The sequence below is a fragment of the Osmerus eperlanus genome, chromosome 1, assembly GCF_963692335.1.
Source record: "Osmerus eperlanus chromosome 1, fOsmEpe2.1, whole genome shotgun sequence".
Lineage (NCBI taxonomy): Eukaryota > Metazoa > Chordata > Actinopteri > Osmeriformes > Osmeridae > Osmerus > Osmerus eperlanus.
Genome location: NC_085018.1, coordinates 18,452,355 through 18,574,774, shown reverse-complemented (window position 1 = coordinate 18,574,774; position 122,420 = coordinate 18,452,355). Strand labels below are relative to the sequence as shown.

Below are 122,420 nucleotides of genomic sequence, written 5' to 3'. Positions count from 1 at the left end.
CCGTGGGCCAGGATTAAAGCACATCGAGTGGTATGCTAGGTTAGTGATGTTTGTAAGCTTGAAGCAGTGGGCAACATACCAAAAAGTGTGGAGCAGCTCTACAATCACCATCCTAGTATCCCCGATGCACCCTTTTGTCTGTCCCTCTGTCTGCACCATCTGCAACCCTGACATTTATTGTACTTGAGAATTCAGTAAGTCACTTTCAGACAGCAGCTGCACCTAAATTGGATGCCATAGAGACACTGCAGACAGTTTATGTGTGAATCTCTGTCTTGGATTTGCTGTAGGATATGGTATACACAATGCCTCAAGAGTCAGTTGAAATGAACTTTGAGTCACATTTTACTGTCTACAATCATTTGAGACAGTAACATGCAATACCTTTACATTTAATTAATCTGGGTATAGGCTTTGTAGAACTGAGAACAAATCAATTCATATTGAATGGGATCTTATAGCACGTAGATACACCATTAGTAGAGGACTAGTTAAAATCAGTGTCATCTTTCTTCTATCATCAATATTTAGGACATGGGTATCTACTGATTGTAGAGTAATTAGATTAAAAAAAAAACATGAATTCTTTTTGTTGTGTGACAAGGAAGTGTTCACTCAATCTGAGTTCAAAACTCAACCTGTTTCCAATGATCTGAAATGTAGAAATGTAAAAGTGACACAGTCAGAGAATTAGATGAAATGGAAAAGGGGGGAGGGTAGGGCGAAAAACAGTCACCTGCGTGCAGGTGGATATCTCTTATGTTATCAGTATACCATTTATCAAGGCTAAATAAACAAATATACAAACTAACAAACAAAATACAAAAAAGGACACAACTCTACAAAGCTGGCTGACACATCCAGCTTTTAGTCATTTGGAATGTTTAGTGGAATGGTGCTTGAAATAAAAAATGCTGTTTCAATTTTGTCCACCAGATGTCAGCTAAAGTGCTCTATGAAAATTGAATCTGTTTTTCTGGGTATTTGTGGCAGTTGTTATTTTGATCTTGAGGGGGTCAAACAGAGGCGAAAATAGAATAAAAGAATGATAAGAATGAAAATGGCTTTGCCCCACTGAGAGCTAAACGAGGCCCTGCATAGAGATCCATGAAGGACAGAACACAGCGGGCAGCAAGTAGGCATGATCAGAAGATCCTCCGGATGAACAACTCGTTCATTATCTGCAATAATAATGCACTGAAATAAAGAGTCTAAGTATATAATGCATTGTTACAGTTAACAGACTCTCAAGCTTCTTGTTCCATCAGAAAGACATTCTTTGGTCACAGATGCTGGTTGCCATTTTTGTGCCAGATTGCTGCCCACCTAGCCTGCCACAGAGGTGGAAGTCAAGATGAGATGTTGCACTATCAGACAGTGAGAAGCAGGAGCTGATCACTTGGTTATGACAGGCAGGGCGAGGCAATTGAACAGCAATTGTCATCAGCTAGGAAGGAGCTGCAGGGTGGTAGCTGCAAACATTTACATTTACATTTAATCATTTAGCAGACGCTCTTATCCAGAGCGACTTACAGTAAGTACAGGGACATTCCCCCCGAAGCAAGTAGGGTGACGTGCCTTGCCCAAGGACACAACGTCATTTTGCACGGCTGGGAATCGAACTGGCGACCTTCAGATTAGGGGGTGCAAACACATCTGTTTTGCACCCCTTCCTGCTGTAGTTGTCCGTCTGCACTCCACTACTGAGTCTCCTTCCGCTTTGTACTGATGATACACACAGTGTCTTCACCGTCTTGTTCTTGCATAGGGCAACATGACCTCCCAGCTGTGCACAAGGATGACGTCACGCTCCCAATTAAATCCAACCAACAACAATAATATGTAAAATAAAAGAAATGTGCTGCATTCCATGGTAACATACATGTCCAGAAACACAAACAAGCACACACACACACGTGCACACTGTACACGCTGAGTGGTGGTATGTCAGACTGCAGTGGCTTGCGGCTCTGTCAGCTTTGCTGATGGATGCTCTCTTACTGCTTCCCCTGGATTATCGGAGGAGTTCACCAGGAGGGGAAGGTAATATATCAGAGGAAAAGAAGAGAGGGAGGGAAAGACTGGGAGGGAGGGAGGAAGGGAGAGAGAGGGGGCGAAAGGAGGAGAGGCAGGCTGTGAGAGATGAATAGGTAAGAGGCAAAGAACAGAGAGAGTTAGCGAATAAGGAGGGGGTAAACGCAAAGAGAAAAAAAGACCGGGATGGGGTGAAAGTAAGGAAAGCGATAGGAGGAGATATTGAAAAAAGATGACAAAAGCATAAGAGTGAGGTAGAGGGATTCGGAAGGAAGTTAGTAGTGAACAAGACAGATAAAGAGCGAACAGAGATATGGAAGGCTAAATAAAGATGGATAACAAAAAAAAAATCTTTCAGCTTTGCACTCCAACCCTCCAGATGAAATAAAGAGTTTGTGGTGTAGGAGCCTAGCCGAGTGACAGTGTAATCCCAGAACAGAGCAGAATCTTCATCAGATATAACATGGCCCACATCCGGTACTCACTGTACCAGGCACCCAGGGGTCTGCCTTCATTTGGCCTGTTCTGGCATTATCCCATTAGTCCACACAGATGCTCTTACGCACATTTCTGCATTAAAATACTCTTATCTATAAAGACTTTGTACAGGATATGATAACGTAGCAGCAGGAAGAAGTTCTGCTAATCCATATCTTGACTTCAGGAGAAATAAACAGTGAGACCATCATCCCATTACTTTGATAAAACACAGTTCATATAAGTTTTTGCATGTTGAGTAGACAGTTGTGCTCAGACAATTAGACATTCATCTAATAAAATACTCAAACATATTCAATTCATTGATGTCATTGTGCTGTTGGTACAAACGTTTTTTTTGGCACAAAAGTGGATAGTAAAACGATTCTGATTCAAGCAAGAACTAAGTAGTCTCTCATAGCTCATCTCATTAGACTCATCAGGTAGCATTAAGTGGGACATTTGAAAAAGGTAAGAGTATTGATTCTGTATTTTTATGGATTATTTGTTTGTACATGTCTGAGGTTAGGGATCAGTGCATATTTAGGAGGAGGAAGTTAGATGATGATGACCCTCCATCTAGCATGCAGCCTCAAACCATCCAAAGTTCAAAGTCTGTGTCTCTAAGTAGGGGTTAACACTGCAGGGCTTTACAGTTACATACTTGCATATATAGAATATAAAGAGGAGCAGAATAAAGATGAAATGTAAGTATATCTATTAAACGAAACACTTGACATGGTTCTAATACATGTAGACATCCATTTTCTATCTATATCAGAATCAAAATCAGAATCAGAATTTGGTTTATTCGCCATGTAGGTTTACACAAACACAGAATTTACTGTGGCAGGAAGGTGCAAACAATAAACATATACACATCTTAAATTAAAAGTAAAAAGAACAATAGTCTAACTAATTCTAAGAACTAAACAATCTAAAAAGTATATTTATGCCTGTGGTTGTTGTGGTGTACAATGCATCTGTTCAATGATTTTGATTGCAGAGCATCATGCAGTCATGGTTGGACTACTTTGGTGACTGCAACAGACAGCCTCATAGTGAATCATTCGACATAGCCATTACATTCTAGAACTATAAAGTGTCTTGTGATGGGTGGATTCTGAATTTCTATAAAAAAATATTCTGCTTGTTCTCAATGTGTCTTGACCCAGAATTTCATGTATGTTTCCATAGGTGAGTTGATTTGTGTCAAAGAGATGGTCGGATTAACCTTCTGGACATTACAGGGCTCGGTTACATTCACATCCTAACCGTTCATTTTGTGCCTCTTCAGTTAAACTGGAAATGGCTATTTTTCTTGGGGCAGAGAGCTGGTCTGAATACACAGTAGTGTAATTTGTGTAGGCACTGCAAAGACTTTCACACTTAATTAATCTAGTTATGTCAGTTAATAATTTATGAATGCCTTTTGATTTTGTCATCCAATCTAAAACATCCCTCTTTATAAAACAAGACAGCTGATACAGGGCCATGGCTGTTTAGGATTTGGAAATACAAATAAAAAGTGCTGCTTTACATGCATTAGTGCATGGTCATTAGCACAACCCTCCTTCATCCCTAAATGTCTGCAAGGAGAAGACTGTGAACTAGTACGTAGACCTCAGTAGAGTGTCGACTTTGTTTGCTTGACCACTAGAGGGTACTCCAGTAATTTACTGCCATTTCTCCGCCATGTCTTATTAAATAGACACCCCTAGCATATTTATCGGTGCATTTTTTGATTTTTGCAAATATACATGCACACACACACTTTCACACTTGTGAAATACATAGGCTACTCTCTCTCTGTCTCTCTCTCTCAATCTCTCTCTAGAATTACAGTTTTGAATAGCACAATTATTAAAATGAATGAAGTGTCTGTTTACAATCGTATTTTTCTTTGTTTATTCTACAACAACAATTTGATTGATAGATGAAAGAAAATAGCAGATACAGAACTTCATTCTTAGTCTCAATCCCAATTTTTTTTTTCTGGATGATAATTGGATTCTGTTCAGTCCCCATTTCCATCTATGTGGGCACACCCTCCTATTCCTCTCTTTCCCTCTCCCTCCCCTGTTTCCTGTGCGGACTACTCATCACTCTCTGTCATCCATACGCTCCCAGACGTCAACCTTCGACCCAAGACAGGTTCAGCGGCAGGTCAAGCTTCAGGGGAAGCATGTTTGTGTGAATATGTGTTAGAGGATTGTAGGCACTCTCCCTTTTGCGGACACAACTGCTTCTCCCATAGCAACCACACCACACTGACTAAATGGGAAGCTGGAGCCCCGGTCTCAAATGTAACACTCATACTCTCTGCAAATCACTCCTTTAACGCATTCTCTTCTGAAGTTGAGGTTTGAGGGATATATGTAGCCCTGTACTGAATCAAACAAACATACACACATTGGGACACTCAATAGCATATTAGAAAAAATCTATTGTAAAACATAAACAGAACATTTATATACACTACTAGGTCAATTACATCCGTAGATTATTTAGATACAATTATTTATGATAATAACATTTATGAGAAGTTTCCACAGATATTTTCTTAATTTGTCTATTACGGACAAATTATTCTTTCCATGCAAAAATGTATGCTCAAAGTAGGAAAGCTGTTTTAAAACAAAGAAAATCTTTAAAAATGGCACAAATCACATACATATTGCTTATCAAACGACAATGGAGTAAATATATTTAACCTTTGACTTGCTCAACAACTCAAAGGACAGGAGACAACTCTGATTTATGATAACCAATTACCCATTAAGCACATCAAAGGTTAGTGATGGTGTTAGTCTGTCATTATGAACAGGCTAAAAGCTTCGCTACTGCTAGTTCTGTAGCTTCGAGGTCATACAAAGGACAAGAAGAGTGAAACAGAGACTGAGAAAGGTTGAATGCGGTTCTGCTACAAAACAGGTCACCAAGATGCTTTTGTGTCTCCTGAGCTTCGTGCCGACTTCAGAGATAGATGGCGCTCTCTACATAAAACAGCCAATGCAGATGTAGACGTCTACAATTCCTACTCCCAGAATGCCTTTCGCTGGCGTATTTGTTGCCGGAAGACGCCCACAAGAATGAACAAGAATGAAATCTCAAGGTAAGTGATTAAACATTAGCTTTTTGTTGAATACACTTGACGAGCTTTGAAATCTGACACGTATTTATCAGTACTATGGTGGAATATAGCTCGGATAAATAACGCTAGTTGGATATGTCACCCAGCACACAATTTGAAAAGCTACAGTAGGTTGCTTTTGGAATACTCGGTAAAGAAAATTTGTTTGCACAACTAGTTAGCCAGCGTTTGTCCAAACCCACCACCGAATAAATCGCTTTGTTATTCTCTTAAGGGTTGGTGAGATGGATGCAGAGGGACAGGGCGTGCATAAAGAGGAAGGCGATGTTCGCTTGCTGTTGCCTCCCACTGTGTCGGACAGTAACATTGCAATAGCCGCATCACGGTTTCTGCAAGTGGAGTTGGAACTAAACGCCCACCTTCGACGGTTGTCATTCAGTGATCCAGTGCGCTACATCTACAACCCGCTAGAGTATGCCTGGGACACGCATCGCTGTTACGTGGAAAAGTACTGTGGTGGGGGGCAGAGCGTTCTTTTTTTGGGGATGAACCCCGGACCTTTCGGAATGGCTCAAACAGGGGTGAGAATTTGGTTATTGGCCCTCCTTAAAATATAATTTACTTGTGCATTCCAATATGAATGTAAATAATCAGCTATACAGCTAGATGAGCAAAAGCTACACATACATTACTGTCCTCTACTTCGTTTCTGTTCTCAGGTCCCTTTTGGAGAGGTGAACTCTGTGCGTGATTGGCTGAAGATCACAGGAAAGGTGGGGCATCCCCCCGATGAGCATCCAAAGCGACAAATCACAGGCCTGTCCTGTACTCAGAGAGAAGTAAGCGGTGCCCGTTTCTGGGGCTTCTTCAGAAAACTGTGCGGGGAGCCAGCGGTGTTCTTCCGCCACTGCTTTGTACATAACTTGTGCCCTCTGATCTTCATGAGTGCCTCTGGCAAGAACCTGACTCCTCCTGAGCTGTCTGCTGGAGAACGTGACACTCTGCTGGCACTGTGTGACACTGCCCTGTCCCAAGCAGTGGAGGTGCTAGGCATCTCCATGGTGATTGGGGTAGGCCGAGTAGCAGAGCAGAGGGCCCGCAGAGCCCTCGCTGCAGCAGGCATGCAGGTGCGCGTGGAGGGTGTCATGCACCCTTCCCCCAGGAACCCGCTGGCCAATAAAGGCTGGGAGGCAGTAGCCCAGGCTAAGCTGGCTGAACTAGGTGTCCTATCACTGCTGAGTAACACATAACCTCTGGTCAATCAGCCTCCTTGAGAAATGACCCATGTCATTTATCTGCAATGGATGGTGTACTCATCTTACAGCTTGAGACTTGGATGTACTCTATTTGTCTTTTATCTTCAATGACTTTCAATTCTGTTACCATTGCTGGTCAGACAATATGACACCATCACTTCTAAATGGACAGTATTGTTGGCAGACAATGCCAAGCCATTTACTACATCATAATTGAAAGGCTCTTGGGAAATGAAAGCATACTTTACACCACTTTGTTGTGTGTATCCCATTAGGAACTGTAATGTGTAGAGATACTGTATACATTCTTTACACTGGGCAAGCAAATTTAAATTAATTTAACTGTGCTGCTGTGTATGATACCTGAGATTACACTTATCTTGTTGGCATTATTGCAACAGCCCGTTTGTTTACCAGGCCTCTACCTACTTAATGTATTAATGAGAGAACCTGAAATCATATGGTATAGCTCCAATGTAGTAGTGGATAGTACCTGACCTTGGCAACTAAGTATTTCATGCTTAAGGATGTGTTGTCCCTGACCCATCTGCTGAGGTGTCTTTGTTTCCTCTTTGCAAGACCCACAAATTCTGCTTGGCACCCAACCACTACCACTCAGCAGATTATTTTTGTTACCATAGCACCCTCTTTTAAGCAAGGATACCCGCTGACCACGTCCCCTATGCTTTTCTGTCATTAACCTGAATCCATCTTGCATCTCCGTTTGTGTTTCACTAAGTGGGAAGTATTAACAATATATTTGTTTTTTGTTTATTTAATTTTCCAGTATCATATCACTAATTTTATTGATTGTATTATACAGTACATGTTGTTTCTTTCCGATCAGTACTGAATAAATGTGCATTGGTCTCATTCTAACATTCATAATTATACTGTATGTGTGTCCAAAGTGCACTGAGGTAACAACAGAACAAGGAAACAGATAGTAGTTGTATTTTATTTAGTCACTTTCTAATGACGAACATTGAGTGTTTTTATTGAGATTTGAACATCTATGCACCCATTCTATGGAAGCAGATCCAGGCATTGAGCAGCGCAGCACTGGCTGTTTGTCTTGTTCCTGGATAGTGAATAAATCCTATACCCGTCTCCCATGGTAGGGTGCAGGTGTGAGAGGAGGCAGAAGATCTTACCTGTGTTTTTTGTTGGAGGAAGACTTGATTGGCAAGGTGCAGAATGACCTTTATTACAAAAACACACATGCACATCAAAAACTGTGACACTTTGCTTCTGTGTGTATACCCTCCCTACTCGCTCTCTTCCTCACACACATACACATGCACACTCTAATATGCACCACTACAGAGCTGAGAGAACAGCTGAAGCTCCCTAATGATTCCCATCCCTCTCTGTTCGTTGTCGCATTATTAATTAGCACAATAAGCCTTGCCACTAAGACACTGTGGATTAGAGTCCTGCAGTATAATGCATACACACAAACACAAGTCCAAACACAGCAGTCCCTAGTGTGCTGTAGTATCAGCCCTGACAGACGGCCTGGGTGAAGTTTAGCTGCTGGCCTGTCTCTGCCACAAAGCCAAGCTATGCTGCTAAACAATAAGATAAAAACTTGAGGGTTTTGTTCTAGAGATGCAGTGGCACATTATTTCCTGTAGATGTTTTGAATGAGAATATACATTATTTCCTGTAGATGTTTTGAATGAGAATATACATAGTATGCATAATCATATGATATTATCTATTCCCTTAAAATGCATAATTTTAAGCTGATATTTATTTATGGCTTAGGTAATCAGCTTCTGCTCTCAATGTCAGACCTGTCTTTTTTCAACATTCTATTTGTGGCTTGCTTGTTGTTTATCAAATAGGAGGAATTGATTCATTCTGTGAGCATGCCTATATATCCTTCTTTGTGTAAATAATATTCTTAGCTAAAGACAATGGTCTAGGGTCGCTCTTACTTGACAGTGTGACCTCCTGGTGACCCCACAGCCATGTGCAAAAGGACCGAGAGGGAGCTGCCGCGCCACAGCTAGCCTGTCAGAGCCATCGATACTGTGATGAATGGAGGTAGTGGTTATTAAACCAGAATTAGAGCAAGAGAGGGAAGAAGGGGGTGATAAATGAAGGGGTGAGGGGCTCTGTAAGAGAGTATGATAGGGGGTTGCGGTGGTAGAGATGGGAGAGCGTTTCTATGGGTGTATGTTGGGGTGGGGGGGGGGGGGGGGTATGGCTCAACATCAGCATCATCAGTCTTTCTTATTCTCCAGAGCTGCCCATCATACAAGGAGAGCGAGGGCACGAGAGGGCACACCTAACTGATAACCTCTACACAGTCCTCTCAACATGAGAAGGGGTTGCAGAGGGGGAGAAAGGGAGAGGCTGTGAGAGGGCTGAAACCAGATATATGAAAAGCTAATGCCCCTAGTAAAGCTCAAGTTCTGAATCTGTCTAATGGGTCAATATCTACCCAATTTCCTTATACCTGTAATGTAATGGTATTTCCACCATGTTGTGAAGACTGGATTAATTTCTTTTTTTCATGCTTTAATCTTTGTGTACATGAAATCATATACCAAATATTATGCGCAAAACTGAATTGGATACTTTCTTGTCAGATTAATGTTCTCATTAGCAATTAATTTAATTAACATTTTATAAATGTATAAATGTAATTCTCTGAAGTGTTTTGCTTATCATAAAACATTTTATAAGTCTAGTGTGACTTCTATTTTTCTTCAGTAGTTCTTTTTTCATCGTGGCCACAAAGCTCTATCAATCTTGAAGAGCTCTTCAACCGCAGGACGGTGCACACGCCATCCACAGATCATTCATAGAGACCAAGGATATTAGGTGCATCAGCAGAGGAAAGGAACAGAGAAGGTTCACTGTGTGGTTACCACACATGTTCATGCACACAGTTGTATAAGATTTATTTATTATGCCATTGCTGTTTGTAGTGTGTATCAAATAAATACAAAGCGAGACAGATGAATTGTCACTTCTCTCCACTGCACCGTCCTAATCACTACCCATATCTGCTACCCTCTTCGTGACACTCACTTTTATTAGTGGTTTATTTATTGGTGTTGTAGTTAATGTCTTTGCTAATTTATTCCAGAGTTTGTCTTAATTATGCCTCTGTGGTCATTAGATGCAGTGAAAGAGCACTGTGCTGTTTCAAACAGAGACCTCATTCTGCTTCTCACTCACTATCTATGGCCATTTTAGGACTATCAACCCAAACACAAACAATACAGCTTTAGTGAGTGTGGATGTTGTACTTAATGTCACATTGTGAATGTTTGTTCGTGTTCGTACAAGTCTCTGTGTATATATGTGTGTTCAGCCTGTAAAGGTGTAAAAATTCCTTTCAGATAAGTATTTATTTACTCAACTTTAAGCATCATCAGAAAGGAAAGAGACTTGTTTATGGTAACGGATATACTGGAGGCAGCATTGCTGTCTTGACTTCAGACACAATGGTTTCAGTTTTTCATTGGTGTGTACTGCTCTTTGTACCTCAGAGACTGAGTGAAGCCACACTAACAAATGATCTCTCGGAGTTTACTGATGGTATTTCTGAAGTAGTGTTTTCTTTTATTCATTTGCTCTGAGTGATGAGCTGTCTCCCTGATAGAACCCCTATAAATGGCTGCCCTACTATGTTATACTTTTGATTAGATTGACAGATGAGAAATGGTTGAGGTAAGGAGGAGACAGTGAACCAATTTCTTAAATGGCTATTGTTAAATTGTGTTTTATTATAGAACACAGGCAAAAGGTCTGTGGCAATCAGATGTATTTTTTGGCTTTTTCAAATATGTCCATTAAAAATAAATGTATGGTGATAAGAAGGGGGAGGATATGGCATTTAAATTGGGTGGATGAATGACAAGATACTTATCCTGATTCTTAAGCAAAAATTCTATAACATGTGCACTACGTTATATCTTATCGTTTGTTCTGCTTGCTGAAGTTGTGCCTATTGCCTGCGTCAAGTGAAGGATGAATTGCCGCAATCAGTTGCGTGGAAAATAGGCTGAAACAAAACAAGAAGCTTTGTTTCGGCAAAATAAATATTGCAATATTGTGAGACAAAAGGCCCAAATTAAGGCCAAGAAAAATCCGCCAGTCATACTCTTTCATTAGTTCATATGAAGACAATATAGCATATGTTGTGATACGCAGAAAAATCCACAGTCCATAAGCCTCTGTGCAAACACAGGTTAGGTCTACTAGACCTATAAATCATAGGCTTTTAAATGAGGGAAAGTATAGGCTTAAATGTGAAATACTGTTGCTTCGGGGCACATAAGTCTTAGAAAAAATATAGGGGCTATACAAATTTAGAATTTTGAATGTCAAAGAATGTCAAAATATCACAAAAATACTATGGCTTTAGAAGTGCCCTCCTTATTTTTGAACGATAGGCATACTTTGCAGGAAAAATAGGGTTAGGTTTGCGAAAAAGGGACCCTTATATCATCTGACATCAACAACCGAGCCTTTTGGTCCGTTATTCACGTTTCTGAATTTACCACAATTTCTTCGACGAGAAAAAACAACAGGCAATTTTGGGGGCTATGACATGAGGCTTAATATTTTCATAAGCTCACAATATAAACAAATGACCATGCATGCACGCATACACACATGCACAATGACTTTAACGAAATAGCGGACCAACAGAGGAGATTCAAAGTCTCTTCTCGCAGTTCCGATGCACGGCTTCATTCATTTTCATTTGGCCTGAAAATGAAATATCAAGTCAGTCAACATTGAGGATAAACTGCGCCGGAGCTCTGTTACTGTGGCTTTATTTCAGCAGCCTTATGAAGGTCATAATATTAAAATGACTGATGTAGTTCCATAAGTTGATGTTATAAAGTGCTCCCCTTAAACTATTAATAAAAGGTTTATATTTTGGATCAATGAACTAATGTAACAAGACGGTCATTACTCCTCTACCTCGGCAACATTGATTAGTCTGAACCAAAGCCAGTGTCTCAAATCGTAGGCCTATACTACCTGTTACTAGCCGTTATAGCCTATAAAGCCTATACTAAACACCCAAATTCAAGTCAATCCATAAACTCTGATGTGCCTGCTTTACCTTGAGAATAACCTCGAACAATTTGAGAGACTAGGGATGTAAGCAATATTGTTGCTAAAAGTAGGATATCAAAAACAATAATCATAACATTGTCATTATGATAACCGCAGGAACAATAGGTAGGCTATTGTGATTAGGCTACTGTTAGGCACTATTAGTCTTTTTCTTACACTTTTGTGTTGTGCATGTGTGCATGGGCTTTGTGTGCATGTGTAGGCTAGCTGTTCACACATTTAAGTTCATTTCAGAGTTCAAATGAAGGGCAGGCTGCAATTCACATGTCATGGGATGGCATCCTCATAAGTCATTTAATTTACCGCATTACATAGGTAGGCCTAGACACCAATTAAAGAGAGTTAACAAGTGAATTTGGATAATTTTTATAATTAGTGTTAGCCTACATCTTGATGACCAGGTCAACATTGTCCCATGGGAAGCTGAGGTCAAGAGGTCGAAGTTGAACCAGGGAGCAAGTATGCCTACCATCAGGCTCTTAGGACACACTTAGCCCAGAAGCTGGACGAAAAATGAAACTAAACAATATTTCTGTGGTTGCTATAGGTTCCAAAGACAAATATTTTGAGATGTCAAGACATTCGAAACTTATATGTTTTTTGTAACGTAATTAATTCAACTATGATTTCTGTAAGTCCATCTCTTTTGTGAATCAATGTCTGTTTAGCGAACTAAATGTCCGGTAAAACAAGGGTTTTGTCAGGAAAGACTTCTTTCAAAACAACATGCATCTCTCTCTCATCATCATGAGCCCTATGGCCCATGTCACACCACTTGAAGGTGCAATAACCTAGCCCTAACCCTATCCTTTAACTAATCCGTACAATTAGGCATTTTTGTTTGTTGGAAAGGTCTATAAAAGTAGGTCTATAGACCTACTTTTACAAACATTTTTAGAACACGGTCATTCAAAGCTGAGTAGATTCTCTACACACACAATTAACGTTTAGTAAAATTCTACCATGCTATGGATTTCAAAGTTTTTAAAACGAGCGATATCCTACCTATAAATCAACTGTAAATTGTTGCTTCCAATGATGCTCCCAACGTCTTTGTAGGCCTACCTGAATAATGCCGCTCTGTTTCCTTAGTCCGTCATCCGTGTGTTACAATATTAAGCCGTCTGTAATTTGATCCTTAGTCTTGCACTGACGTCGCTCTTGGAATGGCATTGCAATGGAAAACACTCACCGCAGTTTTAGAGGATAGACGAAGTCAAACGTGTCGTAGAAGTGCATCAGTATCAGCAAGGGAGTCAGGCTATTCTAGTCTTTATTCTTGCAACACCTATTGTCTTAATTTAGTTTAATGTGATGTGTGGAGCACTGATCCAAATTGGACGTTAAGCGAGTGTTGCATGATACCAAAACATTTCGAACGGTAAGAAAAAACCTTGTTAACTTGTTGCACAATGACAATTATTGATCCATATGTCCTAATAACAGTATTTCCGAGTTTTCAGGGTCATTTTCATTAAAACATGGTTTTATCTTAAAATCGAACCAATCAGGCTAATTCCTTTTTGGTGGCGTAGGCCCATTCTAAGACATGGTCCTCTTCAAATTGGTTTAGTCTAGTTACTATAGCCTGGAAAAAGAAATAACACATTTGATAAAAGTTATAAATGCTACATTTAGTATAGTTCTCAAACAAATTAGAGAAACAGCAATTATAACTCATACAGTTAGTTGCTTGCATTTCATATGGAAATCACACATTTAGGTTTTTGGCTGATTCAAATGTTTCTTTTTCAGTAATGATTGACCGCTACCTCTGTTATGGGGAACATCTAAGCATAGAGGAGTTGATGAGGCAGTATTTGAAAATAATTCCTATAAAAGTTTTTAATTCAGTACATCTATGGAAATCCGTGTATACAGTTAGAATGACACGCTTTGAATGTTCCCTTGGTTGGATATTTGCCTGCAACAGAATATGTCATTTAGATAATTTCATACTTCAGTAATTCATACCACTGGCTAACACTTGGCATTTTGCCATTTACTATAGTGTTAATGCAGATACCATGCATCTTTCCCAGCTCAGGGATGGCATGTGTTAGCTATATACACATAGTATCAGGCCGTAAACAGAGGTGGCATTCTAGTGGCACCTGAGTGTATAGCTCTTTTGTCCTCCCTCTACCCCTTTGTGGATACTGATAGGCTATGCAACACTACAAGTGTTAAAAGATCACAAAAAATATATATATTATCACATATTCGTATTCACTTTCAATTCGCTCACATTTCATGTTGTAATAAACCAATCAGCAATGTGACAGTTGTTCATACAGTGAAATACATGTATTTGTCTTTGTGTGGGATTATCCTCTTCATGTCTTGAGCAAACAATTCAGAGCCCTCACAAATTGTACATTGTGTACTTGGCTTCAGATTTGTAGGACATTTTTGGACATTGTGAAGTTTCAAAAATGTGTAAGTAATGGATCTATTCAACAGAAATATTTAAATGTGGTTGTGTTTATTTTCTGTATACTTGGTTTCAAACAGCTCATTTGCCTCTTTGTATTGCCAATATGAAAACTGATAATCAATAAATAAGATAAAAATTGACTAATGTGTTTGGATTATTATTGTAGAATATAATTTACCATTACCATTAGTTTCACCATGATCATCCTTATCATGAGACCCATTCCTCTCAATTTTGCCATCATCTGATAAGGTCTGTTTGCATTGCGTTTCAGGAGGCCATTTCAGGGAGATTTGATATACATTTGCAAATGATCAGCAATATGCACTGCATGGGTACAACACTGAGGCACATCTTTGGTCCCAGCTGGGCGGGCTAATGGAATCCTAGAGGCTGCGATCAATAGCTCACTCCTTACATTTGCATGATAAGCAGATCTGTCTCAGTGACAGCTCTTGGGTTCGTTCAGGGTTCACCTGCCTCCCTGCTCCTTTTTCTCCCGCCTGGAGCTCAATAAATAAATCTCGGTAGCTTTTTCAGTTTACCATCTGAATTTTAATTCACTCACAGTCGATCGCGGCACTGCCTCACAGAGGAAATAGTGTTTGTTTGTAATCGTCTGCATCTGGAGCAGCAGGGGGAAAATGTGTCCTTCCTTCCTTGTCCTTTCCATTTGTGTTTAATTAACTGAGCACTGCATCACTTGAAAGCAGAATGGTATCTCACAAAGCCGCACATACGCACACATGACTGCATGCACACACACATACCCATATACAGCTACACCTTCTAAGGTTAGATACATTATATTCTTCAAATATTAGTCAAACCCATTCAGTTCATTTAAATTAATGATACAATGGATTACTATTCAATATGAAATGGGATCATAAATCATTCCAACTGACTGTACAATTGAAAATCGACTGGTGTGTATGCCTGTGTGTATGTGTATTTCCATCTTGTCCCTCAAATGCTGTCTGTAAAAGATGTTCTAAAATCGAATCAGTTTAGAGGTTATCCTTGCCAATGTGGAGTGACATCAGGACAAGCAAGTATTCGACATGCTGAAAAACCTTCAAACTGACCACAAACTAGCAGATCCAGTCCTCTGTAAGTTCTTTCAGAGGTTTGAGTTACCATTTGTTTACATAACATTTAAACCTCCAAGAAGTCCTATGTTCTGACAAACCTTGACGCATATAGCATTGCAGATCAAATGTTTTCCCTCAGAAACCTACAACCTTCATTTGTAGCGTAACTGCTGAGTTAATGACAAACTAAATAACAATCACCTTGGTGTTTCAAAATGGGATAAGATCATACAAGGAGGTCATGGTCATCATGTCATGAGCATCTCTTGAGGATGCTTCTCTGTGTAGTCCGTTAGCTCCTTATCACCCTGACAAGGCCCCTTGAAGATTATGCAGGACCTCACAATCTCCTGTTTGACCCCAGAGCAGCACCAGGCGTCATTATTTGTCCATCTCTCTGCCCTGGGAACTCTAGGGAGGACGAACAGATGACAGATGACTATTACCACTGGTAGAACGTACACCACTAAAGTTGAGCAAGTGCTTGTTCCGCTTGTGAAGATGATGATTGGTTTAAATCTGAGCCTTCATTACACCGATACATACCCCTTAGTATTCCTGTCAATATGTGCAAGTTTGAGGAGTGGTGTCTTATTTGATTGCCAAGAAGTAGGGAGGTCAAGAGGAAAAAGAGTGGCATTATAATGCCAGTGTTTTAACATGGTGCCAAGCCAAATACCAATAATCATGGAGACATCTGTATAAGTCGTAACTTTGGAAAGACATTCCGCGGCATTATAAATTATTAATTCCAGAATTAAACAGAAAAGCAAAAGCCAAATTTGATTCCTCCCTAAATACAGAACAACTGACCACTTGTACACCCTTGACACTTTGTGAAAACAAAACTTTGAGAAAAAAGCTGGTACATCAAAAAATGTGTACGAGTGAACTGGACCTGCCCAGAAACGGCCCGAATTTTGCAAGTAGAAAAGAAATCAGAAGAGTCTCTCTTTCACTCTCCGTAGTAAAAAGGGACATAAAAGTTAGGATTCACTTGACACAAAGTGACCCTGAATGCCTCCATCACAAAGGATTTGTAAACAAACTGAGGAACACAGAGGTTGACCTCTTAGAACAATTAGCAATATAACATCAAATGAATACAGGTGATAAAGATATTATTCGTTTTTATACTGTATATGCACATATTTGACTTTGAATGTCATCATCATGTTTGTTTTCTAAAATTAATTGTTTTTTAAATGTTATTATTCCAATTATGTTTACTATTGCAGTTATTATTATTCTCTTTATTTTTACAAATGTAAACGTATCATTATTTATATATGTTCAATATCATATGGCTTTGACAACAACGCTCACTCATTCATGATAATAACGCATCATTAAATTGAATTGAATTGAGAAACAGAGAAATATCTTTCAAAGCTAATAGGTTGTTGTGATCCCACATTGGAAAATGAGTACAGAAGTGATCTATCCTTATACCTCCACTACTTTAGTTACTGATATTATAATAATACTTGTTTAGATAACTGTCCCTTCAGTGACATCTAGATGTCCCTTTAGACATGATGTGGCCCATATTTGACGGTTCCTATGCCTGGGGTGCTATTACCTCAACAGTAATTGGCAGAAATCCCCTGCCTAACAGGAGTGCTATTAAATCATTGATTGTGATAACGTGCTCCTTTGATATGACAGTAACAGTTGTAAGCAATACAGGAAGTCTATTTTCCTGGATTTATGGGCCCTATGAGCTGAGTTATTATGACCCATCTACCCCACTAAATCCTCAGTTCACACACCATTGTTATGAAGCAGACAAATAAATAGATGTCATAAAAGTGACAAAGAGACAAAGATATTCAACATTCCCCAGTGAACAGGTATACACTTATGGAGACGGATCAGGGCTACTTAGGGTAAACAGAAAAAAAGTTTGTTTCTGCATGGATAACAGTGAGAGTCAGTTGGGATCCTGGGGCTTGTTGATGAGGACAGCTGCCTGCGCGAAGAAACTATTCTTGTGCCTTGAGGTTTTGGTCCTGATGGACTACAGCCTGCTGCCGGAGGGGAGGGACCAGAGAGGTTATGTCCAGGGAGGGATGGGTTGACCACAATCTTTCCTGCCCGCCTCAGGGCCCTGGAAGGGATAGCAGGTTGCAGCCGATCACCCTCTCCACAGAGCAAATTATATGCTGCAGTTTGCACTTGTCCTTGGCAGTGGCAGCAAAGTCGACTGGGGAGTCACATACGGTGATTGAGGTGGGTGGGGCTGGATAAAAGTCCATCAACTCTACTGTCTTGACAGCATTGAGCTCCAAGTTAATTTGAATGCAACAGGACTCCAGATGGTCAATCTCCCACCTGTAGGCAAACTCATCCACACCAGAGATGATCCCAATGGATGGTGGAGGATGGTGTTGTCTACAAACTTCACTGAGCTTGACTGACTGACTGGAAGTGCAGCTGTTTGTACACAGGGAGAAGAGTACGGGGGTGAGGACATTCCTGAGGGGAACCGGTGCAGAGAGATGATTCACCAGCTTCATGTTCTGCTTCCTGTCAAACAGGAAATTGGGTTTCCACCTGCAGGTGGAGTCAGATATGTGCAGGAAGGAGAGCTTGTCCTGCTGCAGAGCTGAGATGATTGTGTTGAAGGCAAAGCTGAAATCCACAAACAGTATCCTGGTGTAGGTTCTTGCAGTCCAGGTGCTAGAGGACACCAGAACACCCATGGATTTCAAATGTAAATATATATATACAGAAATCTGCTTGTGGTTGAATAGCATTCAAAACAAACAGCTCTTGCTTGAAAACAGTATTCATGTAATATTCGCAATCCTCTTTAAGGGCTTGATTCATATGTGAGTTTGGGTACTGTAGCAAATAATGATAGCTCTTACTCAAAGAATCATGCTGTTACCTAACCACACATATCATAATTCCTATAGTGATGTAGAATGATATTGTGTTTCTGAAATTACTGAACTGTTAATACAGACATTGTTGTTAATGTAAATTAAGTCCCTTGCGCAATACAATGAAGCTCGACCTGCGATTCGAGTGGAAGCTTTGTCAGACTAACAAGAACAAACAGTCATAAATCAACAAATAGAGGAAACACTTGTTTGTCAAGTGTCATTGGGAGTTTCCTGTAGCATTCCCCTATACATTTTACACTGATTAATAGTATTGGGGGTAAGAACCTTGTGTTACAGAAATGTTCTCCCACTTGTTCCCGCTCCCACATTTACATAACTACAATCTGAATTGGATTAGATTAAATGATAGTTATTTATCTAGGACTTTGTTTGATATTTTGACCTGGCTAAATAATACAGAGCATTAAACAATTAATTTGTGTCTCCCTGGTTTAACCTTTTAAACATTTAAAAGGTAATATGTTTGATCTCTAATAATATTCATCATCATTTCATTTGAGGTTGTGTAGAGTTTCAAAGCTGTAAATGGCATTCTTACAAAGGCAATACCAGCAACATCAATGTATTGCTACATTCTACTCAGAGTTGAAGATTTTTCTTTATCAACAAAGTATATTCTGAAACAATTATAGGTTTCTTTATTTGCAATTCTAAGTCATTAAATGTGTGGAAAGGGTTTTTCCTTGTATTTTGTTGTACTTTGTAGATTGAGCATCATTAATTGTCTTTATGTATTTCTTCCTCCACATCGTACTCTCCCATGACTAAGATTAATAGTTAAATGACAGTAATAACAGAATTAGAATGGTAGAGCGTTATGTGCAGAGTGCACAGTTGGCATTTGCTACTGTCACAAACAGGGGCCATCGGCAGGCCAACTCCACCATTAAGCCTGAAGCTCTGACTGTTTAGGTGATGGATGATAATGCAGTGGGGTATGTACAATAACAGCATCCGCATAGAGCCTACCAAGAGAGAGAGAAACCGTGAGAGACAGAGAGAGAGAGACACTGAGAGAGAGAGAGAGAGAGAGAGAGAGAGGAGAGAGAGAGAGAGAGAGAGAGAGAGAGATGAGAGAGAGAAGAGAGAGAGAGAGAGAGAGAGAGAGAGAGAGAGGGGAGGGAGGGAGGGAGGGAGGGAGGGAGGGAGGGAGGGAGGGAGGGAGGGAGGGAGAGAGAGAGAGAGAGAGAGAGAGAGAGAGAGGAGAGAGAGAGAGAGAGAGAGAGAGAGAGAGAGAGAGAGAGAGAGAGAGAGAGAGAGAGAGAGAGAGAGAGAGAGAGAGAGAAAGAAATAATGTGTGCAATTAGTTTAAAGAGCACAGTAAAAATACATAATTTGAGAATTACAATATGTACATAATTGAGGACTGATCATAGATACACATGTAAACATCCATTTCTGATATCTTCTTTTGCATTCAAATGCCACATTACATGGTTATAATAAAGTAACAAAGTGAATGTGTTTGTTGGTTGGAGTTGGGTTTGATTTGAGTGTTTTGGTCGATGTCAACAATATTAACAATTAATCAAACTGGACAATTTAAAGATTTTTACCTCTGTAATTCTATGAATTATGTTTTAAACATATGCATAGTGATTACACATGAAATAGCTATGAAATCTGAATGATGTGTTTGTGAATACACTAATTGTAGCCAATCATCTGTAATTTAAAATGTGATTCCCAAAGCCCAAATTGTCAAGAGACAACATGACAATTATGGCTGCATGGCCAGCCTCTAAATTGAGTTTCTTATCAGGTCTGACTGGTTCTCTGCCAAATTTCTCAAGAAGGTCTGGTCAAGAGGAGCCCTCAAGTAAAATTCCTCATACGTTCCCAGTGCACAAGTGATATGGTGGCCGTTCAAAGGGGATGGGAATGGCTTGATCATAGAGGTGCCTCTCAGATAAGCTTTTCTTCACTGATCATTGCAGAGTGTGTGCCTGGAAAAAGAGAAGGAGAAAAAAACAAAGAGAACGGACATTACTTTTCATTAATCTGGAAACAGAAATTTGATGTAGAACGGACGAAGAACCCTGCGTTTCAGTGCTCTCACTCTTTCCATATTGCTTACTTCCCACGAGGAATCGGATCAAACCATTTGAAAGCTTAAATGCCCAAATATTTGATACATAGGCTACAGTGATGAGCAATGTTTTGACTGAAACAGACAACATTTTAGTAGTAATGAAACTAAATGTCAAAAGCCTAGGGCTTAGTATTAGATATGTCACAGGTAGGCCTATATTATTTTCTATATTTGCTGAAGCCCTGTTACGGTTAGCCATATCTGGACCACTTTGTATGGATTTATGGTAGGTTGGGACTACTTAACTAATTTGCCATTTAGCCTACTTGGAAATTGAACCACAAATGAAGTCACTGTTCTAATAATCATGCTTATTTCTGCACAAAACAAACGTATTTATTGCATCGATCTTGCATATTATTTTTGCCTTAAAGAGCCAGCAAGCTCTAGTTCTACTTTCCTTCCCTCCCCGTGCACAAGCATACTTTCCTGGTGAACTTTGTGTGAACCACGATGGCGACAATCAATCATCTTTACTGCAGTCTCCCAGCGCCTCGAGTTCCCTCAGCCTGTACCATGTCTCCATACCGTTTCGCGAATATTGTCTTTAAACATAACTAGGCTCTATATGTAGGCTATACTATTTATTTTAGGCTATTTATATAGACCTCAAGTCACATGATCACATTGCCCATTGGAATCAGGCACTCTAGGTAGTGGAGAGGATTTTAAGACGAACAAATGGACAAGTAAGACTGTGGATATAACCATGCATACAAATGGTGCTGTTTCGGAGCAGACGGACTAAGATTAATGAGTCCATCGCGGTCTATTGCAGTAAACAATGCAGCACAGAAGGAGGAAAAAAGCGTGGAAACAGTCGATTAACAAGCAACAGAAAATACTATCAGATTTTTATAATAGAATCTTTAATCATAAAATAAGTTCAAATAGGCTGTAGAAGGTCAAATACAATAAGTATGTTTCCTTTAAGTGAAATATAGGCACATTCAGGCATGCTATGCTATTAGGCTACCTGATTGACAATTAGGCCTATGATAATGCCCCATATTAAATCCTTTTAATGTAGGCACCACTCCAGGTGATTGTTGAGATATGAACAATTGATGCAGTTACAAACAAACAATAGGCCTATAGGCTAAGTCTGTCGCCTATCGTCTATGTTATTAGAAATAACATATGATGAGAAGGTAGCTTGTGTGTTGCTACCAACTTGTCTCAATTGGTACATGTTGGTAACAAGAAAAGTCCATAACAAGCCTATATGGAGAATTCCCAATCAAAATGTCAATTTCCATGCAATGTTGAGTTATCGGAATTTTACTGAATTGCTTGATTGCTTCAATTAAATTGGTGTGTCTGTGTCATTTATAGGTCTAAACAATCCTACAATTAAGGTAAACAATTCCTAATCCCAATTTCTTTTTCCATGTGTAGGCTAAGCAGCGTCTAGTTTAAAGCAGTTACTGTTACAGCATCTTAGGCCTATTTCATCAACCTGTTCCCATAGACTAAACGTAACAAATGGCAGGCTACGGTATATTGTGGATCATAAGGCCTACTCTTTTATGCCCCAATAAATTGGCTAAGCCTGAAATGACAGATTTCTACGCCCTTTCATAGGCTTAAGCCATCTCATTAACCTATAGGCCCACCCTTTTATTAGCATAATTAGGTTATATCTATCTTAAATCTAGTCTACTAGTTGCATTGAATCAGCACCGGGCCTGCTTCCATAGGCATTGAGTGCCATTTGATTTTTAAATTACACTCAAAGTTACAATCATGGCTTTTTATTTTATTTTATGCTATATCCTTTACAATATAGATTTTGTCAGTCCTTCGCATTTAAATAGCCTAGAGTATATTAAAGGTATTTACCACAAAACAGTGCTGTTCATGTAGGCTAGTATAATTATTGACATATTAGTCTAAATTGCAAAAACTTCATGAGTGAATTTAGCCTACACAATATTAATTTAGACTATAAATCAAGTTTTCTATAAATTAAACTAAAATGCATTAATCAAATGAATGGTTAAGCCTTCTTGATGCCATTCAATATTTTTTCTTAACTTCCTAAAATGGTGCATTAGGACACCGGGCCCAGATCATTTGATTGAGGCGTGCGCTTTCATCTTGCCAAAGGTGGCATTTGGTACATGATAAGATTTTCTATTTTATCGTCCTACATTTTGAAATGACCACACACAGGCTACTCAGACATCCGGGTGAACGACCTTTTATTGGAAAAGGAAACTGTTGCATTCTGGAGTTTGAATAATAACAAGAGATAAGTCAGATTTATAACATCAGAATTGAGAGTCGCTTTTATGACCTCTATTTCAACTCTGTATGCTGTCGTCATAATGCAGACGCAGTAGCTAGGGTTAGTCTTCACATTGCAAATGTGGGCAGTTAAAAAAAGTAGTTTAAAAAAATCTTCCCATTTGCAAAAGAAATAGCCCAACATCAGACAGCACAATAAACGAGACTCAACAAATCAAGAGGAATATGAGAAGTCTGTACAGTTCCAAAACATTCAATTGTTTTGAAACACTTGTGATAGGCCTATGAGATTCTCTGAATGATAAAACCATTAACAAGTTTCTGAAAAACAAATTTTAGACCACTAGTTTAAAAAAATCCTGTAACCTAGCCTACTTTCTTCTCTTCACTGTCCTGTTAAGTGTAATTGAGTTTCGTAAGTAGGGTCATGACCCCTTTGGTTGCCAGGCACAAATTTACAAGTAAACATGTCATTGGGTCTTTAAATATTTATCCTTACTCGTACACCAAGGCAATTCCAAAACGTCTCCTCATATAGTACCATCCTAGGTTATTTTGCCGGTGTTACACATACGCCATCAAACTAAGGCGAAAACAAACAAAAATAAAGAGGCTGAATGACTCCAGTTTACAGATTTGACCAAACTAAAGAAGATACGCACTGAAAAAGTGACTGATAAAATATTAGGACATGTTTAACTGACAGTAGTGTGGTCCAATATGGCAAAATCCGAAATAATTTAAAGCAAATATCTGAAAAGTATAAGCTACAGTAACCTTAACCTTAAAGCATCAAGTTGTGAACGCCTGTGCCCCCTTATAGAGGGAATTAATGACATCTATTGAGTCACCCCCCCCCCCCCGAATCCCTCCTCCACACACACAAGCACACACACACACACGTTCCTAGGATACAAAAGTCACTGTCAGACGTCCCGGTCTGAAACGAAGGTCTTGGCAAACAAACGTGACCCCTTCCTGAACCCGTGCCTTTTAATAACCGCTCTGCAGAATATATCCTACCCTTTTAGTCGCAAGGGAGACTTGGCTTTGTGGAAAGGAGATCCTTGCGAGACTGCGTTTATGCACAAAAGACGCCATACGCATTCATTTCTCAACAGATCGTGGATGACAGTTGTGCATAGCGGTGGACATCTGGAGAGTTCCCTACATACAAAAGTAATGACCACTCCGGCTTTCACTTAATTTCTCACGTGTACATTGGGATTAACATAAAATGTTTGACATGAGTTTTCTTGGTAATCAGATCCTGTTTGGGTTCAAATTCACAATTGTAATCAATCGTTTTGTTTTAGGTCTATACAGTATTGTGCTACACCATTCTTGATAATGTCAGAAAAACTGTCTCACCCGAAATAGTGAGAAATACCAGACCTATCTCACAGTCTCCTCTGAAAAATCTCTGCCCTCTTAAAGCAGGCTGAATTGTGCTATAAGGGAAGTTTTCCATTAATATTTCTGGTGACATTGGCAAAGGTGCTGCTCGACCACTTATCGTTTGTAAAGGGCATATTCATGAATTACTTTTTTTAAACTGTGTACCATAAATACTACTAATATAGAAAAATTGCGACTCGAAAGTTTTCTACTATTTTGACACTCACTTTGTATTGAACACTAAAATGATCACAAACACACTTTTGCTGCATTTTACAATGGATACTTTAATAAATAGTCCATAAACCACAAATCAGAAGTCACGAAACACTAACAAGATTGGCCTTGGTTTTGGGATGAAAATTACAACTATTTTCATTGAATAAATAAAATGATTGTGCACGGAAGAACATTACATCAACGTATTCTGCCACAGGCGAATACTTTGATTTAGCCTATAAGTAATCATAGCCTAGTCAAACCACTAAACCAAAAAAATCAACACCACAATAAATTAAAACCCTGATAACCGTATAAATATATTTCACAGTAGCCTACCATAGGATATTCCATGCTCACATGCATGTGTAGCCTAACCGTGGACTTAGAACAATAGTTTAGCTTAATGACAGCACGAGGAACAATAAAGAAAAGAATGATATACTCTTTAAATAATTAATTGTGTTCCCTCATTTATAGGCTATTATTTTGTGTCTATAACGGTGTAATATCCTGCTCTCGTTCGACAACAGGCACTCGAGTGAGTTCCTCGGAGGATGGCATGGTATTACCAACACCACGCGGGAGAGTGCTGGCTGATGAAGCTGTGTTGGTACCAGAGGTTGCGCTTGTGTTCGAAGAGGATCTCACTTTAGTGTTGGGAAGCCTATGATCTTTTTTCCACTTCATCCTGCGGTTCTGAAACCAAATTTTTATCTGTCGCTCCGAAAGAACCAGAGTGTGAGCAATCTCAATTCGTCTTCGCCGAGTTAGGTAGCGGTTATAGTGGAACTCCTTCTCCAATTCTAAGACTTGCTGGCGTGTATATGCGGTCCTGGACCGCTTGGCATCAGATCCATTGTAATTGGGATTCGCTGAGAGATTAAAAAAAATCAAAGGAAAAAGAGAAAAACGAAAGGGAAATTACAGAATAAAAGGTGTGAACACGCGTGAATTCTTCAAGAAACTGCAAGAAAGATGTGTGGAGCATTTAATAGTGTACCTGACCTTCTCGGACTCTGTTGCAGGTGCAGGTTAACAGCAGACACCAATGTTGTAATTAATTCGAACATTAGCCTACTAACATACTAAAATTCCTTAACCCTCCTTCTGTTCTCTGCTTCTTGTTTCACTCTGACACATGCATAACAGAAAAAACCACATGGCAAAACGACTGTCCAGACAGTGCCTCCGCTGTAAAATTTATGGCGGGTGTAATAGCCAATGCTGACTCGTAAATCCGCCTCATATGTGCCGTTTCAAAGTGGCCCCTCTCATAACGTACGAAGCAGGAGTCGACTATGGGCTGACGTTCTAAAATAAGAGTAGGGGTACAAGTGAAATAGAGAGAGGGTAGATCCAGAGAAGAAAATAATAACACAGCTTGCCTACCGGTATTGACGTGGATTTTCTTCATCCATGGGTAAACTACGGGCTGTTTAGTAGAAGCTGTGCTGGTGGGATGCTCCGGGGTATCTTGAATACATGTAGGCGGCGCAGTCGGTGGGGTTGTAGGGGATGTGGGTATCGGTGGCGGGGGTTCGTGGGGAGCTGCTTGCCCTTTCCCTGCAAGTAGATTCCTTGTATGTGTGAGGCCATGCCCGGTCTGGGGCTCAGGCTCGGGTATGCTTACACAGTTATACGGGCGCTCCTGGTAGGTCACTCGCGAAGGGTACAACTCTTGGTGGTGATGCTGGTAGCCAGTACCTCTTGTGCGGCTGTAGTATTCAGGGCTGTTTTCAGGAATGTAGCTATTTTGAGAATATTCCTCACAAGGAGGAAATTTCGGATCGATGTAGTTAGAGTCCATCAAATACGAGCTCATGATCATTAATTTCTGGAGTGGAAAATAAATTTTCTACCTTTGTCGTTTTTCTGATACATAAAGCCCTCCTACTACAACGCGACCCTGTAAAGTTAGTTCAACCACGTGACACTGAAACCCAATGGCAGCCTGTGATGTAGTTCCCGGATAAGGAACCACATATTTATACCAATCTTTTTGTATCCTTTGTGTGAGAGATGGTGCACACTTTTAAGATCATATTGAAGGGACTAAATAAAGTAGGAGTGTGGTGTTAGGGATTATTGTCGAAATCAGGCAGGCGAAAATCTACTACAAGGCTAACCATAACGCCTATTATATACCTGACTCGAAAAATATCCTACCAAAGAAGGCTATCAGCCTAATAATATAACCTAAGCATCAATTGAATGATGTGACCGAACAGCTACCAAGATAGGCTATTATCACAAATGGGAAAATAAAGACACAAACGTAGGCTAATTGTTTTGGTAATGTGCAGGACAATTCCACAATGTTAGCCAAAAAAGTATTACAAATTCAATTTAAATGCAATAGGCCTATATATGTTTTTTTTAGGGATTGGCACATATCATTACGCTGTCATCCACACTTGTGCGGATTAAACCCTGGCAAAACCTGGTCAATTCATCATGCACATCACAGGCTAGGCCTTCTGCTTAGATCAGACAAAAAACCTTTACACCAGCAGTTTAGGCTACCTGATACTAATCAGTGGTTAAAACGTTATTGACAGGCTAGGCTATTTAATGTAAATATGTAGCCTAATGATTATCCATACACGCACGCTATCTTAGCCTATGTCATGGCCTGTTAATGGTCTGTAGCCTAATCGTGACATTGTGTTATTTCTTCAAAGTGCCACTTCTGAATCCAAAGGTTGTGGTTATAGACTAAATGTAAATGACATGGGGCCTGGCTTGTTACACTGTCCAGTCAGATCAGAAAGACTGATCGCGTGCATGAGCTGCACCATAGGTTAACTGTAATAGGCGTCATTGCTGTCTCGATTCTTATCCGTTGAAAATAAAAACGACACATAAAAGTTAGATTTTCCAAGCATCCGCGTGACCGCCTATAGGGTTTTGAGGGACTCTGGTTGAACATTAAGTTTTATTACGCCGTTACAACCAGCAAATCATTCGCCCACATGATCACTAGGTCTCTAACTTACGATGGACATAATGTTTTGGCCTGTAGTTTCCCTCTTTATCTTGTTCATGCAGTCCTAACTCAGTTTATCATGCAACATCTTAACTTTTAATGGTTCTGGAAGAGTTTTAGAGAAGCCAAGTTGGAATGGAATTGCCTATATGTAGGTATTCCAATCGAAGCTAATTTGGGTTTGCCAAACACAAAGGTGGTTTTCCAGGGTGCATATAGACGACTACATTCAACAATAACCAGCTGTAAGAAATATAAGAGATTGTGCACGTTGACACCTCATTGCGTTTTTTTTACGTTAGTTGGCTTGGTCTGCAAACACATGGATCTGGATCGAGATCGCAGAGTCCACTCCCACTAGGCCTATAACATCCATAAACTACAGCTTTTAAAAATAGGCCAACTTAATAGTACAACAAATGTCACATGTTGGCCAGAATTAATTAATTGTACACGTTGTCTGGAACTTACGCATCTTTATTTTTTCTTGATTCTTTCGAATATATTTGAATTTAGAAGTCCCATTCGAGCCCTATTAATATACGTTATATACTTATGCATAAATCATGATGAGGGCCAGAAGTGTATACTATCTGATCATTGCCCTGAATTGAACCTTGCGGGTACCCCCCCCCCCCCACACACACACACACCCACACACTAAATATTCCGTCTCGAGAAACAAGAAACAAAGCAGCCACGTGACAGTGCAGATGAAAAATAACGTTCTATTATATCCGAGGGTTTATTGTGTTCGTTATTACCATACTGACCGCAGATTAACCCACAAAAGGTATGTGCTACACTGAACACACTAGCCTCTGTAAGGCATCAAGAAACAACATGTCTACAAATAGCTTCTTCCTTTTATCTCAATTTACGATGCTTAACTAATTGCATCCCTTCTCAGAATATGCATTCTTATGAATCATCAGTGCCATGTGGTTGTCAACTGAGTGATAATACATCTTAAAACAGTCCTTAAACTAGAAAATGTGTATTAGGGTACTGTGAGAAATGTATAGTTTGGCTGGCATGCTGTTCTGACTGTTCAGAGAAAACAGTGGTTACTGCGAATGGCGTACTCCACTCAGGGAAATGACAATTAGAAATGGACTTTGGCAGCTTCTAAGAGGTTTTCACACAGCATATCATATGAGATGAAAATGTTGAGCAACACTTTACGTTGGAGGCTTAGAAAGAGTCAAAACCCCTTACATTTTATCATAGCTCATTCTCTGTCTGCTGCCCTCCTTGTTGACCCTGAGGTCATTCGTTGTACCATACCAAGGACTGGTCATACAAACCTCAAATCAAAAATGTTTGTGAAAGTAGATTCAGGAATATCATATAATTATCATTCATCTCCATGATTGTTGGACACAATCTAGTGTAACAGAACTGGAACTTGATTCAAATAGTCAATTTCAACATGAAAACTGATTCTAACTTTCTCATGCTCATACTGTAAATGAACAACGATAATGAAATTCCAACACAAAATGAATCATTTTTCTTGTTTCTCTGGTGGCCATCAAAGGTACATAATTATTATTTTACAGTGCATGTGCTTTTATTTAGCTCTTGCTTAATAGAGGAAGGCAGTCATACCAATCGGTACGAAGCATGTGTGTTAAAACTGGAAATGCCCGACACCAGATAGCCTAGGTGTAGGCTACAGACAATGTACACGAAATATCTGCATGTGACGGAAGATTTCATACATTTTCTGCATAACTAAATTAAGATAAGCATGTCATTAGACATTTTGAAGAAACATTATCTTCTGCGGAAGTTGCTAAGTACCCCCCGCCCCCCACCACAAAGCCCACACCGGAATAACCTCTCCAACTGTTCCCTTCCTAACCCTACATCACGCTATACAGGCCATATTTAAGTGTAGCCTAATCTGAGATGACGAGAAAAACTGCCACGTTAAGAGTCTAATAGAAAGCATTAGCGCCAGTTCACCAAGGCATTTCTCAGGCTAATATTGCATTACAATATTAATTAAGCCCCCCTGGGTGCAACAAGGGGCAGGTGTCTATTTCATTACATGCAAAGGAAACAAGATTATTAACTTACTGTACCGTCTGGGAACCATTTGCTTGAGTCAAAGAAGAGTGCTGATCGTTGGGGGCAAGATAATCCCCACTAAACGCCTCATACGCCTCCATCCACTTAGATAACGGTTCCCAACAGCTGGGATTCACGACAGTTAAGATTATATATGATGTAAATACATTGAGAGGCAGGTTTGTCAGCTCTCCCAAACCATAAAACTTAGTTTAATGGCATCACGTGTTTCCCGCGAGCCACTCAGGGTCAGAGCTGTAGGCCCTTTTGCAAACACAACCTCGTAAAGTTTTAACCACGAAAAAAGACAGACGGAAACAAAAAGTATATGCAACTCAAAAGCATTATGCTAACCCTAAAACTCCAGACATTCAAGAGCGATGTCAGTCAGACAGACAAGGAACTAATACCACGATAACAAGAGGGTGAGTAGGCTATTGATAAAATATTCTTGTGTTTGGGGTGAAAAGAAAGTTTCAGAAACTGAAGGTAGAGATACAGGTAATCGCATAGCCTACTGTGTAGTGTATAACACATACAGGATTGGATGATAGGATGTTATTGCAGCACTGTGTCCTACATGCCGATATATGTTATATATATCAAGGGAACATATATATATATAAATCAGGGTCAGTAACATTCCGGGTTTATCGAAGGGTCCTCTACTTTTTAAGAACATCACCATCTATTTTGTCAAGTAATTTGTAGACCATGAACACAAAAGCAATATCACCAGGCCTGCAGAGCACAAACGGTGAAGCGGGTGCGGTGACGTGCATGAGTAAGACCAAACAGTAAACGAGTTTAATTAAGGTATTTTTAAAACTAATTTGTTACGGTATACATACTTCCAACAAGATTCAATTAAAAGTGTGTGAATGTGTGAATGTTTACTGAAAGCTGTCAGTAAACCTTAATTGTAGCCTAACATACGCACTTATGTGAACCGTCTGCACACCGGTAGATTTGATTGATGAGGATGTTTTGGTTTTTGGTGTTTCCAGTAGAATGAATTCATATTTTCAATCGATGTTCCCCAATCGATCAATGAGTTGTGACGAGTATGACGAATTAATAGGCCAGCAAAGCTTCTTTTGTTAAGCATTGTCTTTCTTGTTACAAGACATGCCTTTTATTTAGCCTCTCCAGTACAGTATTGCATAGGTAATCCTATCCTCTCATTCAAATTCGACTTCGGAAGATCTTAACCAAACTTTTTCATTAGCTTCATCATTGATACTTTTGGACCTTAGAAGGGATTGGATATTCAAACAGATATTCTCTGGTCCAACATCTGAACAGTGGCTTGGTGTACCGTATCTGTTTCCTTACACACACAGCGATTGTTTGGGAGGTTTGGGAGGTGTTAAGGAAAGCTTTAAAGTTTTATGATGCGTCAGGGCCATTACGTTTTACAGGCCGTCATCTGTATTGTAAATAACTGCGGAGGTTGGTATTAAGAATCAAGCCCCCCCCCCCCCCCCCCCCTCACACACACACACATACACAAACTAGGTCGTTTATTTTGTTTGCCGTTTAGATGGTGGACCAATCACACACACAGTAACATCTTTTCTAATCCATTTTTTGGATTCTATTATGAAACACATTAAAGTTGCCTATTATTCTCCAGGTAAGCCTATTTCCGTTTTTAATTCTAAAACATTAAATTAAGAACACAGTGAATCCAACTTTGAGATGTGAAATGGCTTCACATGTCTAACCATTTTATTTTTGATCAAGGACATCTGGCAACATAGTAATGTGCTTAAGACTAGCAACCAGAAAAGAAGTAAAATGAAAGAATGTATTTGTTAATACTGGTTTTGTGCAAATAACTGTTGAGAACCTATAGTGTTCCCCTACCTCAGAAATAAGGCACACAGGTAGGATTATTTGAAATTAACATGTTGTTTTATATGTGGTCTTTTATTTGCCAAATCTAGGCCTATAGCCTACATTATCAAGAAGCATTTGAACATGAAACTGACTGTTCAATGTTAAACAAAAGATTGGCCCATCAAAACTACGGATGCAACTTAATTATCCACAAACTTCCCCCTTTCATGCTTTTTAATATACTTATTCTTTCATCTTATTTCAAGTTGCTCATAATCATTTTACACAATCAATCACTTGTTGATGACAACTCCCGAGACAGTATGAGATGTCACATGCACGCAATTTAGAATATCTAAATGCTAAAGTAAATAGATCAATGTTTTATCATTATGATAACAATCGCACTATAAATCCACTGATCAAATTGGCGCAGTGATTTGCACGTGCACTATTTACTTAGGCTACACGAAGGCTTAAAAAGCCCATTTGAAATAAGAAAGCATTGTTTCAGAAACAATATATTATTTATGAGGAATAGTACAACAACAACAAAAAACAATTATATTCTTAGATAGGTAATCTAAAATGGAAAATAAAGACATCCAACTCTCAGAAAGACATACGTTTAAATTAATTACGCAAAATGTCTTTAATTGTCAGAATGAATGGGCTTACACACTGAATGGCATCACAGAAAGTTGAAGAAGTGTATACTGCTACAAGTTACTGAAAGTCATCTTGAAACGTAGTCTAACGATTGAAGAAGGTTTGCTGTTTCACATTGACTCCTTTGTTTTTAGCTTTGAATCTTTCTTCCACTTCATTCGTCGGTTCTGGAACCAAATTTTGATTTGCCTCTCGTTCAAGCATAGTGTGTGGGCGATCTCGATGCGCCTGCGACGCGTCAGATAGCGGTTGAAGTGGAACTCTTTCTCCAACTCTAGAGTCTGATAGCGTGTATAACTCGTCCTTGATCGTTTTCCATCAGCTTCTGGGATATAATTGAGAGAAAGATATTTTACGACCCTCAGAGTCACTGTTACCTCTGAAATAGATAACACGGAAAACTTGCATACACCAAAAAACAACATGATAAGTCATGCCATCAAATTTTTCTAGTTTAGATGTCTTATCGGTGTTTGAGAACATGTAGCCAAAAAAAGAAATCTACATCTGTCACCCTTTTAGTCCACTCGTCAGCAAGGAGGTTTGTGCTAATATTGCATAGTCAACTATTCAAATAGCTTGTTGCGGTTTTGCAAGAAGTGTCTTCCTTATCCAATTACCCCCTCATAAATTTGGCCGCAGATCGGCTATTCGCTGTAGCAGACAGTTTTACGAGCAATTGATGCCTTTGTCATAAAATTTACGACTGCCAGTTTTAGTATTTCCGAATACGGTATTTATACAGATATGCAGAAAGGGTGAGAGAGGGAAGCTTTACCTTACACAAGTAGCCTAACAGCCTACACAAAAACCTTACCGTGGCCCATGTGTAGTTTAGTCATCCAGGGATAAATGTGTGGTTGCTGTTCACAAGTCTGTGGCCGAGAAGAAGTGTTCGCTTGTCTCGGTGGTTGTACAGATTGCAAAGTTCCCACTTTTATCTCGTCTGTATGAGTCTTGGCGATGACCATTTGACCAAAATCCGAGTCCATCTCCGATTTGCGACGATAAAGTCCTAAATTTAGAGAGTCTCGACCACTCGAGTGCTCGTTCTGTCGTCTCTGTGAACACTCTAATGCGGAGGACTCTGGCCCTGAAGTCGGGTCACCCGGATTGCCATGAAGCCCTCTGTTAATCTCACCCATGCCCAAACTTGAGGACGATTGTGACGCGAATGACCCACGGTGATCGTGCCCTCCATAACAGTAGTCGGATGTATTGAGTTCAGGGTTAGTTCCGTAGCCATTGTTGTGCAGAGCGAAAGCTGCAGTCTGGTGAGTTTGCTTGAACAACGAGTTGGCTACGTAAGAACTCATTTCAAGACAAAACGCAAAGGATATGAAATGGAAGCATTCATAGGCTACGGTCTGAATAATTAGGCTACCTCACATAGGCTACGTTTGTGATGTATGACGATTAGCTTATAGTCTATGTGTAGGTCGGTTAGACTTGTAACTTTTAAAATGTTATTATTATTGCGTTTGATTTGTGTCTCTTTTGAAGTTCATGAGAGGGTTATCCTAAAATGACCACGATTTATAGGTGCGGGAATTTTTTATTTTTTCTCCATTGCCCAAATATGGGAAGGCTAAAAAGAATCACGTGTTCGGATCGGCCAGTCATACATTTGGCTATATCACACTTGGAGGTTATTGATGGAAAGAGGAAAAACGCCTGATGTCTGGGCTGAGGGGACTTTGTGCAGCGCTGCCAGTGCTGTACTGGATAGAAGGCCTAGAGCGTCACCTGGTGCCAGCGATGGATAAGAACACAAACCTTATTCAAACAGATATTGCAAGTAAACAACAAGTAAAAAAGATTTCGCTAAAAGATGTCCGCCCAAACCGATTCACTTTTATGCTTGCTTGCAGACGTGTCAACGACAATTGCAGGGAGGCCCGCGTGAGTTTTTCTATACACGCTAAATAAACTAGGCTAACTCTTTCACATGAAGAAGATCTCGGCACATTTTGGCTAAAGCGGTTGTTGTAAATTTGCAATGACTTGGCCTACACATTACCAAATGAAAAAACAAAACACATGAAACAAATCAAATTCAAATCAAATTCAACAAATAGCAGAATAATAGGCTATTAATAGTTAGACTATTAGGTGGCTTTGCATATCAGACCACCTACTAGAGCTTTCTGTCATACTACTTTGTTTCCCATTGGGTCCTGTCGGTATGATAACCATAAACCTTCCACTTTCAGAATAGATTTAGCTGAAATAGTCGTTGGCAGTGGCATCAAATTAATTTCGTCGAATTGTAGGCTATAAAAGCCTACCTTTAGAAAAACTCAGAAATTAACACATAAAACATGTTTTTTAGCTTACTTTTTAGGCTAAAAGTTGTAGGCCTATGAGTCTACTTAAGGATTTCTTTATGACAATTGTGTGTAACAACATTTTTTACAATAATCCCGGTCCACATATAGCCTATATTTAAACTTTTTTGTTGTTGTAAATTTGTATCTAATACGCATAGTTTTGGAACATGAAATAACCCAGTAACGAAAGGCCTACAGACCCATCTTGAGTGATGTAAGAACTTAAAGTATACTTTTTTGATCCTATAGTTTTTTTTCATATAGCCTACGTTTACAAATTTGCCAAATGCAATTTAATTACTATTTAAGCGTTATTATTGACGAGTTAACCTATTTCTCTGACGTTCAAGATTTCTAATGCAAAAGTTTGGGTAACTTGGGTTATAGGCTAGACATGTTACTGAAGCGTGAGACTCAATGCGGAAATATAGTGAAAGACATGGATGCAAAGGCACAACATTATTAATCATTTTATTAAATATGACAGGACGTGAACGTTATAGTCTACATCGAGTTTGATCTCTACACTAAACGTTATTATATAATCACGTAGCTACTCAATCTGTCTATTAGAGGTACATGGGTACTCATGGCATGGATAGGCTATAGTTCTAGCAACAGTTTATTGTGGAACGTCAGTCAGCACAGTTTTCTTACCCGTGTGGTATGAACTCAGCATAATCATCATGGTGTATTTTGATGTAGGCTAATACAAAAAGTTAACGTGCTGCTAAACAATTATGGTGAACGTCAGAGCGATCGGCTACACACATTTCGTATATACAACAGGGAATGTCAAGTGATTGCAATGCATTATAGGCTATAGACTTCATGAAAAGTTAATTCATAGCAAAGCCTGTATTTCGTATGTTTGAAAACACAGACGAGAGTCCATACAATTCATAGGTAGGCCTATCCTAATAGGTAGTTAAGTTATCCTCACATTAGGTCGGAATCATTCTTATTGTAAGACATCAAGTAGGCGAAATCACTTTCTTTTCTTATCTTCCTCTGTGTCCTCCTTCACCGCCTCTTCATTCCCCCCTGCCGAACTAATATCAGTGACGGAGGAGGTAAGATTGCTTTCCTTTTTCCATTTCATCCGGCGGTTCTGAAACCAGATTTTTATCTGGCGTTCAGTGAGGCAGAGAGCATTGGCAATTTCAATACGCCTGCGTCTTGTCAAGTAGCGGTTGAAATGGAATTCTTTCTCGAGTTCAAGAGTTTGATACCTGGAGTATATTTGACGACCTCTCCGTCTGTCTGAACCGTATCCAACTCCTGAATAAAAAAAAGACCAATTAATATCGGAAATGAACATAATTGGTAATAATATATAGCCTGACAGTCTACACGTGCACGGACGCACGCACACACACTTATTAATTAAAGAGGGTAAGCAGATAATATTTGACATTAATCCATGTCTTTGTGCTATAGATCTAGGCTACATAAATGCATTTGTCAGATCTCATCATCCAAATTATCCGTTGTCTATAGCGTATTTGTTGCCTCCTGGCTTATACGCACACTAGAAGAACGGGTCGATCTTACAAAAGACGAACTCTGATATGGGTATAGCCTATTCGACAACATGGGATTGGCATAGAAAAATACACAGTATTTTCTCCTGGCTAAATACCAGTGGGTGTGAGAAGGAGGCATAGTAGCCAAAAGGGATTTCCCTGGAAGATAAAAGGCCTTTATTGCCTGCGACAGGACGCTGCTGTAGTAATAGTTTATGGGGTGATAAAAAGTAGCTTCCCTGGTCGTAAATGGGCCAGCTCGTTTAATTTATCTCATCGAGTTTGTAATACTCACCGCTGTGAGAGTTCATCCGCTGCATCCACGGGTAGATCTGAACGCTCTCCTTCTGCTCTTGCGATCCGTTCCTACCCTGTTCTGACGGATAATCCTGTGCGAGAGAGCTTTGTGCACCTAGTCCCAAACTGGTCTGCCTGCAGTTTGGCAGGACGTCCTTGTCCTGGTAAAACACGTTGGATCCATACTCGTACGGTCTACTGGAGCCGAAAACGACGTTGTCTTGGGGTGAATAGAAAGGCGATGAATATATCCGGTTTTGGGCTACGGCAGCTCCGTAAGAGGAGAAGTGTCGAACGGGGTCATAGGTGTTTGAGTTCAGGGCTACATTGGGTAAAACCTCTTGACCACCAGCTATATGGCATGAGAGCGACGGGTTAGCGAAATACGAATTCATACTCTCTTTGTATTGCTTCCTGTCTTTCTCTATCCCACCCCTCCTTTCAATCAGATCTCTCTCTCCCCTCTCTCTCTCAATTCTCTCTCCGTCACTTACTCTTTTTTCCTTGTCAGTCTATCTTTAATACAGGCACGCTGTATGATTTAGATATAATTTATTTCTGGGCGCCAATAAAGACACGGGGCACACAGCGAATGTTGTTGCTAAAGCTCCAGTCCAGGATGGACAAGATGACATTGTCAGCTGACCACATTTCCTCCAATAAAAAGCAGGGAAAAGAGGGGCAGAAGACAGGAAAAAAACTTTTTTTAATCCTCTGAACCACTCTCTCTTACGCACGCGTGCGCACACACGCTCGTGATAAATTCATAGGCGCACATGTATGTGCGCATTCATACAATCCAGATTGGACGCATGCAGGCACGCACGTACCCAGATAAATACAGTCAGAAAACTACACACGCCTACACACAGTCCTACACAAAACGCACCCGCACACACGCCATCTCTTTCACTCACTCACTCTTACACCCTCTATCTCACTCTCTCTTTCTATCTACTTTTTATGTTTGTTGACATCCTGGATGACATGACTGCCGGTAGCCTATTTACAAATTAAAATGCATTGTGAGGAAGCTCAAACTCTTAAATGGGTTTATATTAATAAATGAATTGTGTTTATACTTGAATTCGTACAGAGAGATTACGTCCATTCGGTATTTCAATATTTTGATTAGAAGTCAATGCGGTTTTTAAAGAATGCTCCTAATGCAAGTGACGTGTATTTTCATTCTATTAGCGGTGCAGATTACAACATTAAGCCCCCATAACTGCAATACAGTGATCTCATTATTTACTATACAGTATAATTAGTCACTTGAATCGATTATTTAATTTTTCTTTGGACATTTTAGATCCGATTTAAGTGATTTTTCAGGCTAGAAATATTTTGTTTTTAAAGTAAACCGGCTGGGCTGTAATTCGTCAATTAATTGTATGATATTCATTTATTGGAAACAGTTGGCCTATAGATCAGATTGTGGTTGGCCTATAGATTTAGAATCATTGTAGGCAAAGGTGGGCTTTTCAGGCGCAAACACACATAGACTAGGCATACACAAACTATCCACACAATATTGACTTGTAGGCATTGGTGTATAGGCCAAACAGTCGGCTAATTATTATTGCAAATAGAAAACGTTAATAGCACGTTTACTACAAAATAATGTTTAAATGCCTGTGTTAGCCGCAGAAGTAATAAAACCAGACAAATGACAGCTTCAAGTCTACCACCAGGCCTGCTTGCACAATGTGTATTCGTGTATAGGAACAAAATAAAATAGCAGAAACCATCTTGGAATGAAAATAGATTTTTGGAAGAGTGTACACTTGGCAGGCCATTGGCATGTGGGGAGAAACAAGACCCTGCTATAAAGTGTTGTAATTCCGAGCTATAAAAATCTACACCACCTCAGCCCATAAAGGTTCATGAAACGCCTGGGCTGTATCATTTAACAGTCTAAGAGTGACCATCAACTGCAAAAGATGATATTCCATACTCAAGCAGCTTGTTGTTTATTTAATTATTTACTTATTTTTTACAGTTACCTAGTTTTCCCCAAAGCCCCCAAGTTTGGGGTTTCCACATTCTTGTTTAAATTAGTCTGTGTTTATGACGTGCACAGAGTCATATACATCTTGGGTAAGTAAAGGGCAAATGCCCTGATGTTATTTATGACCTATTTGAATAATTCGGCTAATAGGCCTATCCTCTGCCTATAGTAGGCCTATTTTCACATATGAAGTACCGCAATATGCAATCACCCTAACGAACACTGGCAGAGAACGGAGACAAACGTAGAACTTTGAGATGGAAGATAAAGCTGTAATGAGTCACATGACGCGCGCTGGAGTTTAAATGCAGTTGAATATCATCGTATTGGCATTGTCCGAGAAAGCCAGTGTAGGCTAGGTTATATTTGACCGTCCATGTTTTGGTGTTGATAAGGATATATAAACTATAAACTGTCTATTCTGAAATATCCGTTACAAAGATCTAGTCGGCATTGTTGACCTCCTAAAACAAGTATCCAAAAATACTGTCGCTTCTGTTAATTGGGGTTCGGATAAGGAAGGGAACGTATATGGAAGTGAAAGTGCAGCCTATGGGAAAGTGTTTTATTGCATTCTTTGAGGAAAGTCTGGCATGGAATTACCTTTAAGCAAAGGGCCATAAAGACATTAGGCTATGTCCTCAAGGCCTAGGCTATAGAATGCTTGGCTTGACAAGAAGAAGAAAAAAAGAAAAGTATGCTTTATGCCAATTTGCACTGCCAACTTTAGACAATTTTACAGACGGTCACAAAATTGGCAGGTTCTTAGCTGTAGAAAATATTATTCACTTATGCCCACTGACAGATTACAACTAACCATCAGTAAGTCTACGTCGTGAACAATTTAACCCGAAAGAAAAAAAGCAGGGTTTTAAAAATGTGTGTGTCTACCTACTAAATCTCTATTTATATGCTTTTTCGAAAGAATGCCAAACACGGCCAGAACACAACCTTAACAAAAGACAATAACAACAATGAAATGATGAAAATAAGACAATCGGTTAAGCCTATCTATGATCTAAGAATACAAATAAAAATGGTAGTGGTGTGTTGATTCTGCTGGTGAGTTTGAATCTAAATCTATAATGTGAGTGAACTCTTATTCAACTAGCCATATTTCCTTTAGGTGGTATTTAGCTGAAGGTGTCTGCTGGAGTAAGCTTGAAGGCACAATCTTCAAAATATATTCATGGAGGAAGTTGAACCACCTTATTGTAGTCGGATCCTTTAGAGAAGGGTTCATCTTTCCCATGCAAGCAAACTCCGAGTTGCTATCACAAAAATGAGACACTTCACTTCCTCTGATTAAATTAAATAATTGGCTACCAAAATGTTTGAGGGAGAGCGACTTCTGATGGGAGTATTAAGAGTGGGTAACATGTTCTAGTAGTCACATTTAGACTACTGAACAGTCTTTGTTCCGCCCAGAAATGTAATTGTATGTTTTACTTAACTTCCCCTTGATTTAATATAGGCCTAGCAGATTTAGATTAAAACATTAGCCGATTTAAAAATAAACACATGGAATTCTCCCACAATTGAGTTTAAGTGAATTGATGTTTGCGGTACAAAAGCAACATGTTACGTTGGACTAACGACCTGTCCGGCTAAGTAAAGCTTTTGGGATACGCATTTTAAGATAATGTGGCAATAAAGATCATCGTTTGACGCACGTAGTGCTTCCGGGCCCTTCTTTAACTGAATACAAAGGACATCCGCATGGTTTGACTAGCCCTTTATGGCTGATAATCCTGTAATTCCAAAGTGATTCAACTTGGCCTATTTACTCATTTGTAGCCTACAAACCTTTTGCCTAGCCAATATAAAAAGCTAGTTGTAGGAACATGTTCAAATTGAAACAGAGGGGTTGGAGGACAGGGGAAAAAAGAAAAGTTAGCCAAAATGCCAGTGTGAAGTCTGTATCTGGTACCAGCCCAGGATTACAAAATTACTAGCTACTACTACTACTACTACTACTTGGCGGCTAGTAATTATTATTATTATTATTTATCGTTAATATTTATTATTATAAGCTATGACTTTGGACGTTCAAAACCTATCCCCTTTGTCTCAGGGATTTTATCGCACATTTGTTTTATTGAGTTTGTCTTCCTATATTGTTTTGTGAATTGTGTTTTTTTATAGCCTACGTGTCAGCCTACATTTATAGAATAAACGGTTATATACCAATTAAACCTGTCAAACGTGTTTGGAAGATAAGATTTGCCAAAACACTTCACTGTAGTTTAGGCCATAAAATGTAATAAACTCACGCTCCTTTTTGCCTTCCTGTCTCCACAGCTTTAGCGGAAGCCCAAAGTGGCAAGTGTCCTTGGACAAACCCCAGGAGGCAAGAACAGCAGCAATAAAGAGGAGCAGTTACAATACTCCCTTCTTCAAATAAAACCACGTCTGTGTGCATTCCTCATATAGATATATAGCTAGAGCTTCCAATGCAAACATTTCGAAAAGTCAACCCTAGCCTACCTCAACTACAACCCCCTCCTCAAATAGCCTATATTGGATGTAGTGATATGAATAAAATGAATCCCAAGAGTTATTGAGTCTACAGTAATTGAAACACAAATCTCAGACAGAAGTTAGTCTATCGACATGTCACAAATGACTGAATCCTGAGTTGCAACCATTGAACAACCAGTAAACAAAACCCAATAGCACACATTTCGGTTACCACAAAGCAGTCTGAAAATTGGGCAACTAACATTGGGGAGATGTGTAGCCTAATCAGTCTGGTAAATAGAAACACTAAGATTTAAAGAATCGTTGAAACAATGCCAGGATTTTAAAATAATAAATACTGCCAATACGACTTGCTACGTATGGCGAGGAATGTGAAATAATTTTCATTATTTTCATCAAACACTAGATGGCAATGTTGCCTTTAAGCAAATCATAGGCTAATAAAACTTTGGGCTTGAACAAGACGTATTGGTATTTATTAATTTAAACAAGAGATTGTTCACGTCAGTTGCTTCCCAATAAACTGATGCATATTCGATTTGTTGATTTACGGTATGGCCTATAATTGCGATTTCCATGTTTAGCCTTGAATCTGGCATAGGACTATATCAGAAATAATCAGAACAACTAGGGAATTATGTTGAGCTGTTTGCTTATTCCAAGGGATAATATGAAGGAGGTGTTGTCAATGCAGTTAAGCAATTACTGTTATTGATACTCAGACAGACTATATTTTATTAATTTAGTTATTCAAATAGAGCTATGATGTAGTTGACATATAGGCTCAGTGTTCCATTAACCACATGGGGATATACATTAAGGTCTGCATTTCCATACTGAGAAACCACCATCCTATCTACATCTTTAACACACGAGCCAGTATGCCTCACTTTATCATCATTTCCTCACTCTGTTATGTGGCACTACACTGACACTCTCACCCATCACGGTTGCCTTCCTTTAATATTATCATCACGTGGGAAACAGCCATCAGGATGTGTTTCCTTTTGATCAACTACAGATTACACAAATCCCTTTTTTTCCAAGCATGTTGGTTGCTCGAAAGATAAACTGACTCCGGACCGGGGGTGGAGACTCAATGCGCGGCGAACTGTGCAAAGCAAATTATGTTAGTGGAGATGGACTTTTAGTCTATATGAAACCTCCACAAATAACAGCCTACATCGACTTGTGGTAACTTCACATTTGTGCTCAGAATAGGAAAATATCATTACATGACATAATGTTAATTCTGAACCAATAATAACTACAGAAACCCACTGAAACTCACCCACGTTTTCCTTGTCGAGTGACGCAAGCCCACTGGTCCCGCGGCTGCGAGGGCTGGAGGGAAACGAGGAGATATTAGGAACCAACTGGTACCTACATCTCCAATTATCGTATTCAAACAGAATACCACTCCACAATAAAGAACCAAGCTGCCCAAGCTCAATTACACAATGTAGTATTGTGAGCGACCGATCGGACAAAAGAAAAGTGATACTGACAGAACGCCATGAATAGGGAAAAGATGGAGGGGATAAGAACAGCAGATGTAAAAGGCTGAACAGGTAGCCAACGCTCGGTGGAAAAATAAAACCCATGCCTGTAAAAACGTGGGTCGTGAAGCTTACCGATAGAGAAAGCTGGTTATCAGAGGAGACAACAGTAATAAGTTCATGTTCATGGAGTGGTAGTCACATGACAGGCTACAGCCAATCCAAGTTCCGATACAGTCGTAAACTTTTATTACTTGGCTGTAAATTTCCAACCAAACAGTCAGGAATGCGTTTCTCCCTCTCACTCTAGTGGACCACTACGAAATATTTGTTATAAAACACAGTCCACTTCAGTAATGCACTTGCTCAGGATGTATATCCTAATATCCGAACTATGTATTTTATTCATAACTTCCATAGCTCCCTTAGGACATCCACTTTCCCAAACTTGTAAAATAGGATTTGTTTGAAGCCATAATCTTCCATCGAAACCTTAGTTAACATACAGTTTTTAGGACTATTATAGCAACTACCAAGTCATTATTAAAAAGGGCAAAATGTATACAAGGAATCAAGCAGACTCAGAGGCCTCTCCGCATGCGCACACATGCGCTCAAACAACCCCCGGCCACACACGCACAGGCTGAAGACTCACTAAGCATTGGGTGAATTCGGGTAATCTGGGCTGCTTTTCCAAAAGCATTGTAAGCCTCGAATCCATCGTACGATGGATCTTAGTTTTACGGGCTGTTTCCCAAAGCCATCAAAGAGGCTCTTGAAAATGCTCGTAGATTAACGAGAGCTCCAGAGCAGTCGTAGATTGCTAAATGCATTTTAAGAAAAGAGACTCAGTGGAGACACCAGTAGGCCACATGGATGCGTAAAGATGATTCGAGATGAAAAAAAGATAGGCTGCTTTTTTATATAGGCTACATATATATTTTTTTAACTGATAAATTAAACTGAAACTGAGATATTTTTCAGTGATACTCATGTTACACATGTCTTTAATCAAATGGTGTGCGAATTACGTAGGCATTTCATAAATGCATCAAAAAAATCTGCAACGCTGATTGTAAAGTCATGACACCTGCTAGGCTATATGCACATGCCGACATCATGTGAACTATTTTTAACCACATAACCTACGATATAAATACAAAACAATAATAATATAACGTGTTTCTGTATCGACAGTAAATAATATTTTGTGTAGCCTACCTGATTATTTAACAAAAGTCTTGAAGTGTCAATCACATTTCCGCATCCGGGAAGCGTTTTAAGTAGGCTAGTTCTTACTTCTACTACTTAGGAGACAGGTAGGCCTACAAACGTGAGTGAGATCGAAAATCAATCGTTATCGGGATACGCAGCCCAGGACAATTGTCAATCAGGAAGCTCCCATGAGAAAATAAATGCAAAAAATGTCCAAGATTAACTACCCGAATTCACCCTATATGCTGCTTCATTTTGTGCTATGGGATGTAAATAAATGCAGTAGGTTATTTGTAAAACAGGGAAATAGCCTACACTTACACAACAACAGTCCGAACACATTATTTGTTTTAGTGTATTGAAGTAAAGGGTATCTAATGCTAACATTAGCTATGGGTGGGAAAATCGAATGAATACAGAAACACTTCACATATTCTGTGTTGTCAGCCACTTTCCTTAACCTTGATGGCGGTGGCCACCATAAATAGCTATTATGCAACATAACAAAAAAAGCTTTCCCTGCAGCCTCATAAAATTTATTTTTGTGTGATGGTAGAAAGAGCTAAAGAGAGGGGATTCAGAACAATTTACAATTAATAAAATGTACGCTTAGTTTTGAACTATGTGTGACCTCTCACTGGGTTTGAAAACAAAGATCTATACAACAGTCCTAGTGTTAACAAGGACTTACAATGAAATCCCGTAGCCTAGAACGCAGGTTTTATATGCCACCCATAAAATGTACAGGTGTTTATGTTTATTGCGGATGTGGTCTACCCTTAAAGCACTAAGGGAAACGAGTCCTAGACAATGCCAAAAGATAATTGGTGCTCTCAAGCAACTTCAGAGTGCCGTCTGTAAACATGTAGAAAGCGGATAAGGAGACTTGCTATTCGCTCGGAGAACAACAGTTCTCCGAGCGGACTGAAGAAGTCTTCAGTCCTTCAAAGTGGAGTGTTGATTCCACTGGTGAGTTTAAATCTACAGTGTTTTTAAACAGTAAAGAGAGTAGGCCTTAGCCTAATTGTGTTTAATTAGACCTATCGGTGCATGTAGGCTATTTCCGACCAGGGCGTCGCCTAAAATTCGGATCAATTGGGCTGGCAAATGTCTAAAACTTTTAAATGTAGATGATATAGGCCTATTGCATAGGCTATATAGTCCGAATTCTATAATATTTTTAGTAGATACAGAAAACGGAAGATATTAAACGAAGCCCCGTTTCAGACAACGTTTTTATATTCACCATCCAGTAATGCAGACATTTTCAAAAGGGCTTTGTTTTAAGCAATGGTTAGAAAGTCTTAATTCAAGTTGCATAAAATAGCCTACAATATTTTTGAAAAGTATTTGAATATTGTGGTCTACGCTAAAACTGAAACACTCCACAACTTCCACGTCCACTCAAATATAGTACACAATTATAGTCCTACTACACAACTTTACGGTGAGATTGAATTTTTTGTAAATTCAAGAACCAAAAATTCAGTTTGAGTATTTATTTTGCACAATTTCAAGATAATAACTGCTTAACTGCATCACAACTTGGTTTGACTAGGCCTACATGCATCAGAGGGCATGACAACACAAGTTTTCTATACTAAAAGAAAGTATTGGCTCGGTCTACTGTACACAACTATGAGTTCATTTAAAAAAAATCTATGTGAAGTGATGCTACAAATATATGATTCAGTACTAAAAAAACAAATACAACTTAGTCGAGCCTATGGGTGTGTCCTCAAATGGGCATGTGGTTTATACCAGACTATCTTTCCAACAATGAGAGGAAACAGGAGTTTTCATTCAATTTATTTGAACATCTCAATGTCAAGAGTGTGCACATCACTTATGTTGAAAATGTTTAGAAATCAAGCTTATTCATACGAAAATACGAACATTGATGTTTCAGTGCAATACAAAAACTTTGATGATATTTCATCACCGTAATAATAAAATAATCATAAAGTAGCTGATGAATTATACAAATAGGTCTAACTACACGTATTCGATGAAATTATACAATATTGGTGATATAAATGTGTGTTCCTTTAGGAAGTATAAGTTGTTGGTACACAAATTATCCAAAAATTGCGTGCATGGCGCGGACAGATTTTTTTCCAATCTGTACACACATCAGGGACTGTACTCATAGAAACAAGTGCACAATGGTAGTGTCCTGATTATGTCAAGTCATTAATTTGCCAATCAGTGTAGCCTTGGTCAGAACTTATATTTGAGCAGTAGCAGTAGTAGTAGGTAGTTTGGTTTCGCTATTCCAACAATCAAGTTGTCAGCTGGAAAACAAGATCCCAAATAGGTAGTCTGCTGCATTATACTGCTCAGAGAAAAAAATGTATGTTTTATAGATATTGAAGAAAGACAAATATGCATGGGCCTAATGCAAACAGATGGCAATACAATATTTACCTGGATATAGGCCTATTTTACATGATCGTCAATTCTCTATTGAATATTCCCATATAGGTAGCATTAATTGTCCACATTCGGATTTGGAAACTTTGGAAACTTATTGGAAAATAAGAAAGTTCATATTTTCCCATGAACTAAGATAAACAGTCAAATGATTTTCAGATAAGATCACACAGTTAGTGTAACCTAAATATTGTATTTCAAATCATATAATAGCCTACAGGCTAATATGGATCCATATCTCCAAGTTGTGCATTAGTGATTAGAACATGAACCAAGTGCTTTACACAATGGGGATCAGAGCTTTTTTTCTCCAAATAATTTAATAAAAACGATTTACTTATTCACTTATTGTCTTAATAAAAGGATGGTCAAAAATGTTATTTTCATCTTTACAACCCACCCCCACCACCATACACACGCGCACCCTTTTCTTTCTCCCCCCTTCCTCATGTTAGGACCAAGCATATCACTTATACATTTAGAATAAGATTATTCTTTTGTATCTTCTTCGTCTCCAGTTTCCTTTTTATCAATCTGGGCTGCTACGGCGTCATCGTTGCACTCTTCTTCTCTCTCTCCGTCGATCTCACCCTCTGTTTTGCCCTCGGTCTCTAACTGTCCTTTTTGGCCTGGAAATTTGTCTTTGTTGTTCTCCTTTTTCCACTTCATTCGTCGGTTTTGGAACCAAATCTTCACCTGTCGTTCTGTTAATCCCAAAACGTGAGATACCTCGATCCGACGTTTACGGGTGAGGTATGGATTAAACAGAAATTCTTTCTCCAGCTCCAGAGTTTGGTATCGGCTGTAGGTCTGACGACCACTGCGTCTTCCTGGAGCTATGGTATGGAAAGAGCTCACATTTAGAAGGCATGATTGAAAGGTATACATTTACATGAATGAATAGCATATTTGTGAAAAAAATTATACTAAGAACTCAAACACACACTTGTTGGTTAGTGGCCTACATCTAATAATGTTGACGCGGGTGCGTGTGCGCGTTATTGTGGCAGAGGTATAGCTTTTGAAGAGCTTGTTTGTTATATCCTCGCCTTGACCCTAGCTGTCTTTTCATCTAAGGGCCAAAAACACTCACTGTTTAGTGTTTTCGGTTAACTTTAAGTTGATTATTTAGAATGGGCTTGAATGCATGGTTTACGGTGTTGTTTTGTATACTTTGCATCTGCCTTTTATCCAACAATTTACAGATATCATGTCCAATCATGACGACACACCACTGCAGACTGTGCAGTTTACTTTACAGACTTAAAGTTTAATTTACAGGTCAGTTTATTTGATGGAATAGGATATAGGAATGTGAGTTTATACTAACCATGCGGTCTCATCCACGGAAACAGTAGACTTGGAGGATTTGTTAAGTGGCCTTGTTCTTCTCCGATGTTGGTGCCATTTGCCGATTTACAGTCTGGGTATTGTGCCCCGCTAGCCTCTTGTTGGGTACCATAAAGCTGTTGTCTGGGCAGAGCTTCGTATCCATAAAATTTTGAGGCATCTCCACGGCAAGCCAGTGCGCATGGGTTCTGTTGGTAACCCGGTGTTGATATTCCCGGCGTCCCATGGTGAAAGAAATCTTGGACGTGATGAGGCGGATGCTGAAAGCCTGATGCTGCCGCTCCTGCTCCATACACCAGCGCATGGCTTCGTGTGACGCTTTGAGGGAACCTGCAATCGTAGTAAGTTGTTTCCAAGGTCTCGCCACCTTTATATTTTGAAAAGAGAGGGTTGACGAAATAGGAACTCATGTTTTTCCTAAATAATGTCACAGCTGAAGTTCAGGCTGATGACAATAGCAATTATTACCGAAGTCCTTTTCCAAACCCCATATATAAAAAGCACGACACCACAAAACCATAAAGAAATATACAATGACGGAAACAAATTGCGCCGGCTCCCTTACAACCTTTCTAGATGTTAGACTACTCAGATTTTTGTATACAACTAGCCTACTTATTTCGCCTTTTCTTTTCTTTCTTTTGCAGCCTCAAGTCCGCCTTATGTCGTGAATGGTTAATGTGAGCTATAGCTAAAGCTGGCTAGCTCCTCCAACACATTCACAAGCACCCCCTCCCTCCTTACACGACATAAACCACCTTCCTTCTCTCTCCCTATACCAACCTTCAACCTCCTCCCACTTGCACGGTTTACTCAGACGTCTACGGACCTGCAGAAACTGAATGTTGATTTAGAACTGGAAATTTAGCCTAGATGTCACGGTGCAATAGGCCAATATGTCCGTCTTCTGGTCCTGTCTACAAAACAGTTTGACGCTCATTTGTGTGTGAATTTCTTTTATTTTAACGAATATAGAAGTGTATTTTTTTGGTATATCAGATATAGTCCTTTGTTTTCTGACATTTACTTTGTACATGATGCCCCCTTTCTCTCTCTGACACACAGACACACTGTTTTGTCATAGTCGAGTGGTCACAAAACGTATATATGCATACAACATCTGATCTCATTTTTGCTTATATTCTGCATGCTTCGAGGAGACATGTACGACATTTTTGGTTTTAAGGGAAGTTTTATAGGTATAGCCTAATATTTATTATAATTCCGTCTAATTCCGTATTAGTCTACTTGTATGGTGCAATTTTAAAACAGGCTTACTTTATCTGAACTTGATTTTATGAATGACTAAAAATAAACGTTTTGCCATCTGCCTTTGAGTTGTTGTAAATTGTGATTTATTCCATTCGACCTTCACCTTAGAAAATGAATTGTTTCACGATGAACAACAATAACAAAGGGTTATTCTAACCCTAACCCTACAGTAGGTTACATCTGTGAAAATATATTCACATCAATTTAAAACGGCAAAGAATAGGCTCAAGACTCACTCGTTCCGGGAGTACAACGGCACTTAGGAATTATCTCTTGTTGAGTCTTGTTGCTCTTGTTGGTTAGTTGTAACTGACTTAAAACTATTGTACTTGCTGTGTAATATATTTTTGTTGCTTGCTTTTTCCCCACAGGTACACCCTTGCACTTTTGAGGTTCATGTTGTTAAATTGTTTAATTGTAACTTGTTCAACTACATGCTTTCATGGTTCTTCCCTTTAGGACTTATTTAGTTTTCACAATGAGGCTTCATGTTTTGGCTACCCACAATGTTTGGGGCTATCTCGTTGTTATGATCAGTGACCTATGCACTTTTGTAAAACTCTCTTTTGGAAGTCGCTTTGGATAAAAGCGTCTTCTAAATGCATAAATGTAAATGTAAAACGGTCAAGCAGTAGTATAGTCTACTCAAAGCCTTTTCTATTTGCCCATGAACTATTTATCCTATGAATTGTAGTTTCATTTTACCCGCGTATTGCCTACATTTGGGATAAGATTAGCCAAAGAGGTTGAAGACATTGCACTTGTTTTAATGCCAAAGCTTCTGGCATAAAAAACACGTTCTCAAACGTTAAATGCTTAGTCCACAGTGACATCTTGTGGCTAAACATACGTAGGTTAAATATAACCCATCACTGTCCTGTGCATTAAAATGGCAATATAATCCTTCTAAACATTCTGTCCAAGCCATGTAGCCTATCCCTCTATGAAATTAAGACAACTTTTAAGTATTATTTATTTAAAGATAGACCATTAAAGATCGGCTATAGGCTATTATACTATAACATATCAAAATGAAGTGAATTAGCCAAGAAAACGGCCATCACTTGATGAACAATTTCAGAGCTCACGTCGTCTCTTGTAGGCTACATCTAATGTGTTACATCTCAACATTGTTCACAGTTATTATTGTAGCTAAAACTAGTAGTAAAACTTCTTATTGAAAATGGGAAAAGGATCAAAATAACGGTTTAAGTGGCTGGGAGGGATGGGTACATTATTTGTTCTAGTTATTCTTGTTACTCTTTAAGCAACTGAGATATTGTACTATCATTTTTTGTTCACCGTGCCTTGTAGCAGAGATACTTTGCGATGTTGCTTGTGAAAAATGACAGTTAATCTACTCTGACTACCGAAAAACTGTAGAACTGCTTCCAATCCTTGATCTGATTCTGCTGTAGACCTACTTTCTTTAGCCTATAGATGAACAAGGTTATTTGTACGTCGCTTCTGATATAAGCGTCTGCTTAATGAATGACATGTAAACATTGTATAGGCCTAAGTCATGACATAAAGACTAATATATTGGCCTCGTAAAAAACTACAACAATAGACTTTCTTAAACAGTAGACTACAAATAATTGGTATAGCCTATACTCTTAACTTAGACATAAGTTATATAAATAATAAAAGTTAACCACCAATATAATATGCCCTAAATATAAATATTCTTTAAACATCTCCAATATGGATGCTGTTTAAAGGCTATTGGATGATATCATCATTAGTGAACTCATTTTGTATTGGCTTACATATGTCTATGAGCATAGCCTACTTGGATTGTTGGAATAGGCCTATGCCAATTTCGCATGGCATCATGTCAGTGTTTTGTAAGGAAACAGGCTGTATAAATTTCGTATCGTTGAAGAACAAAGTAGGCAGAATTGAAGTTTGCCCCCTCCTTTTCCCTCCTACCACTTTCAGAGTCGAAAAACTATTGATAAAGGGCCACAGAGACGCATTTGAAGCAGACAAAACAAGTGTAATAAGGTTATTTTGAAAGAGGCACACCATAAGAACAATAAAGTAATTTAGCCCAGACGTCTAGCCAGTTCTGCCAGATTTTCTTTGTTCGATTGGATGCAAGACCAACAGCAATGCCTCAAGAAGTGTCGTAAACACCTACATTTCTCTGTGCTCCAAGACGGAAATGTCCCACTATATTGGGCACTAAAATCTCAGCATCCTGTCAGGATTTTTTTGTGGCACATCGAGAAGAGGGCCAATTCAGTCTAGTAACCAAGAATAAAGAAAATAAATTCTGAGAGACAGTTTTTCTTTACACTTCAAATCCCATTCAATTCTAATTACACAACAACACATATGAGATAAACAACGAAACAACTCGATGTAGCTAGAGTCCAAAAACAGCATAGCTATACGAGGGGAAACAAATGCTTGTCATTTTGTTGCTGATAATAATGGCATATGTTCACAACATAAAGCTACATTACATAAAGCTAAAGAAATACTTCTGGTGCAGATTGAATATTTCACCACATAAACTCGAGGCATACAGAGGAAAAAGTAACAAAACCTCCCAAAAGCATCATAAGACGAAGTTGGTCGTTGAATCCATCCAACGGCTGATCTTAGTTTTAGGGGCCATTTCCCAAAGCCATCGTAGCTAAAGAGACTCTTGGAAATGCTCGTAGATTAACGAGAGCTCCTGAGCAATCGTAGATCGCTAAGTGCGTCTTAAGCAAAGAGACTCAGTGGAGACACCAGTAGGCCAACCCTAAAAACGAGGCTACATGGATGCGTAAAGATAGTTCGAGATGAAAAAAACAAAATTTATTTTATTTGTTGTACAGAAGTTAAACTGAAACTGTAATATTTTCTATGAACTAGGCTACACATGTCTTTAATCAGATGATGTGCGAATTAGGCTAGGCCTACATATGTATACATGCCGAAAAACTAATACATGCATTTGTTACGTCCCGATTGGACTATTGCAATGTGTTGTTCTCTGGCCTCCCAATTACCCACCTAAATTTTTTTACAGCGGGTGCAAAATGCTGCTGCTAGACTATTGACCACTCTTGTCTCTCTACACTGGCTCCCTATCCAAGCCAGAGCTGACTTCAAAGTTCTACTACTAACCTACAAATCTCTGCATGGATTGGCACCACTGTACCTCTCCGGTCTCCTTGCACCCTATTGCCCCGCAAGGACACTTAGATCTCAAGATGCCGGCTATCTGGTGGTTCCCAAAATTAAGAAAAAAACAGCTGGAGATAGGGCGTTCTCATATAGGGCACCTCTTCTCTGGAATAAACTACCCGTCTCAATTAGGGAGTCTGATACGGTTTCGACGTTTAAAATTTGGTTAAAAACGTTATTGTTTAGTCAATTCTACGACTGTTAAAGGTAAGTATGTTACTAGTTGGAGGCAACGGGGGACGGGTTGTTTCCATCCTTATTCTTTAAGTATAACTTATTTTAGAGTTCTCTTCCCCTGGAACAGATTTCATGTTCCAAATGAGGGGGGCTGTCGCTGTCTTGGTGTGTGGGGTTGCATCAAATTCCCCTTTTTTGCTCTGTTAAATTGCTGCACCAGTCCACACTTGACCGGTGGGGATCTCATTCTATTATGACTGTAACTGTTAGCTGCTCCTGGCATTCTCTAATCCCTGCTCTCCTCTCTCCCCCCCCCCCCCCACACACATCCCTTGTGGTGTGGGGGGTTTGAGTTGTCAGCACCTGCCTGGTCGTCGGTCAGCCAACGCTGGACCTGGCCGCGAGTCTCCCGGTCCTGTCCTGCATCTATAAAGTTGAATAATGGATTTTGGTGTTTTAAAAACCCATCGACACTGTATGACTATGTTTAGCCTGTGTTCTGCTCCTCTCTCCCACCAACCGTCTCTGGAGGAGGGGATCCCTCTCTGAATTGCTCCTCCCAAGGTTTCTTCCATTTTTTTTTCTCCTGTTGAGAGTTTTTTGGGAGTTTTTCCTTGTCTTCCTTGAGGGTTTAGGTTGGTTGAGGGGCAGTTCTATGGGCATATGTGAAGCCCTCTGTGACATGCTTGGGTGTAAAAAGGGCTATACAAATAAATTTGATTTGATTTGACATATTCATTTCATAAATGCATCCCGCTGATTGAAAAGTTATTACACCTGCTATATGCATACATGCCTACATCATGTGAACTAGTTTTAGCTACATACGATGGCCTATATATATAAAAATGATAACAGGGCCTACAAATTATGATATAGCCGTAAATGTAAAGCGTTTTCTGTACCGACAGTAAGTAAGAATTTTTGTGTACCGTGATTACTCAATTATTTTAGTTAATTTATTTAACACAAGTCCTGAAGTTGCGAAAGAACAATCACATTTCCACACAAGCGTCTTAAGTAGGCTAGTTCTTGAGACAGGGTTCTTGTTAAGAGCATGTTTGGGAAACGCACGTAAAATATAGGCTAACGACCGTTCGTTATTTTTCTCGTAGAAAACACTCTTAACAACTAAGATAAATTGCTATTGGGAAACAGCCCTGTAGGCCTACTGTCATGAGAAAATATACAATAAAAACACGAGTCTAGGCTACATCTGCATGCCCTTTAATGTGAAAATAAAAATTCGAATATGATGTAGCCAAGTGTGTGCAGCATCTAAATACACAGGTTTTGTCACACACACACTCCCAGAAATAAAGAACATTAAAGATAGTGTCCCAGATCAGTGTCTCTCTAAACATCAAGCGAAAACTCTCAACAAGCTGCATACGGATACTGGGATACAATCGTATTGAGGCTTTGCAGTCCTGCGCTATAGACCTGAATTCATCGGGCGTATTTGGAAATAGGAACTTTTTCATTTGGAGATATCAGGTGCCCTTGAACAGTGATATTTTTTATAGCTTACATTTTAAAGGCATATGTGTCACCAAGGTGCGTTATTGCTCATTGGTCTCCGTCTTCTCTTTATTCATCTTCTTCATTTTCATTCGACGATTCTGAAACCATATCTTGACTTGTCTTTCGGTCAGATTCAAAACCCGTGCCACCTCGTATCGTTGATCCCTAGTAAGATACATATTAAACAAAAACTCTTTTTCCAGTTCAAGCGTCTGATATTTTGTATAAGGACACCTCTTCTTCCTTGTTGACCTTGCATGTATCCAATTAATGACCGGATTGTCTATAAAATGGGAAAAAGAACACCATTAAAGTAGCCTATACGTTTAGGCCAATAAATAGGTACACATTTAGCTTTACACATTCACAGGCATTCTGACAAAAATAGAAATCATTAGCCTACCATGATTTCCAATCAGGTGAAACTATCGTTCATTATAACCTAGATAATAGACCTAAATCTATAGGAATACACTGATTGGCCTACAATCTGTATATAATCGTAAAATTCTCAGATCATCTTTAGAATCATCAACTGTGGCTAGCAAGGCACAGCGTCGTAAACTGGTGAGTGTGCCATTTGTTTTATTGGCTCATAAAATATTTTAAAAGCCTTTGGCTTCGTGTCTGTGCAGGTCTGCGACCGACGCAGCTAGATGCTTCGCTCTGACATTGCTATGTGTTGGCATGTCTGATTGTTCCTAATTAGAAGCAATGTAGTCCATGATTCAAATGATTGTTGTCTTGTATCTGATTGGGGTTAACCTATATTGATAGTCAACAATAAAAGCATGTCTATAGGCTACTGTTTAACATATTAATTAGGACCATAATAATTTAACAATAATTGGACGGTAAAAAAATAGCCGAGGCCGAATGGCTAATTTCACACTGTGTTACATTTAACATGAGTTTAACATTGTTATACGTTTTCAAATAGAACTCTGGGTTTGTTTGCCTATCCCTCGTGGCACTAGACAGTAAAAATAGCCGCACCTCAGGTTTAGCCTACACTAAACCACAGCTTATGTAAAGCCAAATACAAATATTAAAGGTAATAAACTTGAACAAATATGAAGATAACCCGGTGTGGAGTCTTAGAAATCTGTATTAGTCATTGACTATGCGATGTGAAACTTGTTTACAGAAATGCCTTCATTTTATAGCTCTTTTACAGCTTCTAGTTATTTTACAACCTACCGGGATTGGCGTTTGTGTTGACTAACACTGTCAAAAAGCCCCTAAATACACTTGTTAAAAATAAGAGAACGTAGATAATTTTGTTGTCACTGGGGGATGACAGAAAGAGGAGGAAAAAAGTCCATAAGGATGGACATCACACGCGAAACGATATAAAGTAATAAACTGACTTGGATGCCACTTACTCGGGTCTAGTTCTGGTTTGTCGTCTTTGTGCTTCGTGGGTGCCGAAACGTCCAGCTCCGGAGAAGGGATGTTCTGCTGTGTCTTATCTCGGATAACAACAGGCGAGTTGTAGAAATAGTCCGTATATCCTCGTGTACTGGAAGCAAAGCAATCACCGACCCTGCAATCCGTGAGATTATCGGTTTTCAGCCCAAAGTGTCTGGTGTTTACCGGGTAGCTTGGAAAGGATACTGTCCCCGATATTGGCTCCAACCATGAGCGAACATACCTCGAGTCCGTCCCAATCTGCGGCTGATGGGTATATGGGTGATAGACCACCGAAGATTGAGAGTGAACTGGGCGCCAGGACGAGGTAAAGACAGTCGGTTTTGGAGCAAAACTACAGGATGAAAAGTCTGAGCACTCTGGCACTAGTGTCGTCGGACGAGAACCACTGGGAAGAAGCTCGGGAACGGATAACCGCGACGCCAGCTGCACATCCTCGACTTCGTGACTGATGAGAGAATCCACATAATAATTGCTTATGGGACCCGTGGTTGACATGACGATTACCCTTAACTCTTTTCTGTTTTACATGCATCAGATTATTACATCGAGTGTATAGTTTTTTTTACCTTACCCCTAGAACAATCAAGTCAGGTAATTATTTCTCCCTGGTTTACTTTATTTTCATTGGCCAAAGCAGGACACGTGGTGGGACCTCTAACTGCAAAGTCGATTAATGCGCAAGCAAGCTACTGTCTGGACAGTTTTACTTGCACATCAGAACTGGTGTGAATATAGCAATGGTGCAAATAACTTACAAATTTGACTCAGTAGATCAAGAATTATGTTTATTCTCTCGTCATAGGCCTACTCACATGTATATTTAAGACTATCGACTAGTTCATGGAGTAGAGGTATAGGCTAGTTGCCGACAGAACATAAGTACTATTTTCCCATGCAGTTTAGCTCATCACAATTTAAACATTTGGATGAACACAAGGGATCATTTCAAAGCAACATTTGGTCAAATTAGACTTTTGACCCATTCTTTCAGATTTTGTTGCATCAATACCTACAAAACAGATTACAAAGCCTATTAAATTGCTGACGTGTGTTATGATTCATGTAAGACTTTGTCTATCACATACACTTGAAGAACAGTAAGTCTAAACATGGAGAGACCGTTCACGTTCATCTACCCTAAAGTGGTATGGGGAGCATTTGATTGGTAATAAATGTGTAATCAAAAACAACAACCACCTTTTTCATTTCGCATACATTTAAAACCAATATGTTAAAATGCACCAAAATGTACCATCGTTACTATGATGAACTATCTATAAACTAATACATTCGGGAAACCAGTGCTTTGTTTCTTCCTGATGTAACCTAGATGTGGACAGCAAGTCTGTTACTCACAATTGAAATGTAATTGGTATTTTATAACCTTGTGCAGTCAATATCAAAATATAATTTTAAATAATTTCCTCTGTCCACAGAAAGGCATATGGATTTTGATTTATGGCGTGTGGGCTACCTTGATTGTCAAAATCTGTTTAAAACATGCTTCTCTAACCACAAACTTGTTTCGGCTGCCAAAACTCTCTTAGTCTCAGCACCAAGCCTAAAAACACTAAGTAGGCTATGTCAATGTCACATACCAAGTTATCTCACAAAGACAATGCATGGCGACTTTGCCGTCTCTTGAGTTACAATGTTTAGTATCTTAGCTTTGGAGTCATACAAATTATGATACGAATAGGATATGCCTAAAGCCTTGGCTACATGAACTTCTTGTCGTTTTAGCCTTCTACGCATTGCGGTGCAGTGCATAATGAGTATCATGATCATAGTTCTGATGAGTTCTGAGTTAGATTAGTTCTGTAGGACTCATTTAGGATTAACGAATAATCTAATTCTGTCCTTGCATGTACATTCTTGTGGACTTATAGTTATGCAGAAAAGTTGTCTTGGTTGCGTTGTTTGTTACCCCAAACAGTAGGCAATATGTTTAACTTACTGAGAAACTACCACCACAAGGCTTTAGCAAAATTCTCATTAATGGGCTTCTAAAACTATGCCATTGGTTAATGACATTATCATTAAATGCTAAAATATAGCTATATTTGCAGAAATATACAGGCCTAATAAATAAGATGTGAATAAAGGGGTTACGCATAGCCTACACATCATTGCTCAATAACCGTTTACCTGTGCAATAATGTCTTATTAATTTCTTGATTTCAAGTCAGTAACTCTGCACTGTAATCGACTTTGTGTTCTATGTTGTTGTCATTGTGGGATGTCTTTCAAATATAGACAGAATATGCTATGCTAAATATGACAAATCTATGCAAATCAAATAACACATTGATCAATTGCAACCATTAAATGGGAAACTTTGTATTTTAGTGGAATTATATATTTAACTGAGGGTACGTTTATTTAGTTTTCAAATGTTTGTTTTTGGCTATATTAAAATTTACATTACAATATATGTTGGCTATTTTCAATGTATTAAAGATGCAAAAGATGTGCATAGTCATTCAAAGAAAGTAACACAAATATTTAATCAAGCTTCTTAAATTCTGGACATTTATGTTTTGGTATGGCAAGAGATTTAAACTGTGCTGTACCTTTGCTCATGATCTTTTCCAGACAGTTTATAGCTTTGTAAGTTGTTTGCCTGCGCCTGTGCTGTTTAGTTTTACTTGAAGATCAAATTCCTCCTGTTTCTGCCTCAAATGTTTAAATAATATGACATTTTGTAGGCAACAACACACCATAGTTTATTTGGTTGTGTTCTGATTTGTTCAAAAACATCTCATTCTGAAAGAAAAAATAATACTAAAATGATATTGCTATATTAGAATGTCACTGGACCAAGTAAAATATACACCCACTCACACACACGTGCGCCAAGTGTTTTGTCAAAAGAGTTGAATCCCATGATTCCGTTATGCTTTCTGAGAGGAAGGGTGAGCATTATGCAGTATACAGACAATACATGACAAGTATGTGAGCCTTGACTTCGCCTACTCTTCAGTTAATGTAATAGCCTACATAATGCATTGAAGAACTATAAACCTGAGCAATCTAACAGAAAAAAACGATAACAATATTTCAATTTCAGTGGAAACATGCATAATTACGAGTGATAAAACATAATCTGTGTCGTTGGACAAAATATTAATTGACTGCCAGTATCAATATTTCTTACTGTATTGCTTGAAAACGAGATGGTCTTGAGAGATAGAACACTGGACATGAATAAGAGAGACATAATTTCATATAATTCTGACACTGACCGGCCAAGAAAAGAGAAATATGTCACTGAGTTAGAGACAAGTCTGTGCATGGCATAAGCAATTATAGAATGCTTAACAGCATGTTGTACAAATACACACACCCTCTATATTTATATCTCTGGTGAAGGATTACGTTCAAGCCATCGGGGTCGCAAGAATGCTGTTTATTACGCACGTTAATTTGGTGGAGTTGGAGTAACATTCCATACTCGTAAACACATTTAAAGGCGCCTCCTTAATGTCTAACTATCAGGAAACGTTTTCATAGGAGGCCTGGTAGTAGCCTATAAGCACTGCATAAAGTTATGATCGTGGGTGAAGAGTCAAGGCCTAAGAAAATCTTCCATAGGTCCTTGTGGTATTTCCACACAAAATACATGTGTTGGTCATCTGAAATATGGAGCAATTATGGGTAAAATAAAACAGGATATTCTGTAATATTAACACTCGCAATGATAACAAGACAACTCACTGAAAGGTCAGGGTGGGTATATATAATTTTCATAGGCTACATTCTACCTTTTACAATGATGATGGATATTATAAGAACTGGCTTTGCAAGTCGTGTTGTTGTCTCAAAATTACGCATATAAAAAATGTACATATGGGACAATTATACAAAGTAGCATATAAAGCAACCACAACCTGAAGCCTATGTACTATGTAATAATTCGCAATTGTAGGCTATATGATAAAGTAGGCTAGCCTATCATGATGAAGTCCAATCACGGAGACAAACACTGCTAAATGTTTCCAGAGATTGCAGCAGCTCTGGCGCTTTTACGGATGTCTGATAGGCTACAGGTACACCTGAAATGCTTTGGAATGCAGAGGACCCCTCTCTAAAACACCTCCGGTCAAATAATATCGTCTGCAAGCCCATCTCCAAAGTAGGCCTAGGCTATCGGCTACAACACAAAGCTATAAAGGTCTCGTGATGTTTACAGCCCCAATTCATTCTACTGAAACCCATAGACGCTTTAGTACCCACCATGCACCCAAAGAGCAAAGAAAAACGTATCCTTGTGGATAGCCATGGCTTGGTTCATTTACGGCATTTGCGGCCACTTTGTGCAATCTGGCGGAAATTGACGCCCTTGATGAAGGCGAACTGACGTAATCAAGGCAGTTTCTTGTTGCCGAGCCAGGAAGTCAATCCCAACAACATGAAACTACCTAAACCACGCATCAGCTGAACGTTAGGGGACAACTGCGTAACGAGTGTATGCAATTTCTGATGGGCTTCCGGAATCGAAATTAATTTAATGGAAGAATTAAAAGATAGTATAGGCTTGATATATGTTTTGTAGCCAGTTCATCTCAATTTTTAATCCCACGATGTTTCCGTAGCCCACTGCATTGGTGACATGCCACACCAATACTAGCCTAATAACAAGTACATGCCAACAGACTACTTTATTAACCTTGCACAGTTTAGCCGTTTACCTTTACAGTCCCTATAAGAGCATGCACATGGCGATACCTTTCACGTCTTCAATGTGTGCAGTCCAGTAATGACGAGGCGATCATAGTTTTTAATTTGTGAAATTAATCTATAATAAACCTGACTTTGTATGCAGGTGACCAACGATAATATATTTTGGCTAAATGACATTGCGCATGAAGAAGAGATGTAAACAATGTCACAAATAATCCGAAGTCACCGCTCGTGTGAACATCGCCTAGTGCAATGCTATAGGCCTAATGCCGTACAAATCTAAAACACAGTTCTATAAATAAATAGAAAATCCAGTAGAAATAACTTTTTATTATGATTCCAGTTAAAACATTTCTAAATAAACCAGCACGAGACATCATCTTGTTCAAAGCAAAGAAAATAAAGGGGTAAGTCCTACCTCGTCTCGCAACTACGGGGACCTTCTTATTGATATTGCTCCATTATACATGTGATTTCCTTTCCTTGCAATCTTTTTTCTATATATGATCCGAAATGTTGGTTTTCTTTCCAGGAAAACAGCGTTCGCACACTACAGCTGAAGCCGACCCATGCCCGCGGCAACATCGGTGTAGACCTCCTCCTCGTCACCTTTTACGCTTCTAACTGCGGCAACGCATATTATATTTGAAGATCATAAAACCCACCTCAGGCGCTACACTGCATCCATCCTGACATTACAATTTTATGACTTTGACTTATTGTGGTCACCTGGCTAATATTTAAATCACCGTTATGGTTGGTCTTTCCATTTACATTGAAACTAGTACCCTACACGCCCAATCACCCCATGTAGCAAGTCATAGCCTAAAGGACACGAAGGGAGAGGACACGAGGAAAAAGGATGCCTCAGTATCCGTTTAATGTCTTGATGGACTTGTGTCTTTAGTCTTCCTTAAGGTAGATTTTTGACATGTTTTACAGAACACCAAGTCCAAATGCAACATATTAGCTACATAATTGTATCGGAACATATCTCACCATCAAATAATTGCGTTCGGAACAGTAGAATAAGTGACAGTAACGACACAATTCTACAACAAAAGGCTTGATTATCACACATTGCAGCTATCTGTTATACAAACTGTCACGTTTTGGAAACATTTAAGGCTGTAAGGTAGTCTATATTTTGTGACCTGCCAATGTGTTTTAAATGACTAGCATGTGTGATCTATCATGTTAGCCCTATGGATTATGCCACTTTTCCTTTATGCAATATTCCTCACAGCAAAGTGAGTGGTTGGATAAATAGACATAGGCCTACGCCCTCGGACACAACCCTGTTAAATATCTTCAGCTTTGTACTATTCTGGAACCTGGTTTTGTCATGTGTGTCAGATACATTTACACCATATCTTATCTCCAGGCGGCGCTCTCGAGTCAAATACGATAGAATTCCACAAGAATAGCTCCATTGCCTGTTTTGTATTGGGACCGTCCACTTCTCGCCGCGAGCCCATTTTCACCAGCCTTCTCCAACTAGTTGTACAATAGGCCTACTGCACGTCCCCTGAAAAGTTAACAAATTCGTGGAATTATCAAAACAGCAAATGGGTTATAAAATTGATAAATCATGTAAAGTATTTTGAAAATATTTCTCCATATATTAATAATATAGGTTAAATAACCATTGGCTTCAAACAACAGTAGCCTATATATTGAAATTAACTACCTGGATAGTCGATTAACCAAGTTATCCTTATTTACATTTCGATCAAAACGAAATAGCTGAATCCTATATGAATACAACGTTGCAGAGTTAGTTCCTCCGTGGGTAATTTTGTGTATACTAGGCCAATGTAAACTATGTCTATATATTCCATACAAGCTATAGAGAACACACTTGTGTCCGTTTAATAGTAGGGTGTGAGCTTCTTTAGCTAAATTATGGCAAAGTAAGCCTGTAAAACACAAATTTCAAATTTTTAGAAAACAATTCGGAAATAGGTCTCTTGCAACATACGAACTATTAGCTGCTTGTGGCTAAATTATTGTAGTTTCGTCTTAGGTTGTTTCATGCTTGTTTGCAGACAACCGGACCATTATCAATGACAAAATAGCCAGAGAGAGAGAGCCCGCATACAACTCGGGCCCTTGTTTTCTTTTACAAACATCAGTCTCGAATACATTCTTGGAAATGTCGTTTACAGCCAGTACAGCTAGTATCACCTACTAGTTGATTTTTAATTAGAGGACAATAATTATTTACCTTGAAAACTGTTATTTAGGCTAAAAAATATCATTTTGAATTATGGGTTATGTTTGACTATTAAAAGGCAAATTAGGCGTTCATTGTGCTTTACCTTGATCAATTATCCTTCTTGTTCACAACTTATGCAAGATGCATTAGCTTGCAAATCATGTGCTGGATCATTATGAGGCATGTTATAATAGCCCATTTTTTATCAAGTTTGCGACCATTAGAATGAATATACTATTATTTGCTAAATGTGTTACCACATGATGATGTAGCCAACACCCTACGCAATTTGAAGCCACTCTAAAGACAGCTGCCGCATAGGCATAGTTCAATGATGTGTGCAGACATTATTTCAATCTGACGCAAACACAATTTACTGATATTTCTATATACTACTAAAGCACTTTTAGGCTTCCATTATTTTGGAATAGACCTACAATAATCACTTGAAAACAAATACAAGAAAATGGCTGGGATTGCACAATAGACAATATAAGGAATGCAAAAGTACCATAACAGCTTGTACTTTCTCCACAACAATTTTAGACTAAAACTGACAAAGACATTCATCAAGGACATAATCTCATAATAATAAGAATGGAACGTTACTGGAAATATTAAGCCTATCCAAACAAACCATAAGATCTATATAATGATAAAGGATATAATGATAAACTCATAATTAATTTGCATTTGATGAATATCGTACTTGTGCATGCATGTGTGAATGTGTGTTGTTACCTTTAACCTCCCTGTTGGAATTATGTCAGTTTTAGGAAGATATTACTTTACTGTTTCTGCAAGAAAAGGAGTCCTTATCGGTATACATCCAAGTTATAACGACTCAGGATTTTGTGTGCATGTTTAAAAATCTAACTGACATCCACGTCCGTTCTCCTTCACATGCTATCTCTGACGCTCCGTCGAGCAATCCAGTCGAAGATACTGTTTAGAACGACATGTATTCGACATTGTCCTGTCTCAGTCCTCTTTTTATCTTCAGGACGTGGAACTAACGGATTGTCCACTCTATCGACATGATGGAAAAACAGACAAACGGACATCGGCATCTGCGAAATGGGATAGGCTACATACGTGTATATAAAAATACTTGAATAAAAGAGCTGAGTTAGCTGGTGATTTTGTCGCTTTTGTCTGAGTCTGCTTCCATTTTGAAAGGGTGAAGACGCAATTCCATCATTCTTATGCATCAAACATTCTACTCTGTCTCAAATTTCGGAGTAAACTAAAATCTTTGTGCACACGAATAATCCTCCTTACAATTGGTTGACATGAAAGGTACAAGCAATGTATTTTAGCATTCATTTAATTGAGATATACACTTTACTGAGTCCTTTACGAAGATTATTATCTTATGATATTTGAGATGGGGGAGTGGAGCACCACAAAACACCAACTCAAGAACCATACCACGTGACTTTCAGACCAATCGGAGATTGAATGTGGCCTTGGCGCACCACACTAAGTGACGACATTGAGGTCAAGTTTTGGTAATATCACGGTGAGGGTCGCCATCTAGCAGGAATCCCATCGCAACAACAGCCGTTTTGTGAAAACCAGCTGTGAATACACCAAAAATGCTAAAAGGGCCGCAGACAATGGTTTGCCTATTGATTGTCGTATTTTCTTTGATAGTCACTATATTTTTTGTTGTGACTATCTAACAGAACACGTCAATCGTTTTCCATGGACTAAAAGTAGGCCTATACTTTGTCTGACTGCCTAAACCGTTTGTCCAGTCAAATGTTTACAATGCAAACCTACTTAGCCTATAGGCTAAAGTTAACATGATAACATGATAATAGACGGCTATTACAAAATGTAATAATCTTGTCCTAGATATTGTACAATTAAAATGAGGACGCATATCATAGGCTACTGAAGCCATTAGACTCAGAAAGGTATTAAGAGATATAGATTTTTTAAATATTTAATATTTAGGATTTAATTATTTTTTAATTGACTTCCTTGACCAGCAGCCATATTTTCCATTTGAATCCTAACTATTACCCTATACACAGCCTATAATGAAATAATGAAATTGTATATTTCAATGTCTTGCTAGAGTAGAACGCACTGCCAATTCGTACTGATAATAGACATATGTAGTTTCACAAAAACCTATTGTTATTTCATTAAAACTGGGTGTAATGTGCCTCATATTTAAATGACAAAATATGCCTTGTACGATTTAAATGACAAAATAACAGACGATAGTCTACATGTTTTGGTAATATCATCACCATTTGGGACATGTCATTGACTAGCCCTCATATATAAATATAAACAATAATATTAATATAAACATTAAGCTTTTTAGACGTGGGCCGATTGAGAGGAATATAGCCTACTGTCATTGTATAGCCTCATTTTGTTTTCGTTCCACGCTCTATAGGCTACTTCTATCCTCACTCTATTTGCGGACATACCCCAAATGTCCGCTTATAGGCTACCTAGCCTATATTTTAAACGACGTCCCTTATAGGCTACATGCTTGAGTACTGATTGATAGGAAATGACTATACTGTAACCGTATGATGTATTTTCAGTTAGGCTAATAGCCTCTTATCAATCAACGAAGTCAGATACATTTTATTGGACACATTGCAGTGTTAAACCTAATAATAATACTGCCCGGTGGGATATAAGATATTCAAAGGTATTCAACTTACTGTCTTAAAAACATTAAACACATTATCTACATCAGAGACTGGACTGTGGTTTAAACACTTGTCGTGCAATGTCCATAACACTGGCACTCACAGAAACACATAGGCCTATACGTGCTAGAAGACCATACAGGGCCTATATATGTTTCACTGTACCAAATCAACTTAATTTATGGCAAAACATGTTAGACTTACAGACTGACATTATAGGCCTCTAAAACGTGCTCTCCACATGTTCAATATGTAACAATATGCCTAGCCCACTTGCAAGACTATAGGCTACTTGAAATTTAGATCCTTCCGTATTAGTTTCGATCGAATACGTAATTTGGAATCCACATCAATGGATTATTATTCAGTTTAGACTACTGTCTGATGCGGAAGCGTCTTGAGTCCAACCTTTTCGTAACTCCAGACTATTAGAAAGCGCAGAATGATTTTGTGAGCCCCAATATAATCATAAATGTATATTGTAGGCTATCATCTACGAATCCTACCTGATCACATCAGTTTCCTTTGTATGTCTCGATTACCTACGCCAATATTGTCCAGTACACACATTTGAATGACGTTGGACACCACCAGACAAAGCACCATCTCCTGCACCAGATACCTTTGGTCCAGACCCAACGCCAAATGCGGAAAATGAGGGAGCAAGAGGTGCACGATATCTGATGCCGAGAGAGGGGCCCAGAGTTGTGGAACAGCCTGCAGTCCAGGTCCAAGGTCTCCCGGCGGGGAGTGGTAGTGTGAGAGTCTTGATCTCAACACTGATCCAAGCCCAACATTAACTTCTCTTCTCAAGATTTCATCACTAATATAGAAGTTAAATGAAAGGAATAATATTAACCTACTATGTCAATAGCCGAGTTCTTATTTAAATGTCTGGAAAAGGAGTGTAGCGAAATCTATTGACATTTAAGGTGTGTTTCTAAAGTTTCACACCCAATTTTGTTATTTTTGTTATTTGAACGCATTCAAGGATCACCTATGATTCAGCGTAGGCCTACATGTGTAACATGGTATAATAGAAGGCTGAAAGACGTCTTGTTGCAATCCATGCAGTTTTGTCTGAAAATTGATACAATTGTAATGTGAAAAACAAAATAAGATAGAGATAGATTAAACTGTTTGATGGAATGTTTGATGCAGACTCAGACTGATTAAACTTTATTGCGTAAGGTTAAAGGTGATGGCCTTGACTTCAGAGAAGTTCAAAGACAAAACCTTTTTTTCCAGTCTTGCAAATTAAATATTTAACTTTTGCATCATCGCATGGTGTCCAGACTGTGTGCCCATTTAGCCAAATCAACACATCAACCAAAGACTGGAACGTAGACCTATTTTGGTTTATAAAATGGGGAACTGTATGCTATGTGAATTTTAGATGGAAGTGTATTCACATGAGAATTGTGTATCTACGTAATGTGTTTAAATTGCGGTAGCCTGTCCGGTTTTGCGTCCATAGACATCTTTAGCAATCTTAAACATTTAGAGCGGAAGGAGTCTCACTTAACTGGGCAGACGGAGCAATAAAGGGGTGTTTAGTGCCTCAGTCTTGATGGCAGTGTCTAGACTGGACTACTTGTGGATATGTTCAGCTTTTAGCCTATCTCAATATCTCATGACAAATTCCTTTTGTATAGGCAGCGTTAAAAATAGATCTGCGCATTCTCGTTCTATAGCCACTCATTTTCATTTAGACTACATTTAGCCGTTCATACTCGGACGAAAACCAATGTAAAATGTTTTCACTTAAAAAATGTGCACACATTTCATGACAAATTGTGCCCCAGCCTACTTGTAACAATCTTGCAAGAATTATAATATCAAATGTTACGATTGACAGTAGGCTATAAGCCTGCGCCTATCTTTATTTTATTGATTTGTGGACACAGATGATCTCACCGAGCTCAGTCCCGTATGCTTCACTCATGGTCTATGTGAACTCTTAAAGGGCATGTAAGATATTACATTATTATTATGTGGTGTATTATTGATAAAAGGCTGTGCCGGCAACGACCTCCTTTGGCATAACTGTTTGGAGATGTAACCCCACAAATAAGAGTTTGTTGGTATGAATGTAAAACAAGCTGCTCCGTGCATGATGATGAAATTATGGGCTTGAATATAGAACGAAAACTCTCCAAACTCTCTCTTTATTTTAGAATCCATATTCGTTTATTTTCATGTTACATTCTTTTTACTCGATGCATAGGCTATATTTGACGTAATCTCATAACGTGAACGGCAAGCAATGAATTTAAAATCCCATCATAATAAACCATGAGGTTCTAAGATTTTAACTTAATTTTAGGAGTTTGCTAAAATAGACAAGGGATGAAATGGACAAGGAAATTAAATGCATCGCTTTTATACAATCAATACAGACTATTCAATCTTAAAATGTCTTCTGGGTAGGATAATACATCTGTGTAGCCTATAGGCTATATGATGAGTCTATAGTCTATAGACTCGTCATACTATAGGCTAGTTGTCCTCAAGTCGGTTCATTTGGTAGACAAACCTATCTGCAAAGTCAGTTGGCCTAGGCCTATAATAGTGAAATGGCTAGAGAGAGAATTTCAATTGAATTGCACGTTATTGTAAATTATGAAGAAATGAACGAGTAGGCTAAAGAACAACGTCAGCGAACACTCTTGCCAAAATATGGCAACTGGTGTTGCCATATTTGTAGGCTACAAATCTTTGAAGGAATACATTGCCTGTAGCCTACAGACAAGAAATAAACTATGTTACCTCAAATGTCTCAGCATATTCTCTGGTGTCTTGTATTTTGTTGGCTTAATTGTTCAAAGAAATTATTACCAAAATAACCTTATTCATGTTTGATTATCATCCCAGCGTCCAGCGTTTCTGCCTAAAACCCTCTTTCAGAAGTCGATCTTCTTTTGCTTTGTCCTCCAAAGCAATCAATGTATTGTGTGTGGCAGTTGAGATGATTATTAAGTCCATAACTCACAGTAAAGGATTGCCAGAAAAGTATTGCAGGCGATCTCGGCTTAGCTTCTTTTCTTTCATTCGGCGATTCTGGAACCATATCTTGACCTGACGATCAGTTAGGTTTAGCATTCTGGAGAGCTGAAGCCGTTTCTCTTTGTTGATATACACATTAAAGAAGAACTCTCTTTCCAATTCTCGAATCTGGAACTTCGTGTATGGACATCTCTTCTTTCTTGTACGTGGAGTACCTTAGGGTGATAGCGGAAAAACAAGAGAATTACGATTGAATTGAGACTGAGTTATGGTCAAATTGTATTTCACAAGCAAACCCTAAAGGAACGTAATAGGCTACTGGGCCAACGTGATCAACGTGTAAGAATTCAAAATTCATCAAATGATTGGGGAAGGTGTTGTCTACAACATGTTTTTAACACGCAGTACCACCTGCACATTACGTTTTTTGTCTACACACCTGGTCGTCGTAATATAAATAGCATCTTACTGCACATTTTTTTTCACTTTCATGTAGTTATCTCTAGGAGATATTGACTGATACAGCCCCATCTAGAAATACATTTAATTACGAGAAATACAAGAATTACGATTATATAATGTAATTTAATGTTACAGGATTCATCTAATGATATGACTGCAGCAAACTAACCCGTGAAAGATTTGATATTGATTAGGTGACACAAATATGAATCAACAAACACCTTTAAAAGCGCCTGGGCCTGCTTAGCGCAGGGAGATAATAGTTTCTGTAGGCTATCAGTGTTCAGTAAGCTGCGTTGAATTACTGCAGGCTATAGTATACATTTCACCTAGGCTATCTAAAGAAGAATAGCCTCATTTTTTATAATTGTTGCTTAGAAGTAGCCAAAAGCCTAACTTTTTATTTCATATTCATCACATTTCTAATACAATCTTTGAATTGCAAACCTCCAAAACAGTGCACCTTGACATGTGCAATTTGAGCAGGATACCGTTAGGTAACTTTAAAATATTGTAAACTTTTTATAACAATGATCTGATCGTCCAAATCAGCGTTCACCCAATGTTCACCCATGCAGGATGCGGAGACTACTTAAATCACATACGGCCAAAAGCAGTGTTCTGCCCAATTGCTTTTTACATTTGACAGGCTGACGAAACATCCCTTAAAACAGAGCAAGTTCATGATCAAAGTTAGCATTTGTCACAATAGCGCGCTCTTAAACTTTCACAGACTGGAATAGCTGCGCCTGAGTGTAACATATCGTTTTTTCAAAGTCTTTTCCCATCGTAAAAATTCTTCTTGTTGGAAGAAAGAGCTTTGTAGGTTATAATAAAATCCTTTGAATGCTTATAAAACTCCACATAAAATCTGACCGACAAAACACCGGGCTAGTCCCTTAACCTTTTCCCCATTTACAGCTTCGATACCTACTCGAGTGGTTGGTTTTGCTGGCGTTGTCCTCTTTCGTACCCGATGAGGAAGCACAAGAACCAGAATTTGTGTTTTCTTCCTCATCCTCTGGGTCTTTCTCCTGATCTGCGGCGCTGGGGAGGGCGGCAGGCGCCTGGGACGCCGAATCGAGCTTACTGGTGTCGCCCTTCGGGGCACAGTTCTCTGGTGAGCTATTTTCCGCTCCGCAGTGTGTGCTTTCGAAAAAGCGGTCAAAGCCTTGTGGAAGAACATTGTTTTTTCCGACACCCGAGTAGAAGCCAGTGGAAGGGTGGTTGGAGCCAGGGTGATGGTGATGGCTGTACACACTCTCGTTTTTCATCAGCATTTCTGTCATGGTGGACGAAGGCGGAAGGCAGTCTCTGTGTACCAATTCCTCCCCTGAGTAGCAGGACGCATAGTTCCCTCTGTGGTGCCACTTACTTGAAGGGTCCAAACCGTAGGAAACGTCCCGTACCGGTTGCACTTGTGAGAGGTTTGTTGAGTAAGGATAGGTTATTTGCCGAGACTGGGCCTGTGGCAAAAACGAGGAGACAGCAGAAAATTCGGGGACGTAGTAAGTGCAGCTTGGGAGGTATAGGTTAGACGCGCAGCTCGCTCTGTCCCCGAACTCGGAAGTCCTGTCTTTTCGCGTCTGTGAGCAGAAGTTGCCCATATTTACAGAGTTAAACATCGTAGTTCCCCTTCTCTTGCACCAAGATAGATGTTTAGGATTCGAACTGCAGAAGGAGAAAATTTAGAAAGGCGAGATGACGCGCTATCCGTCTAAGTCGCCCCAAGACACGTGATCGAAAGTAGATATTGTCATATATCAATTTGGAACACTTACATGCGTAGGAGTGGTTCACTTAGGTAAGATATAGGAGGTTCAAACGATTGGTTTTCAAAACCAGCATCAGTATGGGCACCCATATCAGATATCTTACCCTTTATAGCTAAATCTAAATATCTATAGGTCATAACACGCTGAATTATAGCTACTATGAATTTAAAAAGGTGAGGATGCTTACAAGTCATATTCTTGTTTTCTAGGTCTACTTTATTTTTTCTAAAAACTAAACTAAAGTGCAGTAAAACACTTCCCCTGTTAATAACATTGGCATTTCACCTGGATTTTCAATTTAGAAAATTATTAAACGAATTTATAGTTATATAGGCTATCATAATTCTAGTTTGAGTGACATATGAAAACGGTTTCATTTATTGATTTCAGGCTAATCCTGAAATTTGAGGCCAATCCTCATGCACATAGGCGTTGGGATATTTTGTGTGTATGCCAGTCATTATCATTATTTCGTCTCGTCCAGAAGAATGAATAGAATAAAGAATAAGAACCTAATGTAATAAGTAGCCTAATTGGTCTACTGCCAGTAGCCTCACAATAGTGCAGTGTCTGACGACGTGAAACTCTAAGTCAACACAACAATATACCAAAGCATTGGCAAAATCATTGCTTAACTTCATAATCGCTGTGTGTGAGGGTGTGAGGGTATTGGAGTAGGGGGATGTACGGGGGCAAAGTTGAAGACAAAATACAGGAAAGAAAGATACGTATAAGCGCGCATTTGCGGGTGTAGTTAGTCATCTTTATGTCCAGTGTACGCATTTGTTTGACTTTACTTTTCAACCTACTGACTAGACTGGGCGAAATGAATTAGGCTAAAAAGAACTAACATTGTACTCGTTGTCTATGAGTAGGCTAAATGGTAGATTAGAGTAGATTTTTACTCTTTTTAATAAATGGGGTTTGTCATGCCATTTGTCATTGTTCCCTGTGCATGGCCATACCTCCAGGAGCGTTTATAAGCATAAAACGCTTTTATTCCTCTTGTTCTATTGTAAAATCGCATCCGTGGTACGATGTGTTTATTCTGTATGCTCTAGCCTTGATGCCAACGCGTTTTGTTATCTTTAGCTAAAACCCAGAAAATATCACATTTTATGGATACTTTTTAATCGGACAATTTTGATTGGTCTTTGGTTGAGTACACTAAATACTAAATACCCAATCATTTGTGCATAAACGTGAAGTAGGCCTAGATGTTAAACATGTAGATGTAAAAATTGTATGGATTTCAGCGTAGATTACAATAGTCTAAAATGAACTTGAACACAACTTTCGTTTGTGGTAGGCCTATTTATGTTTGTCAGTTAGCCTAGTTCAACAGCCCAATTTCCCACAGATAAAAAGGTCGTGGCGCAAGATAACCCAAACCCTACCATCAAGTACAAAGAAACCAGACAGCTTCCCAGACACAGCACTTGAATTTGACCACCAAATTTCTGTAAGCAACCACCATAAAACACAGAATAGCTGCAGTAAACCAACTTTTCTTCTCATCTTGAACTGAAAGAAACCTTTGTAGGATAGACAATCATTTAGTCTTCTCTTAATCAGTGATAAACAGCGATGCCATTACTTCATGCAATGCTATTAGACTATATACAGGCTTGCTATTACACGCTTAACACGGGGAGACAGATGGCTGAGCGGTGAGGGAGTCGGGCTAGTAATCTGAAGGTTGCCAGTTCGATTCCCAGCCGTGCGAAATGACGTTGGGTCCTTGGGCAAGGCACTTCACCCTACTTGCTTCGGGGGGAATGTCCCTGTACTTACTATAAGTCGCTCTGGATAAGAGCGTCTGCTAAATGACTAAATGTAAATGTAAATGTATTAGACCACTTCATATAGGCTGTTAGTTAGAAGCCTATACCATCAGTACTAAGATGTGGCTTTCTTCATTGTACAGTCAGTTCATACAACCAAGAAAGCTGTTGAACTTCAATAAGGCGTGTTGCAGATATGGCTAATTTATAGGCTAATGCTTGTTACTATGTTGCTACAGTACACCTTGTCACGAAAATATTAGATTGAATGGCGACAAACATAAACTGCACCCGGAGAGCAGTAGAACTAATAAACAAATAGCCTGCCATAAAAATAGTATCCTCTTCCTGGGACTGTCGGCCGCGTATGACCATTAAGTGGCTCTCAATTCCATGCAGCAAATAGAGCCCTCTAAGATAGGCCTACCAACCTGGTATCTGCAACAACAACAACAAATCTACAATTGTGTCAGTGAAACTATAAGAATGTAGGCCTAAGCAAAGACAGAGCTTACGCATGCTCTCGCTGCAAATAAATGCTGTGAATTATATTTTTCAACAAACTCTTTGTAGTTTTCGGAACAACGTATTTTATTGTTTATTTGTGACCTGAACATTAGTTAAGGATTTCAAATAAACTTTCTCGATACACAGTGTGCCTGAAAACAATTTTACGTCATGAGACTTGAAGGAGAGCTCGGTGTTGTAAATATTTGCCATTCTCTGCTTGAAAACAACACTGTCGGAGAGCAGGCTTTACGACATGTGTCTGTTGAATCGAAGGAGCGCCTCCCTTCTTAAAGTTACAAGAAACGCAGACCTTAATCCATTCATAGTCTACAATCTATTCTTAAAATCAGACCTCAACTGTTGTTAACCCTGTCCCGTTGAATGGCTCTCCATAAAGCCGAACTAAAACAAACTCTATATGTCTAAGCGTAGGCTATGTAGCAATATTATTGTCCCCCCATGGCCTAGATCATTTTAATTGGATGTTCGCCAAGCAATTAAATTCGGTTGTATGAGCTGTGAACAGTTTCAAGAGTCAACAAAAATCCATGGTTTCATCGAGTTTGCTGGTAAAGGCACCAAGCCACAGCGACAGGATGTAGATGTGGAGCAGTGAGGCACAAATGAATGAAATTAATTGCCAGTAAGGGGCTACATTTGATAAAGCAACATAGGCCTGCGGCAGAGGGTTGGTATGTATAACAATGGTGTACATCAATGCGCATGCTGATCAGCAGTTTGTTAACTGTCAAAAACGGAAAAGCTCAATAAACGTAACGGTGTGCACTTTTTGTGAGGCTAGAACATTATAGGCTACTACACAACGAAATGAAGACCCGCACACACCTAAAGCAATTTCTTGACATTCAGTTGAGGACTTTCAAAGCCAATTGTACGTCATTGATACTTGATAAGTACATAGGCTATATTAGGCTACGGGATATGTAGCCTAAGTAGGCTATACACTTGACATTTTAAAGATATTCCAGAATGCGCAATCCGATTTTGAAATTCGTCTTATTATAGGTTTCATATATTAAAACGTGGAGCCTACTTTCGGAAGTTTTGGGTTGGACCTTTTGAACAGTACACAATAGGCCTATGGTAGGCTTATCCCTACGTAAAATAACCTAGGCCTACTGGGTTTAGTTTATGCAGCAGGGCTATGGATTTTTCTTGATCTTTTAACCAGATTTCTTGTTGTGTTCGAGCAAATCCTGGATAAAACCAAGCATATTGGGCTAAAAATCTCTTGAATAGGCCACTGTCTTGTTGTCTGAAAGCACAATGTCTTTAAAGATCCGAGAACGTTTACGTTCACCTGACGAACACATATCAACCGATTGTTCCTAGGCTATGGTTTCACACTCCACATTTGAGGTTATTTTTTAGGCCGTTCATTGTGCAGCATTATGTAGGCCTATGTGTAAAATTTGCATAGCTACTATGCACAAAACATATTACACACTAAAACTAGTTTACAGATCCAGAGTTGGACATAAGAAACAAAATAGGCTACATATTTTAGATTCATTAGGCTCAGAGAAATACGGACAGGACTGCTTCTGCTCATACACTGCATCAAATTAGCAATTTCATTGTCACTGCGGTATTCGTCAACAATAATATGCAAAGTCAACTTAAATTCTTAGATTTTGACAGATATTGTAATACTTTAAAATAGGGATAACGAAGTCAACCGGAAAATCCAAAATGAGGAATTATAGGCCTACATAGCCTATATCATATGCTATGGTCAAAAAGTTATTGTTGATAATGTGGTATCATACTAAATCTTAAAAATATAGACCCATCTCTGTATAGGCTATAAAACGTGAAGCAATTTCAACTTAGTGGACTTCATCTTAACGCGTCATAACACGTGCTTATTTAGACTGAAATCCATCATTTAATTTGACGTCGTTTAAGCTATGTGGTGCTCTATGATTGTAGTTCGAATTGGTATAGGCTCAATATCTGTCCTATTGCAATCAAATAAAAGGGTTTCTGTGTATAACTCATTTTAACCAATGAAATCATCAAAGATTTTAGACAGAACCCCAAGGTTCAATATATTTCTACAACAGATTTTTTTTAGAAACGTGACAAAATCTGTCTAGATCTAAGAATCGAACGTTTCATCAGATGGTTCTTCTATTGTTACTAAGAGGTCTACCGCGCCCTTTTCGTTTTTGAATTATCTTTTTTGCGTGACAAAGGATACAATAGACTGAACACCATCTGACGATGTATTAATTATGATATAGGCTAAGTCTACTGCTTGAATACAGGCTCTGAACATTGAGTTATAAGTAGCCCTTCCATAAAGTAGAATGTGCACTCCTTAACAATGCTGAGTTGGATATTGCCTTGTTGAATATTGTAAAACCGAGGCAAGACATCATATCAAGTCTAAATTGTATATATTTTACAAATATGCAAATGTTAAATACACAAAAGCCTCCGGAAATTGCCATTGCGGTTTTTGAGATAGCTAAACTGAATGACAGAATCGGTAGGTAAGCTATAGGCTCGTTTATCTACCACGTCATGACTATAAAGCACCATAATAAAATGCTCAAATGTGGGAGACTTTGTTGTTGATTTGGAATTTTGTCATGGGCACAATGCGCATCTTATCAAACAACTATTTTCCAGGATACAGACAGTGAAACAGCTTTGCAGACATAGCACTTGCTCTTTATGGTATACTAGAAGGCTCTAGGCTACACTATTTAACAAAAAAACACATACTGAAGATATCTGTTGAACTTTGGCTTACCCGCATTTTACTATTTAAGACCAGACAAAAAAGCTTACACGGTTAAACTTTTTTTCTCAAGTATTTGAAATGTAAAGTAGATTTATGAGAGAGGAAATAGAATCTGTGTTTTCTTACCGAATATCCGTCTTTGTTTCCTACAGGATTCGGTAGCTTTTAAGCATTGGGCCCCTAATTGAGTCTCTCTCTTTATGACGTTTAATTTCCTCTCCAACTCTTGTCACTGCTGCCTTCAGATCTAGCTGAGACTGCCGCTTTTGAAGTTGGCATCCCGATCACTTTAGATATATTGCATCTTATATTCCTATTAAGAAACAATTTATTTTCTCAAATACACAATCTAGAACCTTTTCCTCTCCTGCCCCTTTCAATTCAGCTAAGTTGTCTTTCTTTACTCTCAACAACAACATTAAAGTAAAAAACAACCACTATACGTCTTATATTAGTTTTTTTCTTTCCTCTTGTAACAGTTTCTACCGGTTCCCTGCTCAAAACATTGGCAATTGACACTGGAGTTCCATATAAGGAGCGTACTAACTTGACCTTCAATTTGTATAGGGGTTCCCGCCCACATAGACGACGGGGACCATGCGCCACACAGTCCGCGGGGGCAGATGGAAGCCCTTCACATCAAAATAAGGGATACCCATAGGCTGGGTTTACTCAAGTGCTTGCAATAGAAAACACGTAACCACTGGAGTATCAGGACATTTGCCAGAATTGTATTTTGCTGCACGCGTAAACGAAGCCTACCATTTAAAAGCCTACCCATGGAAAATATATGTGTCAGATATGTGCAGAAGATGGTCATACAAACGAGTAGAGCAAAGTAGTTCAAATTTCTATGTTTAATATTCATACTGAGTAACTACATTAGGTTCACATTAAAAAGCATAACAGTCTTGCACACACACACACACACACACACACACACACACACACACACACACACACACACACACACACACACACACACACACACACACACACACAATTATAAGATATATACCAATATATCTACCTTCTGAATGTGGCCAATATGTTTAGGAGTGGACGTACACAATATAACTCCCAACAAAACACAATATTTCCATATTGGCTATGTAGCCTATTATTTAGACTGCAGTAATATAAGGTCGCTCACATGTGTGCATCGCATACATCAGTGCATATGTCTGTTTAGATGTAGTCCTATAAATTACGAGGAAGCAGAGAAACATCTGCAATAGTCCGTTAAAACCGCAAAATAATTTCATGCATGCACCAATGCTTATAACGCCATCCAGCATCTCTTGGAAAGACATTCTTAACAAACTCAATGTGTAGAATGGACATTACCTGTGAAATATGCTTATTGAAATGCAATAAAATAATTGGCAGGGTTGGCAGAATTTGTACGTGCAACATTTCCACCGCATGAATGAAATTTTATGGGCTTAATTTTCGTAAGAAATATAATACAACCTAATTAATGGTCCTAAATATTACGTAGCAGGCTATTTGTAAATATTTATTTTAAATGTCATTATACAAATTGCCTGTTTGATGTAAATAATCTTGGAAATCTCAATTTGGTTCATATTCCAAATGGTGGCCCACTTTGTAAAGCGATTGCGCCATTGTTTCTTGTAAAGACTCCCTGGGTGCTGTCTTACATGGCCTTACTAAAAGGCACAATTCTAATTATTTACCATTACAAACAGGCAATTTTTAATGATTCGTGAGGTTTGTTATTAAGTCTCTTGTCTTACCTTAACATAACCCAGCAGCCTTAAACTGATCAGTGTGGCCTAATAGGTCTAGTCATTGTTTTTCATTTTCATGATAGTCTCCATAAGCAAAAAACATCACTTATAATTTTCCTTAAATGATTCAATTGACAGGTTGTTGAGTTTGGCTAATGCTACACATTAGCCTTTTCAATCCCATCAGCGAACAAAGCCTATAGTGGCTTGGGCACCTTTTGACATAGGCTATATGCGATTATCAAAAGCTTTAACCTAGGTTGCAATAAATTGAAAACATGGCTTCAGGAAGCAGTTTACAGTTTCTCAACAGCCTTGTGTTTAATATTTAAAGTTATGAGTTACGTTTTCTTTGGGGATGTCTGAATATTTATACATCAGACTTCGTTGCAATAAGGATTCGTGCGTACATGTGTGTCAGAGAGTTACAAAATGTGCGTGTTTATGAGCTTGTTGCACTATTTCGTCTGTAGCTATAGGATGGCATTGCTCTTAAGAATTATTAATTGCGCACATCCTAAACCAACTAGAGTAGATTAATCCCCCCGGTCCTCGAAATCATACTTCCTACGTTTCAAATAACATTTTATATATAGTTATTTCATGCCCCAATTTTTCTGTTTGCCCTAAATGGTTCTGCTTTACCCCTGTCTTTTACTGATGTCCGGCTTTTTGTATATATTTTTTTATTAAAAGAGCCTTTTTAGACTGCCAACCACAACATCGCAACAAATGGGAATACAATAGGCTACATACTACATACCAGAATGTCTGTTGTAGTTTGATGACGCAATGCAACAGTCTGATCATCCTGGTAGAGAGGACACATGTAGGGCCATTTCCTTTCTCTCGATTGTTTTCCAATACAGAGGGGAAGTCTTGGTCCCACATTCAAGGTCTGCGTCAACACCATGCAACACTGACCTTTGAGCCTCACAGACAAGCCATAAAAGACCCTGGAGGCGTCTCAAAGTCACAACTTTGAATTGGTTAGCCTACCCAGTAAGCTACTTACCTAGCCAAACGGAAGACAACAAATTGTATTGCCAGTAGGCTGCTTCATTCTACCGATTGTGTAAAACTATTCAAATGCATCCAAAAGTATTATGTTTATAGTCTTATTTTCAAAACTCTAAACCGCTTTAAAATTGAAATCGAGAATTTCCCTCTTAATGGCTGTTTCTGTAGCAAATCTGTAGCATCAGTCTAGGCTTATTGCTTGTGCCCCCACAGCATACTGCTAAGGCCTATGGCAAATTTGCATTTGACCTTGACTGAAGCCGTATTTGGTCAGATGGATCAATGGCTGGTCCACCTGTTAATCAGATTTATTCGTAAATTTAGACTAGCTGAGTTGATTGTTAGTCAAATGGTGTTGACCATGGTGGATGACCTTAGACGAAAATAACAACGAACATGCATTGCGGGTGTCCCGATAGTGGTAGTAATTTGTGATGTTGCTGACACTTGAGGAAAAGCAACATTTAAAGAAACAAACATTGTAAGCTATTTTTTGCATGTTGTCTACGCGTTAATTATTGTAGGCTTCAAGAACCAATGTTGGATCGATGATTAATCATTCAACACTAGGCTTCATAGTCTAAGGATATGTGTCTCAGGTAGGCTAGACACGTGCAGATATCAGTTTATTGTCTGTTTTTGGAACAAAAGACGAAAACAGTCTCAGCAATATAGGCCTACACCAATATATCATCAATGCTGAAAGTAGGCTATATTTTTTCACTGTTGTTTAGGAGGACCAAGGATTTGTCACTGCAAACACACGATCTAATCCCTAGTCCTCGCTGAAATAGTGCACGGGGCGAATAAAGGGTTTCATTGCAATTTTTTTATTGTGTCCTCTTAACGCCTTGTAAAGGATACCACGAACAACTTGTGTTATAAAGGAAATATAAACACATTTATTGTTTTTATTTTGCATACCACTACATCATAAAATGTATCTCAAAAGAGCTGAGAATCCAAAATCTTTAGAATGGCCGAGGTAGTCTATTAGGTCTTCATTGGGCTATACAAGATTTGCGTGATTGACGCTACTGAGAACAACCAACATTTTTCAAGAAGAAATTACGCAAAGAAAGAAAATAACAACTACAATGTGCGATATAAAAGTTTGCATATTTTAATCGACATTAATTGACACATTCATATAATTTGTATTGGTAGCCTATAGGCCAGGGTTGATGAACGCAAGTTATAGGTGACACATAACACACACCAAAATATTTATTTTATCATGGTCATTAAATTCATAGTTGTAAACACTGGTGTTTTAACCATAGCACAGACTATACTCTCAAGTGAGTTTGTTTCGTGGACACAATACCAAAAACATAAGAGAGAGAGAAACAGCAGCACAAACTATTTTGATTAGCCTATATCTTCGTAACCAAAATACTGTGGAAAAAGCCTGTTCCAAATCCTGAACAAACACATGTCACGTCGACAAGAATACAAGAACTATCACAGTCACTATTCTTATAACACTAATGATATATTGCAGTACTAGATGTTTACTAAATATATGTTTTTTACATACAGGGTAAATAATCTTAAATAGTCTATAAACGAAAAGTGATTTTTAGATTTGGTGTTGAAAGGCTTGACTTCTAAAATGTAGTAGCCTACGCCACGATTAAAAACACTTTTATAATTGAAATGAAAACGACTTCAGGCGTGGCCAATGCATAATTCTAAACAGAAAAAAAAGTATGGTTCTATATTCAGTATAGAATAAACTGCCATTTTGATTACTTAAGAGAGTGGGTTCGTGTATGGGTGGAAATATATTTGGCTGCATAAACCGTAAATGACTATTGCAATAGAGAGATCTCTGTCGTCGTTACGAAGTTATATTACCTTACACCCTCTGAGAATCTGAGAATCACATTCAACAAATATAGCAGCACAGTCCTTTGCACACTTCCAAACACCTTCAAACAGCTTCTCACTGTCTTCAATAGTGCACACACTGCGTGCACTGCGTTTGCTTGCGCTTGTTTAAGCACATGTTGGTGTGTCTGGGCTATCTTGGATAGTGTTGACCCATGGCTCTAGTGTTCACAGTCGGTGATAACACAGGTGAACTATTGTTCATTATTGTATTGTATTGAAAAGCATAGTGCTTTAATATAACATCAGGGTAACGAATACCAAGATAACACTGTGTTTGCCCTTGATCGTGGATGTTCCTATAATGTGCAGAGTTGATGGAAAACATAGCTTGCTTTCACGTGTAAGCAAATATTTTCAACCGGATATGAATAGAAGATTGTAGGCTACACTGTTCATTGCAACGAAAGTCTTTAGTAATGTATTTACATTAAATCACATCCATACATTCATTTTAGAACCTGAAAAGAGTCTTAACCGATTTGGTAAGCCTTGTTAACACATAGCCTTATTTCATTTGGAGTAATGTTTGTAATGTATAGAACATTTTCTCCAAGCTGCAAATATAGGTTGAACCTCACAGCATGTAGGCTAGTTTAAAGAATTACAGCCAAGTCCATAGATATTTGGCCTGTGGTCTGCAGCGATGGATCATAAAGAATACCAAGCGCGAATTTCAAGTCCGTTATGGAATGAATGTGTTAATTTCAGGCCTACTGTTTGCAGGACAGTAATTAGGCTAAATATATAATGAGCATGGACTATTGCAATATTGGAGATCTGAAATACTGGACGATCATTTACCATAATTTGGTCGGTTGTCTGAGCAGAATTGGCTAAAGTTATTTTGTCACAGTAAAAATATCCTTATCTAAAGGCCGTCAGGAGACTGCATGCTGTGTACAGCCCATCTACAATAACATAATCACTTGCATGTTTCAATGAGATTACATACATCTTTCTTCACATTATTCTTTCCTCTCTTTACATCTCTCTCTCTTAGAAGAAGGACAAAGCTTGTTCTCTAAGCATCAATCTCTTCTTCTTCATCCTGCGGTTTTGAAACCATATCTTCACCTGTTGGTCGCTGAGATTCAGGCGCTCAGATAGCTCCCTCCGTCGCTGCCGGGTGATGAATTCATTCAACATGAACTCTCCTTCTAGCTCTGCCAGCTGGAGTTTGGAATAGGGTTTACGCTTCTTTCTGGTTCGTGTATGCATTGGGTACCACGGAGCACCTGGTGATGAGAATGAGTGGAGCGACCAAGCGAGTGAGAGAGAGAAAGATAGAATAACGTGTGTGTTCAATAGGCCTACATATTACTAAACAGTTTCAAACAGTTCACATTTTCTACCCATGCTGACCTCGAAAATAATAAAAGCACGAATACGCATGCAATACTTTGTGCAATTGAAATGATTGCATTCCAGTGGTGTGAGTGGTTTTCCGAATGATTTAAAATAAATATCAAGTGAATACACAAAGCACTTGTCTTGTAGACTCATTTTGTTAAGGAGACAATAAATCTCACTACTTAGTCACGTTGCGTCTAAACCTGCAATAAAATTTAAAAAAAACATAACGGTTTCATAACAACTATGTAAAGACATTGCATCAACTAACCCAAAAAATGCAAATTAGACTCCATTAAATAAGCGAATGTTATGCAGGTGTATTTCTCTGCTGAGATTTTGCTGGAATTGACCGTCGATTAGCCGAGTTTGATCATTTGGCTGATAATCATTTCAATCCTCAATTATGTAGCTTCTTTGTTCTCCTGGTAAGATCTAGCCATTCTCATTTTCTTTTTACCACAAACAATATCTTGATTTTATGGTTCTGAAAGGGTTTACTAGTGTATAAAATGCTCCGCGTAAACGAAAATATGAACCCCTTCGTAAATGCTTCCCCTAGCGGTGCCCATCCCAACATGCAAGCCTCACGTCAATACAGGCGACCTCATCTGCATTGAAACGAGAAGCAAATAGCAAATCTATAAAAGCACCAAAAGATCATACAACATTTTACACATGGCATTCATATGTATAAATTCACACTCACTTCCGCCCACTGTTGCGTTTGGGACATGATTGCCAGGGGATGTCAGCGCCTGTGCGATGCCGGATGAGGATTTGCTCCCTTCATTGAGCAGCGATGAACTGGAGTCAGATTCGAGAGACTGACAGGATGGCGGATCTTGGTTTAATTGGTCGTTGCTGTAGTCGTACTTAGAAAAGGTACCGTTGTTTGTCATCCCGTTGTGCAGATGATCCACCGTTATGGAGGAACAAGACTCTCCTCTTGTCCTCTCCTCGCGCTTGAGGTTTGAGCTTTCGCAGATTTCTCTGTTACCACCACCGTTGGTGTAAAAACATTTGCCTTCATCTTGCCTCGTAATTTCGCATGTACGGTTGAAAGAGGGGTTAATGGACATAGGACTGCTAAAGTAAGATTGAGGATATCCATTGCACGGCTCTGACGGGGTCCAAGGGAGGGAGCATACATTGTCCCTTCTTGGGTAGGAGAGTGAGGGTAGACCCGCCAGTTGTCCACCGGACGCTCTAAAGTTTGGAAGGTAAAATGTGTCTCCCGTGTGGATGTTTACCAAAGGTCCCACAAACCCGCTATTAAGAAGATTATGCTCGCCCATTTCGGCGGGCCCGACCTAGAGCTTCTAGTTTATAGCAATCTGACATTTAACATAGTTAGACTGTGCAGGCCTCGTGATTGGTCGAACCGGGGCCACATGTCCCAGCCAAACTGCGTTACGGAAGGTGCCACCCACTTCGTCCATGTCTGACCAAACAAAACATTAACTTCTGTTACGGAATTTATAAGCTTTTTAAATATTCTGTAAACATTTAATGAGCTTTTTTTTTTGCTGATTTCATCTTGTGCTTCAAATAGAAATGTTTGGTAATCTAATTTTAAGTTGTCACAATCCATAGGCAAAACATGATTGTCTACATTATTGTTCACTGTCTTTTACATTGTATTTAATAGGCTAGTAACATGCAGCTAACTAGACACGATTTTCTTTTGTTTTTCTCTTCAGGCCAATATACAGGTTACATTGTTGGTGTGCAAGTCTTACTCTTTCTTTTAAAGCAAATTACAGATGAATTGAATGTCATATAAAGCTGTGATGCTGCACTTTACGGGCCTGTTTTAGAGAAAGACTGCCTCACTGCTCATTCTTCACAGCCATCCTGCTCTCGTATTTACAGTAACAGGGTCAGTAGGTTGAAACCGTTGACTCTGTAAAAATTGAGACTGTCTGCAGTTAAGGTTATTTTAAGAGCGTACATTTCAAATAACACCCGTGCTAAGGGAAGAATTTCCACAGATATCAAATTAAACGTTTGTGACCATGCACTGGGACACTTTTATAAACTTTCAATTTGTATGTGTTTTTAAAGGCGAACAACGGAACTGTGCGCCATGGATCTAAATTAATCACAAAAACCTTGATACTCTCATCAATTGATTTGTAGCCTATCTTGATGCCCCTGTTACGTTAGATCTAAGTGAGAGTTAAGGTGTGACTATTACAAAGATTGGCAGATTGGTTTTGGGAATATACGGTAGTTCAGAATGGGCCACATTGGTGGGTTTGTTACTTATTCATTGTTTCCTTAATTTTAATGGATAAACGTTAAAACGTTATGTAGCAGTGATAGGACAACGGAGATGGACAACGCTACATAAGCACAAAGACACATAGCCTAACAAGTTCATGATCACGACTGCGGGCTGTGAGTGACTATGTAGGCTATGTCTGGAATGGCGTTTTGTGCAACCAACATAAATAAAGTAGGCTATATGAATTATTGAGGCTCTGCGGCAATGTAGCCTTAGGATAATCTAATCTAATATTCGCTTAATATAGACCGTATGCATAATATCAGATTATTTTATGACTGATGTCAAAATTAGAGATGGACAGTTTGCTTTTTGATCTGAATTTCAATAGGCTAAATAAGGCTTGAAGGGGACATATGAAATAACGATTTTGATATATATCTCAAATAACATGAGCTATCTTTTCATTAACATATGCAGGCTAGGGGCTGCATGTATACGCACAGATTTGAATGCCAATAATTTGCTATTATTGCACTGTGTCTAACTTAATATTATATTCTTAATCGAGTAGTGAACACGTTTTACTGGATACTATTAAAGACATCTTATTTGGTCTTCAAATACCGTGACATTATAAGTAGGCCTAAAAATAAACGGACTGAATTTGCCTAATTTTGTATGGCAATAGTTTAGTGCGTAAGAAGTCTAGTGCAGCATAAGAAACAGCCGATGAACAGAGGGTAGGCTATTAGCTAAAACAAAACAGAATGTCTAGCCTATATTTGTAGGAATAGTGGCATACTTGATTCCATTTTGGTGGCCTGTTCACATTGCTATAAATAGGTCCTGAAAGATTGCAAGTATGCCTGATAAAGTTACCTTCGACCACGAAATAGAAGATGTGCAACTCTTGCCGCCTATATTGTCAGCTTTTGAAAACATTCAAAAAATGATGGACAAAAGTAGGCCTATGTTAAAACAACAATATTCATTCTTGTAATGTTTGAAATAAATTCCATGATCATACTGTTGCAAAATGTGAATCTTGAATGAAACTAATTTTCGTTGTTCCTGCTCTTTAGGTGAAGAACTCAACAATTGGTGCTGCGGCAGTTCAAGGTCACTGTCTAGTGCATTGCTGTCTGCTTTCTCATTGACACGGCTGTCTTAAAAACCCTCGCCATGTTCTGGCGACGCTCGTCTGAACAAATAGTTGTTCCTTCAATGAGTTCCAATAACAAGTAGACATAGCTATAGACCAATTGTTGAGCTCCAGAAAGTCCAGCAAAATAAGCAAATGTGTTACTGCGCACAAACACATCATGATATGTCAACATTTTATTTAGGAAAGTGGGAGCTGTGATGATAGAAATGAAAAAGATGGATTAGTTATAGATTAGGTAGCACTGTAAGCTAAAAACCAGCGGCATATATTTAGCCTATAGCCTAATTGCACGGGTTGACATTTACATTGAAACAATTACGTTTTGTAAGATATGTCATTACTTATTTGTCCAAATCTTTTGTCACCTCAACACCCCTGCCTAAAGGTTAGTGTCACCTACATTTGAGAATTGCCATTTTGACATAGTCCTGGGCAAATTGTTGACATACATGGGGTAGGCCTAACTATTCTGACGGTGCCTATAATGTATCTTAGCTGAACTTGTGTCCAACAGTTTAACAGTGCTGTCCAGTATTAGGCCTAGACTACAAAATAACTGTATGTCATTGAACATAGTTATTGAAAATACTTCCAATTGCAGGTATATTTGCTTATATGCATTTTGTATACTCTAATATGATTGTAAATTGTAGTAGGCTAGTCTTTAAGACATACTTTATGGCAAACGTAAAGCCTTTTATAAAAAAGATAACCTTGATAAGGCGAGGGTGACTGTAAGTATACCACTTTGTATGTCTATGTGTGTGTTTAGGCCTACTTGAGCAAGAATGCTCAAGAGAAAGTAGGCTAAATAAATATGTGAATTATGTTTTCAATTTTATTTTGACGAAGGAATACATCGTTCACCTGTCGGTTAACGTCCGATATTGGAGTGAATCATCTGCCTAACGCTCTTCATGTTATGTAAGAGTTCAAATGAAGTGTTACGTGAGTTTCGTGTTCAGCTGTTCAGGATAAATAGCCCTCCATTATTTAGTTACTTTGGATCTTGCAACATCAGCACTGACAGTTGTTTCATGTAGGCTAGATTGAGCCAATACAAATACAAGGCCAAATTGTTAATTAAAACATGGTTTGACCTAACGAGTTTGTGTTTGCATTGTGGAATTGACGAAAAGTTGAGTTGATGTAATAACCGCAAACCAAGCAAAATTACGAACGACAGTGAATATAGGCCTATTGTCGTCGACTTCCTGCTATTTCCATCTATTCACCAGCAGAGGCTGTCATCCTCCTGTTCACAGTTCAGGACACTCATAATTAGACCAGCTAACTGGTCGACTGAACAGTTTCAGAAGCATTCCTATCTCAGCAGTTCTAATTTTTGAGACACTTCAAGATCATTTATTTGAAGTAAACCTTGACTACCACTATCAAATACACATGTGAATTTAGAGAATATGTTCAAGAAAAGACCTCTGCATTAAACTTGAATTAACCTGTTATAGGCTTTGGATATTTAGGGCGTGAACCAAATACATATTTTGTAACCTGGAGTAGACCAGAAATTCACTGTTAAAAAGTCACTCTGAATATGGTGTTAAATAAGCAAAATAACTACATTTTACTAATAATATTAGTCAAATTATACAGAGCTAAATATTCAACCGTTTTTAACCAACACAATTTTACTACAAATGATATCACGAACCCACTTGTGTGTGTTTGTTAGCGGTGAGATGTTTGTTGCCCCATCAATGGAACTTGAAGAATTTCGATCTAAAATTGAAGTTACCTAACCTTTTGCTTTTGCCTTGAAGGCACACAAAATAATTGAAGATAGGCATCACGGATGTGTAACCTCAAACAACGTAGTTAAGTTTAGCATAGCTTAAATGGTGAGGCTATAAATCCACACAAATAACATGGCGCACTGGCAAATGTATATACTGAACGGGTGTTAGGTTCTTGATAGGATAGGCCAATACAAATAGTCATAGGTACACATTGCCTTAAACTAAACGTATACGCTCGTGTACATACCTTGAAAATTGTTTTATGGGTCACGTCTGTTTTCCTTTGAAGCAGACGAACACATCGAAGTAGCTTTAAATCTTCACTTGAAAAGAGCAAACTTGTCGGAGTCAAATGTGATGGATTTGCAAGATGATTGCGGTCTAACTGTTATCCACGCTCAGAAAACCACACACTCCAAAAGATGACTGTGTACGTGTGCAGGAGGCCATGGCGAAATTATTTAGTAAAGACACTAACCAACACATTTTGTGGTTAGTGCTGAACGAATGAGCAGGCTTTCAAGGAATCTCAGATGCACTGATTATTATATTTTTTTCATTAATTCAATTAATAAATTCCCAAACATGGTGTCTTACCCCAATCGGCCAGAAAGAGGTGGCACAACCTCCCATGTTTGCAATGCTTTAGCTTTTGTTATGTCAAGGTCAAAGTGACTATAGCCAACAGTCATGGTCAAGGGTAGGCATATGACGTAGGGACAAAATAGACGAGTACCTTCGAGTCTATTTAATCAAGGCTATATTCCAAATCAGACAACATATTTAGCAAATATTATTTGTCTTAATCTTGTTTACCTAGAACGCAATATATCACAGATTATTTAAATAATTTATTTTGAATATAAAATAACAACCATATAAAAACCAACCATGCGCTAATAGCCAACTGGGTAACATAAATTAAAAAGCAATATCCCAAACTGTAGCCTATCCTTTATCATGGAATATCGGAGCTTCCAGAAGATTGATTATTATACGTTATTATATACTGTCGTAGGTGTACATACAAACGTTGTGTACGCATAATGTTTCCGTCACATAATCACATGTAGTCTTAATTATGATCTGGTCAGATGGGGGAGACAACCAACAGCCTATATTTTTTGTTAGGGCTCTGTGTAAAAAATTGAAAAACACCGCTTGTCACCAGTCTTTCATCCTCAATGTTGATGGCGTTTACATTTAGCTTAAGACAATATCCTGGTCCCCATCGGGAAGGGCAGTCCTACATAACTGGGTTACAAAGGGTTATCTCTTCACTCTTTTTATGGACAGATGACAAACACCGCTGGAACCTAACCCTATCCCTAGATAACCCTAACCCATCCCTTCAACAGTTTTTGAATGACAATCCCCCCCCCCCCCCCCCCCGCTTGTCCACTTGTTTTACCTAATACCCTCCCGAGTAACACTGCAGGAGGAACCAAAAACAAGCAATGCAGACCAAATGCAAAAAGCACCAATGGCTCTTTCAAAACCCTTACTACAGCTGGATAGGCTACCTAACTTTCAAGGCTGTGGGCCCACATACTTTTACTAAAAGGAACGCAAACCTTAGATGAACGAACGATTCGTTATAATCTGAAAGCTACGGTAGAAAATATGAGGGAATGCCTATTTCATTCAGAATATTCGTATTTATAGTCCATGAATTCCTCCATAGGCCTGCTATTTCAAATTAACGAGCAAAATTGAGAATAAGATTAGATTTCAGCACGTCCATTACCCAGAAAGCAATAGTCTTGCCTTAAATGTAGGCCAAACGCTTTGGTTCCACCTAATGTCGCCACTGTATATCTTTCTTGGTAGATCTCCAGACGTAAGAAGCAGACTGAGATTTGTACTGATCTTGGAACAACATTGGTTCATTCAAGGGATGGGACTTGATTACCAATGACACTGGTGAAACTGAGATGGCCGAATAAGATAGACAGGCCTGAGTAAATTTATCATTTTGACGTGTTGGGGATTACTGTAGCCTATTTCATGATCAATACAAAGAGACAGATTTCATGAAAACACGCGCGACTGACATTGACAGGTCATTACATTTTTTATTTATTTATGAAACACGTTTTCACTGAGTAAATTTCAATCAAACACCACATCACAGTTCAAATGGTGCACTAAAGATGAGCAAAGGTCCTACAATGGGAGTGCACAGCCCGAATGCAATAAGACCTGATACTGTACAAACCTATGATTAAAGGTTGTGCATTAATATGCAATACCGTTAATATTCTTATTTTGAATACAGTCATTCCAGTTGCATGACAGTTATATCAAAAACGAACTCAATTTAGGCTGCAAGTCCTGTCACACGAGAGAACAACAGACTAATTAAATAATAAATGTACGACACAGACAATAGCAGCCTTAAAATTAACCTTAAAATCAAACTAAAACGGCAAAATAAGTATAGGCTTATAACAGTAGCCTTTACATAAGCGTTGAGTTTTGAAGCGTCCTAGCCCAAGCGTGGAAATGTATATGCACAGAATGACGGCGTGAAATTCTGTACCCTCGGCAATGTTTGCCAGCGTCAGTTTATTATTTTGGTAATAGGCTACTTTCCGTACTGGAGGACCATTCAAAGGACAGATTTTCAACGATCAATATATATATATATATATTCAGTCAGATCTATAGGCTACAATAATAAAATCCCGTTCTTTGAATACCAAGTGCATAAACGTTTGGTGAGATTTCTTACAAGAGCGTTCATGGTGGAAAGTATGAATTGCTAGACATTTATCAAGTTGCATGCATGTGGGCGCTTGGCTTTGATTTACAGACGAATTTCTTCTCTTTTACTCGTCGGTTCTGGAACCAAATAGTAACCTGGCGTTCGGAGAGGTTCGTGGTGGCTGATATCCGTCTTCTCTTGTCTTTGGTGATGAACTTACTGGCGGCATATTCCTTTTCTAGCTCCTTCAGTTGGATTTTAGTGTATGGAACTCGCTTCTTGCGACCTCGCCGGTAGCTGCTGACCTCTGATTGCAAAGGGACCACATCTGAGAGAAACATAAAAACAGTTTAAATTAAAGACTCGAGAAGATAGAACTTCGGCACTCTGTCTGAATTGTTATTTCTTGCATTTTGGTATCATCTAGAGTACAACGATTCTTGAATGGAATCGGAAACTATAGGCCTAAACCTACATCTGGGGCCTTCCAGACTCGTTTAAACTGGACATATAGTCTCCACTTGTTCAGCCATATTGTAGACAGAGAATCTAACATGGCCTACTGAAACTATAGTTAAGTCAAGCGTGGAAGGCCCAATTTCTCCTAAAAACAAACAGGCTTTTAAACGTGAAAAAATCACACATTTGCCGACAGTTACACACGAATGTCTAAATGTCAGTCGTGTCAACTGTTACATGAATGATAAGCCAATCAATCCAAGAATTTGGTGGCTATTCTTGACAAGAAGGAACTTGATACAGATATTTAGAAACACTAAAATCTAGCCTACTCAATAGTCCAGTGCCTACATGCCAACTATAACACACTAGATCAGGATCCGAAGGACATTTCAGTTCAACGAACTCACAGCAAAGCAGGACAGTGTCCTAGACATAGTTTGATTTAAGAATACATTCATTTTGTGACGGGTGGCTTGTGACAACACTAAGACACATGCGGTCGTAGACACACACACACAAACAAACAAACAAACAAACAAACAAACAAACAAACAAACAAACAAACACACTCCCCCCCCCCTCTCTCTCTCTCTCTCTCTCTCTCTCTCTCTCTCTCTCTCTCTCTCTCTCTCTCTCTCTCTCTCTCTCTCACAGACGCACACAAACACAGGAGTTTGGCCTAAACACATATGATATTAGGTCTACTAGATTATAATAAAAGCAGCCTCGTCAAGACCATGGGATGTTATGAGGCCGTCTTCTCACAAAACAATTAGTATTAGTCTAGTAGGCCTATGAACACATAACAACACGATCAAGAGGTTCTTGGATTTGTAATCTGCAAAATCGTTAAAATGAAGATGCATGGCAAACTTCAAGGTTCCACTCCCTGATTGGATTAAGCCTTCCAGGGAGATGGTGAAGGCCTACGGTGTGGAAACTATTTGAATGATCTGTCCCTACAGTAACGGAATACATTTTTAATCCGATTCACATAATAAACAATGTAAGGCGTGCATGGCAATAACAACAATTCATGTAAAAAAAAAAAGCGCTCTTCTCCAGCTGTGACCAAATGACGAATATAACCACACGTAAAATAAGAGCAGGCCATGTTTAAAAACATAGCCTATGACTTTTAAAATGATTGAAGCGTGGGCCACAAACACGCGCACATGCAGGCTCTCTCTGCTATTAGATTACAATAATCGATATGACTGTTGAAATTAAACTGTTAAGCCTACATCAAGTATTAGACTATCCAGACAGTTTTTGTAATTATAAGGAAACACATTTCATACCTGGGAAGGGCGACTTCCAAAGATGTGCTGACTGAGTTTGTTCTTTGGAACAGTACACCTGTCCATCCCAGCCATTTGATAGAGCCCAGTGCTGATAGCCATCCATGGGTATCAAAGTCTCATGTCTTGGTTCCGGGTGCGCACTGATACCAGGCACCACTGATACGTCCAGGTAGCTTGGGACAGTCTGATATGAGCTGGCAAAACTTGGGTAAAAGGCAAATTCCTTTGGACGACTTGACAGTTCTTCCGTGGGCAGCGCCGCGCTGGGCTCTGTTGAGTATTTATCGGTGGTGTGATAAGAGCACTGCTTCTGCTGTAAATTCACGTTATGGGTGTGCGACAACCGACACCCGTAATAAGGGCTTCCGAACGGGTAACCATATCCTAGGCTGGTGTTTGAGGAAGTCTGTGGAGCGGGGCATTGTCTCCCCATGTCCTGAGGGTTTATATCCGAGTATACAGAACTTTGGTGGGCAATGCTGCCTGAGTGTCGTCCCAACGTGGTGTGCGAGATCAGTTCCCTGCAGTGGGTAGCAGGACAATTCCCGCTCAGTCCCTCCATGGAATGGTTTTTATTCTGATTATTTTCATTCGGGCTTTTTTCATATACGTACATAAAGGTGTCCGCCCAGCGTGGATGCAGAACCATCGAAGTCGTCATATCACGGGTTGCCGATGCTTTTTAAAAGTCGACTACTCCGAGACGGACACCTCATCTCCAAACACTTTTTTACGCATGCGCATGCGTACCGCCTAGTACCCAAGTGTCCACTTCATTATTGAGATCCTCAAACACGTGATACCACAACAAGGCAGATATGGGGGTGGGTAGGCTATAGGTGGTGAGAGACGCATCTTTTTGAAACAACATTTGGTGTATGCTCAGCAATGTTTCTTGATTGCATTTTAAGCTTCTGGATATAGGTAAGCAAGAAAAGGTAAAAAGGCTGCTCAGGAGACGTAATTATAAGATATAGCCCTAGTTTAAGGGTGGAAGGGCGAAAAGAGTATTAGCCGCCACATATTTAACCAAATAGGCTACTGAGGATTTCGGATTTGTGGTAAGATTGTCTACATGCATTCGTCTTTTTTGACGTGGACCATGTAGTCTATAGGAACTACGTTTTGAATCAGTCAAAAAGCAATTTTAAGTCCCTAAAATCTCGGAGGATTCCGTTATGCTTTAAACCATACTCAACCATAGGCATGGTTTAAACTTCCAGTTAGGGACAGAGTGCTTGTATGTATCATATGAAAATTTAGGATTTAGGCTACTAGTCAAACTAGTCATATTATCATTAGACAACAGACCATTTTGCAAAAATCTGATAATAGCCCACGACAGGCTACTGGACGAAATTCAATTAGAAAGTCACGTTTAAAATTGTTAATGGTAATATGACAGATGGCATAGAAGGGACAGATAAAAACTTTGTACAATATTCGGCACTAAAATATAGCGGAATTTAGGCTACGTCTATAGGTGAGATAGTTTTCATGAAATAATTAAAATTTAGTTCTCACGATTTCATGACGATCAAATGTCTGATAAACATTAAGGAAACTAAGCTACTGTGTAGAAAGGATTAAAGTGGATGAACTACAGGCCTCGATAAACAATCTGTTCTCGGTTGAATGTCTCAGTCACGGACACTTTCAATTTCTTATGTATGCTCAGTTTAATAGTCGGAAATTGTGGTTTGACTTGAAAAGCCACTGCCATGGCCTTTCATACTATAGCCTATCATTTTGGGAAACCAATTTAATAACGTTTTAATTATCGTTTGGGGAAAACGATGAAAATGTAGCCTAATGATACTCTTTTCGCTCCGCAAAATAAATACATGTGTGTGTCTTTTGGCCTAGGTTATTCAACGCCAGGCCTATATTTTTTTCATTCAACTATTAGCCTACATTTTTATTTTTTAATTGTTGCACAGTACGCTAATCCATTTGCATATGCCTTTGACAAACACAACTACAATACAAATAACTTGAGGCTATCAACTTACTCAAAATGTACAAAAAAGAAACAGACCTTATGCAGACACATAATATGATGCTTCACGCATTGGGGTTCAAAAAACTAGAATGAAACCAATCATATTCATTTTGATATGACTAACTAATAACTTTATCTACAATAACGCAGGAAGGCAACACATAGCAAATGATGTCTGATCATGCTTAATTGTAGAAACCAGGAAGTCCAAGGTCAAGTTAGACAACACAGACAAACAGGGTCGTAATAGGTCTAGACAGACTGAATGAACTTCACACACACTTTGTGGACTTACGTGAAAACTCGATGCAATAAGAGCTATAAATGACTTTTTTGGGTAGGTTAACATAACCCGACCAAAAGTCAGCTCTTGCTTTCTTCGCTTACTAATTTTAGAAATAGCACAGCTTTTGTCTATATGTTAACAAGCCTAAACCATAGACCTATATTGATTTATTAAAATTAGCCTAAATATATCGCTTAAAGGCTATTTCAAACCACTTGAACACCTTTCTGTGATTGCGAACATTCATTATAACCGTGGCTATCTTACCAAAGGACAAGATTAACATTTACACTTTTATCCTTTGTCATATTTGCCATGTATAGGATCTATCCTATGGGCTACACGTTTACCAACTTGTTTAGGATTTGTTGTAGCCTTTTTATACATTTAGCAAGACACTCCGAAACTTGATAAAACGGCCACAATGTAGGCAAGTCTGGTCAGGAACTGCCAAATTAATGCCGCTCAATGTCATGTTCATTTGGTAGCCTATTTGTTTTATATGTTCTCAGTTTAGCTTGATTTTTACGTTCTTGTTTCCGCTGCTCAATCAAGCATCCAGCTCTCACATTCAAAATAAAATTAGATGCACATGGGATCATTGTCTCTAAATTATAAAATTGTGTCTGTCATTTCTGACACAAGCCTATATATAGCCTGAGAGAACTGAACTTGAATGAATGTTAAAACGCACGTTAGCCAAGACGCCAGGTAGACAATGCCATGCCCATAATACGCTACGTGTTCACAATAGTTGTTACATTTCTGTAACCCTAATCCTAAAAAGGTGTCATGGAACCGTTGAATTAGCAGACCCTTCAAAAAAATCGAAACAATAATGCATTGTAGGTCTACTCTCTCACCTGAAAAGAGAACGTAAAACCGACCCTGAAATGGGTGCTATGTGCTTATGTTGTTTGAAATTAGGATCGAGTGCTAATTATATTTTAAGGACGTAAGCATAAAGAAATGTAATGGCCTTAACATAAAACATACCAGTGGTAGCCTTTTGCGTGATCTCCCTGAACAATTCACATATTCCCATTTTAGTCCTAGCCGATACGCTTTCAGGATCCACTATCCATAACCTTCCAGTAAGCTAAATATCGTTTACAGACAACATAGATTAATTGAAAGTAATCTGTGGACTATTCCACAGATCCATTTCCTTTTAAATAACATAAAACCGTTTTAAGGACATTTTATTACCACTGTATCCTTACTCTTACCCACAGATGCAGTGCTGAATAACAATGGCATGTTTGCCTAATAAGATTCTCAACCAAAAGTCCGATTGGACATAGACACGACTAAACGTTTAAATGAACGTGTTTCAAGTGATTGTAATAAGATATATGTTTGGCGACAATATGTTTGAAATTAAAAATGACTGCAAATGTGACTGATTTGCTATAATTGTTAGTTTATTGTTAGTTTACAATCTGTAGATTCATGGTCAGTCATGAAATTCAACACATGAATTTGCTTTTATTTTTCAACACTCAACCAAAACTTGGGATGCTGTGATATGAAGTATGAATAGACTACAGCAAAACACATTCGAGATTCTTCACATTTAGCGTTTTTTTCCATGACATGATCTTTTGTGCTTTCGTTCACTCTTATGTTCTTGTGGAAGCCATAGGCTACTGAAACGTGGTTATACCCCAGTCCCACCAAAATATGTTCCGGAAATGAAGAGTTGATGTTCCAAATAACTGAACTAATTGTTGCATTACACATTGTTATGAAATCTTATCATTTCCTCGAGGCTTTCATTTAGGAATAGCTTACTGAACTTAGATTAATATTGAAACCTGTGTTAAAGTCAGCAATGTGTTAATTAATAGGTTGTAGCCTAATCCAAATAGGTTGGCGGCGAGACCCGTCACATCAGCAGAAGTCCAAGTTCAAGTTAAGAGAGACGTCCACTGCTTCTATCCAGATGGCTACACCAAAGTTACAGGCCTTTTTATTCCACCTCCATATTCATTACGTTCCAGATATATCCTCTCTCTCATAAGATCAAAAAAGTATGTCTGCAATAAGGAAAATTCCTCGGGTTTTCTAGTCTATGTATTACCTGGGGGGGGGGGGGGGGGGCATATACAAATATACAAATGAATCTGCTGATGAAAGGAGACAGGGATATTATATAAAAGAAAATGCGGTCTCATGGTTGGAGAAATGTATCCATAGTTATCATAACTTTTATAACATGATGTTATCATAAATCATTTGGTCAAAGATAGACCCCAAATTAGGCCATATAAACATCCTTTATGCACCAGTGGAGATCAGATAACATAAAACCATAGGTAACATACTTTGTAAAATGAATTAAATACCTTCATACAACTTTGAAGGACATTAAGGTGAAACCAACATTAAAGCAGTAGTGTTTGGTAAACCAGCACTTAAGTCATGGAAAGTTACAGATTTAATCAAATGCAAGGACACATTTGTTGAAGTGGCTGAGCTTTTGCCCAGGCCAACACTCTGCATGCAATGGAAGCTTGTTAAAGTTTTTAGAGTAGGCTTAGGGTTATTTTTTAGTAGCCGCTGAGGAAAGGCTACTGTGAAGGCGAGTTTGACACTAAGACAAAGGAGCAACAGGGCTCAACCAATGATGTAAACTGATCACTCTGACAAGAAAAGCAACCCGAGTGTATAAATAAAACCGGTTGAAATCCAGCACTTAATAGTCAAAATAGGACATTGTGATCAAGTGGTTAAGTGAGACTGATGATTTTGACATGGGTGTTTGAAACCTGCAATTAGCCGTTTTCAAAAGCAAATATGATGGTGATGGACATAGGATAATTTGCGATATTTGAAGATTAAACATTACACAACAATACAAGAGGAGTTGAAATATCTGTCTGCCTCTGCTCTGTCCATCTGTCTGTCTGTCGGTTAGCTGGCCGTCTAGTTTTAAAATGACCTGATGATGGATATCGTTTAACTTTGACGTACGCTTTTACAAAAAAAGGCTATCTATAACTATTTGTTAAACAGTTTTGAAGTTTAGAACTTTTCAAGAAGATTTCAGACTAAACTAATTTGAAGTCAGAGATGAGCCATTTGGGTTTAGGATTACACGTTTAACAAGTGTGTACGGACGCAAACTTCTATTTAAAACCCTATTGAGCTTTATCTGACATTACTTACCTACAAGCTAATTGATCATAGGCTTATAACACAATTGTTTGAAGTGAAGTAGGCCGACCTCCCTGCATTCTTCCCTCACCAGGTTTCGATTCAGTTTTGTAATTGAACATTCTCATTCCATCATCAATGGAAACCCATTAATGTTTTTGCACTTTGTAGCCTCTAACTAACGCTCTAACGGCACAGGCTGTATTAAATAGTGAGGATGAAAATGTAAATGCATAATAAAATTAGTTTTGAACTCTACTCTGGGTCTAATATTTGGAATAGCCTGCTATGAATATTTCTTGACAGGGTTTTTAATGGTATTTTGGCCGACGGCTGAGGAATGATTCCGTCTGCGCTGCAAGAGATAAACTAAGTTCAAGTTCAAGATTGTCAACTCCCAGACAGAAGAAACAATTAGTCTCAGAGTGCATATCGCCATCTAAAACAGATATATCCGTATCACTACAGTAGCCTCCAAATTTACGTAATCCTTACACAGGCTTCTGATCATTTTCAGGTGCAGGTTGGGGTTCTTCTGAGGATATCAACACTGACTTAAATTAAACACATCTATTGCCTTGGTTTACATATATCTGGAGCTTAGCTCATGGTAAAGGACAAATTTACACATTTTACAGAAATCGAGACATAACCTAGACCTATCTAACAGTCAAAACATCAACATTCTGCTGCAAATTAATTTTAAGAGTAACCTATAGTTAAAGGCTGCATTTCCAGACACTGTTTGCTGTAGCCTGTGCTAATGGTGGAATTACAACAGAGTTTAACAATATTACTACACTGAAAGCACATCAATTCAATTTGTTGTCGTAATCAGTTGCATTGGTTTCAATGTAGAAATCGTCCCCCAATTTACCCATCGCAACACGAACAAAAATGACATTACTAAAATCCATGTGCTAGACCAGAATCGTGGGCTTTATGTATGTTTCTCTCTGAAAAATGTAGTGAATTTCTTTTTAAATAATTGCACCTCATAACGTGCAGAAGGACAGCATTGTAAATGATCAATATTTTATCTCAGGAAAGTCTTAAAATGGGGTACGTGACAATGTCAGAAACGATTGTTACAACATGGGAAACGTACTTTTCTATTTGTTAAGTTTAAGTAACATATGCAGAGAAGCAATCTGTGGAGTTTTCGTCATGTCAACTGTCGACAGCGTTTTAAAATGGAAATGTAACTTTATTTCCGGTGCAGTATGAAGCCTATCTCTACAATGCTCCAAAACTTGGAATGAGCCTAACTGTTTATGTCCACTTGTTAAACTGTTGATCTTTTGTTTAAATTTAAGCATTCCTTAATTTGTCATGCATAAGAATGATGCATTCTCTGGTTGTTATTGTCATTTTATTTGGTGTATGTATGTTGTTTTCTAAAACCAGAAATCCTATTATTGTTAGTAAAGTCAATGAATTGCATTTAATGACTACATTAATGATGAAACGAATACCATGATTCTGTAAGTGTACATTTACATCAAAATGCAAAAATAGTTATATTATTTGCAGAATGTATATGATATATTTGTTCCTTTATAAAACGATTTTTCTTTATACTGTATGTATCCTATGCTGTATTGAAGTCAGACTCTCAGACTATTCGTCAGTTTACCATTGTTACCATTGCAACCATAATCACTTTAACAAAACCTTGAAACCATATTTGTTTTGACTTTGAGATGTTAAAATGCCAATCCCATCATGTAATTGGAATCTATTTTTAATTTAACATTTAAAACATGTTTTGCATCTAAGCCAAAAATAACAAAACATTTCCATTCTGTGAATTACCTATGTGGTTGGAAATATGTGGAAAAGTGTGTTGAAAGGTTGTTCCACCAATGATCTAGGTTAAATTATATTTACACGATGAAGACTTTGGTAAAAAAAAAAAAAACTGTTGTTTTTGTTGTCAAATGTTCTGTGTACATACAGTAACATACTAAAAGCTATAAATATAATCAAGTATAAACAACATCAACATTTGTTTGCCTTTTTACTCCAAATACAGTATATATGCAAATAATTGAAAACTCTGTCTATTGTGGAGTTCAGAGTGGTTGGAGCAAACATTTACAGTATGGCAATTACAGTTCATGCAACAGCAAGTAAAGGAACAAACATTGGATCCAAAATATAAGATCCTTCTCATGTTGCTTTTTGTTTGAGCAAAATCTTTTCAAAAGCTTTTGGAGAAAGTTGAGCCAACACCCAGTTCTCTGATAATTAACAAGGATGCCAGCATGGGTGGGGCCACCTCTTGCGTCATGAAGTTGTGTTGAGTAAAAATGGCCTCTTCTCTCTTCAACCATGGTCTCCCCACAGCATACACTCATTCCAATATTATATTTATTCGTTTTTTTTTCTCCACAAAACCTTTTCCAGTGAGCATGTCTTGAATGATTAGTTTAATCGAGCTGGCCTCGTGATTCTAAATCTGTCTTCTAAAGGGTTAAGAGCTAAACGTTACGAGATAGCAAATGTTACACTTACTGGAGTTATTGCCACCATATTCTGGCTAACACCCACGTGCACACAAACTTATTAATATACCCATGAAACAGTGGCAAGAGATACATTAAAATAATTGTCTCTGCTAATGGTCCAGAGAGGGTATGTGGTGGAACGAAATACAGCTATAGCTGACAGGATGCCATATTATGCCCTCCTTCCTGTTGTCAAACCCACATCAACCTTATTGTTCACACTGTCCAAGTGACAACCACTTCCAGAAACCTGGAGTACTTCAATAATTATTGTTGGGCTGAATGAAGTAGAAGATATGTTTTGAGCATAATTAAGAACCTGATACTTTATTTTATTTTTTAAATTAACAGTTGTATTAAATCTAAATAATATCAAAACTGGAAACAGAAAGCCATTTTATGAACTGTATCTACATAAGAAAGAGCTTTTTCATACTTCAAGTGTATTTTCCCTACTTATTTTGAACTTGTCAGAAAACATCAAGTAATTGTTTTCAAGTGAGCTGTTTTGGTAATGTTAGTAGGGACCCCAGTGACTGTGATGGTGGAATAACCGGGGTGATATTTGTTGTAATGACGGCAGACTGATCGACTGAAGACTGATCGACTGATGGCCAGCCGACACTCAGCATAACGAGTCCAGCTGGAGAAAGAAAGAGCATCAGACAAGAAAAGGATGTTTAAGAAGGAAGAAGACAAGAAAACTGGGAAAGCTTTGGACACACAAGGAAGTGACCTTGAGAGCTAAGATGGTTATTAGTGAATATTTGTAAGATTTCCGGTGGTTCAGCCCTGTCTGTGTCTCATCAAAGTTGAAATTAATCAAATGAACTACTGCATTTTTTCCAAAGAGGTACAAAGGCAAAAGGTGAGAAGAGGAAGGAAAAAGAGCTAAGAGAAGAAAGAAGGGAGGGGAGAGGCAGGGATGGAGAGGGTGGGGAGGGGGGAAGGAAGGAGGAGAGGGTGGGGAGGGGGGAAGGAAGGAGGAGAGGGCAGGGGGGAGGGAAGGCTCTTTGCAGATGTCCTTGCTGGTCATAAATCACTTTAGCTTGAGGGGACTCAAATAGTTTTGACTGAATTCTCTCCCTGAGCCCTGAGGCAGCAGACAGAGATTTCAACTCTGCCCAGAACTAAAATGCCCAGTCTGTCCTTAGCACTTGGAACACATATTGAATACAAAAAAATGTACAACTTAAATCAAAGGAAGACATGTGAGCCAGAAAAGTAAATCAGCTTGAGTGACTATTGAAACAGCAGCCATGCTGATCACATTTTATGCATTATGTACACATTTCAGTGTTTGTGTGTGGCCCCTACACACCTATAAAACTAGCAGTGACATTTTAGCGTTACACAGTGTGTCGACATGCAGGTGTTGTTTTTACACAGATTTAAAAAAGGGCCTCTTTATGACTCAGGGAAACAGTGAGGGTGAAGGCTACAGCCAGAGAGAATGGGAAGAAAAAGACAGACAGAGAGAGAGAGCACGAAAGGAAGGAGAGATAGAGTGAGAGAAAACGGAGACAGACAGAAAGAAGAGAGACATGTTAGAACATACATGTATGCTGAGATTAAATTAAATTAGATTCCTCCCAAAAATGACACACAATCTACAGTGAGAGTCAGATAGTAATCATGCATGGTCCCAGTTAAGTTCCTGAATTGACATGTAATACTGGGCTGACAACCTCTGTTTTTAGGTAAAAAATACTGTGTTGGATGAGGTGTCAGCTAAATTTGAGGCTTTACGACTTCCTGCTGAATATGGAGGGATTGTTGTAATTAATCAACCTAGTAGTACCACCCGAGGTTTAGATACCCTAATGTTTAGCTTATGTTGTTTGTGCTTGTGTAATTTAGACAGCTTGAGATTTCTGCTCATCAAGCACATACAGATGTAACAAGGGAAACAGAATCGACAATGCTCAAAAAGTTCACTTTAAATCTTTTATCCAGTGTCCAATGCCTGGCCTGGCTCCACGTTATTGGACATCTTTAGTTTGTACTTTTGGGAACACTACTGCACCCAGCAGTTAAATCATGTGTACTGCACTGTTAGCTTCTTCCTCTAAAGCTCAGTATCCCCTCCCCCTCTTCTTTCTGCTGTTCATTCACAAATGTGCCCTTCCCTCCATGACTGCATGCTCCTGGCTGACAGCAATGGAAAAACGTTTAAGTGTGCCTGTGAGACACTGCACTGGAATCAAACTAGAAAAATAAACACTTAAATGGAATTGATTGAATTTGTATCCAAAATATTATATTGAACAGGATTTGATAAGATAGGTATGAGAGCAAAATGTGACAGAGGTCTTATTTAGGGAATTATATAGAGAATTATATAGAGAATTTTCCATGGCAAAAGAGTAAACTTCCACCATATTCCTCAGCTGCACATGTATAACATACCTGAGCAACCGCTTCTCCCCCAAAGCAGACATTTCATAATGGTGTCGATCTGTGTGCTTGTGAGCACTCACTGCTGTATTTCATAAACACATTTGTCTGCATCTTTGCATGTACCCATTCCGTGCATGTGGTACACATGCACATTCAATCATGCACATGCACTCACAGTTACATGTAGAAAATAATGCAAGCATATGCAACACTCAAAGTGCCCAAACACACAATAGACAGCTGGTAATCTAACCACAGCTACTGTGCATTCCTTGTCATTTCCTATTATCTTCATAGTTGCTGGTATACAAATGAGAATTCCATATTCACACAGTGAATCAGTTAAGTCTACACAGCAGCCTCTCAGTTCCTTAAGCACTCAGGAAGAGCTGGGTTGGCAAGGCGCCCAGGCTAACACATTCAGGGTCAGCACCCAGTCCCCCCACTCCACACGTGCACACACACACACCCCAATTCACGAACCAGTTAGTGCAGCAGAACAGACTGACACTGGGGTGTGTTCAAACTGATAAATGCAGTTCTTTAGCAGGCCTGTTGGTGGGAGCATAGCACCCAGGACAAGGTGCTTGAATGCAGACAGATTCTGATTGTACGTTAAAATCCTCTGCCTGATGATAGTAATGAGCCTATGAAGTTATCAGAACAATTAGTCAACAATTAGGGTTAGAATAGTTTAAGATTATATCCCATTTTGGCTATGGTCACAGTAGAAATAACTAATTGGTATACATTAGATGGTACACAATTGCTGTAAAGCAGAAAGAACAGGCACATTTAATGCCATCCGCCCCTCCACAATTCCACCTGAACAGCTCTGCACCAAAGAGCAGCATTACATCACTCAGTACACCATCTCTGGCTGGAGGCCAGAGACAGTGAGGCAATTAAAATTAATTAACAAACAACAGGCAATTAAGAAGGGAGTCACAGGTCAGACAATGGGTGCATCCATCACCGCAATGCTCAGACTGCAAGACAGTAGTGTGGTCTTATACTTTAACAGACATTCCGCATCTCAATGCCTCTCTTGCTCCCTCCCTACCCCCCTTTTTCTTTTTTCTCTCTCTCTCTCTCTCTCTCTCTCTCTCTCTCTCTCTCTCTCTCTCTCTCTCTCTCTCTCTCTCTCTCTCTCTCTCTCTCTCTCTCTCTCTCTCTCTCTCTCTCTCTCTCTGTCGCTCTCTCTCTCTCTCTCGCTCTCTCTCTCTCTCTCTCTCTCTCTCTCTCTCTCTCTCTTTCTTCTTTCTCTCAAAAAAGTGTAGAATAAAGGCTAAGCTTATTTGGGTTGTACAGGAGTATTCAATGTATCTCACTGTTCTGTCCACACTGAAAAGATGATAGTAGGTCATGTGCTATATACCCGGAAAGGCATGGAAGAACACATACAGTAAGTGGTTCATGCTATAGCCACCCTATACTTCTGAGTCTTCCATCAGCATTACTTCCCTCTATTAATTTCACTGCTCCCATATCTCTCTTCTTTTCCTCTATATTCGTCACAGCCTCCCTTTCTGTAACTCATATAAGCAATTTTAGGTTCTCCCTCTCTCTTTCTCTCTTTCTCTCTTTCTCTCTTTCTCTTTTTCTCTCTTTCTCTTTTTCTCTCTTTCTCTTTCTCTCTCTCTCACTGTCGGCCTCTCTCTCTCTGTCTGTCTCTATCCTCCCTCCCTGCGACAGTCCTTCATTAAGATTCTGGTGCCATGCGACTGCAGCACTTTGCAAATGGAAGGCTGGACATAATTTCCCTAAAATGCTGTTTTTTTATCACCTATTTCCCCTTGATCAGGCTGCGGAGCGCTGGCGATTGATGGCTGACGGCCCATTTGACAGCCCAGCATTTTTACAGCCAGATTTACGGCCTATCTGCCGCTCTGCTCCACTCTTTACAGCTTATACTCTGTAAAAATGCTTATTTCTCAGATAATGGCTGAAGGGAAGATGGGGGGTGGAGTATGGTGGCTGTATGTGTGTGTGTGCATCCATGTGTGTGCAGAGTGCTGTGTGATACACCCAGATAATTACTAGACAATTTTACCCAGACAGAACAAAAGTACATTGAAGGGTTTGTCCTCACTTAAACATGCAGTCTCCCATTTTTCAGTTTTGAATTTGAGACTAAAAAGCTTTCTCTTCTTTAGCTTTGCAGCCCTTTTTCTTCTTTTGACTATCAATCCTTGGTTTGAAGATAGAGACTTTATGAGGAAGAATCGGAAAAAAAGAAACAGAGGTGTGTGTGCGGTCTGTGGACATTTTAAACCTGCAATCCTTTCCTGTAATAAACCTCGGTGTTACAGTAATGTCTTCCAGAATAGAGAGAAGGATGACTTTACTATTGGCAGATAGATAAAGCCTGTGTTCTTACAATCTGTGCTGTCTGAAGAACCTTACAAGACTGGGATTCATACAGACACAGAAAGGCCACTGTGTAAAGATTAAAACCATGGATGGATGATGTGTGTGTCTGTGTGCGCGGGCAAAATGTTGAAGTACCTATGCATGTGTGTGTGGAAGACACTTTCTGAACTTAAATCTCAGACATAGTAAACTGATAAGTGTACATTCAAATTGAATTTGCTACAGAGTGTTTCAGGTGTTCTGGTAGAGATGATCATATAAAGAAAAGGGGGCCAGGAATTTCAGTTAAAGAAAGAATCCCTGTCTGGGGAAACAATCAAAAATATATTTAGTGTTTCTAGTTTCTCTAGATATAAGTCAAGTCTAGATATGTCAAGTCTAGATATAAGTCAAGTCTAGATATGTCAAGTCTAGATATAAGTCAAGTCTAGATATAAGTCAAGTCTAGATATATCAAGTCTAGATATAAGTCAAGTCTAGATATATCAAGTCTAGATATAAGTCAAATTCATTTTCTTTGGTTTTCTCGGCTCTGTCTGTAGACCATCTCCTCAAAACCAATGAGTCAATGTTAGATACATCTACAAAGCTCTACGACAGACTGTTTAATTTCAGCCTTCTTACAGCCTGAAGACTTCTAACTTGTCCTTTGAGAAGATTCAGGCCACAGTGTTTCCTTGAAGGTCACATCAGACAGAGAGGTGATGGGAAAGACAAAAGCAACTGAACAACCAAGATTGGCAATCAATAACCATTATCTCTCTCCATCTCTTTGTCTCTGATGCCCCCCCTATCTTTCCCCCTCTCTCTCTCTCTCTCTCTCTCTCTCTCTCTCTCTCTCTCTCTCTCTCTCTCTCTCTCTCTCTCTCTCTCTCTCTCTCTCTCTCTCTCTCTCTCTCTCTCTCTCTCTCTCTCTCTCTCTCTCTCTCACACACATACTCTCTTTCAATGGCTCTCTCTGTCTCTCTCTCCTTCCATGTCTGCGGTGTTAGCACAGGCACCTGGTGCTGTTTGGCCGGCTTGTGCATGTTCACAGCTCCAGACAGATGGGAAAATGGCTCCATCTGACGCCCCTCCCCACTTCCCTAAAGGCCATAAATCTCAGACCTTCCCATGGGCAACCCTTCGTCAGTTCACAGCTAAACAAAGTCAATATAAACATGATTACACTACAATTGGAAGTATTGATGGAGCCAGATACTGTAACAGAAATACAGTACAAGACAAGTTGCCTACTGTGGAAACTAGGGTACATTCTTGTACAATTTTCCCTCCACTGCTTTCACAGTTTGTAAAATGAAGACGTGCTGCTATTGATTGACCATCAGGAGTGCTTAGACACTAGCCTGTCTCTCTAAGCCCATTATTTACCTCTGCACCTCAATTACGTTACTCTCTTTTGGCAACTTTGCAGCACTTTACAGTGTAATGGATGAGCATTGGGACCAAGGGGCAGCAGCTAGCTTTGGGTCCTAGCAGCACTTCTCCTCCCTGTCCTCACACAGATGAGACAGGGGTTCGATTTTAATGCTGACTGACTGAGAGCCTGGGGTTAAGCAGTAAAGAGGAATGCCCCTGCCTGCCGGCCCGCCTGCTAGCCTGCATGCTTGTAAACTCCTCGGTCTGTGAGGAGGTGGGGGTTGGGGCTCACTGCTGCATTTTAAGGGCCAGAAAGGAATTCTTGTCTTTTAGGAGATAGACACCTTCCACCACCAATGTTAGGCAGTAGCTACATTGCCATGTACAGGGTTTCTTATTTCAGTACACTGGACTATAAATGAGAGCCAACAAATATGCTGTTAAATGTATTTATTTATATATTTGTGTGTGTGTGTGTGTGTGCATGAATTAGACATATCATATAATATGTTATGGATTTGAGCAAAGTATGTGGGCACAACAGTGTTTGGTGCCATTGTGCCTTTCCAGACCCCCAAAAGAGGATATCTTTCCTCTCACCTTCCTCTGCCTCATTCTGGGATAGGAAGTGGATCAGATGGACGATCAAACACTAATCATTCCCTTTCGGCCCATCGAGCATAAAGCTGTCATTAATTTTGTGGAATTACATCAAATCCGGGACATTCTTTATGCGGCCCGCAGCCCAACGACAGTTATACGACAAGGACTGCTGGGCTAAGCAGATGGGGCAGCTCAGCCCTGCATACTAAATACCCTCATCTCTCACTCTCTCTCTCTCTTCTACTACCCTCCCTCCCTTGCAACAAATCCCTACTTACAGTTCTAAAGCTGCCTAACGCTATACATTCTCCTGTCTCTCACTCCACTTGTAGACCCTTTCCCATTCCATGTCCATTGTTTTCCCAGCCTCCGTCTAACCTGTCACTATGTGTGTATCTATGTAGTCCTCTACCCTTACATTTTCCCTGGTCTCTCCTCTAGACACTTATTTTCCATTTAGCATTAATACTCTCCATCACCAAGGATCTACAACCCCCCTCTCCCAACTGCTTGCTGTCAATCAGCCTTTGCCACCTCCCTGCTCTCTTCTCTTCGTCCTCCTTTCCCTTCTCTCCATCTTTCCTTGCCTCGCATGGAATGATTTAAGATTTATTTTATGTTCACCCCATCAAATACCCCCCTCACCCTCTTCTATCGTCCCTTCACCTTTTATCCAATCCCCTCTCTCTCTCCCTTTTTCTTTCTTTCTTTCTTTCTCTCTCTCTCTCTCTCTCTCTCTCTCTCTCTCTCTCTCTCTCTCTCTCTCTCTCGCTCTCTCTCGCTCTCTCTTTCTCTCTCACCTTCCTTCAATTAAGTATTTCTTAATGACCTTGACCCTGAGAACAGACTGTGACATATCTTTCACAATTATAAATGCACATGTCAATCTGAAGACCTATAAGAATTCCACCATTCGAAATAACCTTCAGAATTGTATTCTTATATGCAGAATACTTTTCTATCAATGAATTTATCAAACATCCCATCCCTTGAGAACATTTGTATGTTTTCTCTGTACTAAATTAAGAGAAAGGGACACTGTGGCATACAATTGTCCAACCCATACAACATATTCTGTTAAGAATAGTAATAAGAATACTAAACCCTCATAGATTTTTCTTTACCAGTGAAGGTGAAATGGTGACGCAAGTGAGCACAGACAAGTATCTGTCTCCAATCTATAATAACATGTGCTCTTTGGTCTGGCGAACCATTAAAGCCAGACTCCCAGTCTTCCCCCAACCCCCCTCTCTTTCTATGCATGCTCTCACAGGCCACTGCAAACAGTTTCATCTTCTGCTGTCATGTTATGTTTGATGAGCCAAAAATAGTAAATCTATCTAGCGAGCATCGACTAAACAAAGATGTTGAGATAAATGTTTTGATTCTGTACGAATGTGCCGTAGGCATAATTAATTACAAACGTTGTAGTGGGTACATGTTCAGAAAAACAATGATTGCACTTTCGTTGTGCATGTTGAGAACTAACTGAATCCAGATTCATCAATCGACGGAGAGCAGGGATGGGTTGGGCTGTGTGGACTGCAGCTATTCATGGAGCTATTTGTAATAGTATGGGGTTGTGTTACTGCGGGCATGGGTTGAGGCACACTGCCATCTAGTGTTGAGCTCCTCATGAGTAGAAGTGCTTTGGGAGTTAGATTCTTAATGACCACCAATTCATCATTTGCCCAAATCAATAACCCTTAGATGCCAGTCGATTATGGAAGGTTTGATAACTTTGATAATAAATGCCCTATTTTCCAGTTTTCAAATGTAAACTGAGTGGACCTGTTTCGGCCTCCACCTTGTTGATGTGAGTCAGCAGAAACCTATGGCCTCAATCCAGAGAGTCATGTGTCTCCCTGTTTCTCTACCACTACTGTAGGTTCAGTAGGGTCAGTAGAACAGTTAGAAAAACTCCAGTAACCAGCTTCTGCTTCTGAGAACTGCCCATCCAAATGCTGCATGTTGTTCCTGTATCTTATAACCAGTTTCCAAAAATGGGAGTTGTAGTCCAAGCCAAATGATGAGCCATCTTGCCAAGAACTGCATTACCCATGGACAACCCACTTCAATAAATACACAGGTCCACATGTTTTGGTTTGTATTGTCATGGAAGTGTTATAAAGGAGAGGACAAGTAACTCTTCCACTTAAATGATCAGAGTAGACAAACAACACTAATCAGTCTGTGGTAAAAAGAAAAATTCATCGGAAAACTTGAATATCAACTTGAGGTATGTTTTTTCAAAAATGTTTGATGGGCTTTTTCATTTAGTAAGTACAATATTATTTTCTAAAATATGTGAGGGACTAGCCATATTATGTGATAAGTAGTAATGATGTCTTCAGCCTTCTGTAGTTTCCTCATCAAGGTATAACTGTTAATAGAATGAAGTGGATAAAGACAGTCTGTATGTTATGAGATACTTTTTATACAAACATTATGTATTGCACAACATTTGGTAGGCAAGGGTATGTTTAGGCTATGGTCTTATTAAGAGATGTGCTGTGCATTATTTGAAAATGCATGCTGTGAATGGATGGCTAGTAAATGCTGTCTTGCCAACATCCAAGAGGGATTTCAACAGGGAGAATAGCATGCATGTCTCTGTTCAGAGCGTATCTATAGACTGACTGTGTGGAAACATTCTCAGAACTGATTCTGACCCCCCCTGTCTGTGTTGTTTCACAACTCACCTAATATTAGGTTATTATTTATCAACCTGAAAATGAGCTAGCAAATTGTACAAACATTAGGCCGATATAAACCTATTACAATTTAATTCAAATTCACATTTTGGCATGTTTCTCATATACTCTGGTGTCATTTCAGAAATGTTTGTGGTGTTATTTTAAACGGGTATGTGCGAGTGTCTGTTGCAATGAACTTGTTACATTCCAAAACTAAAGCTATCATTTTTCATCAGCTGGTCATATTCTCTAATCTCACCCTGTCCATGCTTTGGTTTCTGTACAGAGTGCCCAGTTACTCAGAGCCATGGAGACACAGTCCAGGGTGATGTTTAGGAATGTTGGGCAGTTGTATTTCCCTGAAAGTAGAGTGGAGTGCCACTACAGTTTAACCTCCAAACACCAGTGGTCCAATAAAGACTGGATAGGGATGTTCAAGGTAAACGCCCAAACTGCAAACATTCCTTCCCAGGAAAAGACAGTTTTTTTCCTCAACCGTTTTTAATCAATATTGCTACAGGTTCTAATGAGAGATCATGTGTTGCATAATTCAGGTGGGTTGGTCATCAGTGAAGGACTACTACACCTTCTCTTGGGCCCTTGCTCCTGAAGGTTACATTGAAGGAACCAATGTCAATTGCTGTGTACATTTCCAAGGTAAGAGTAAATCTAACAAGGTTTGCACAGGAAATCAAGGCCCATTCATAATCCCAGTGTTCTCCAAAATGTATCTAATATTTAAATACAGTATATCTGATACAGGCTGATAAAACCACTGCCAATATGTTATCTGTTCCAGCTTTTTACCTCCCCCAGCCTAGTGAGGTGGAGTACCAGTTTGTGTATGTGGACGAGAATGGGAAGATTTGTGGCTGCAGTCGACAGTTCACTTTCTGTGCTCCCAAACCCCTGGATGAGCTGGAGACTCTGGAGGAGGAAAGGGATGGAGACGAGGAGGGGGATGGAGAGATGGAGGACCTGCTTCTGGTGGTACCCAGGGCTCAGCTCCTGCAGGTGGGCACATGGAGAACAGCTCAGGCTCATTACCCTGATCCTGGAGGGCCCGGTCCTAACCAGACATCTTTGCAAGTCATTCACCAGTCAGGAGCGTGCCAGGACTCCCAGTCTATTGGCCTACTGAGTAAAATTATTGTACACATGAGGCCCATCCATGTTAATTGTTCTGTTCTTTTACTTAAGTGATTTAACAATCCCTTTGTTCGTCTCCCTGTGTAAATAACAACTGTGCACTGGTTTCATCCCTCCTTCTGTCCTGTGACTCTATGGTCCTCTCCTCTCTACTGTATGTATGAGCAGAGCCGTCTGGAAGAATGCCTGAGAGAACGAGAAAACTTACAACTGGCCCTGGAGAAATCCAAGAAAGAGAAGGAAATTGAGATAGAAAAAATTGAGAAGGCAAAGATGGAGTGGGAGAAAGAGAAAGAGGAGATGAAGGAGGGGATGAAGGACCTGAGGGGAAACCTTAAACACAGCTGGGACAAGATAGAGAAGATCGAGGGGAAACACAAGGTACTGGTTTAGGTATCCTTGGTAACAAACCCAATATATCAACCCCAGTCCATATATATCCATAAAATAAGGCTATTTGCCTATTGCTTATTTTTTCAACAACTTAAAAGCTATGTAAAAAGGTACATAGATAGACAAACCCTCTCTCATAACTGTCTTTTCCCATCTCTGACAGGATGTGCAGTATTCGCAGGAAACCTTGTCCACTGAGCTCAGTGGCCTATTGGCTGCAAAAACTGAAAGTAAGCAGAAAATCAGAGAGCTGGAAGATGACATCACGGCTTTGACTGGTAGAGGGAAGGAGACCGAGGCTGAACTGGAAAGGTAAGCATTTGTGATGCAGCTTTTTTTCTTTTACAGTTTTTTAACTTTTTAGAAGGTACTAACAATTTCTGCCTATCCACAGAATGAAGGAGAGAGTGAAAAAGATGTACATTCAAAGGAGGGATGAAGAGCTGGAGAAAAAGAATTTGCATGTAATTTATGTTTTCATTTTGTTGTTTGTTTACCCCTCACTATGAAGTCACTAACCACCTCAGGAGTGAAGTAGACACATGCCAGGCAGTGCCATAACACATGGAAGTCTTCCAACTCAGCAGCTCTTTGGAGTCAGACCAGACCATAGCACACTCAGGTGTTAGTTTCTAGTATGTCAGTGAGCTCAGGAATGAGAAATGCAGTGCCAGTAGAATCAATTCATAGAAGAAAAGCACATGTGAGACGTGTCCATTTCAAGTCCTTCTTGGTCGTTCCAAGAATATGCACTTGTGTCAAATGCAGGGCATTATCAACATGTTTCATCACAACTGACCAATGTTACCTCCTTACTCATATTAGCTTACCAAAGAACAAGCTAGAATCATTTTTCCTACACTGCTGGTACTTACAGAGCAACATTATCCAGTACTAGCCATTTCAGTCTGCATCCCTCCGCCTTCCTTCCTTACCTCCCCAGATAGAGAACCATGAAGCCCTGGAGGAACTGCGGGGGCTGCGGGATCGTCTGCAGGCCAGTGAGCGGGGGGCAGAGGCTCTGCGCCGGGAACTGTGTGAGCTGGGGGTTCAGCAGAGCCACACCCACGCTGAGCTGCACCAGATGCGTCTGCAGGCCGCACAGCTGACCCTGCAGTTGTCTGAAACCAACCTGTCCCTTCGGGAGGGGCGTGCCAACTGGGCCCAAGAGAGAGAGGCCTTCAAACAGGCTGCAGAGGTGAGCTGAGGGGTCAACAGCTTGTAGACCACCTACAGCCCTTGACACTGACCTCCCTATAAACATCATGCAGACACACAGCAAAGCCCTCTTCAAAGACACCCTCCTCTGAACTGCAGAACAGCACAGATGATGAACCAAGGCCACAGAGGTCACAATGGTAGTCCATAAGAAGGACCTAAGTCCTTGGCTGAATCATAAAATATACAATCTAACCATCTGTTGGTTTCTGACATGGTTAGAGAAAGGGAGCAGGTTGGGTTAAAATTGAATGATTCACATACTCTCAACAGAAGTGTACCCTCGGTTCTTCCTGACACGGAGAGAGATGAGGGCATACAGCACCAAGATAATACACACAGATGTGTTCCAAGTTCACTGTGCAGGGGGTAGTTATTTATATCTGATAACACATAATGCTGCAGCTGTAAACAAACAGTTCACCTATAGCATGTAAATGTGTGTTTTTCTTCCCCCTGTGCTGTAGACTGATAAAGACAGAATCCAGAAGATGAGTCGGGAGGCCCAGCGTAAGGAAGAGTGGCTGCAGGAAGAGAGGCTGGAAAGAGAGAAGCTAGAAGTGGAGCTCAACAGGGAGAAGGATTGCAACAGGGTAAATACATTTCAAGATCTTTCTGAATCACTACCTTCACAAACAACAACACCTCTAAATATAGCTGCCCATGTGGTCCTGGTCTGAGTCCTCATCATCAGATCCGATTTCAGTAACGAGAAAGACCCCAAAACAGTCCCCGTGCCAGTGCTTGAGGAAGGCTTTCTTCCGGCATGGAAGAAAAGCCTTCCATGCTGTCACCTTTCACATGCAAACAGATACAGACACAAATAGAATATCTGACCCAACAACATCCACAGAGTCACACAATCAGCTGCAGAGTGGGAGGTCCTCTTCTTACTGCTTCTACTTGGTCACATTTACTAGGACTAGGTGGCTAGGACTGTGGGGAGATTTGGATTGTTGTCAAATAGTCATTTGAAGATAGTGCTACTGCCCCCTATAGGTGCAACTCAGCAATGCACGCAAGGAGGTGCAGGAGCTGAGGACCGGTCTGAGGATTCAAGAGAAGGAAGGAGAACTGCAGACCATGGAAAAACAGGCAAGGATGCAATGCTCTGATGAGGACATGTTTGAGTTTCTCATGTCAACAGAGATTGTACCTTTTTTTATTTTGTCTGTTTAAATGATTTTGTGGTTTTCATACTACATTTATTTTCTGTCCTTCAATGACACACACACACACACACAGGACATGCTGGACTACATACGTCAGTTAGAGCAGAGACTGGAGACTGTGGCAGATGACAGATGGACTGAAGCAGCTTTACTCTCATCCAGTGAGTGATAGTAGAAAGTCACCCCACTTCCATTGGTTAACAAGCAGAGTGAAAATTATACAATGACAATTGGGGGGGTCAACTTCTTCTCCAGGGCATGTATCAACCCCCCCGACCTGTTGTTGTTACCTCTTTTGGGGGGGTCCAAGTTTTAATTAGGGGGGTCAGACCCCCATAAACCCCCCTGTAATTCGCACCTTGTATGAATAAAGTATGATTGAGATTTGACCAAAGACACTACCTTTACAGCTCCTGAATCCTTACCTGAGGAGGACTTGCCCCCAGCTGGGGCCCTGGTCCTGTCCCCCTACGATGATTACCCTGACAGGGTGAACAGCCCAACCCAGCCAGACTCCCTCCATCACAACAAGTCAGACGACAAATATATGGAAAAGGTAGAAAGACTATTCACCAAAAAGCAGCAACAATCTTAGATTGTTACACTACCAATGTAAACACGGTAGTGGTACAGTCTGTGTAACATACTTTCTGTATGTGACTGTGGATGAAAGTGTCTGCTAAATGAATAAAATGCAATATAAAAATGTATCAGGACGAGATGGAGCCACATCACAGCCAGAGATGTAGTGAGGAGAAGCCTCTGATTCTGTCTGACCACACTGACTCCATCCTGAGGTGACTACTCTGGGACACTGCTCAAACACTCTTAACTCCACCCTCTTCTCCTCTCTAACCCCCAAACTACCTCCACTAGAATGTTTTCATCTATGAACACTGTATCCCCTCCAATCCCTGTATCATGATGACCCCAACTGAGTGCACTTGATGTTCACTCAAATCACCTTTACTGCTCCCATATATTGCTTAAATGGACGTATTTAAAGCACTAAAGTGCCGTTGAATTATAAATAGCAAGCATAGCATTTCTAAAATAATTGGAGTGTAAGGGATACATACGTGATACATCAGTTGGAGAAGGCCAGAAGGAATTGAATAGGAAATAAATACTAGCAAAGAGGAAAGAGTAGTGATCATCTAGTAGCATGGCTGATTGCTGATAACATTTACATTTACATTTATTCATTTAGCAGACGCTTTTATCCAAAGCGACTTCCAAGAGAGAGCTTTACAAAGTGCATAGGTCACTGATCATAACAACAAGATAGCCACAAAACATTGCGAGTAGCCAAAACATGAAGCACACATTGTGAACAACCAAAGTAAGTGCCAAAGGGAAGAACCATAAGAGCATGTAGTTAAACAAGTTACAATTAAACAACATAAACCGCTATACGTGCAAGTGTACCTGTGGAAAAAACAAGCAACAATAATAAAAACTATATATCACAGCGAGTACAAAAAAATTAAAACAGTTACCACTAACCACAAGAGCAACAAGTCTCTGAGCAAGAGTCAGTGTGATAAGCTGTTTCTGATCACATATTTGCTTCATGTGTGCAGTGCTTCCAAATGATTACAGAACTTGTGTTCTCTCATCCTCCCCACTCCTTTCCTGTTTCTCTTTTTTCTCCACAGTGAACTAGCAGACTCCCCATTGTGGTAACTGTCAGATTGGGATAAAGGGAACACGGCAACGTCAAAGCTGCAGACATCAACATCTCTAGTAATATGCAATGGTAACTTCTACAAATCCCATTTTTCAAATAATGTGTGACAACTGAGTTTTTTTTATGAGTTTGGTTGTTAGGTGTCTTTCTTTATTGATTTATAGAGGACTTTCAGGGTTCTTTTTAGAAATAGTGTATGAAATGAATTAGGCTATTATCTTAATTTACCTCATAAACATATTGAGGATATTCAAAGAATATAGCATAAAATGCTTACCTTATATGTTATCTGTTTTTAATAGCTTTTAAGTTGTGCTATTACATAGAATATATTATTAACATGTATTACAGATGTGATGAGGCAACACTTTACATTAACATTTGGAGTCTATTGTCAGCTTCTGAACATGAAGAAGATAACATTCTACATGTGAGTGTTCATGGGATAAATAGGACTTGACTAATGATAGCTCTGGTATAATCCAAGTTATTACATCCTTTAGATAGCATAGATTTGATAATTGTCCTACATCAACATAATAACCATGTATGAGTGTAAGAGTGGTAAGATGTGTGAGTGTGTGAAGGTTTGGAGAAGAAACTGTTTTTATGATGAGTGTGGTCTGTGTTTAAGGCCTAGGTGTGTGCTGATACATTTTGAGAATTCAGATTCAGATTGACTGTGTGGATTTTTGTAATAAACACTGATTGATGCTGGTCTCTTTTCTTATGTGTTTAAAAGATTAAGTAAATACAGCCAAGTACCCATTTCTGTGACACAAAGGTGACACAAACACACACAGAGACACAACATTTGTTCCCCTTACCTTACCTTCCCCTCTCATTAATGGTGTGAATGCTACCTCGTTAACTTCTTTGGGAATAAAACACCTGCATGGTGAAAGCCAGCCTTTGTACAGACCCCTTTTCTGCTCCCCACCCCTACCACCTGAACTAGGGGTAATGAAGACATTTGAGCACAATGGTCTTTTCAAGATACTTTTATAGTCTACTGTGAATATTCTGAAACACATTGAAGCCAAGACAGGAGAGCACTGTCAACTCTTCTTCAGTCACACAACACTGAGGTCTATATCTCCCTGCCTCGTTCCACTTTCCACTAATCCTCCATCCATATCATCTTTGGCTCAAGAACACTTCTCTATGTAACTTCCTTTGGTTCCTATGAGGCTCAGCCCCTGCTGAATCTGATCACAAAAAAACAAAAATGTTACCGCTTAAGTAGATTTTTCTGGTATCTGTACTGTACTTCACTATTTATTTTTCTGACAACTTTTTACTTTTACTCCTTACATTTTTTTACACAAATTTTCAAACCAGGTTCGTTACTTTAGTTTTAATCTGTATTTGGTGGCATGATCAATATTATTTATTGTCATTGTGTGCCTTTGTTAATTTCCCGGCTATCAAGCACTACAAATGCAAGCTAGGCTACGAAGCTACCATGGAGCAAGGCAGAGGGCAACAAGAAGAATGGCTAACACTCGTCTTTTTAAACATGAGTATCTGTACTTTTACTTGAGTGAAGGAAGTGTGTACTTTTCCCATCTCTGCTGATCACACACACTCCTAGTCCTCTGCACCCAAGGGTAAGGGGAGGCGATGGGGCTCTCTCCCTTAGCAATTTTATCTCCCAGCAGTCTCTCTCCAAGCAGGCTAAGGCAGATCAAATATAAATGAAGACAGAAACGCATAAAATGGGGATATAAAATATACTGCTCAGCCTCCTTATATCCCCCTTTCCCATCTCTTGTTCCCATGGAAACGTGCCTTAGCACAGTCAAATATACGAGGTCGTTAAAAGCCTCCTTGTAAAACAGTGTATAATGTATGGACCCTGTTTTAATCCTTGCACCGCTTTATCGATCTCTGTTTAATGAAAGTTAATTATAACAATCATTTAATTAGCAGTCCTATCCCAGTTTATTGCTTTTCTCTCTCTACCTATTACCAAAAATGCAAATTCAAAACACATCCATCACTGAGGAAAGGTGTGTATGTGTGTAGGAAAGGTGTGTATGTGTGTAGGCTACGTGTAGGTGCCGGTGTATGTGTGCGACATTTCCTTGAGCTATGATTGCATTTTCTTAAAAGCAAAGACAGCAGGAAGACATTCTTAATCATGCGGACACTAGCTAGTTCAAAGACACACCATTTTCCGAACAAGGCAAGGTGACTGGAAGTCCTAGCCACACTACTTAGGATAAAGGCTTTGAAGATAATTAAGTGAAAACTTTTATCAAATAAATTCAGGATTTTTAGCATTGTGGGCTGTAAAGGCAATATCACCAGGTATATCAAACTACCACATCTGTTTTTTCGTGAAGTCTGGGCCTACCGCTTGCTTAGGCCTTCCCAAAATGATGACATCATTATTTCAGGCAAGGGCTGTATTCTGCCACATGCATGAAACTTATTCTGTTTACTCAAACTAGTCCCCTCAATGTATGGTAAGAATCCTTTGATGCTGGGATATACACAACATAAATTACATGGGGGGTGCATTTCTCCCATTAATCTCTGGGTTGTTAACCTTATGTGTCTTAATGTCGTGATGTTCTCAAATTTGCATGGGAAGCTCAAAACAAGTTAGATAGTAGGCTACTTAGATGTTCTTTTTAACTGGTGTAATTATTCCCCCTGATGTACAAACTAGCCTATACAATGCGAGAGGCTCTGACTCTGGATATCACGTGCCGAATTGACTAATGTCAACAAGAGCAAAACTGACAGGTTCTTTAGAAAGAAGGTTCTTTATAAAATCAACATCAAATAGTACAGGATGAATTAATGAAAGAACTTAATTGCAGTTCATGAAAAGAAAATGGCACAAACATACCATTGTTTTGAAGTAATTGGCAGGTAAAATGAATCATCAAATGGCCCTCTACTATTGTTATCCACAGAGGAAGGACAAATCGTGAGTTCACATCTACACAAACAGACAGGCTGACAATGAAACCCCTGAATGAGTTAAAAACATTGCACCATGTTTTTGTTTACACATCAAAAGCTGTATTAAAGTTCTGAAAAGAAACATTAGGGAATAATAAAAAAATGTTACACACTACATTCTCAAAAACAATTCATACTCTCTTTACCTACCCACCAAATCATGGCATTGAAAGAGCTGATCAACATTAGGCCTATAGTTAAAAACCCTAGAATGCAAAACATATACAGAAATAGAAACGAACAATAATAATAAAACGTTCCAAAACTAATTTGGGATTCTTCATAATAATACTGGTTGTTTTGGCCAATGTGTTTTTGAAAGGTTTTGTCACTTGCACAGATTTTCATCGATTTAGGGTGTTCCCTTTCAGGTAAATATTAACATATTCAAAACTACGTCTAATACTCTTCCTTGGTCATGCTAAGTGCTTGCTAAATATGCAAGCACAATGGCTCTCTGCTACATCATCTTAGATTTAAACAAAGTAAACAAGATAACAAGGACACACAATATACACAAATGAAACATTTTCAGTGTTCATTGGAGAACACCTTTAGGATTCCTATAATCATGACTTGATTGAAAAGATGAACTTGGTGTCAGATAAGCTGTCAATGCAACAATAACATTCTGAACCACAAGTCTGCACCTTCAAGCACACCCACACATACACGCACACACACACACATAATTAACCTGTTTGATGTGAATTCAGGCACTGTCGCCTGTACCTGGATGCTCTGACATACATGCATACATCTAACTCTCAGATTTAATAATGGTCTTGAGGCTTTGATGGGAAAAAAAGCATTCTAGAAGATTTAAGTGAAGTACCTTGTTTTACAACCATAGGTTTACACTGCTGCATCTATTTGAAAAACGGTAGCAAGAGACCAGAAGCCTTCAATATACCAAGGCACCAGGGCAGTTCATATATCATTTATCAATGTAAGTCTCATTCTGAATATTGCCATAATGCTTGTGGCTGAAATGGATGTCATAAAAAGACTATGTGAAATATTTAATCAATAAGAGCCATAGAAGTAAGTGAACCAAATCTCTACTGTGGCACCAATTTGTCCGATGTGACAGAAAGAAATATAGAATTGCTCCATAACAAATTATTATAAAAAGTACTTTTTTATTTCACAAAATCCATGTTGTGCATGTTTGTAGTTTAACCTTGCGATTGACACAAATGTAGTCAAGGAATTTGCCTTATTATGCTAATCACTGATCTCAACTCCAAAATATGTGTTGACGCCATTGTAGACACACAAAATAAGTCCTTTGGTTAGAAAAAATATATACATGTCGGAGACACATTCTCTCTATAACGCAAGTAAAGCATAAACACACACACACACACATATACACACGTGTGTGTACACACATACATACATTAATCCACACAGACTCTATTGCATTTTGATAAAAAAAAATGGCTTTTCCTTCTGTTGGATTGCAAACAATCTATACTGCTTTTTAATCAATAGATAGAACAGATTTATTTGGACTATTGTTTTGGATGCAGTAACTAATATATTTTTTTTCTGGAGCATACTCACTGCTGAGGTTTGGTCCTGACAGAGTCACCCTGAGTCAGCACATTGGTAAATTGACCCTGCACACATTTATTAATGTAAACAGTATTATGTGCATGTGTGTATCTGCTTTTGTTGTGTTTGTGTGTGTGCATGTTGCTCAAAGGCTTTGTCTGAAATCCTGTGATTTACTTGGTGTGCTTTTTAAATACAGGTCGTTCTGATGGACCCTTGAGTAACAAGCACACCGATAGGTAAAGAGATTGGTAGAGGATTGCCAGTTAGAACAACCAGGAGGTTGATATCAGCTGTTTTGCCACTGTTTTGCCACTCTACAAGTATGATATTTTTCATTAGACTTGAGTGTAATCAAAGCACATATACAAAATAACAAAATAGACAAACAATTGTATAGTAACCCACGAGAATATAGGAAAAATAACAATGCATACATGTTTTGGAGAAGTCATATGATAGAAAAAATTATTTGTCAAACAGAAAACTGTCATTTCTCAAGACAAGTTAGGTTGTTTTACTGTTCAGTTTCCACTTGAGTACAGAATGTGTCTATCCAACTCTGAAGCTACTGCTCCAGGTTGAAATGTGTGTCTCTGTGTGTTAACACCAGATTGGGAAACAGTAAGGAATTGTCTGCCTCATTCTTGGCACAGTAATGTCTCAAGGCCCTTTGTCTCAGCATTGTGAGATTTTGTGAGATTTAGTGCTTTTTTTCTGTCTTGTCTCACACACCATGTACATGTGTGTGTGTGTGGCTGGCATAGTGTGACAGGTTAGACAGCAGAGGAGAGGGAGAGCCAGGTCTTGATGTTAATGGAAAGGGGGTGTAGGGGGATCAGGGCTGGTGGCGTGTTGGTGGGGTATAAAAGTGAGTTGATCATTGTGTCTTTCTCACTGTGCTCTCCCTGACATCCCTTTCTTTGATCCCCCTGCAGCCTCGCCCCAGGGCTCCCCATCACTGTCCACCCCTCTCTCCCTCTCTTCATCCCCATAGTCCTCATCCTCATCTTCCTCTTCCTCCAAGGCTGACTCGTGCACGCTCCTCTCCTCCTCCTTCTCTTGTTTGATGGTCTGGATGGCAGGGGGGGCTGCGGCAGCGCTGTCCCCAGAGTCACTACTGTCCTCAAAGGCTTCTGGGTTCTCCAGCATTTCCCTGATGAGGGGAGGCATAGGGCCAGGGATTTCCATCTTCAGTGTGATGGCCCGCTCTGCCCCTGCAGACACACACAAACCCACACAGTCCACATTACTTTAAAGTATTACATCACGTACGTTTAAATGGAAAGGTTGTGTTTGACATGTGTCTCCCTTGTGAGCTCATTACTCAGGGTTAGTTAGTGTGTACTGGATACTGTGATGTATGAAAGTGGACAGGTGGATTCAGTCTTGACTGACCCTTGGTGCTGATGCCTCGAAGATCAGTGACCTTCATCAGCATCCGAGGGAACATGTGGGGCTTGTTGGGGCGTCTGCGCCGGGCGTAGATCTTTAGGGCCTCCAGTAAAGGCTCCTGCAGCTTGTCTACACGCTGAGGCTCCTCTAAATCCATACGATCTAGCAGAAGGAGGAAATCTGAGACGGTCAGAAAGTTCTAGCACAGTACAGCACAAATTAAAGTTAAAGTAAAGTAACAGTTTTATCTTTAGTGTTAGTTTCAGAGTTGAAGTGGTTCAGCCTGGGGTGCTGTACCTCCACATATGAGACAGATGGCGCTGAGGAGCCCTGTCTCTGTGTCATCCATCTCTAGAGGCAGCAGTTGTCCAGCAAAAGCGAACACCAGGTCTGTGAGTGGCCCAAAGCCGGCGTTGTGCATCTGGGTCCGGTTGAGAGTCAGCCCATCTGAGAAGGTCATGGTGTCCTGTTCAGGGGTGTAGCGAGTGCAGATCCTCAGCATCTGTTAGGAGGGATTAGGAGAGATGGAGAAAAAAAACACGTGAATACGATAAGTAGGCCAGACCTTAGTGTTGAGCACAGTTGGAAACAGACAGTGTTGTATATTCTTCAAATTGTACTTCAATCATTGACCGAGTAGAAGATGTATAGAAGAATGGAAGAATGGACAGAGGAGGAAGAACATGAGAACTGAAGGTACCAGGATGTCCAGACAGGCTGATTTGAGGAGGGTGATCTGGTCAGCGATGGTAAGCGTGGTGAAGCCAGGCAAGCGTTTGGCAAACTCCACAATCTTGATGATGCACTTTGTGGAGAGCTCACTAAACTTGTCCCACAGCCCCAGGTCCAGCTGGACTCTATGGTCGGCACTTGAGTTCTGTAGGAGAGAAAGAGTTCATGAGATTGTCTCTACACACACAAGTTTGTGTCTTTATATACATATGTATTTGTGTACAGGTATGTGTGTCACTTACTGTCGTGTATTTGCCCAGCTGGCAGAGTGAAGGGAACGTCTCTTTGTGAGCTTTGCTCACTTTGTTTACAAGCTCCTCCAGTTCACCACTTAGCTCATAGCTCTCAGGTTGCACTACTTCCTCCTTCACATCCTTCTTCTTCTTATTTCTGTCATTACGCACCGCTGGGAGGGGGGACACCAGGGATGAGTGAGAAAGCAAGAGAATATTGACTACTCGTATTTTACTGCCAAGTCATTCATATCTTTTTATGCTCTTACCCCTGTTTTTTTCACCTTTCTGGCACTCACCCTCTTTGGACATGCCGACCTCGAAGCACTTCTGTAGCCGACAGTATTGGCAGCGGTTACGAGTCACTTTGTTGATCTGGCAGTTCTTGTCCCGGTGGCATGTGTACACCATGTTCTTTTGGATACTGCGTCGAAAGAAACCCTGGGAGAGAAAGATAGGGAGGGCAACACTTTTAGTTATGTGAGTTATTTAGGTACAGTACTACCATGGATCATTACATCTACAGCCCACAAGAGGGCAGCCCAGACCTCTGTATGAGAAAGAATTCTCTGTTTTTAAGAACAGGGAAAACCCTTCTGTAGCATAAATCTGCATTAGCCATTCCAAAAAAACAAATAAAAGATCATTTCTGCTGTGATCCTTCCGGGCGGCTGTAACTTATCTGTGATCCTGCTGTGTGATAGTGCTTCTTGTGTGAGTCTCACCTTGCAGCCCTCACAGGAGCTAACTCCATAGTGATAGCCAGAGGACTTGTCCTGGCACACGAAGCAGGGCTTGTAGATTCGTGGAGGGGGAGGAGGAGAGGGGGAACTGGGGATCATCTCCTCAGAGCTGGTACTCTGTGTCTCCACGGCTGTTGGTTGAAAGAGGAAGGAAAAGAGAGGGAGAGAAGATAGAGAGAGTTAATATGTTCACTAATATGTTCATTAACACTCCAGTTCTTATGTCAGAGAAATTATTATTATTGTTATTAACTATTTTACTAAGTTACAAAAGTCTGAAAGTAAATATAAGGCTGATTTGGGATCTCAAAGAGTTCCCTGAGGTCAGTCTTATGTATCCAAATGGAACAACTGATAAAGGTTGACAGTCAACAAACAATTCCCTGCCCCCACTGGCAGCCCATAGTCCCTACCCAAGAGGCAAGCTCAAAGGCAAACATTTTAAGAGAAAAAGGAGGGGTGGCCATGCTGATTGACAGAGGGAGAGAAAAAGAGACACAATTAGCTGATGGCCAGATGGCTCTGCTGATAAAAAGCTGATTGGCAGCTGAGATTTGATTGGCATCTCCACTTACCAAGAGTGGGGGTGCAACATACCTCTGGCAGACTGAATTGTGTCGGTGTTGAGTGTGTTTGTGTTTGTTTCTCTCTCTCTGTGTTCATTTTTATTTGAATGTCTGCCCAACCAGACCAGCTTGAATACCCTGAGACCCATTTGAACAAACAGGCTGGGTCTATTTATGAGACACTGCTGTCTCCTTCTGTCTCACAGGGAGAAGACACACTCTCAATATAACACCATTTGCTGTGCCACAGGTCATTCAACTGCTGCCCATGAAAATCACCCCAAAAATCTATGTAAAACACAGACATAGTAACATTCATATTCCCTCACAAGGATACCCATCTCCAAACAACACACACACGAATAGACGATTTGACACAGTTCTATGTACTAGGTAGGGCAAAAGAGACAAATAATTCCCTCTAACATGCCTTTCAACTTTCACCTTCAGTCACCCCAACTTCACCTCCCCCTACCCATCCCCACAACCCCCTTTCCCTTGTTTCCTGGCCCTAAATTCCTTAGTGCAGGCTGGCCAGGGTTTAATAGAGGCTCAGGCTCGTAAGTCGGCCTATAAAGGTTGTGTCTAGGCTGGGAAGGAGGCCCCCAGCCAGGCTGACCGCCTCTTTATTGGGATCTAGTCACCTTGGGCATCCATTCACACCACCATCTGTACCCTGGATCCCTGGCCCGTAAAAAAAAAAACGGGGGTTAAAAATCCAAAGTCACAGCCCCCCTCCTGCCACCCTCAATGGATATCAATGTGGACAACCCCCCCCCCCCCCTCCCCTCACTTGCACCCCTGCACCCCTCTCTCACATTGGAGTCTACATTTAACAAGAGTGGCGAGACTTCAAAAAGAGAGAAAATGGCATAAAGGAATAATCTAATAAAAGAAAAAGCGGGGCAAATTAAGAGAAAAAACAGGAAGAGTCAGCGGACAAGGCTCCCAGTGGCTGGAGATGTAGGCTAAAAACCTGACC

The 122,420-nt window shown here is 39.4% G+C and overlaps 11 protein-coding genes across 17 annotated transcripts in view; 2 read left to right on the top strand and 9 right to left on the bottom strand.

Moving 5' to 3' along the window:
• Window positions 1–5,557: 5,557 nt before the first annotated feature.
• On the top strand, window positions 5,558–7,742 carry smug1 (single-strand-selective monofunctional uracil-DNA glycosylase 1). 2 transcript variants are annotated; one of them, XM_062466533.1, is made up of 3 exons: window positions 5,558–5,626; window positions 5,880–6,186; window positions 6,325–7,742. In XM_062466533.1, the coding sequence occupies exons 1-3, from the start codon at window positions 5,604–5,606 to the stop codon at window positions 6,853–6,855; spliced, it is 861 nt and encodes a 286-aa protein (XP_062322517.1). In that variant the 5' UTR covers window positions 5,558–5,603; the 3' UTR covers window positions 6,856–7,742. The 2 variants fall into 2 exon arrangements, with proteins under 2 accessions (XP_062322517.1, XP_062322511.1); XM_062466527.1 differs by lacking the exon at window positions 5,558–5,626 and adding an exon at window positions 5,658–5,772.
• Window positions 7,743–19,775: 12,033 nt separating this feature from the next.
• On the bottom strand, window positions 19,776–42,897 carry LOC134024146 (homeobox protein Hox-C5). Of its 5 annotated transcripts, none has more exons than XR_009930855.1 (3): window positions 42,751–42,897; window positions 41,888–41,940; window positions 19,776–20,362 (listed from the first exon to the last, which is right to left on the bottom strand). XR_009930855.1 is itself a non-coding variant. In XM_062466632.1 (3 exons), exons 1-3 carry the CDS (start codon window positions 42,281–42,283, stop codon window positions 32,062–32,064), a joined length of 321 nt encoding a protein of 106 aa, XP_062322616.1. In that variant the 5' UTR covers window positions 42,284–42,292; the 3' UTR covers window positions 31,827–32,061. The 5 variants fall into 5 exon arrangements, 3 of the variants coding, with proteins under 3 accessions (XP_062322608.1, XP_062322616.1, XP_062322599.1); XR_009930856.1 differs by lacking the exon at window positions 42,751–42,897 and adding an exon at window positions 42,231–42,375; XM_062466632.1 differs by lacking the exons at window positions 19,776–20,362; window positions 42,751–42,897 and adding exons at window positions 31,827–32,276; window positions 42,231–42,292.
• LOC134024137 (homeobox protein Hox-C4a-like) lies at window positions 24,443–26,492 on the bottom strand. Its single transcript, XM_062466602.1, has 2 exons — window positions 25,768–26,492; window positions 24,443–25,250 (listed from the first exon to the last, which is right to left on the bottom strand). Exons 1-2 carry the CDS (start codon window positions 26,204–26,206, stop codon window positions 24,871–24,873), a joined length of 819 nt encoding a protein of 272 aa, XP_062322586.1. The 5' UTR covers window positions 26,207–26,492; the 3' UTR covers window positions 24,443–24,870.
• Window positions 34,734–38,520, bottom strand: LOC134024090 (homeobox protein Hox-C6a-like). The gene is made up of 2 exons (XM_062466516.1): window positions 36,103–38,520; window positions 34,734–35,562 (listed from the first exon to the last, which is right to left on the bottom strand). The coding sequence occupies exons 1-2, from the start codon at window positions 36,497–36,499 to the stop codon at window positions 35,270–35,272; spliced, it is 690 nt and encodes a 229-aa protein (XP_062322500.1). The 5' UTR covers window positions 36,500–38,520; the 3' UTR covers window positions 34,734–35,269.
• Window positions 42,898–45,103: 2,206 nt separating the features above from the next.
• Window positions 45,104–47,811, bottom strand: LOC134024081 (homeobox protein Hox-C8a-like). Its single transcript, XM_062466504.1, has 2 exons — window positions 47,074–47,811; window positions 45,104–46,579 (listed from the first exon to the last, which is right to left on the bottom strand). The coding sequence occupies exons 1-2, from the start codon at window positions 47,501–47,503 to the stop codon at window positions 46,233–46,235; spliced, it is 777 nt and encodes a 258-aa protein (XP_062322488.1). The 5' UTR covers window positions 47,504–47,811; the 3' UTR covers window positions 45,104–46,232.
• Window positions 47,812–52,460: 4,649 nt separating this feature from the next.
• LOC134024075 (homeobox protein Hox-C9a-like) lies at window positions 52,461–55,253 on the bottom strand. The gene is made up of 2 exons (XM_062466490.1): window positions 54,635–55,253; window positions 52,461–53,532 (listed from the first exon to the last, which is right to left on the bottom strand). Exons 1-2 carry the CDS (start codon window positions 55,176–55,178, stop codon window positions 53,288–53,290), a joined length of 789 nt encoding a protein of 262 aa, XP_062322474.1. The 5' UTR covers window positions 55,179–55,253; the 3' UTR covers window positions 52,461–53,287.
• Window positions 55,254–66,433: 11,180 nt separating this feature from the next.
• On the bottom strand, window positions 66,434–69,376 carry LOC134024069 (homeobox protein Hox-C11a-like). The gene is made up of 2 exons (XM_062466477.1): window positions 68,668–69,376; window positions 66,434–67,486 (listed from the first exon to the last, which is right to left on the bottom strand). Exons 1-2 carry the CDS (start codon window positions 69,356–69,358, stop codon window positions 67,254–67,256), a joined length of 924 nt encoding a protein of 307 aa, XP_062322461.1. The 5' UTR covers window positions 69,359–69,376; the 3' UTR covers window positions 66,434–67,253.
• A 9,527-nt stretch (window positions 69,377–78,903) lies between these two features.
• On the bottom strand, window positions 78,904–81,893 carry LOC134030939 (homeobox protein Hox-C12a-like). The gene is made up of 2 exons (XM_062474402.1): window positions 81,332–81,893; window positions 78,904–80,504 (listed from the first exon to the last, which is right to left on the bottom strand). The coding sequence occupies exons 1-2, from the start codon at window positions 81,891–81,893 to the stop codon at window positions 80,242–80,244; spliced, it is 825 nt and encodes a 274-aa protein (XP_062330386.1). The 3' UTR covers window positions 78,904–80,241.
• A 6,632-nt stretch (window positions 81,894–88,525) lies between these two features.
• LOC134030865 (homeobox protein Hox-C13a-like) lies at window positions 88,526–90,884 on the bottom strand. The gene is made up of 2 exons (XM_062474283.1): window positions 90,221–90,884; window positions 88,526–88,785 (listed from the first exon to the last, which is right to left on the bottom strand). The coding sequence occupies exons 1-2, from the start codon at window positions 90,882–90,884 to the stop codon at window positions 88,526–88,528; spliced, it is 924 nt and encodes a 307-aa protein (XP_062330267.1).
• A 16,125-nt stretch (window positions 90,885–107,009) lies between these two features.
• On the top strand, window positions 107,010–113,950 carry calcoco1b (calcium binding and coiled-coil domain 1b). Of its 2 annotated transcripts, XM_062466455.1 has the most exons (13): window positions 107,044–107,154; window positions 107,898–108,050; window positions 108,166–108,268; window positions 108,411–108,625; window positions 108,929–109,141; window positions 109,317–109,465; window positions 109,548–109,617; window positions 110,097–110,351; window positions 110,839–110,964; window positions 111,371–111,704; window positions 111,954–112,099; window positions 112,258–112,340; window positions 113,202–113,950. In XM_062466455.1, the coding sequence occupies exons 2-10, from the start codon at window positions 107,919–107,921 to the stop codon at window positions 111,548–111,550; spliced, it is 1,443 nt and encodes a 480-aa protein (XP_062322439.1). In that variant the 5' UTR covers window positions 107,044–107,154; window positions 107,898–107,918; the 3' UTR covers window positions 111,551–111,704; window positions 111,954–112,099; window positions 112,258–112,340; window positions 113,202–113,950. The 2 variants fall into 2 exon arrangements, with proteins under 2 accessions (XP_062322448.1, XP_062322439.1); XM_062466464.1 differs by lacking the exon at window positions 112,258–112,340 and having other exon boundaries at window positions 107,010–107,154; window positions 107,900–108,050.
• A 4,287-nt stretch (window positions 113,951–118,237) lies between these two features.
• The window catches only part of LOC134024050 (retinoic acid receptor gamma-like), a 16,619-nt gene continuing 12,436 nt past the window's right edge, over window positions 118,238–122,420 (bottom strand). Inside the window, 7 exon segments of the mRNA XM_062466442.1 lie at window positions 118,238–118,986; window positions 119,168–119,326; window positions 119,462–119,666; window positions 119,865–120,041; window positions 120,139–120,302; window positions 120,429–120,570; window positions 120,855–121,003. Coding sequence (XP_062322426.1) covers window positions 118,664–118,986; window positions 119,168–119,326; window positions 119,462–119,666; window positions 119,865–120,041; window positions 120,139–120,302; window positions 120,429–120,570; window positions 120,855–121,003 — 1,319 coding nt within the window. The 3' untranslated portion in view covers window positions 118,238–118,663.

Excerpts from the sequence above, each read along its gene's own strand:
- LOC134024137 (XM_062466602.1), bottom strand. The coding sequence starts at position 26,206 with ATGATCATGAGCTCGTATTTGATGGACTCTAACTACATCGATCCGAAA. Across the intron at positions 25,251-25,767 it reads GAAAATCCACGTCAATACCG|CGAATCCCAATTACAATGGA; the intron begins GTAGGCAAGCTG and ends TTAATCTCTCAG.
- LOC134024075 (XM_062466490.1), bottom strand. The coding sequence starts at position 55,178 with ATGTCAACCACGGGTCCCATAAGCAATTATTATGTGGATTCTCTCATC. Across the intron at positions 53,533-54,634 it reads CAAACCAGAACTAGACCCGA|ACAATCCGGTCATTAATTGG; the intron begins GTAAGTGGCATC and ends CCCATTTTATAG.
- LOC134024090 (XM_062466516.1), bottom strand. The coding sequence starts at position 36,499 with ATGAATTCGTATTTCGCTAACCCGTCGCTCTCATGCCATATAGCTGGT. Across the intron at positions 35,563-36,102 it reads GCGGATGAACTCTCACAGCG|GAGTTGGATACGGTTCAGAC; the intron begins GTGAGTATTACA and ends TTTTTTATTCAG.
- LOC134024069 (XM_062466477.1), bottom strand. The coding sequence starts at position 69,358 with ATGTTTAACTCTGTAAATATGGGCAACTTCTGCTCACAGACGCGAAAA. Across the intron at positions 67,487-68,667 it reads CAGCAAAACCAACCACTCGA|GTACTCCACGTACAAGAAAG; the intron begins GTAGGTATCGAA and ends TATCACCCTAAG.
- LOC134024146 (XM_062466615.1), bottom strand. The coding sequence starts at position 33,267 with ATGAGTTCTTACGTAGCCAACTCGTTGTTCAAGCAAACTCACCAGACT. Across the intron at positions 32,277-32,768 it reads TAAACTACACATGGGCCACG|AAGCTGATGGAAAACGATCA; the intron begins GTAAGGTTTTTG and ends ATTATATCCCAG.
- smug1 (XM_062466527.1), top strand. The coding sequence starts at position 5,741 with ATGTCACCCAGCACACAATTTGAAAAGCTACA. Across the intron at positions 5,773-5,879 it reads ACACAATTTGAAAAGCTACA|GGTTGGTGAGATGGATGCAG; the intron begins GTAGGTTGCTTT and ends TATTCTCTTAAG. Across the intron at positions 6,187-6,324 it reads TCGGAATGGCTCAAACAGGG|GTCCCTTTTGGAGAGGTGAA; the intron begins GTGAGAATTTGG and ends TTCTGTTCTCAG.
- calcoco1b (XM_062466464.1), top strand. The coding sequence starts at position 107,919 with ATGGAGACACAGTCCAGGGTGATGTTTAGGAATGTTGGGCAGTTGTAT. Across the intron at positions 110,352-110,838 it reads CCTTCAAACAGGCTGCAGAG|ACTGATAAAGACAGAATCCA; the intron begins GTGAGCTGAGGG and ends CCTGTGCTGTAG. Across the intron at positions 110,965-111,370 it reads GGGAGAAGGATTGCAACAGG|GTGCAACTCAGCAATGCACG; the intron begins GTAAATACATTT and ends TGCCCCCTATAG.
- LOC134030939 (XM_062474402.1), bottom strand. The coding sequence starts at position 81,893 with ATGGGCGAGCATAATCTTCTTAATAGCGGGTTTGTGGGACCTTTGGTA. Across the intron at positions 80,505-81,331 it reads GCTGACATCCCCTGGCAATC|CGCTCCACTCATTCTCATCA; the intron begins ATGTCCCAAACG and ends CACTCGCTTGGT.
- LOC134030865 (XM_062474283.1), bottom strand. The coding sequence starts at position 90,884 with ATGACGACTTCGATGGTTCTGCATCCACGCTGGGCGGACACCTTTATG. Across the intron at positions 88,786-90,220 it reads TTGGAAGTCGCCCTTCCCAG|ATGTGGTCCCTTTGCAATCA; the intron begins GTATGAAATGTG and ends TGTTTCTCTCAG.
- LOC134024081 (XM_062466504.1), bottom strand. The coding sequence starts at position 47,503 with ATGAGTTCCTATTTCGTCAACCCTCTCTTTTCAAAATATAAAGGTGGC. Across the intron at positions 46,580-47,073 it reads TCCGTGGATGAGACCGCATG|CTCCAGGAAGACGCAGTGGT; the intron begins GTTAGTATAAAC and ends TCCATACCATAG.